Raw genomic sequence first — 144,179 nt, 5'->3', positions numbered from 1 at the left:
ATGTACGTTTATTTTTATTAATAAAATAAAGTGATTACTTTAGTATATAAGTTACTTTTATTGGTTCTGAATTTTTTTTTTCTGGTTATATAAAAGGTGCGACTAATAAAGTAATGAGGCTGATGTGAAAAAAAATGTTGCTTACCGTTTTAGTCATGTTCAGTGTTGTCTCTTTCAAAGTAGGTCCCCTCTGATTGCACACACTTATTCCAGCGCTTCTGCCACTGAAGGTAACATTTCTGGAACTCATCTTCTGTAATATCCTCCAAGACCCTCGTCACAGCTTTTTGGACATCTTGTGTTGTTTGAAAATGGTGTCCCTTGACCGCCATTTTGACTCTTGGAAATAGAAAAAAGTCGCACGGGTCTGTTATTTGGGTGAATATCTGGTGAATAAAGTGGCTGTGGTAGTACTGAAATTTGAACTCATCGTCGGTTTTACAACCACCAGAAAATAATGGAATATACTTTTCAAATAGGTGTTTGAACCTATTTGTTTATGTAATGTCTGTGAACCTGTTGATAAGACCGATGGCGTTAATCTAAATTATCTACGCATTAACTTGTTTGCGTAGGAACAAGTTAACATCAGAGAAAGTGTTATCGGCAATTTTGGTGTGGCGAGATTAGCGTATGATCTTGTCACAAAGATATATGTTGATTTTAGGGAGCATCACATTAACCAAAGAATAAACGAAAATTTTCTTTTTATCAAAGCTGGGAGGCAGATTTCAAAGGAAGTGTTGTTGCAAACGCTAGTATGCTGTTAAATCCATCGGATCTAACTACAAAGGGTTACGTTGTGGAATATCTATTTAAATTTTACAGATTTATAATGCACTATTTAGAGGACACTGATTTTCAAAAGATTCTGAGAAACACCTTTATGGAAAGCTTAAATAACACACCCAAATTCACCCATTGAAAAAAGTCGCACGGGTCTGTTATTTGGGTGAATATCTGGTGAATAAAGTGGCTGTGGTAGTACTGAAATTTGAACTCATCTTCTGTAATATCCTCCAAGACCCTCGTCACAGCTTTTTGGACATCTTGTGTTGTTTGAAAATGGTGTCCCTTGACCGCCATTTTGACTCTTGGAAATAGAAAAAAGTCGCACGGAGCGATATCTGGTGAATAAGGTGGCTGTGGTAGTACTGAAATTTGTTTTGAGTTTAAAAATTGCTGTACTTACAGAGCAGTATGGGATGGCGCATCGTGACAAAATCCAATTATCAGCAATGTTGGCACGGACACGAAGAACTCGTTTACGAAGTCTTTCTAAAATTTCTTTGTAGAAATATTAGTTAATTGTTTGTCCAGGAGGCACCCACTCTTTATGAACAATTCCCTTGGAATCGAAGAAGCACACAAGCATGCATTTCACTATTGACTTTGACACGCGAGCTTTTTTTGGTCTGGGTGAACCCTTTGAGCACCATTGTGAACTTTGGCGTTTTGTCTCTGGATCGTATTGAAAAAACCAACCTTCATCACCAATGATAACACGGCTCAACATATCTGGATTGATTTCAGTTTACTCTAACAGATCGGCTGCCACATTTTTCCGTGTTTCTCGCTGTTGTGTTGTGTGAGATTTTTGGGGACCATTTTTGAACAAATCTTTCTCATACCAAGATCTTCAGTTAATATTAGACGAACCATTTCTCGATTGACGTTGAGTTCTTCTGCAATCATTTTCACGGATAATCTTCGATTAGATCATACGATTTCACGCACCCTGGTCAAGTTGACATCTGTCCGTGAGGTTGATGGTTGTCCACTGCGGTCTTCATCTTCAATTCATTTTGCCTTCACTAAAAATTTTATGCCACCGAAAAACTTGAGCTCTTGACATAACCTCGTCTTCAAAAGCCTTCTGAAGCTTGCCATAAGTTGTCGTCGTGTTTTCACCCAATTTAAAGCAAAAAGAAATGGCATACCGTTGCGCAATATTTTGCAGTTTCATTTCTGTGACGAGAGAGACAAACACGTGTTCACTTATTACAGCACAACTCACGACTGAGCAGTTCCATCAATGTGCCGCTTGGACTAGAAGTAGCTTATAGACCAAGGTCAAAGATGGTGTGTCTTCGCAAGCTGCAGGGTTGCCACATCTTGCAAAGAAAAATCAGTCTCATTACTTTATTGTCGCACCTCGTACATATATTCGACAATGGTTAGTTAAACTAATAGATGATGGATAAACTAATGGATGAGTTATGTTTTATTAAATCAGTTTAAGTTATTATTCTAGATTATTTAATACATTTTTTTAAGCATCTAACACATTGAATCTCAAACTTTTCGCCCACCACATATTGAGAATCAGATATTTTCTAGCGTTCTCTAAAATTTTTAAACTTAACATCTGTTAAAAATAATAATTGCAGTTGCTGTTTTTAAGATGCGGTCTTAAAACACCCTTTAATTTGCATACTTATTTGTATAAATATGTTGCTTAGATCGGGAGATATGCAGCATTAAAGATGAAAGTGGCCTTTTCTCTTTAAAGTGGAATATTTTGGTTCAGAAAAATCATAGAGAGATATATAAAAAAGAAATTAAAGCTAAAATCTTTAGCTTTTAAACAATTTTAATGCAGTTTCCTGAAAAAATTTCGTTTTTTCGTTGCACTCAATCAAATGCGAAGAAAAACTTGTAAATTTTGAAAACTTTTCTTCCCACAGATTTTTTATTTGATGTTTTTTGAAATCTTAAGTATACTATCAAAAAGTAGGGTATTTAATCTTTATTATTTTTTTTATTCAACTCTAAGCCTCTTGGTTGCAAACTTAAAGTAGTTTGAGTACAGTCATTTTTTATCATAAAATATGTGTCTCTTTAATTTTTTGTTCTAGTGTAGTAGGAGGTATTTAATCCTAGTTTGAAATATCGTTTTTCTTTTTCTTATTTAGCCTCTGGGAATTACCATTCAGTTATTACTTCAGAGGATGATATGCATGAGTGTAAATGAAGTGCAGTCTTGTACATTCTCCATTTTTGTACAGTTCGACCATTCCTGAGATGTATGGTTAATTGAAACCCAACCACCAAAGAACACTGGTATCCATGACCTAGTAATCAAATCCATATATAAATAGCTGCCTTTACTGGGACTTGAACGCTGGAACTCTCGACTTCCAAATCAGCTGATTTGGGAAGAAGCATTAACCACTGGACCAACCTGGTGGGTTTAGTTTGAAATATCAGGAAAACATAATTGTTGCCTTTAAAGTCATCCCAAATCGCCTTCCTAGACTGCCTGAACGCCCCCAATTTTCTGTGGACCTTTACCGCTCCTCTCTGAAGGCCTCCAGTGCCTACAAGGAGTGTTATTGCCTACTTTGAGAACAAATAATCTAACATCTCATTTTGATGGATATTAAAATATTAGTTTCTTTGGCGTAAAATACCAAGTTTTGCTTAATATAATGTAAAAAACTGAAAAAAATTATGTTAGCAGTTCAAAAAACTTATTCACTGGATTAATTGCAACCATCTTACAAAAGGGGGAAACCATTATTGCAAAAGGGGGAAAATTTCATTGTGCTTCTTAGACAGGTAAGACTGTTGATTATGTGGATGGAGTCCCAATGATAACAATAAAATGATTAAAGATAATGGATTTTTATTTACCATAAAGTAAAATTTCTGGAATTTTGTTACATAACTTCTTTTTAGGACGATCAAATTGTTTTTGTTTGTAACAAAATCAGATATTGTTTTTCTTTAAAGTGCCTTAATAAAATGCCAAAGTTTTCATATTAAATATTTATTATTCTTGTTATGTATATAGATTGGGACAAAATTAACGTAGGCATTAAAATTTTAACCAAATACAAAATTTATTCAAAAATCAACAATATTTTTACATATACTCATAGCACATGTCATCTGATTATGAGTGGAATATATTCTTAGACAAATATCCTCCAAGGCATTGCTGGCATGTCGTCATCTTTTCCTGAAGTTTTCCACCACTTTCTAACATTCAGTAGCGTGCATATTAATCTGTACATGGGGAACTTTTTTGTTATTTCTTTATTGTGGCTACATTGCTTGACCACACATACAGCTGTTGATCATGACCATAGCTGTTGATGCTCGCTCTTTCATAAAAAACCACACACATTCTGTAAGTTGTCAGTGTAATGTATCTTATTGTTCTTTGGTTATTTAGCTATATTCATGTTATAAATAGTGTTTTGTCTGAGTTTATTTAACTTTTTATTACAAAATTATATTTTCATAATTGTGTTCTGTATTTTGAGTGTATAGTAATGGAAGTAACTCCAAGAAAGTGTTTGAAAATTTTTTTCTCTTTCTGAACATACTAATATGACACAACAATAAATAGCTATTAGCTCTTTGTGACAGTGAATGGTATTTTGAAACAATTTAAAGAAATTGGTTCCTTTTCACCTCTAAGGAATGGCAAATGTCGTCGTAATAGAAATGTGGTCCAGCACAGGATCGATTATTAGTGAGAAAAAGTTTCTGCTGTGGACTTAAATCGAGAATTAGCAGCCAACATATTTACATGTAAAAGCTGTTAGATGCTGACTATTTGCAGTAGGATGGAAAGCATGTTAGCCAGCTAAAAAGCAGCGTTTAACATTAGCAGTATGCAAAAAAAAAGAAAAGGCTCTTGTGAGCCAAAGCACATGCTAACTGGACCAAAGAAGACTGGAAAATGTTGTTTTCTGATGAGACATTTTTATGTTCAGGGGCAAAGGGTTCTGTACATTAGAAAAGCATCAAATGAAAATACATCACTGACTCATATCCAACAATTAGTTAAACATCCCCAGAAAAAAATGTTTTGGAGTTGTTTCAAAATTCTGAAGGAAAGAGTTGTGACACAACTTCAAAACAAATTACTTTCGGGCAACATTGTTTTCCAACAAGATTGACACTCCCTTACTGCCAAAAAAGTGAAAAAAATGTTCAAAGAATGAAATATGGCTAGGCAACTCCCCAAACTTAAAAACAATTGAAATCTTTGGGCAATAATCAAAGAACGACTAAAAAATTAATTGTATCACAAAAATTGACCTCATTAAAGCAATAATATCGGTATTGTTTCGTGATGAACAAATCAAAGAAATGTGTAGTACACTTGTTGAATTGATGCTAAATTGTGTACGTAAAGTGATTAAGAATAAAGGATATATTAATTACTAGATATTCACAAATTAGTGCTGGTATGGTTTTCTCTAAATAAAGTTATTTTTTATTAAATAGCTTCTGGGTTCCGTTTAATTTGCATGCTACTGTAGGTCTGGCTCGATTTCTGCAGTCACTTATTGAATCTTCACCTTTATTGTTTTTGAGATTTTTCTTAAACCTTGATTTCAAAATTCTTCAACGATAGTAATCACACAGCAACAGATCTCATATGATCTCTGTAGCCATGTTTGGTCAACATGATTTGAAATTACTTGGCCTGAGAATTTCTCATGTAACAGATTGAGTGTTTCACCTTTAGTGTGGCATGTTTTGTTAAAAACATAATAATTGCCTTCAGTTGAATCTAATCATTACCAAAAACATTATCATTCATCATTAACTGTAACCGTATTTCAGCCCTAAGCCTAAAAAAAGCTTGGCCCAGACACTCTACCAGTCCAAAATAGTATTAGACACTGACTTTCAGTGCCAACCTCATGAAGAGGTTGAGATTCTTGTTCCCCAAATTTTGACAATCTTAGGTGTTGATACACTCATCAAGATGGAAGCATGCTTCATGACTAAAAATTATTATGTTTGCAAAATCACTATTAACTGCTTGACACTGCAACACAAAATTAGCAAACTCTTGGCGCTTAAGATGATCCCTTGGCTTAAGTTGTTGTGTTAACTGTATTTTGTATGGGTGCATATGCAGATCTTTTGTTAAAATTCTCCGAGGTTCTTGTGAACAATGGTGAGTTGATGTTCTTGGGTTCATTGCTACACTGCCCTGCCTTTACTTGTTGTTATCAAGAGACTGGCTGATGCGATTGTGACCAAATAGTTTTATCTCCAAAATAGCGCTTGTTTCTTCAAATTTTCTCAATAATTGCTGAACTCATTTGTTGCACTTTCTCTGTCAAAAATTTCCTGAACTTGATGAGCTGTTTCCACAAAACACTCCATATATTTGCAGTGAGTTTTAATAATAATAATAATGCAATTCTCCTTTGTATAGTAGTCCATGGCTACTAATCTTAACTAATGCAGATAAGGTAAGCAAGATATTCAAGATTCCAGAGTTTTGTTGATCAAATTATGACATATTATTATCTAGAGATAATATTGGCAAGTAATTTAAATATGGCATTGTTTTTGGCTTCCCCATTACATATACTGAAAAAGAACAGTAGGGTTTCAAGAATGAGTATAGTTTTTATTTAGCAGCACTTGTAGTGCATAGTTTTGAAGCAACAAAGGTTTCAGTTTATACATTTTTTGTTGGATTCTTGCACAAGCCAAGCTGTTATGATTCTGGGTCTCAGACTCATAACAAGAAAGCACAGTGTCTGTACTGGTTTGCTGAAACAAAACTAGTGACTGTCATACAAATAAGTTATTCATAAGTCTATCGTAGAAATTCTCAGAGTAATAAAAGTGTAGATAGGTGGTGTAAATAGTTTTTGAAAACCAAAATCACTTTGAAAGGACACTTGCCAGCAGCTTAGAAAACAGAAAGATTTGACTGTCTTTCCTGCTAAGTAAAAAAAGTTCAGTTTGTAGTTTGTAGTGTTAGTCATAAACTACACGTTGTTAACATTACATAATACATTCCTAAAAGCACTGTCCATGATTTTCACAAACAACTGAAACTTCTTGCTTATAAACTGCAGCTACTCCATGAAATTAAACCTAATGATAAGTTACAATGAGTTCAGTTTATATCAATCACGTAAGACTTCATTTCTCTTGATGAAAACTACCTGCAGCATGTTTTATTTTCTGAGGAACCAACATTTCATGTTCATGGAATTGTGAATCGCCATAATTGTCGAGTATGGGGCTCATAAAATCCACACAAATTGGTTGAAGTCATCTGTAATTGAAAGTGAATGTCTGGTGAGATATCTTGCATAATCAAATTTTTGGGCAAATTTTTTCCATGAGCAGAATATTACGGGCATAGTGTAGTTTGATAGTTGGAGAACACATATTTCCATAGATTGAAAATATGGAGGGCCTAATTCTCCAGCAGGATGAAGCCCATCCGCACCATGCAGAAATTGTGTTGACTGTGTTCAACAGCAGATTGTCAGAAGGCTGGACAGGCAGAGAGGTTCTCATAACTTGGCCATGCAAAGTCCCAATTTGACACCAATGATTTTTCTAAACAAAACTGTAGACTCTTCTTTTCGTATAATATAATTTACATTTGTACATTTCAAATGTAATAAAGTAAATTTAATTTAAAACAACAGAGTTCTTTTTTGGACACCTGGTATTTATATAGCTATACAGTATAACTGTTTAGTTGGGAATATATATACTCAGGTTTTTATATTGTTATAAAGTTAATTTTTTTTGGCTTCAAACTGAACAGGAAAAATATACTGTGAAAGGTATATAACATAAAAAAACGAATTATTACTTTGCCATAGAGATTTGTAAAACTACAAAGTTCTTTTTCGGGTACCCAGTACATTGTGTAAGTACAAACCACCTCTTGAGTTCCCTCAAAAATTCAGATGGAGTTTCAAGATTCAAAAATGGGCTGTCTGGTTGTTGTTAAGTGCTCATAAATTTGAAATGTGTAGACTATTATTTAAAAAGTTAAAATTTTTGCGTACATTTTTATTTATATATAATATGAATGTGCAATTTCTGCTAAAAAGAATAGACATTTATTCTCTAACAATATCATCACCTCTATTTTCCACATTTTCCTTCCCCGACCAATCAGAACTCAACCATTCAAAAGCTACCTCATCTTGGATTATATTTATCAGCAAGGTAAACCCATACGTAGTTGAATTTAAGACCACATTGTTATAATTTTTCTCTTTTGATGTTGATTCAATAAAGTCTATTTTCATAATAATTTCATTATTTATATTAAGTTTTAAAAGTATACTTTTTCACTGATCAATTTTGTAAAACTTTAAATCAGTGGCCCAAATTCTGAATGAGTCTCATTATTCTAGTAAATCATTGTAAAAAAACACGGCATTTATGAAATAGTTATATTATATTTCAGTTTATGAAGTGAAATATAAGGGTCTGTATATGTTTAATAGTTTATTAAGGGATGAATCTGTTATATTTTATTATTGACATTTAATTTTTCAACTATGTAATATAAGGTTTATATAAAAAACTTAATTTACATGTAAGTCAAAGAAAATAAACTGTCTTAATCTTATCATAACCTTATTATCCAATCTCACACTATAACGTTAATCTGAAAATTTATGTAAGTAAAGTATTTATGAAATATTGTATTTATAGAAGTAGAAGAAAAGTTTTACAAAAGATGTGTCTTATAAGAATAAATGCACAAATATTTTTTTGAATTTATAATTTCTTATAAATAAATAAAAATAATAATATCGCAGGAAAAAAATTGTTTGGTAGAGAAACTAACTTAAAAAACATGTAGAAAAGAACTACTCAGAAAAAATGTAGAAAATAGCATTAAAAAAAAAAAACTCAGAAAAGCGGTTTCTAACATTCTGTTTCTAAATTTTATTGTAAAGTTTTAATGGTACAAAGGATTTTTGGTAAGTCAATGAATATTTAATAATAAAAAAAAATAAAGAAACCAAATTTAAAGAAAAAGGAAGAAAAGGATTTAGGAAATCTTCTTTTTTTATTTCTCAGCCCAATCTCCTTTCAAATCATTATCTCACTTTGATACTTTAGATAGATCTCTGATAAACTAGTTAAAACTAGATAAACTGTTATGCTTCTGTTACTATTTATAATTTTTAATACAAAGCCATTTAAAAAGATTTTCCCATCAATTTATTTAAAATACAGTTAAAAGATTTTCTTATACAGAAAGAGTATCACTCTGTTCAATGGATTTTAAATTATACTAGTTAAAAAACCCTGAATTTTCTGCACCCAGTACAATGTGTACATAAATATATGCACAATTATCAAATAATTTTGCCTTCAGAATTGTGAATTATTTTATTTATTTTTTAAACGTAGTATCTCTTTGTAGTTATCTTAACATTATTTCATGCTTTTATTTTTTAAATATTTATACAGACTTTAATTGAATTTGTTATATTCTTTTTTGTAATTGTAAATTTTTTGATACTGCTCCAATCAAGTTTAATTACAGTTTCCCTTGATCCTTCTAGGGAAGTAATGGGGCAGTTTCTTTTGTTTACCAATGGAGTAGCATATATATTCATTTCTGATGTGATATGTATAATGTGGAGGATGTTCCATATAAAACGTAACCTAACTATGTCAGTTAGTATATTTAAATAAAAGAGCGCGTTTGTAAGTTATTAAATAAAATATTTTATTTCCAAACTTTCCAATACCTTAAATTCTAGAATAAATGTTGAAGTGCTGCCACCTTTATGAATGCACACTTCCAACCTTTTCACTGTGTTACTTGCAATTATTTTCAGAGTTTGTGGATTGATATTTAAAACAGCTTGTTCGATTTTCATATTGACCTTCAGTTGTTCAAGTATTTGTGGTTTTTGTTGCTGTAGGTTTTTCTGTAGGTAACCCCTAAGAAAAAAAAAAATTGGTGCAGTTAAATTTGGTGAATTTAGTGCCCATAAGCCACAATCAATAATGCAGTCGCCAAAGAATTCGTTAAAATAAAAAGTTGAATGTGCATATTGTGATGTTGCACCATCATGTTGGAATGAGCAGTATCGATCTTCCTCTTCCAAGAGTGCAATGAATAGTAATAAAATATTCTGATGTCATTTTGCAGTAATGGTGTACTTGAAGAAAAAAAAGGACCGATCATGTTTTTCATGATATTGCACACCACACCCCCATCTTCTGCAGGTGCAATTGCTTTTTTATTATGAGTTGGGATTTTTAACACTCCAAATCCTATTGTTTATGTAGCTATGCCTTGGGTGTAAAAAAATCAAGTCCATAACATGAATACTCTTAGGTACAAATTGACAAAACCAATGATAATATTCTAGCTGATTTTCTTTGTCTGGATCAAGAAGTTGATTAACTGTTTGAATTCAATATGGTCGTAAGTTTAATTTTTTTATCACATGATGAATGGTTGATGTTGGTAAATTAATTTCAGCTGACAAGTGTCTAATTGATTTTTTTTGTCGAGGCAGTAAATATGTATTTGATTTCAGTGACTGTGTTTGCATTCAATGTTGTCTTCGATCCTTTTGTTGCTTGTTATTAACAGGACCTGTTTTTCTAAATTTAGCCACAAGCCTCAAAACTTATTTCTTGTTAGGTGCTGCTTTATCACAGTATTTACAGCAAAAAGATTCTTACACTGCAACCACTGATCACATGCTAAAGTACAACTCAAGAATAAAAACATGTTCATCTTGTGAAAATACCATCTTCTCTCTATTAATACACTGAGCGTTATGATTGCTTTGTTATGGCTATCAGTAGCAGTCTACTGTGTCTGTGCGATGGTCACATATTGGACGAGTCCATTCCAGTAAAATTAGGGGAGTTGGACAGTCAATTCAAATATTATAGAAGGCTGATTAGTGGGTTGCGTTTTAAATGGGACAGCCTGTATTATTATCTCATTTCCTGTTTAGCCTCGGGAACCACCATAAGATATTACTTCAGAGGGTGAATGAGGACGATATGTATGAATGTAAATGAAGTATAGTGTTGTACAGTCTCAGGTCGACTATTCCTGAGATGTGTAGTTAATTGAAACCCAACCACCAAAGAATATCTATATCCATGATCTAGTTCTCAAATCCGTATAAAAGTAACTGTCTTTACTAGGATTTGAACCTTAGAACTCGACTTTGAAATCAGCTGATTTGCAATGATGAGTTAACCACTAGACCAGCCCGGTGGGCTGGAATTATTACGTACTGGTGAATAAAATATTTATTTATTGGTTGACACTTGATTGTTTGAACACACTTCCCTAGCAATGTTAACATTGCTTAGGTCATTTTAATTGCCAGCTTCCTTAGTCCCTTGAGTTACTGCTGAAGCATTCACTTCTTTCAGGAATCATTTCTTAGTCTTATCTTCTCAGAATATCTTGCAAAGTTAAAGCTCACCTGTTTAGAGACATGTGGTTTCTTTTATCAATGATAAGATTTCATAATTTCCTTAAAAAATAAAGGCGTTATTTAAGAAATAACTTTTAATTTGGTAATGGTAATAAAAAATCATTTACTTTTGTCTCAGTATGTAGGTTTTTAAAGAAAGATTTTGTAAATCTAATTAAAATTTTTTCCAGGAAATGAATGAATCACTGATGGATGAAGCTCCATTGAAACTTGAATTTGAAGCAGATATTGAGGACTCATTTTTGCAAACCATGAAAACAGAAGACACCACATCTTATAATGTAAGTGTTGCACAATATTATTTAAAAGATTGGATTAAATGTAATTTGTTTCACTAAAACAGTGAATTCAAGTTTTAAAGTTATTAATATTGGTTTATTAAAAACTGAAATTGGTTTACCTTGATAGAAATGTAAAGAAGATAAAAATAAAAGTGCAAAACCCACAAATTTATGGAAGAATTAATTTATTCCTTTTATGTGAATACTCAAGCACACTCTTGGATATTTCAAGTTTTTTACTGACTTGTAGTACTCAAGACTAGAAAATGGATTTTTACAATGTTTTTGAGGGCGAAAAATGCGCCTACGCGTTATCATCGTCTGGAGAAATGTACACTAGTCGAAGAAATAATAAAACTTACAACTAATATCACAGATAAAATGTATAATAAAACCAAAAGTATATAAAATTTAACAAAGTCCAAGATGGGTGTAAAGGGCCCATTCTCTTGGATAACAGAAAGAGTAAAAAGAAAACTAAAAAATATAAAAACTCTAATATAAAACTTAAAAATAGGTTAAAAACTAAAATAACAAAAATGAAATAAAACAAACTATATAATAAAAAATAAAATTAAGTTAAAAAAAAATGAAATAAAACTTACATCATTGAAGACTTACAACTAATATCACTAAAACCTTACAACTAATACCACAGACAGAGTCTTAAGAATATAATAAATTTATTAAAACAAAAAAAAAACATAAAAGTAAAAATAATAAAAAACTATAAAATTTAACAAAGTCTGATAGGGAGCGTAAAAGGCTCCCTACTTGGATAACAGAAAAAAAACGGCTTAACCACATGGATTAAAACAAAAAAAAAACTTATTAAAAAAACTCTTCCAATTGAAAAACTATACAAAACAATATTAATTTTACATTTTTTGTATAAACCCAGCACTACGCAAAAATAGAAACATCTGGTTTAAAATTTCATTATCATTGCCCAAGACACATCATGGATGTTTCTGGGTAGTTTAAATTTATGACGCAATGCCGCATAACATATGAGTAAGTGGTGCACACAGTCATGTGGTAGTTGCATTGTACGAATAGGGGTGCGTGTCCTCTTGACATCAGGTACGTGTGTGTGACTCTCATATGTCCTCTCCGCAATCGACAGAGGACTAAAATGACCAAAGGACAAAGGACCAAAAATGATGGGTGACAGATAGATTTTGAGTTCATACTTGTTTTCAGCATCAAAAAACAGATTAAAATCATGAATCGTATGTTAGGAAACAAAAATTATATTTATCATTGTTACTGAAATTAAGATAAAGTTATAAATGGAAGGCATAAGTAATTTTAACCATGGGACCGATAACAAGTTAACAGCTATTTCTAAGAGTGATGGAATAATTTTAACTTCAACACAAAAAAGCTTTAAGTTTCATATTACAGATAAATTTTCATCCTTAATTATTTGATTATATTTTGCAGCAATACAAGAGACAACATAACAGAATTAGATGGCAAATGTACTGTTTTACAAAAAATGGTAGCAAATTTATTGAAGAATTTACCAATAACATCTCAGGATGTATGTAGATAATGCTGTTGGTTTCAAGACAAAAAAACACATTCGAATGAGCATTTCCAATTTGAGTCTGATTTTTTCATCAATTTGAGTCAAAAATGAGTCTGATTTTTTCATCAATTCATAACTGTAGATGAAATGTGGATCCACCACTACACTCCTGAGACAAAAGAACAGTCAAAACAGTGGACTGCAAAGGGTCAACCAGCTTTGAAAAAGACGAAGACAGTTCCATCAGCCAGGAAGGTGAAGGCGACTGTTTTTTGGGATAGTAACGGAATTTTGTTTAACGATTATCTTCAAAAAGGTAAAAAAATAACGGGGCAGTATTTTGCATCATTACTTGACAAGCTGAAGGCAGAAATTGCAAAATATGACCACACTTGTAGAAGAAGAAAGTGTTTTCCCATCAGGATAATGCGCCTGCTCACACTTCGACAGTTGCCATGGCTAAAATTCACGAATTGCACTTTGAATTGGTTGAACACTCACCGTATTCACCAGATCAGGCCACAAATGACTTTCTTGTTTCCTAACCTTAAAGTTTTGCTTGGAGGAAAGAGATTTTCATCGGACGAGGAGGTTATCGGATACGTAAACGCCTATTTTGCAGAGAAAGACGCCAGCTAACATTTGGAAGAGTTAAAGAGGTTAGAGCATTGCTGGAAAAAGTGTATCAACTTGAAAGGAGACTTTGTTGAAAAATATTTGGCAGAAAAAAATACATTTTTCTATGTTAGGCTAAAAACTTTACAGACAACCCTTGTATATACTGTTATATAAAGAAGAAGTGGGCTTTTCTTTTTTCAGAATAAACAAAAAAAAACCACCTGATCAATTGCAACCAAATTTTTACCCATGTTTCTGGGCATAACTGAGAAGGTTTTTACATATATTTCATCTCAAAAAATTTTGAAAAAATAAAAAACATATATATGTTGTAGTAGTGGAGATTTGCCAGTTGAAGCCCAAACTTCAATTAACTGTGAACTGTGAGTGTCTACGACTCACTGTGTAAGCTTATTTTTAATTTAATGATTATAAATATTTATAAATCTATTTATAGATTTTTTTGAAATTCTGAGTTTCAAGAGTTAAAAGTGATTTTTTAATTTTTTAGAAACTGTTATTTTTTTTATTTTTCTGTCACAAATGAAGAAATCAACCTGATTTTTGTGAGTTTAATCTTCATGTCAATAAACTAATCTCTAGGTTTTTGAAATTCGACCTTGAAAGGAGATGACGAAAGGTAAAAAAAAATTATGAACAATGATTGTAAATTTTCCCAATCCTGACTGTAGTAAATGAGATATTCAGTACATTTGGGGTTGCAAATACTCTTCAGATAAATATTTAAAAACCATTTTTGGTTCTTTTTTAATTATAATTTTTTTAATGGGTGTGAAGGTATACAGTGCTGCAGCTCAACCAACACAGCCATTGCCACTGTTACTATATGTGTGACTAGCTGCACCTGCCTCTGATTACTGGACTAAAAAACATAAAATAAAAAGATTGACTGCGACAGGAAACAAGTAACCATATAGCATGGGCAAAGCTTTGATGGGGAACATGTATGTATGTATGTATGTATGTATGTATGTATGTATGTATATATATATATATATATATATATATATTTATTGTATTATTATTTACAGTTCAACATTTATTTATTTTTTTATTATATTAATTCCAAATTGAGTGGTTGAGTATTCTTGTACAAATAATGAGTAATATTTATATTATAAATGTACTATATTCCTGAACAGTAGATAAGACCATCTGCAGTTCTTTCCAATATTGCATGACTTCTCTGAAACACATAGGGTGGTATTTTTATGATATTTGTAATGTCACATTTTATAACATAAATCTTTAATAAAAAATATATTTTACTGGTTCTAAAACTGTAATAACTTGTGTGACTTGTTCTAAGGTAACACCAGACACTAATGTAATTACATTTTTTATTTGCTGTAACCTGTCTTTTAAGTAGCTAATAAGCCAGACTCTATAAAGATAAAGTAGAAATAAGGATAACTGTTAGTATGTAGTAACTGATTTTTCATTTTACAGGTAATCAGTAAGAGAACAGATAAATCAAAGCAGGTAAAATATGGAGTTACAAAAGCCAAGCAGAGTGATCGTTATAATAACTGTTTCCAAGAAAGGTTTTTACAATTCACACACAAAAGGATAGAAGAAAACGAACTATGCAGGTTTTGTCAAAATTAATTTTTGTCTGGTGTAAAACATAACAAATATAATTGTCTAAGAAGTGATGTTTTTTGTTGTGATAATTGTAAAAAAGTATTTCCGACTGATAATTCAAAGTATTTATTAGTAAATATCAATAAATTTACTTGCACTCTTTGTAAATTGGCATTTTCTAGCTATGGTAGTTTAAAATTGCATATTTTTAAGTTCCATAGAGAAAACATCAGTACGGAGGGTAATAGAGATATACAGTTAGAAACTTTGGATGACAGCAGTGAGAACAAATTAATTGAGCAGAACGTCAGGGATATTGAGGAATTTATATGTGATTATTGTAATAAAAGTTTCCGATGCAAAAATACTTTAAAAAGACATATTAATATTCATACAAAAGTGATAAGGTATACTTGTAATTTTTGTCAAAAGTCTTTTAACGATAATTCTAATTTGAAGCAGCACCTTAAAACTCAAACTAAAGAGAGAAGGTATGTTTGTAACTTTTGTCAAAAGTGTTTTTATTACAGTTATACTTTAAAAGAACATATGAATATTCATACTAAAGAGAAAACATATGAGTGTAAGTTTTGTCAAAAGACGTTTAATCGTAGCTGTTATTTAAAAGATCACCTTAATAATCATTCAAAAGAGAGAACATACTACTGTAACTTTGTCAAAAGTCTTTTAGTCGTAGTTCAAATTTAAAACAACATCTTAATATACATACAAAAGAAAAAAGATATGTTTGTAAGCTTTGTCAGAAGTCGTTTAATCAAAATTCTAATTTAAAACAACACCTTAATATCCACACTAATGAGAATAAGCATGTTTGTATGTCTGTCAAAAATCTTTTAATTTTTTTCTAATTTAAAGAAACATCTGAATATTCATTCTGAATTTACATGAAACTAATAACTACTATTGGCGCAGTTGTATTTTTTAATGCTAGTAATTTTCATGTGTTACTAGTCCCCATTGCTTGACAATCACATTTCTGGTCTTTTACAGGACACCAGTATAGCCCACCGGGCTGGTCTACTGGTTAACTCATCATTGCAAATCAGCTGATTTTGAAGTCGAGAGTTCTAAGGTTCAAATCCTAGTAAAGGCAGTTACTTATATACGGATTTGAATACTAGATTGTGGATACCGGTGTTCTTTGGTGGTTGGGTTTCAATTAACCACGTGTCAGGAACAGTTGACCTGAGATTATGCAACACTACACTTCATTTACATTCATCCTCTGAAGTAATACCTTACGATGGTTCTGGAGGTTAAACAGGAAAAAAGAGGACACCAGTATCTTGTAAGTTTTTACTTCTTCTAATGCTGTCTGTCACTCATAGATAGAACTATTTATGTTGTTACTTAGTAGTGTTTTTTCTCTGTTGCTTCTTGGAGCTGGATTTGCTTTAATTAAAAACATAGTCTAAACAGAAAATCTGGGGGTATTCATCCGTGAACTTCTTCCGTCACCTTTATTCACTTAATTAAGACAAACATTCTTGACACTGTGTACTGTGCCTATTCATTCTGCAGCGTAATCCCTGAATTCTCTTAAGCATGCTTCCTTGTGCTGCATGAACCTTTCACATATAAATACAGCGACCTCCCTTTTGCTATAATCGCATTCAGTGGAGGGTCTCACTGCCCATCCACATAGTATGCTGTAAATTTACTGTGACCCGTGAGGAACTGGGTGAAATCGTATTCCAGTTTTTTGTGCCTACAGTGGGGCCATCTCTGGAGATCTAGGATCAATCTACGGGTCTGTCCTCAGTCAACTCATCCCATCTCTTCTGCCAACAGCGTAGGAGCAATGTATTCGCCTTGCTTCTACCCTAGTGCATTGTCTTTCTCTTTAGAACATGGAGATCCAGGGGTGTAAGGCCACCACCACCCTGGCAGTATCACCCAAGATGGTCCTGTAGTCGCAGCATATATATAGGGAAATCACTATATGCTTCAGGTTTGTCCAAGCTCTCCCCTTTTTGAGTACAACAGATCAGGCTAGTGCTCCATACAACACTTTCAAGAGCACCAAATGTGACATGACCTTCTGCTTAGATGTGTGGGGACCCTCCGTGTTGGGTCATTATATGACCGATGATAGTGACCACTTTTTCAGCCTTCTGAGACACCTCAGTTAAGTACTTCAGGAGAATTGTGATTTTATTTATTCATACCCTCTAGGTAAATGACTATATCACCAACCCTAAATGAAATCGGGATGAGCTTTTGCATCCCTGAAATCATGAGCACTTTGTGTCTTTTTAGGTGAACTTAGCAATGTTATGAGGTATACAAATGTCTATCTTGTTTAGGTACTGATCATGTTTGGTATTACATCAAAGTGACAGTAAATTGTATATTTTTTTTTTTTTTACAGACTACCTATGACCTGTTCTGTACTTAAGAAATTTTTTTTCTATTATTCACCAATAATTAGGGACCTGCATTGTGTTAAAGAAAATTAATTGTATTAGTTTTATTGTATATATCTTTTCTAAAAAAAGTTAATCTTTTTTTGTAGAAAAATAAGAGTAATACAAAAATTAGTAAAATATATTTAATATACAAGTATAATAAAAATATAACAAATAACCGTAGAAATATCATATAATCTGAGGAATATTTTATCATTAAAGTCAACAAAAAGAAAATATCCAAAATACAAAATAACAGGAAAATTACAATCAGCAAATTTTAAATAAGTTAATTGTAACATTTTACATTATAAATGTAAAAATGTATGTTAAAACATTAAATACATACATTAAAAATGTATGTTTTTAATACATAATGTAAAAAATAAATATACTAATATTATACAGAAAAAATAAATCCTGCTGCTCAGTGTTGTACAATAAAAACGTAGATACACATTAACTAAAACAAAAAATAAAGAAGTTGCTTGTAATATATAGACTACTTATTTATTGGAAATTGCGTATTAAAAAATAATGATGCAATCATTATTTTTCAAAAAAAAAGTTGAAAAAGTTACAAAAATATGTAATCCTTGAATTACTGTTAAATTTGTAACAAAGTGTTTTGTGAAATACCTTTAGTACATTAATAATATTAAAAAAATTTAAATCTATAAAATTATATAAATACTTTAAATATATTAGTGAATTGTTAAAATACATTTAAGATTTCAAGACATCTATCACCAAACAAATTAAATTCTAATTTTCATGATGCGAATTGAAACAAGATAAGCAGTATCCTCCTGGTTGACCAGCACATTCTTTGGAGTATGTGTATTGCATAATACAGTACATTATTGTATTGTAATTTCTTTTTTTTTTATTATTAAGTTTATTAATTCTATGTACTTTAATTGATTAGTCCACTTACCACTTCTTATGATTTTGAATAATAATAGTTTTCAGTTTCAAATAATGCAAATATATTATAAATTAACTACAAAAAGTATTTTGACGTGACAATGTCTTAATAGGTTATGTTACAATTGACTAAAAAATTATGATGATTCATATAAACAACAATGGTATGAAAAGTTAACCGCTTTTATTTATTATTCAATGGAAAAAATGATTATGCGTAAATAATTATTATTAATGTAAGATTAAAAATTAATTTTTAACCTCACACATGTCATAACAATGTGTCTAAAATGACAATGTGAACCGGCCAACCGCCGTGCGAGGAAATCGACTATTTTATCAAACAGGTTAGGCCGGGCTTTTCAAAAGCAGCGATTTCATAAATTTGATTTATATTTTCAATTTCAAATTAACAATTTATTGTCATTCATTTGATTTCAGTTTATTTCTATAATTAATTATTCATGATTATATTTAAACAAATTATTTAAGTTAAACTTGCAAAAACTATAAGTAATATTTAAAAATTGAATATTAATGTTTTTTTAACCAGAATTTCGATTTACTTAACACGAGTTTTAAAAATATTTAGAAGTTTTAATGACAAGTTGAACTGCCTAACCGTTGTGCAATGGAATATACTATCATGTCAAGCAGGTTTTGGCGGGCTTTTCAAAAACAGCAATTTCATGAATTTGATTTATGATTTCAATTTCATCGTTTTAAATTGACACTTTATCAACATTGATTTGATTAAAGTTTATTTCTATAACAAATTGTTCATAATTATTTTAGAACAAATCATTCAATTTAAACTTGCAAAAATTATTATTATTATTAAAGGAAATGAAAAATGGAATATTAACGTGTTTCATTAGCTAATTAAACAATCACTTCGATTCAATTTGTTTGTTTAAACAAGTAATTTTTTAAAACATCCAAATCAGGGATGAATTTAATTAATTGGTATTTTCATCTAGCTCAACGCCAGTTTTGAAAAAAAATCACAAGTTATAAAATTTCAATTAACAATAAGTACTTTATCTTTGTTAAAATAATTTTAACAATAAATTATTAACGATTTCTTTTGCAAAACCACTTACAATCACACCATGGCAGATCAACCTGGCGAACCGATGGATCTCACGGATCTGCCACTACCTTCAAGGAGTAATGAACCCATGGAGACGCAAGATGCTGTCGCATCAACGTCTGCAACGCCATTCGCTGAGTCACCAACAATCGCTGCTCCAAAATCGAAGGCACAGAAACAATGTGAGTACAGACAGCGTTTTGCTGCATCCAGAACTCCTGCACAGGCGACAGCTGCGAGGAAATCGGATACCAAAAGAAAACGCAACTACAGACTACGCAAAGCTGCTAACTTGGTGGCTCTTGCCAGTGGTTCATTAGAATCGACTACTGCATCCTCTTCTCATTCACGGGGAAGGTCAACGATGTCCAAACTGGTACTCAACGACAGCTCACATACCAACAACGTCAAACTTTAGCAACAGAACCAGCACAAACCACTGTTCAACCAGGTACTACTTCAGACCAAATTGAAGTACAACAGGCACAATCTACCTGGAACACCAAATGGGCATCCTCCATCACGAGATTCAAATCAACTTTTCTGGACAACGATTTTGGCTACGCTTGCTCAGTTTGCGACAGACTGTGGTTCAAGAACGACCTCAAACCCATCACTGCGGCACAGCTGGAGGTGATCTCGGATTGGTTCATCAAAGAAAATCGACAACTGTGCAGAGAAGAATATGAACTGGTTTGCAACACTTGCAAACGTTCACTGAACAAAACTTCGATGCCGCCCCTGGCAAAGGTTAATGGATTCTCATATCCTGATCAACCACAAGGCCTACCACCGTTCCCATTAGTGAACGATTGATATCGCCACGTCTGCCATTTATGCAAGTGCGTCGTCTGCGCCATGATTTCTCTTATGGAATCATAGGGCAAGAGTGGTCAACGTACCAGTAGACGTACAAGAGATGGTAAAATATTTGCCGCGCCAATTAAATGAGGACGACGTCATTAATGTTAACATCAAGCGAAACCTTGCCCACAAATCTGTCTACATCAGTGGATACATGTCCAAAAGTACAATCACTGCGTGGCTAACTGTACTGCAGAGGTCTCCATTATATCGTTTGTACGAAATCAAAGTGGATTTGTCGAGACTGCATCCAACTATGCAATTTCTCGATGACATACAGGATGATCCGTCCAACCGTATAGAAAATATCTCCGCGGAAAACACGCTTGAATCTGAGATTCTTGCTTTAAGACAACATACCATGATGTGGAACGAACAAGATTGTCTCAATATCGCACCAGGACAACAGGCAAAACCTCTCAACATCATTTATGACCGTCATGCAGAAGAGTTATCGTTTCCATCGATATACTTTGGCATGATTCGTCAATTTGGTAAACCAACCATCTTTCTCACTATAAGTGCAAACGAAATACGCTGGATGAAACTGCTCACTATACTTCTCAAACTGAGCAATAAATATCCGGGAAAAACAGCAAAAGATCTCAACACTTCTGAGCGATGTACTTTAGTGAGCGACGATCCTGTTACGTGCTGCATATACTTCTACAAGCTCGTTGGTTCCCTGATGAAAATGCTGAAATCCAAACAGTCATATAATCCGTTCGGCAAGTATTTCGTTAAAGATTACTTACTTCCTTCGTATTGAGTTCCAGCATCGTGGAAGTCCCCACGCACACATTTTATTGTGGTTAAACGACGACCCACATGAGACCGTGTCGGAAAATATGCCAAAAACCATCGAGCTCATGGAAAAATTAAGTTCGGTTGCCCGAGATGATATGCCCAACGATTCTATCTACGCCAACCAGATACACAAACATACTTTCACCTGCACAAAGCGAGGCGAGACAACTTGCAGATTCGGGATCCCGTACTGGCCATGTCCACGACCCGTGTATTGGTTCCGATGCCTCAATCTGATGGACGCAGCCAAACGCTACAACAGAAGGCCAAGGAGCTGCGTACCTCTCTCGGTGAACGTCGATACGCATGCATGAATGATTTTCTTGAAGCTAATGGTTTGACTTACGCTTCATACCTCGACATTGTGCGTTCAACGTTGCGCAGACCGACTCTAGTGTTCAGACGAAACTTCGACGAACTTATGACAAGTACGTTCAATCCGTACCTTGCTGGCGAAGTCAACTCCAACATCGACATTCAGTTCATCTTGGATGAGTACAGCTGCGCAGAGTATGTCGTAGAGTATGTGAATAAATCAGCCCGTGAAATGGGTAACCTACGTCGTGAGCTTACCACGATGATGCAAGAGCATCCCGACCAGGACTACACAGGCCAATTGAAAGCGTTAAGTATCAAACTGCTTAACGCAGTTGAGATGTCAGCGCAAGAAGCAGCATGGTATCTACTACGACAACCAATGGGCGAGACAAGTCAAGTTGTGTACATCCCGACAGTGTGGCCGACAGAAAGACAATGCTACCGCAAACGTTGTCAACAAATGGACCGCGAAGGCATCGATGGAGACAGCACTGATGTTTGGCCCAAAAACATAATTCAGCAATATGAAGAACGACCTGCATCTTTAGAGCAAGTGTATTTGGCTGAGTTTGCTTCGTGGTACGCTAACGCTAATGATTTCGTTGACATTGAAGATAACGTGCACGTAGATGACGATGAAGATTCAGAAGCTGTACCTGAAGCGAGGACGTCGAGAGCACCAAAAGAATATCGAAGACGACTGCTCGGACGGGTCATACGATACAGACGCTACGATATTGATGAAACTGTCAATTATAAACGAGAGATGGTTCTACTTTACGTACAGTTCCGCAACGAAATGTCAGAGATTGTTGATCAAAATAAATTTTTGCAATTATTTGACGACAACAAAGACATGATTATGGAACGCCGTAGCCTATTCGAGACAAATTTGAACATTCAAAACGTCATGAAGGAAATAATTTTGCAATTAATGAGTGCAAATAAATGTTAATTTATCGATAAAATTGTAGTTTTCAATTTATTGTATTTACCTTCTTTGAATTATGCAAAATAATGATAATTCAGTAATAATGATTCAATTTAATTCATAAAAGAATGCAATTTTTCATCAACTTTTTTTCAAACTTTCTTGCTGATGTTCATTTCTCAAAAAACATGTGTTTACTTCATAAGGATAACATGTTTTTTTTGCGACATTACAATCCAAGGTCGACGAATATCGCGGGCGCCAAGCCCGCGATATTCGTAAATGAAGTGTAGTCTTGTACAGTCTCAGTTCAACCATTCCTGAGATCGGTATCCACAATCTAGTATTCAAATCCGTGTAAAAATAACTGACTTTACTAGGACTTCAATGCTGGAACTCTCAACTTCCAAATCAGCTGATTTGGGAAGACGTGTTCACCCCAAGCTGGTGGATTGTGTGTGTATGCCTGCGCCCTACCAACTAAACCTAACCATCTCATCAGCTCCCCCTCCTGGGACCAGACTGGCAATTAAGCATTGTGTGGCCCCGGGCGGTGCCTTCAAGCTCAGGCGATCCAGAGTTCCCATGCCTCATCACCACCAACTATCCACGCAAGCATGGATGCTCGGTGGCTCTGCAGAGGGTTGTCCTTCACCCCCTCACTTGCCAGTCCTTATCTTTGTCTGTACACAGGACTTTGTAAACTGCTTTGTCATTCTGAACGTCCGCTCTTGGTGTTCTAGTCAGTTACGTCTTAATCTCCAGACCATTCTCTAGACTCGAGTTCTTTTCTTTTCAGTATGTTTGTTGGGAATCTAGTTACCGGCTCCCATTCCTTTCTTCCTTTCAACATGTAAGCTATTGTATCTTCTGGTTTAAGCCAGTCTAAGTTAAGACTAGAGTAGCGTTCCACCTGATGCATTTGTATATGGTATGTTCCACCGTATTTACTAAGTCACAATATCGGGAACTAGGAGAATCTCTCCTCTTAAAACAAAACAAGTAAGCTTCAAACTCTGCATGGTCTGTCAGGAGTTTGGAGAGGAAATAATCCACTTTCCTGAAATTCTTGCATACCCAGTTATCAAGTCTCTGAATCATCCGTCTGGTCCATGCTCCTTTTGTGGATATATTCCATTCTTCCTGCCAGTTGCGTATCAAAGTTGTCCAGACCTCTGATTTCACATACCATTATGGACCCTCCTTAACATCTCCACCTGGAGTCGCACTGAAGGAGTATTGGTAATGACCTCAATCACTGCTCTAGAGGTAGTACGGTATACCGTATGCTTCTGCTATTCCAGGTGCAGCCCTTCTCTGCAAGGCCAGCCTATCCACGTTCCTTCTCTCAAGAGCATCCCCTCATGCTGGTACTGCATATATGATTACAGAAGAGACAACAATCAGAATCAATCATCTTTTGGAGGCTCCTTAGTTTCCCAATGACCTGCTCAGCTCGTTCTGTATATGCATATTAACAAGTTCGCTTTTCACCAACTAGACGCCGAGGTATTTGACTTACCTTGACATGGTTATTCTGACTTCATTCACCTTTACATGAATTTTCTAACATTTCTCCTCTCAACCATGACTACCATAGGTTTTGTTAGGGGCCAGTTTTAATCCTCTTGACCCAAGCCAGGTACTTATGCTTGCTACTGCTGCATTTTCGACATCCTCATTTATTGTTCCAGCTATGAGGAGAGCTAACTCATCTGCATATGCCATAATTGTGTATTCCCCTTCAAATCTAACTTCAGCACACCATTGAAGGCAAGGCATCACATGAGCGGTCTTAAAACCAACTCCTGTGGCACCATCCCCATACATGTTGAATTTTTCTTCTCCTTCTTCCATGGTAATAGACATTTCCCTATCATGCAAATAACTGTTGATGATACTCAACAGATATCCACTAACCTCTTTTTCTCTAAGTGTGGACATAACAGCTTCCCAAGGGACACTCCCAAACACATTCCTGACAACTAGGAGGATCACTAATGGTATCCTCCGTTGATGCTGGGTGCCTGCAGCCCGGTCCTTGGCCCATCCAATTACATGTTTAAGGGCGTCCAGTGTGAACCTGGCGCTAACAAAACCATATTGATTAGGATCAAGCCCATCCCTGCTAGCTCAGTCCAAAGCTAATCTACTATCATTCTCTCAAATAATTTCCCCACGGTATTCAAGAGAGAAATAAGGCTATAAGATGGCCTATCCAGACATGTCCTGTCTTTCTTTGGTATAAGGATTAACTTGGCTTCTCTCCAACATCAGGGGGAAATGGCACTCCACAAGCGTCCCATTAAAAGTATTCAGGAGAGTCATGGATGCCTCTCTACAAAATTTTTAATGGATCCTGGAATCTGGTCCGGTCCAGGACTCTTATTCGTATTTATCTTTATAGTTGCACCTCTCAGTTCCTTTATGGTTAGTCTATTGCCATCACTGACTCCTATCTCTTGCCAGTCTCTGTCTCAACCCCCAGAAATAATTCAAGGATGGCTCTCAATGCATTCTCATGTGACAAAGGGGGGGACAGGTCCACCAAACTTGTCCATACAGTTCATAGGCTCGTCCCCATGGTTCCACATTCAAGTCTTTCAGGAGGTCATCCCATGCCTTTATCTCGGCAGTTTTAATAACAGCGCATAAGGATTTCCTTGCTACTCGATACTCTAATTGCAGCCTTTCCCTCTCAGGATGTAGAGTCTTCAGTTAGCCCTCTGTAGTTTCTTTTTTGCCAACAGGGCAGCTGCCCTCAGGTCAGCAATTTTGTCTGTCCACCAGTATACTTTTTCTTGGCCAAGGTGGTCAACCTCCTTGCCTGGTTACACGCTTGAATGAGATCGTTCATGAGTTTTTTAGGCCTGACATTCCGTGTGGGACTGAGACCCTCAGCAACTTTGTCTACAGTTCTGCTAGCTTGAAGTTCTGAGGGTATCCAATGCTGTGGTCATGTGCGGCGCCCTGTCCTCTTGCAGATTATCAAAAACACTATAGCAGTGTAATCACTGGCTAACTTTTCCTTCAATATTGACCAGTCTTTCATGTGTGATGCTATTCGTTCTGAAGACACCATAAGGTCCACGACCGAACCCATTCCCCTTTTTCCTATGAATGTAGCCTGCGACTGAAAATTGTGTCATATTGCATTGAACATTGTTACAAGAATATATCTCCTTCTGGTAGAACTCATACCACCGAGCTCCCAGCACTCCGCATTAAATCCCCCATGAGTATTATTGATTGCTTGGTTTTTCTAACACATCCATTGGTTCTTCTCCAGATCTCCAACAAATGTTTGGAATCATCATTCCCAGAATTTTTTCCATTAGGGCCATTATTGAATGTTCCATTAGGGCCACCACCATGAACCCGTCTTCTCAGACTATATTGGCAGTAGGAAATTTACTGGACATATTGAGAATGGCAGCATCTCCCCCCCCCCCCCCCAAGTAACCACAATCCATGGAGACACGGTTACCTTCCTCTGGTTAGGCTCGGCTACGATCAGAAAATCCACCTCATTATCAACCACTGCCCTCCATATAAAGTCATGGGCAGCAGAACTTGATTTGCATTTACTTGCAAGCATTTCATTGTTTAGGTCCTCTGCAGTCTCTGAAACCCGTCCGATGCCCCCTCATGTCACAAACCATGCATTTGGCCTGTTCTGTACAATTTATTCAAATATAGCCTTTACCCCCCATTATAACAGCAATCTCTGTGGTCCCCAGATCTGTAGCAACACTCATCTACATCCTCTTGAATGTGGGCCTCGCAGGGTCATATACGATGGACCCCTCTAATAATTCATATACGTTCCTTGACGGCCAACAGGCAGCCTGGTATGAGGTGATAACTGTGTCATTTTTGGTCTCACCATATGCAGGTCTTATTGACATGATCTTGAAGTCGTCTACTATGCCAATTGTATGGGCGATCACATCTCTAACTTCCTGTTCTGATGTGTCCAAATCAATGTCCTTGATGCACAGCTCTCTTACTATCTCTAGACTTAATGTACACCTGCAACCCAGCCGCTTTGTCTCCGATGGCTGAGGGGAATTGCCTGCTTTCTGTGATCCCTTGATTCTGACATGCAATTCATTATTAAGACTCTTTTGCAATGACAGGACGTCTTCAGCTGATTACTGTTGCCTTCATGGTATGCAGCAAGTCTGCATAGGACTTGCCATCCGCCTTCACCACATCTGTCTGACTGTCTTCAGCCAGGGGATGGATCTCTTGACCACCATTACCTCTGGTTTGATGTGTTTGTAACAGAGGGCAATGCATTCAAAATGCTAGTACGTAGGCTTCAGTCCCTGTGCCAACATACGTGCTGATACATCTAATAGTGGGGGATAGCCACAGTAGGGGAATTGCAACAAATTTTGAAAGAGAATGGATGGTGTATATTATGTTGGGGCCCTAGGTAAAATGTTTTATCTGGGGTCCCAATAAGTATTGTTGCTCAGGAGGCTGTTCAGCTTGCCGGCAGCCTCACAAGTAATGATTATTTAATTTTTTTGAGGGTGCAAATGATGTACTTTCTCATAACGATTATACTAAAAGTATTGTCGACGCTTTGCATAAAATGTTACCTTTGACTTTTTCAGTTAATTTGTTAACACTATTCCATATCCAAGGCAAAACGTGGAAGTTATTAGTTTGGTGGAACATGCTAACTGTGTTATTCATAAGGAAATAAACAATGTTGTAGGAAAAAAATACTAAAAAGAATTAAAAAAACTTTACATATTGTAATAAAACAGGTAAACAGATTTATTTGCAATAGGATGAAGAAATTAATTTTTAGTAAATAAAATGAGTGAACCAGGTAATTTAAATTTACATGAAATTGAATTAAAAAAGGATTTAGTTACATCTAATAATGACAATGCTAAAATGACTCTTCGTTTGAAAAGACTAATCTACAAAATTTAATGAGAGTGAACAGCTGATTCTTATAGTATTATTTTAGTTTGTATAAATTAAGTTTACTGAAGAAGAAAAGCTTTTTGGCAGCTGGAACACTTAATGAAAATAGAATTCAAAACTGCCCTTTGGAAATTCTCATTCTTTGTGTAAGGAACCTTGTCGGACGAACGATTATTAATATCACAGATTCAACTTTTATTACTAATGGAACAACTCTCCTGTTATTCTAATTATAAATTTTCAGTCTACTGAACCTTTAAATAATGTCAAAAGGTATTCTAAGCTGAAAAAAAAGTAAACAATCTAACACAGTCTGATCTTATCAAGCAATACAATTGTTTTATGGGTGGGGTTGATTCACTGGACAATGTGGTGTCAACTAGCAAATTACAATCAGAGGAAACATGGTGGTGGCTTTTTTGTTGATTTAGCTTTAGTAAATTAGTGAAAGCTTTATCAATATGTCTACAAAGAACAAGTCAAGCAACTCAAATTCCGACAACTTGAACTTATCGCATTATCATCATCAAAGGCCAAAGAAATTGCTATTATTTATTATATAAATAGCACATTCACCAAGGTATGTAAACTGACTCAACTAATTCAACTCAACATTATTACTATCATACTATCAGAGTTCATTTTAAATTTCCCACCAATGGGATCTCATAAAACAGAAAAGCTATGAATTTTTGAGTGATGTTTTGTTTTTTATTTTGAGTGATGAAGTACCCTTACTGGCTAGTCTAGTCAACATTTTCTGAATATGGTGGCCAACATCTTTTATTTAATGGATTCCCAATTTTTATACCATTTTCAAATACATACATAATTAATTCTAAGACATTTTCTTCTAAACATGAGCTACACCTCATTTTCAGTTTCAGTTGTACCTATCAACAATAAGTAACACTGCATGAAAGATTTTCATTAATTTTAAATGGATAATAATTAAGTCATTTTTCAATATTAAATTAAAAATTATTTTTTTTTGTTTTTAAATTATTATGTATTTTTCCTAAACTGTATAATAAAAACATTTGTTTAAAAGGTAGACTGACTAAAAGAAAAAAATTATTTTTTGAAAAATTATTAGTAAAGTTATTTTTTGAAGTCTGTCCCAAATTTAAACAAATGTTTTTTATGTTTGAGTAATCAAACAAATTGATTACTAATCACTCAAAATTTTATGTTGAGGAAATATCTTTTTCCTTTATGATGCAATATTTTTTTTTTTTGATTAGGTTCATTTTTTTAACTTTGTCAAAGCTGAAATATGGACCAGCCTGCTTGTAAGAAAGAATATTCTCTAGAAACAAAATAGGGTCATCTGTTTTTGCTCATTACTTTTTTCCATTAGTCTAATACAATAAAAGAATGGAATGTGACCACTGCAAGAAACTTGTCCATCATTAAAAAATAATTATAAAAATCAGAGGTTCTGATTAAAAGTTATGCCATACCAACAAAGGAAATATTTATACTGGTCCAATTGATTACCTCCTTTTTGAAGTCGGTTATAAGATTAAGAGCACCCACATGCTGTTTTAATTCAGTCTCATGACAGCATTGGTAATTGTGTGAAATATGCAAATGCAACGTTTTATGTTAATGGTCACATTAACATGCGACCATGTTAACGGTCACTAAAGGATATGGGGTTGTTGAAAATCAGATAGTTCAGTTAATTCTAAGCTGGCCTGTTAATGGTACAATAGTTTGTAATCAAACTTGGCAAGGTTGACTGAAGAGCTTAGAAGGATTATGATGTGGAGCCTAACAAAGTACTTAATAAACCACATAATGAAAAATCACTGGCATAGAAGGAAATATTAGAGCATTGCCTCTTGATGCGTTTATTAAATAATCATCACAATTTACAAAAACAAATATTATTACTTTAGAGAATACAAAAGAAAGTGTGTGCTGTAGAAAGTTAAATTATGATCCTCAGAGTGACAATAACATTCATTGATGGCATAATTGTGGTTTGAAATGACTGGATGGATGTCTATGTAAAAAGGAAGGGTATAGGACCACCAAAGATGTCTGAATAAAATGATGATGGGTCAGGGAGTTTTTCTAGGATAGTCTAAAAAATCTTTTAGAAAGAGACCAGCTGGAAACTAGGAATGTCTGTGATGACAAGTGTGGAATGTTACAATCATTACAGGCTTTAAAGCCTACCAACTTCGCTGTGCATGCGAAGCATGAAGATGCCTTTCTTGATCGTATTCTGTTAAGTGCTATGTCAACAATTCATCTTCGTGAAACGATTAACACACATAATATCCTTATCTGTGGTCAGAAAATTCCCTAACTGTTAGAATGTGAAAGGGACTCCCTAAAATGAAATTCTTTCTATGCAGTATGTTATATGCAAATTTATGGGCCATTCATTTATGTTGAAGCAGGCGTAACTTATTTGGATATGCTATGTACATGGCTCTCCTCAACACAAGTTGACGACAGATTAAGTATGAGATGAACTCTATCGGCTGGATGTGCCATTGATGAAAGAAGCCAAAATGGAACACGTCTGGAAAAACAGCAAAAGTTACTTTTTCATTTTATTTGCGACTCAATATGTCAGAGTTAAAATAGTTTTAAAGCCCAGGTATTCTTTTCTGTTTACCATATATTGTGATTATGAAACCAGTTCTATGCAAAAACGGGCCTGGCAAAATTTTGTCAAAATATTGTCTTTTTAAATAACTTTTCATTTAATTAGACATGAAAATAACTTTTCATATCTATCACATAACTTCCCCTTCCACCCTTTTTTTGTAACTGACAGAACCAATTTTTTCACACAAATAATCCAGTTTGACAGATTAAAAACTCATTCCGCATTGTGTTGCAATTTGATGTTGAGACAATAGACAATGATCATGGAGTTCTGATTTTAATTCAATTTTTTGCTGTAAGATACATCTAAAAATTCATCCAAAATAAAAAATTATTTACTAAAAACCAAATGCATTGACTACAAAAATTAAGTATTAAATCTAATACTTCACCCTAGAATGTAAAAGACAGATTATAACTTAAGCACAGATTCACGATAACTAACAAAGGTGGGCTTGAAAAATGTTTGACCAAGTTAAAATTTCCCTTTACAGTGCAACAATTCCATTAATTTTCATAACATTATAAAGTCACACAAGTTCTGTGTGACTCTGTAATCAAAACTCTTTATAATCAAAAAATATAATTCTGTACAATATAAATTTCTGGCACATTCCCTTCATTCTGCATAAAGGCTTCACAGTCTGTATTGCTACTGACAATTCTAAAGTATTAGTGAATGAGATTCTACATGCCAAATGAAATTTTAGATCTAATTTGATGAAAATGGGCTTCCTATAAAATAATCAATCTCAACTTCATGCTTCATATCCTAATATTATTCAAAAATAAATTTTAGATGAAGAAATGACAATTAAGGCTGTAGATACAAAAGCTGTTTGGCTGAAATTTTATAGAATCATTCTTTAATAGCAATAACACATTTATCGTTATATTAGATGAGCTTATAGCAGTCTACAGGAAAAAAATATAAATGTGCAAAAGTACTTATCATATCATCAATTTTTTCAATGATTTTAATTACACTAATACTCCAAATTAGATAAAAAATATTAACTAAGGAAAATAAGACATTAAAATATAATGAATTAAAATTAAATAATATAAACAGCCTGGCAGTTCAATATGGGCTAAGTTGAATATTAGTCTGTTACTAGTAATACAAGTTTTATTTGTGGTAAGCATTGTTGTAAGTTTGTCAACAACTTGAAAACTGTGAGACAAACTTATAACAATGCAACCACAAATCACTTGAAGTACTTAGTAACTGACTCAGGTCAGTGACCTTTAGCATTCACAGAGTTGTTAAAAAATGTCAGATGCTCTGCTGTATATCTTTGTACATGCATCAACTATACACATTGTTGCAGAACAACTGTACAAGTATTGACTTCATTATCGATTCAATAATAAACTTAATTTAATAATTCAGTCAAAATAGTTGAGTCAACTTGAACTGCAGTTATTTTAGTGTCACCTTTTAACACTGCTACTGCTAGTGTTGTAGTTGGCTGTGTATGTAACTCACATCCATTGCTATCAGTTGTAAATTGTTCATACTTCAGTGCAGTATAGCTTTATTCTTTGCAGTTATGTTTTTCTAAAGTGCCTAATTTGATTGAGAAAAGGATTGCTTACATGGAAACTTACATGTTCTGGATACTTTCAAGATATGTAGCAAATATTTGCAAAAACCTTTTCCTGAATGCTAGTATCCCAGCAAAGTATAGCGTCAATTGAAACCAGAATTCGTTTTAAATGTAAAATAAAATAGGTGATCTTTGACCTTCAAAGAATCTCAGTGTCAAAAATTCTACATGCAGCTTATCATAATGTGGTATATGAAGTACACACCTTGCTATATGATTTAAATTTTAAGCCACGTCTTGTAACAGTGGAACAACTTAATAAACTGAAACACACAAACCATCAGGTCACCAGACCTGATGCTGTATTTCACATCTGGCAAGGCACGTTTTATTTATCTAGGCAGGTTAATTTGCACAATACCAGGTACATGATAACTGAAAATCACCATCACAGGTTTGAGCATCCACTTCCATGATGGGAAAATTGCTGTATGGTGTGCTGTGTTAGGTGATCGCATAATGAGGCATTAAAAAAAATACAACAGATTGTGAAAAATATGTTTTTATTTCTTCATAAAATGTCACATATTACAACTGTGTTTAGTCTGTAGTGGTTTGGATTTATGTTGCTCACTCTGTATAATGAAACTGTTAACATATAAAACTACCACGATTAAAATAAATTAATATATAAAAATCAATTTTATGAATATTAATAATACTACTTATTAAAAAACTTTCCTGAATAAAAGATTTATTTCAATCACTAGTCAAAGTTTTTTCTCATTGGTGTGCATTTTAAGTATTCATTTCTAATTTCATGATTCGGCCAATTTCTGGATTTTATAATTTTATTAGCCAAGGTATTTATATTTTTAGTTATTTCTTGCTATAAGCATATTACAAATCCAATGATGAAATAGAGTTCAATTTATTCCATTTCTCTTTCACCTTAAAATTATGAAAATATATAGTTGTAAACTTTTTAATAAAATAATGAATTGCATTATTTTAAGCTTCCAATACGGATATGTTTTATTTTACAGGTTTTTCTTTATTTGCAGATAATGAACCTGACAGATTCCACTTGTGTTGATGTAAAGTTAGAAATTGAACAGATTTGGCTTATTCAAATTACAGTATCATAAAATCACCTTTTGCTTTTAACATGAATTAATCTGTAACTTAAATTCAATGAGACAAATTAAGGCTTTTATATTTTATTATTATTATGTAACTCACTTGATCAAAGATGCCATTTCTGTTTTCATAGTTGAAGAAATGAAGTGTCAGTCTCCACTTCAAATTCAAGCATTAATTCATTCATCTACGTTTCTAAGAAATAAAGAACTGTACTAAATAGTTATTGAAAATAACTGGAAGACAAGATTTTGCACAAAAAACGCACAAAAATGTTGTTTTTGAATCTTTTTCAAAGTTTCATATGCATTGTTTTTTTTGTCAATTTTTTTCTCATTTATTTGCTTATTTATTATTTTTATTAGTCATTTTATTTATTTATTAAGTCCATGCAAAATCAAGATTATTCTTGTTTAGTACATTGTTGAGGTCGTTTTAAGTTTCTTGGATCTCCACTAACAATATCTATCCACTAATCGGCATCTTGAATGAATCGCTGCATCTTATTTTACACAAATATTTACTTGTGTAAAAACTAACCGCAAGAAAACTCCTATTAGCAATGTGTTATACATTTTTCAAATTTTATAGCCACAGTGATGTGCGACTTATATACAAACAATTTAGATTTTAAGTATCATCAAAAGAAGTAGTTTGCAGCAATTAGATCGGGCAATACAGATGACCAAATTATGTATCTGAAACAGAAAATGAGGTGTTCAGAAAAGATTCTCCCGTAACATTCATTGTAACTCTAGGATATCCAGTGTGGCACCATACTATTGGAATCAAATTTAACAATGACTCTCATTACATGTCGTCAAGCGACTTTCTTGGTATTGTTTGTAAGTAATTGTTACAATCTTCTTTACAAAAGTATGTAACGATAATTCCAAATGCACATACACCACAACATTCAGTAACTTTGGCACAGTGTAGAGATATTTAGATTTAAATTTATAAACGTTCATTGTGAATACATGTTTTCACACAAGCAGTAGATAAACAAAATCTTGTTGCTTATTGTATAGCACTGAGCAAGCATTGCATGACTGCACTTGTTCTATCCAACAATATATTTACTGCATAATTATTTGGGATTGGATCCCATAAATTATAGAAAACAGTCAAATTCCATTACTGCATCAATTATTAAAATGTAATTTTACTTAATATTTTTACATGGATGGAAATGCAGAGTAAAGAAAATTAGATAATGGCAAACAGAATATTTATTTCACTAAGGAATATAAAAAAAAAATAATAAGGGCTATTCAGAAAATATTTGTACTGGAAATATATAATTTGCACAACACAAATACATTTTTTATTCTGATTGATACACAATAATACTTGTTGATATCACAACTATCGCTAACTTATGACAAAAGTAATATATTGACTGAAGTAATATTTAAATAAATAGCTAATGATGAATTATTGGATCCAAAAAGTACTTTTTATGTAAATTGTACGTCTATATTGATCATTAATTTGATGTGTTAATGATGGTTGTTGTTGGTAAGAACATAAAAATTACTTCCTATTGGTCAATGATTGTGTTTAATTAAACCGGAACTAAAAAGAAGACTTTTTTTTATTATTATAGCAAATTTCTTCAATAGTAAATATTAAGGATTTTAAGTAAACAGTATTAATTATTATGTAATATATTCTTATACAGATTGTATGCAAAGAAGAGTGGAATAAATCATCCAAAACATGGGCATCAGATGATATAATAATAACAGTTATTAATGCAAAGTCTAGCTGTGCTTAATCAAAAATGTAATGATGCTTAATCCAATATTAAAATCAAAATCAGAGACAAAAAGTGTTCACTCACATACATACAAATGTTTATTGAACTTTGTAAAACAGTTTGTTGAAAATTGATAACTTACCAGTTCTTTCTTAATTTTGAAATCTTCAGATTTAATTAAGCTGGTCTCTTCAATTGCAAGAGGATCTGTTAGAATGTCACCATCACCAGAATCAAATGGATCCTCTGTTACTAGTGATACATCGATTTCCTGAAAAATAAAGTTTAATGTGACAAGGTAATCATTTCTTTTTGTTTCAAGTATTTTACTAAAAAAAAAAAAAAAAACCCAGTAGTAACTAGAAAAATTAATCTTACATGTTCAAATGTTGAATCATCTTCAGTATTGAAATGTGGTAAAAACAAACATTCAGTTTTGTTCGATCTATTCTGTTCAATTTCTAACTTTACATCAACACAGGTGGTAGGTTCATTATCTGCAAATAAAGAAAAACCTGTAAAATAAAACATATCCGTATTGGAAGCTTAAAATAATGCAATTCATTATTTTATTAAAAATTTACAACTACATATTTTCATAATTTTAAGGTGAAAGAGAAATGGAATAAATTGAACTCTATTTCATCATTGGATTTGTAATATGCTTATAGCAAGAAATAACTAAAAATATAAATACCTTGGTTAATGGTTTTATATAAAAGCCTGCTAAATTTTCATGAGTTTTGTATTGCATTCTTACTGTTCTGAAATTTCCCAAGAATTAACTGATTATTTGAGCCAAAACTGAACAAGATTTGTTAAAAAGGGTAATTACAGGCAATGAATCATGGTTTATGGCCCAGAAACAATGGTACAATCATCATTGTAGAAGGATCCAAGTTCACCATGACTGAAAAAACTACATAGTTGATCAAATGTAAAGACAACGTTGGTAGTTTTCTTCGATTCTATGGGTATATGCATGATGAATTTGCCCCTACGAGACAGTCAACCAGAAATACTATAAAAGTGTTCAACATTTGCATGACAATGTGCAGAAGAAAAGGTTTAGACTCTGGTGAGACAAGAATTGTGTCCTCTACCACGAAAACCCACAAGCTCATCGTCTGTTCTTGATCACAGAATTTTTGGCTAAATTCAAAATTCCTATGCTTCTGCAACCCGCCTATTCTCCTAATTTAGTCCCTGCCAATTTCTACCGTTCCTAAATTGAAATCTTCATAGAAAGGCAACGATTCAATCGAAGACATCTGGGTAAATACAGAGAGGGTTCTTAACACCCTTAAGAGAAAATTTCAACAAATGCTTACAAAAGTGGAAACATTGGAGTCAATGTGTTCAATCAGATGTGGACTACTTTCAAGGAGATCCATCACAATAGCCTGTAAGTGATTGACATTTTGAGATCACAAGCCAAGTCTTAAAAACTTTCCAATCACATTTCATACTTCAATAAATTTTAACTCTTGAGCTATACACTATAGACTACAAATTGCATTGTATAGTCACGGTATAAAAATGTACTACAACTTGTAAGCAAAGCAAAAAATGTGACATGATATTTATAATATACTTGTTGTGAAGTTGCAATTAAAAAAAAATCAATTACTATTTTTAATTATTAAATTATACTGAAAAATTTATACATCTGAACTCACTAAGAAAAGTTTACTACAATTTATCAAGTAATATTTTACTTACATTATCAGACATTAAGTAATCCTCTTTCTTCAGAGCTGGTATAAATAGATTCTCCACTTCAATTCCAAATTCCAGCTTTAATGGAGCATTACCTACTAGTGAAGATTTCTCCATGCTCTGGAACAAATGTAAATAAATACATTTAAAAATTTTACCTTGAAACCCAGAGGCAATGTAAACTTATAAGTATGTAATACATTTACTAAATAAAACATGAATCTAATGCTTAACTATTATAAGAGCTTTATTTTTAAGTTGACGTCTGACTATCTTAAGAGTAAAGCAGATGGTGGTTATATAGGTCAGACTATTAAGAATATTATAATTCCTGGTAACAGAAGTCTTCAGTGTTATTTGAGGGCACTAATTAAATAATGGAAACTACTTCCTGTTTTTTCCAACAGCTTATGTAAGGTCTTGAGTACTGTGTAGTTAAAAGTAATGGAAAACAAAAGAGATTTTTTAAGGAAATGTTTTCTTAATCTTCTATTCTTTTATAATGCAATATAATGTCATCCATTTTGTGTACAATAATCCAGAAATAAAATATTCCATTCAAGTCATTGGTCGATTAATCTAATGTAGTCATTACGAAACAGAAAAACCTTGAATTAGTGGATGCAATATTAAGTTTAAATAAAAATTGTGAGCTAGATGATTCAGAAATTAATTTTGTATTTTAGGATTAAATTAAAAAATTAACAGGATAATTAAACAGGAAATTCTATGATGTTACAAAATTCAAAAAAAAGAAAGAGGTAGGCTTAGGAACAACAATAAAAAGAAAATTGGACAAAGAGAAAATAAGAGAAATATTTTTGTTAATAAAGATAAAAAAAAAATTAGCCTACAAAAACAGCAAAAATATAATGATTCACTAAGTGAAGGATGATGAGATAGAAAGATGAGAAAAAATTATCTAATTAAATTTTAAAAAAGGAAATAAAATTTTTTAATAAGTGGAATTCCGTAGTAAAAGAAGGAAAGGAAGATAAAATAATTGTAATGTTTCAGTCAAGTTAATCAAAGAAAAACTAGGATTTAAAAATCTATTAACTATATCTTATTCAATTAGTTTATAAAGTTCAAGTAAACAAAATGTGCATATGAGTGTTCAGGCGACCGATTCCACAAGCACCTCCTGCAAATCCTGATGCATATAAAAGTAACCATGTGCTATTTATTATACTTTTAATTACACATATTTTAAATTTAAATAAATTAAGACATTTTATTTGAGTTTTTTGAGAGTTATGAAATTGTCAATTGTTCACAATCAGTACAATTTGACTAATATCTTAGATTAAATAACTATAATAATAAATTCAATTCAGTTTTCGTCATCTGTCTGCGAGAAATCCATAGTGCTGTCAGTATTAGCAGGAGGCTCAATTTTGTTTTCTATTATATTATCCAATTTCCAATAATTTGGTTCAATAGTATCCATTACATGCTTTATACAGTTTTTCCATTACTGCTGGCCTGTTTCATTGATGGCTTTTAAGCATAAATTTTTAACATTAGATATTTTAAAAGCAGTATTTTCTGATGTTACAAAAGTTTTGATTTGACCCCAAATTAATTCTATTGGGTTGAGTACACAATGATAGGGAGGTAATCGAAACACTGTTTTGCCAATGGATCTTGTTAACTCTTCAATTTTATACATATTAAAATTACTTTTAATAAGCAAAACTCTTTGAAATAATTGGACCTAAGTTCATCCTCTTCAAAAATCACTCCTTTTGAACTAATCCATCTGATATCATTCTTTTTCCAAGATGCGGCTGGAATTCTTTCCTTTTTACATGAATGATAAGGGGCGCTGCCTAAGACAAACTGAAGATAACCAAATTATCTTCCAGAGGAGGTAACACATCGCTAAACCATTTCTCAATAAATGAGATTTGTATACCTTTTCAGTAATCGCATTTTTATTGAAACCCTCAACCTTTTCTATAAATGATCTGCAGGGTGTTACAAAACTGCAATTCATTAGTAGATTCATAATCGCAAATCACATTATACACTGAAGAAGCACACCTTCCACTTACGTTAGCAGTTTATTACTGGCATCCGAAATCAACACTGTTGGATTACTCTGTAATTCGCTTTTGTAAGCATTTAAAATGATGTATTTTTCCACACGATTTAAGGGTTATTTTAGTGGCCTTTTGTTGGAGGGGATATAAGTAATCGTGTGCACTTTTATCAGTTGAATCTGTATCAGACATGGTGTAAAAATAATGGTATAAATAAAGTTGTGCAGACACAAATCTAGAATACACTATACTCACATTACAGTAAACTTAAAAAAATTGCATTATATTGACTTTAAATAACATCAGAATAAATAAATAACAGAAACACAAAAATTGAATGCGAGCATAAAAGGGGGATCATATGAAAAGATCAAGTGTTTTAATAGAACAGAGAAGATGTTATATAAACTTTTTGATTACATTAGCTACTATATGACAAATTAATTATGTGGTGACTATATATGAGTATGATCACAGTGTTATAAATAAATATGGTCACGTTGTGAATCAGCACTGATGCAAGGGACGAGACTCAGCAGAATCACGACGAACTCATTCACACTCAGTATTTGTTTATTCTTTACTCTATAAGCTAACTGAATACAGTACAGTATTTTTTTATAGATGAATTAATCACCACATTCCTGCATGATATGAAATTGAAAGTTTTTAGTGTAAGAAAAATTCCATACCTAGCCAGAACTGGGAAGAATTGTTTTAAAAATTGTAAAAGATATCACTGGTAAGACCAGAAGATCCAAAAAGATAACCAAATTATGGCAGAGATTTTAAAACCAGCTTTTGTAGTGTATGACCTATCCATGATTAGAGATGGAGAATGACTAATATTTACAGTATTATGCAAATTAACGGAAACAATATAAAATTTTAACAAATTTCCATATTTTACTTACACGCGTTTACTACACCAATTTCATTAGTAAAAAATATGCACTTTACATTATATCATCTTTCACGCTTTTTGGCATATTAGTTTTAAACATGGTTCTTTAAATTTTTGTACCATGTATGAATTACACTATGAATCATTTTTTCCTTATTTTGTTTTGCAGTCTAGCTTCCTCATTCTCTCTTGTATATGACCAATAGATTCTTAATAGGGATGAGTTTCCTGGCTTGGTTTATAAAGGAATATTATTGCCATTCATGAATTTTTTTCTGTTTTAGAAGAATGACAGAGAGGGGGCCTAGCTTGAACACACAATTTTTTCTTTCACAAGAGGCAGAAATCTGTTTTTCCAAGTCACTATACATATTTATTTATTAATAATTCTTTTGATAGGAACAAGATAATGAAGACCTTTAACAGAAAAACATCCCAAAAAGATATTTTTTACCAGATTTTTCATGGTGTGTTTTGAAAAAACAGATTCTCAATTTGCCCTATGAAGAAACAGCAGTTTTCTTTTCACAATGAAATGCATTTCATTAGAGAAAATCACTTTCGACTGAACTTCATAAGATTAATTTACATATTTCTTGGCTCATTGTAATCTCTTTTTCTTTACATTTCTGTTAAAAGCTGCTCTTACTTTCCAACCTTACTGATCCAGCACTGATACATAATAATTGCCTAGTTATTATTTAACCTTCAGAAAATCAATGAAGATTATACCATTTCAAGCATCCCAAAAGATGTGCTACTAATCTTTCCTTCTGATGGAAAGGTTTTTCATCTTCTTTAGAGCAAATTCCTCTACTACAACATTTTGAGTGTTCCTTGGTTTCAGACTGGTAGTGATGTATTGAAATTTCATCAACTGTTACTAAACAGAGTAAAAATTCCTCTTTATTACATTTCTTCTACAATACTAAGTCTCATACAAATGCAACAACTAGAAATGCAATTCATTGTCTGGGGTTTTCAGCCGAATACATCACACAGCCCAGACCTGGCTCTTGCAATTTTAATTTGTTCCCAAAACTAAAGGAATACTTGAAGGACTAGCACTTTAGCTGTGATAAAAGAGGTCTACAGTGATGGAATGGTTTTGAAACCAAAATACTGATTTTTAAGGAGCATTTCAAAACTTAGTATGGCATGGTGGACAATTTTTCAGGTATGTAGTAATGATTTGTAAAAAATAATTATGCAACCTTAAAAATTAAGGATCAATTTATGTTTCCTTTTTTTATTTCATAAAATATATTTTTCTATTCGTTTTCTATTTAATCAGGGCCAAAACTTTTCATTCAGGTACATTATGTTATAACAGCCATGATATTCTTTAAACAGTAAAACCTGGAAATCAGATGCAATCATCTGATATTATAGATATAAATTTACTTTGTTGTTATTATAATATTTAATTTAATCTAGTAGTATAATCCTTTAAATATTATTTATTAATTATTTTTATTTATATGTTTTTGTATTTTTATTCATGTAATTTATAATAAATTATTTTATTTACTATATTCTTTTCTCTTATTTTTTTTTCTAATACAAAAGCACGGTACAATGGTTTGCTGGCTTGTGCTCACATTTTTATTTCTATCATCATGGCAACAGAAATATATTTAAGTAAAATTTTTTTTCTTTAATGAATATCTGTAAAATACTTGTTATTCTCACGTACATGAGAATACAAATGTATCAAGAGACCAGGGGGTGGAGCCCCTGCCTTGAGGTAGGCGAGTGAAGCGAGCCCTGACTGGCTAGTATTCATAAAAAATAAATAACCTAAATGAACTGCAAAGAAATAAAATAAAATGTATATCTATGATAATACTTCATTATACCACGTCATTTAAAAAATGGAGCATAAAATAAAAAACTGAAAAAAGTTTATTTTTAATAGAATAAATTAAAGATGATAATATAATACTGGAGATTGGACTTTTTTTAATATAATGAAAAAAAAAGGCATATCGCTAATAATACCAACATAGAGAAATATATAGAAAATGCTGCTTTAAATATAAATACTATTAACATTTGTCTGTGTATGTGTCATTATAAATCATTTAATTATGAGATGTTAATGTTTTGCAGTGTGAATATATTTTTTAATGGAAATTTTTCAATTAAATATAATTTTAAAAGTTTATATAATTCTATAAAAATGAATGCAAATCTGTTAAAATAACACTCCTTCATGATAAGTTTTTACTGTAACTTGAAATAATTTGATCGATGTTTGTACTGAATAAAAATGAGGGTATTTAAAAAAAATAACATTTTCTACAATTGAATGAATTGTATTTTATTACTACTTGTTAGACTTCCATTTTTATAAAAAATTAAAAATCAATTATACAATACAGTGATGTGGAAATTAATGGAAACATTGCACTGTAGAGGAAAAGTGCAGTTAAATTAGTCATTCTGCATGTTGCAAGGCCACCTTTGACGGTTATTTTGTTAACACTGTGCTTACAGTTGTTCTTTGTCTTTTAAACGATACTTTAAGGCAGTAAGTTTCAACCTTTTTGGCTCCATGACCCCCAAAAAGTAAAAAAAAAAATAATGAATGAATATTTCACAACCCTCTCCAACCCCAACCCAATGAAATCTACTTAAAATTATTTAGGGGTGTGTTGATAGTGACAGGATGAATATGCATATATGAAGTGTACAAACATGAGCAATTTACAGGTTTCAACTTGAAGCTTACATGCTCCTTGTAATTTGATCTGCTTGCATAATATTCGCTGTAAGAGTGTCATGTTCAAACACGTATATGATACATTTGAACACATCATACTCTCAGTAGTATAAAAGAGGCTTAAGGGATTGCAAAACGTCAGTTTACTTTCAAATGCGAAGCATGTGTCTTGTGCGTCTTTATTTAAATTTTTAAAAGTATAGTTTCATTGAAAGTAATATAATAATTGACGTTTTGGTTTTTTAGTGTATGACCAAATAGTGTAACTATTTTTCTTAGATTACTTAGATTCTTATGCAAAATGGACAAATTTGTGAAAAAACAAAGTGAGCCATCTATATCCGGTGAATCAATTTGTAAAACTAGACAAGGTTGTAGAATGAGTTTATTTAAATTATGGTTTTACCTCATCGGATGGAAAGTCACAGTGCGTTATTTGCTTACAAGTCCTTTCTGATGAAAGCATCAAGCTATCAAAATTAATTTGATAGTTTGAACCTAAACATCCAGATCATAACAGCAAGACCCACCGGGTTGGTCTAGTGGTGAACGCGTCTTCCCAAATCAGCTGATTTGGAAATCGAGAGTTCCAGCGTTCAAGTCCTAGTAAAGCCAGTTATTTTTACACGGATTTGAATACTAGATCGTGGATACCGGTGTTCTTTGGTGGTTGGGTTTCAATTAACCACACATCTCAGGAATGGTCGAACTGAGAATGTACAAGACTACACTTCATTTACACTCATACATATCATCCTCATTCATCCTCTGAAGAATTATCTAAACGGTAGTTACCGAAGGCTAAACAGGAAAAAGAAAGATCATAAGAGCAAACCCTTGGAATTTTTTCAAAGAAAATTACATACTTTGAAAAGTCAACAAGCTTCTATTTGTAAATCAGATTGAACTGATAAAAGTACACTTGAAGTATCTTATCTCGTATCATTAATAGTTACTAGGATCTCCAAACCCCAAACAATAGCAGAAAATGTCGTATTGCCTGCTGCATTTGATATGGTCAGTGTTTTAATAACGTGGAAGAATCAAAAAAATTCCACTTTCTAATGATCAGTATCTCTACATGCATCGATGACATGGCTGGTGAAGTTCGCGATCAGATAATTCAGCAGGTGAGTTCAAGTGAATATTTTAGTATTTAATTTGATGAATTAGCAGATGTGGTAAACATTTCTCAGTTCTTATGTTTTGCGAGATATGAACATGATAGGGACAGATCAATAAAAGAAAGTATATTGTTTTGCAAATCAATACCTAGTTACGCAACAGAACAATGCTTTTTCATGTTTTATATGAAGTTACTAAAAAACTATAACATGGATTGGACAAAATGTATTGCAGTATGTGGTGATGGTGCAAGGCAAAGAACAGTGGATTTCAGTAAAAAAAATAAAAGATCGTCTCATACCAAGGGCAGAATCTAGATTATTATTTCTTTTTATTGTTAAAGTCTAAAAAACTTGTTTAGAAACAATTCTTCAACAAAACCAATTTAAATTTAATAATAAAATATATAAAATGAAGGATGGATTAGGCATGGATAACCCACTATCAGTGATATTATGTGAATTATTCCCACAGAAGAAGAAATATACTAGATATCATGAAAAAATATTCCAGACAATGATAATGCATGTTTTTCAAATAGATTCTAATTATGCAATGCATTTAATAAAAGGACATACCTGATGAAAATGGAAGAATCAATGATATTAATTCATAAATGTGTTGAAGAAGAATAAACATTTTAGAAAATCTAGAAATCTTTACATTAAAAAGTAAAAATAAAACGATCATACAAACAGATCAACAATCAAGTGAAAGTCCTATTCAAGAACCTCAATTTACTGAAAACAGGAAATGGAAAAATAAAATTAAAAGATAAGTATAACCACCAATAACAAATAAAGATGAAGGCCAGATAAGGCATGACATCAAACATAGGTTGGGACATTGACTAAACATTATAAAAATTTAAAAGTACCAATATTCAGTGAAGAAGATCAGAACATAGTGAATAATTTGGATCTCTATTCCCTTCAATAATCAAAGAAAATGTAGAAAAATATTAGCCTGACTTTTCAAGAATACCTGCCAAGTTGTTATTGAAATGATACATGAAGCTGTGAACATTGACAAAGGCAATGTGTGGAAATTTTGTGTAAGAATCTGAACGTGAAAAAAGTTGTGCCAATATCAATCACGACTGAAAAATCAGTGATAATTGGACTGATCACTAACCAAAAGGAAAGAATTAGTGAAAATTTAGAAAGGATTGAATAATGATAAATATTAATTTCTTTTAATATACATGTCCAACAGCCAAATTTAAAAGTACTCACACAAATTTACAAAGTCAAAATGTGCATGCAATTAAGCACAAAAAAAGATCTACAAGTATTGACCTTCTAATGTCTATTTACAGTGTAAATAGAAACTTTGTCACGTCTATTTACAGCATAAATATTGATAATGTAATATATTGGAGGTTGGAGGAAAATACTTATGCACAAAATATTCATGGGTTAGAATGTATGTATATATATATATATATATAAAAACCACTTAACATTTCAGTAATAGTTGAACAAAAGAGGGAAAATTAAAACATTCGGACACATAGGAATAATTTATGCAATACTAAGAATCTGAATCCTAGAATTTATTATATGAGCAGCAATATATATTTAATAAAAAGCAAAGATGTAATAGAAAACACTAATTTACATTTATCATTCATAAAATTTAGTTAATGATTCAAAATGTATTTCTGATAATTCTTCTTTTTTAATTCATAACAACAGTTGACATCCAACCATTTACTGTATAGGTCTTTGAAATTTCTATTTCTGTCCATAAAGTCAGTTCTCGACATGAGAACAAATAAGCTATATATATACTTCCGGTCTACAAGAAATTTCTTCTACGTTTATTTTACAATTTATTAAATACGCCATACCTTACCTGGGAAGTTTAATGTACTTAACATCGATAAAAATTAAATTTTCACAACTTGGAGCAAGTTTAATATCTATAAATTTGACAGTTATTAATACATTTATACAATTAAATTCATATACTTACTTAAATCATAAAAATAAATATTTATTCTGTAAATGTAAAAAAAAACATTACTAAACAAGTCACTCTTAACCTGTACCAAACACATCAACTTACACAGTTAAAGGTTAAAAGTGAGTGAAGAACTGAATATCAATGACACAAACACATAAGACCACAATTTTTTAATTTTTCTGAACATTATACAAGAAAATAATTATTTTTATAATAAAAACCCACAAAAGTTCCACCCACTGTCTGCCCACTACCCGTAATAATTTCCAATTATAATTTTCAAGATGTAGGCCTATTATTTAAGATGATGTTTATTACTACAAATAACATCAATACTATACGTATTACAAAAAAATATATATGACAAAAGCATATGTATGATATATGTATGACAAAAGCATATAAATAAAACTCAAAATATTTTGATAACCTTTATTCGTATAAAATGGTCGTTCATTTTAAGACTCACTTGAAGGGAGTGTAAAAATAAACTATAAACTATTTGTTTTTGTACTTTATACAGTAAGAAATATTTACAAGTAGGCTAAATATTTTAAAAGAGATTATTGTCTGAAATTAAACACGCTGAATTGCAGAATACTCGGTTTCTGAATTAGTCTGATATTACGAGAAAAGAGTAATATAATGTCCTGCACAACGTAATGTCTGTCTCGTGTAAATAAGCTTTTATTTTCATCGTAAGCACTATACATGGTATTGAACACTTAAATTTCTTTATTATTAAAAAAAAAACAGTTATTGATTTTATAATTTGGTGTGGTATTTTGTGACCTAGTACGTTGGTATCATTGGTACAGTAAGTTTACTTTTACTGTTCATTAAGCAGTAATAAAACAACTTCATTAACTTTTTTAGGAGTGCAATTGCTATTTTAAGTGATTTAAGTAATCAAATAAATAAAATTTAAATGTCTTTTTTTTAATGTGTTTATTTACATTGTGGACATCCCAATGAAGGAAATGTTGAATTTTAGCTAAGAAATAGGTTAATCGGTTAGGATGGTGCATGAACCTTAATTTTAGAGTTTGTGTGATAAATTTTAGGTAAGAAATAAATTATGAGTATTCCTTTTTACACTGTAAAAAACTTACTCCTAAAAATTTTAAAGTATTTTTTTTTTTTATTATTATTTTGCCCCCGTATTGACTTTTTTAAAATCTATATACAAATAAGGAATTTTGTAAGTCTATTGTACCTTGTACCTGTTACCATTACCCATTTATTACTGAAATGAAGGACTATTTAAAATTATTTAAATCTGAGGTTTCATACAATCATTTTTTATTGGGTGTGTTTTTAACCCTATACCCAACCTTCAACTTTGAGGATCATAGTTTTTTGGGAGATTTCCTTCCATTAGTTTGTTGGTTCCAGTTTTAAGGCACTGGAAACTTGCCTTCACTTATCGCTTACAGGGATAGGGTTTACTGGTTACTTTGGGATTAAATCTCAGCTTGAGCATTTTTTATTATTTAATGAACACACCTACTAGACAATGCACCGCTAAAACTCAAAAACCAATCATTTATTCTCTAACTTTTTCAAAATGGGCTTGGGACCAGCTTTAGTGGAGTTTTTATGGTATTTGCTGAAACAAGAAATGTATGGAAATTGGTTTTGAGAGTACGGGAAGGGAAAGCTGGATTCCAGTTTAAACAACTTTTTGTAAGAATAAAAAGCGAATTTGATAGGAGGGATGGAGCAGATTGTTGGAAGATGGAGGGAGTATTTTTGAAAGTTTCTTATTGGTGATGGTGAGGGGGTTTCAAGAAGAGGAGAAATTATTTGCCTGGAATCCTTTCAAAAAGATCCTTAGATTAATGAAGTGAAAACAGCTATTGAACATTTAAAGAACTATAAAGCTTCTGGGAAGGATAAAATTACTGCTAAGCTGATCAAGGCTAGTGGTTCTGAACTAGCCAAGTTTTTGCATTAGTTGATGGTGTAAATATGGAAGAAAGAAAAAATTCCAGCTGATTGGAACTCTGTAGTCGTGTTTCCAATGTATTAGAAAGGAGAGAAAACCGATTGCTCAAATTGTAGGGGGATAACTTTGCTTTATTAGTGTGTAAAGTGCTTGCTATGTATAGGAGATTTTGGGAGATTACCAATGTGGATTTAGGCAAAATAGATCAAATATAGACCATGTACTTGCAATTTGTATGACAGTGGAAAAATGTTACTAATTTATTGTACACTTGTATCATCCATATGTTGATTATAAGAGGTTTTCAACAGTGTTAAAAGGGAGCTTGTTTAACATAATGATTGAATTTTGAATACCATGCAAGTTTGTGAGATTAGTTACGATGAGTATGAACTACTGATTACAAAGTAAAGATACAGTGAATGCAGTCTGACAGTTTTTAGAATAAGGCAGTGTGATATGTTATTGAGTAGATTTTGTCCTTTGGAAAAATACAGTCATTAAAGAGGTTGATGAGAAATATAATAATTAACCCAGGTGGCAACATCTTGAGTAGGATGCTGCAGTATATGGCATATACGGACAATATTGTCTTGGTTGCCAGAAGTAGGAGAGTTTTGGAGGAAGGTTTACAACAACTAGAGGATTAATTGTGTTATGTTGGGCTCATTGTTAGTTAAAACATAACTAACTACATGCAGTGCTACAGGAATGAACATCAAGGAAATCAATGTTTTGTAGAAGTGGAAAGTGGTAAGTTTGAAAGAGTACATGAATTCAGGTACTTGGGTTCTGTCTTAACTGATGAAAATGACACACATGTTGATATAAAGGCAAAGATAACAACTGAAAATTGCTATTAGGATTGAGCAAGTTTCTGTCATCAAGGGTGTTGTCAAGGAAAGTTAAGATAAAGATTTAAAATAGTAATTAAACCAGTGGTTTTGTAAGATACAGGGACACGGGTTCTGACAAAGAAAGATGAAGATATCCTGCATATCTAGGAAAGAAAAATATATGAGTATGCAAAAATGGGGAATGAATACATAATAACAACAGGAATTGCAGGAAATTTTTGGCAGACAAGATATTGTTGGTGAAATTAAGGTGAGAAGGTTTAGTTGGCTGCGACATGTGGAGTGGATGGGCAACAACACAGATATGAATGGAGTTTATAGAGGAAATGTTGAGGGGGGCATAAATTAAGGGGGAAGCCAAGGAGGCAATAGATTGAGGATGATTTAGCAAGGATTGAGATGAAAAGCGGAGGATTGGAATAGAATCTAATGAAGGCTGAGGCTTTACACGGGATGTAGCACCAAGGAATAAGTAATTTCATGGTTTGTATGTTTATTTAGCTACCCAAATTAAACATTCGTTATTTAATTTGTAAATTGCTGACAGGAGTCTAAAGTTTGTAAATGTTGGATTTATGCACTAAACACCAAAAATACATTTAATTGATTACTGAACAGTTTTATAATCTTTTACAAAAGAATAATAAATAATTTTATTTGCACATAATTTTAGTTTAAAAATGTCTTATCTCATTTATCTTTCAGTATTTTATGGTAAATTGAGAATGTTTTTTTTTTATTTATATCAGCATTGTTATAAATGAGAATGGAAATTCATAGAAATGAAGATTCATGCTTGGCAAAGATTCTGTAGAGCCATTATTCTTAGATTGAGGTATTTATATTAAAAACAACTTAGAAAAAATTAATTGAACCATTGTACACTTCATTAAAACCAAAATACCCAATTTTTGTTCCAGTCATTTATTTAACAGTCAGTATCATGGATGAACTGACTGCTAATGCATATACTGATAATGTATATATACATTAGTTAAAAGATTTGTCTTACTTATAAATGGATAGAATCCAATCGACATTAGAGTTTTAAAATTTGTTTTAAGTCAAAATTAATCAAACAAGCTTTAACTCTGATCTTTGTGTGTTAATGCATTGTATACATCGTATTTATTAGATATATTACATGAAAAAAATAGGTATGTTTGAAGTCCATATCAGTTATTTAAAATTATCTACATGAATTAATAATGTTATGGTTAATATATTAAATATAATAAATCATTACAAAAAAATAATTCACAGCTGTGAAGGCATTATAAAAAATTATTTTGAGCCCTTATTTATGTACACATTGAACGGAGTGCAGGTAATTCAGGGTTTTTAAAAAGCCTTTAATTAGTATTATTTAAAAATCCATCAAAAAAGTAATATTGTTATTGTAGCCTGTAAAAGAAAATCTTCAATTTTCTTCTAATTAAATTGTCTGGGAGATTTTTTAAGTGGTTCAGTTATTTATTAAAAATGGCAGCAGAAAAATAACACCCTTTCTCATCAAAGAGATTGCAAAACCTTGAAAATGGAATCTTTAAAGTTTTGTGGAATGGAATTGTTTGTTATAGGTTATGAAAAATTTACAAAAAAAAATAATGCTGAACATTGAATAAAAATTTAAATGGTTCTTTTAAATGATTTTATTTTTGTATTAAAAAAACTTGTGGATTAAAAAAATAAAGTATTAGAAATAAAGTGAACAAATGGACCGTAAAACATTACATCTAAAAGTGAGGTCATATCAGTCATTTAAATTCAATTTTATTATGATATACATCATTTTTAGGTCTTTTTTTAAGATAAGTCTCAATAAATCTTTTGTAAATATATGTTTTAGCAACTAATTTTAATTTCATTAATAAAAGCATAATATTTTTCAGAAGCTCTTTTCAGACAATTCACTGAAGGTTTTTTAATGTTGCTTTTCATTTTTAATTTATAATTTAAAAAATACATCAAGGATTTCAAATTTTTCAAACTGACTGCAAGGGTTACCTTGTCTACATTATTTACCTCTTGTCAGATTTTGAAGGGATTCTTTAACCCTGCAACTTACTGTCTTTTTCTATGATAAAAAGGTGTTTTATTGCCTATATTGTGAATTAAATTATTTACCATATCATTTAAATGATATTTACCATAATTTTCATTAAATTATTTACCATATCACCAATTTTAATCTTATCATGTTATACATTTTAGGTAGATTTCATAACAGATCTACCTACTGTAATGTGTACCTTGATTCGACTGCCTTATTTACTATTAAAAATAAAAAAAACCCTTTTTTTTTTTTTTTTTGTCTTCAGTCACTTGACTGGTTTGATGCAGCCCTCCAAGATTCCCTATCTAGTGCTAGTCGTTTCATTTCAGTATACCCTCTACATCCTACATCCCTAACAATTTGTTTTACATATTCCAAACGTGGCCTGCCTACACAATTTTTCCCTTCTACCTGTCCTTCCAAAATTAAAGCGACTATTCCAGGATGCCTTAGTATGTGGCCTATAAGTCTGTCTCTTCTTTTAACTATATTTTTCCAAATGCTTCTTTCTTCATCTATTTGCCGCAATACCTCCTCATTTGTCACTTTATCCACCCACCTGATTTTTAACATTCTCCTATAGCACCACATTTCAAAAGCTTCTAACCTTTTCTTCTCAGATACTCCGATTGTCCAAGTTTCACTTCCATATAAAGCGACACTCCAAACATACACTTTCAAAAATCTTTTCCTGACATTTAAATTAATTTTTGATGTAAACAACTTATATTTCTTACTGAAGGCTCGTTTAGCTTGTGCTATTCGGCATTTTATATCGCTCCTGCTTCGTCCATCTTTAGTAATTCTACTTCCCAAATAACAAAATTCTTCTACCTCCATAATCTTTTCTCCTCCTATTTTCACATTCAGTGGTCCATCTTTGTTATTTCTACTACATTTCATTACTTTTGTTTTGTTCTTGTTTATTTTCATGCGATAGTTCTTGCGTAGGACTTCATCTATGCCGTTCATTGTTTCTTCTAAATCCTTTTTATTCTCGGCTAGAATTACTATATCATCAGCAAATCGTAGCATCTTTATCTTTTCACCTTGTACTGTTACTCCGAATCTAAATTGTTCTTTAACATCATTAACTGCTAGTTCCATGTAAAGATTAAAAAGTAACGGAGATAGAGAACATCCTTGTCGGACTCCCTTTCTTATTATGGCTTCTTTCTTATGTTCTTCAATTGCTACTGTTGCTGTTTGGTTCCTGTACATGTTAGCAATTGTTCTTCTATCTCTGTATTTGAACCCTAATTTTTTTAAAATGCTGAACATTTTATTCCAGTCTACGTTATCGAATGCCTTTTCTAGGTCTATAAACGCCAAGTATGTTGGTTTGTTTTTCTGTAATCTTCCTTCTACTATTAATCTGAGGCCTAAAATTGCTTCCCGTGTCCCTATACTTTTCCTGAAACCAAATTGGTCTTCTCCTAACACTTCCTCCACTCTCCTCTCAATTCTTCTGTATAGAATTCTAGTTAAGATTTTTGATGCATGACTAGTTAAACTAATTGTTCTGTATTCTTCACATTTATCTGCCCCTGATTTCTTTGGTATCATTACTATAACACTTTTTTTGAAGTCTGACGGAAATTCCCCTTTTTCATAAATATTACACACCAGTTTGTATAATCTATCAATCGCCTCCTCCCCTGCACTGCGCAGTAATTCTACAGGTATTCCGTCTATTCCAGGAGCCTTCCTGCCATTTAAATCTTTTAATGCTCTCTTAAATTCAGATCTCAGTATTGTTTCTCCCATTTCATCCTCCTCAACTTCCTCTTCTTCCTCTATAAAACCATTTTCTAATTCATTTCCTCCGTATAACTCTTCAATATATTCCACCCATCTATCGACTTTACCTTTCGTATTATATATAGGTGTACCATCTTTGTTTAACACATTATTAGATTTTAATTTATGTACCCCAAAATTTTCCTTAACTTTCCTGTATGCTCCGTCTATTTTACCAATGTTCATTTCTCTTTCCACTTCTGAACACTTTTCTTTAATCCACTCTTCTTTCGCCAGTTTGCACTTCCTGTTTATAGCATTTCTTAATTGCCGATAGTTCCTTTTACTTTCTTCATCACTAGCATTCTTATATTTTCTACGTTCATCCATCAGCTGCAATATATCGTCTGAAACCCAAGGTTTTCTACCAGTTCTCTTTATTCCGCCTAAGTTCGCTTCTGCTGATTTAAGAATTTCTTTTTTAACATTCTCCCATTCTTCTTCTACATTTTCTATCTTATCTTTTTTACTCAGACCTCTAGCGATGTCCTCCTCAAAAATCTTCTTTACCTCCTCTTCCTCAAGCTTCTCTAAATTCCACCGATTCATCTGACACCTTTTCTTCAGGTTTTTAAACCCCAATCTACATTTCATTATCACCAAATTATGGTCGCTATCAATGTCTGCTCCAGGGTAAGTTTTGCAGTCCAAGAGTTGATTTCTAAATCTTTGCTTAACCATGATATAATCTATCTGATACCTTCCAGTATCGCCTGGCTTTTTCCAAGTGTATATTCTTCTATTATGATTTTTAAATTGGGTGTTGGCAATTACTAAATTATACTTCGTGCAAAACTCTATAAGTCGGTCCCCTCTTTCATTCCTTTTGCCCAGCCCGTATTCACCCACTATATTTCCTTCCTTGCCTTTTCCAATGCTTGCATTCCAATCTCCAACTATTATTAAGTTTTCATCTCCTTTTACGTGTTTAATTGCTTCATCAATCTCTTCGTATACACATTCTACCTCATCATCATCATGGGCGCTTGTAGGCATATAGACGTTAACAATCGTTGTCGGTTTAGGTTTTGAATTTATCCTTATTACAATGACTCTATCGCTATGCGTCTTGAAATACTCTACTCTCCTCCCTATTTTCTTGTTCATCACGAAACCTACTCCTGCCTGCCCATTATTTGACGCTGAGTTAATTACTCTAAAGTCACCCGACCAAAAGTCGCCTTCCTCTTCCCACCGAACCTCACTAATTCCTACTATATCCACGTTTACCCTATCCATTTCCCTTTTTAAATTCTCTAGCCTACCAACCTTTTTTAAGCTTCTAACATTCCACGCTCCGACTCGTAGAATGTTATTTTTTAATTTTTTGGTGACCCCTTCCTTAGTAGTCCCCACCCGGAGATCCGAACGGGGGACTATTTTACCTCCGGAATATTTTACCAAGGAAGGCGCCTCCATTATTGTATATGTGAAAATGCAGAGCCACATTTTCTTGGAAAAAAAAGCAGCTGTAGTTTTCCATTGCTTTCAGCTGCGCAGTACTCAGAGGACTGAGTGATGTTGATACGGCCGTTTAAGTCGTCCTGACTCACGCCCCTAACAACTACTGAAAGAGCTGCTGCCCTCTTTCAGGAATCATTCCTTAGTCTGGCTCTCAACAGATACCTCTCCGATATGGTTGCACCTTCGGTCCAGCTACTCTGTATCCCTGAGCACTCAAGCCCCCTCACCAACGGCAAGGTCTCATGATTCATAGAGGAGGCCCTAAAAAAACCCTAAAATTATGAAAAACATAAACATGTTAAAAAAAATAAAAAACAGAAAATTTTGATATGTCTGCATTTCACATCCCCCAGACCTCAAAATTACCGTCATCTCAAAAGTTTATATAACATTTATATACATATTTCATTTTATTGTGGACACGATAACTGCCGTAATTTTGGGCCAATTACTTTTAAATTGTTCCTTAAAAATAACTTGACCCAGAATCTTGTTCAGGATCGTTAATGGGAAAAATCGGAACCATGGAGTGGCTTTTTCAAAAACAAAATATCGCTATAACTTTCGTGTTAAGTAAAATATCAAATTTATTTAAAGTTCCTACTTACTACTCTTTGGATAAGAGAATAAAACTTATCAAATTAAAGTTTTTTGATATCACCAACCATTGGCCCAGGGGGTGGAAAAAGTGGCGTTTTGAAGACAAAAAAATCATACCTCCCTTAATAGGCACAGGATCGAATCTGTTTAAAGTGGTCGTTATTCCTTTAAACATTACCTAAAACTTTTGTCTGAAACAATTTTTGATATGACCAACCCTTACGGCAAGGGATAATCAAAATGTTGCTGGAATTTATAAGATGAAGCTTGTCGTGTAATAAATATGTGAAACTTTTTTTTAAATGCAACCATAGTTGTATTTGGTAAATTTGAAGTTTTTCTACTTTAAGGTGGAAATTTTTTTTATCTCCTACTTAGCAGTGATGAAATCTACTCCTGCCTTCCGGCGTGCTGAAAGGGATTTTTTTTTTTTTTTTTTAGATAAGTGTGTAAAAGTCCCATAATGCTCCCTAGCTTTTTTTCTAGACTACTACTTATGAGAAAAACAAGCTCTAACGCTTTAGGCATATTTATTTATAAATAAATAGGTCCTTAGCTTTAATAGTGTAGATTTGTTTCAACATAGTTTTGACTAATTTTATTATACATTCTTGCTTATGGAATTCTATTGCTTGCAGATTCCCTTGCAGAGAATGTGACTTGTCACTGGTTTCATGTAAGGAGTAGATTTTTAATTTTTTATAAATTTTATAGACCAGAAACTTTCTATAAGCTTTAAGATATGGGTTTTGATTGCCAGTCTAAAATACTAAATTCCTGATCATAGAAGCAATTCACGACTGATTTCACTTCATGCTTTGGATCTTGACTCAATTGAAAAATAATATTTGTTTAAAAAATGATTTTGCTGTATGGCAAAAAAATTTTACAAGACTTAAAATTCACCTGTCTATTATCTGTATAAAATTTCAACTTTGACAGTCTACTCGTATTATCGAGACTCAATTACCTTATATAAAGTTCTATTTATATTAATTACTCAGTTATTGGTTTTTTTTTTATTCAAAGATATAATACAATTACATTCTTTATACCAGATTCACTGTATGAAATTTCAATGACAGGTGTTAATGAATTATTTAATTAATCTTAAATATAGACTACAACACCACTTTTAACTGATTTACTTGTTTAAACATTTTACATGTGCCCTATTTAGCCAGTAAATAAGAAAATCTTTGCTATAAAGAAGTAAAAAAGTTTTTTGTCTCACCATTTTAATTTAAGATATGATAGGAATCAACACGAATTAAAAGTGTATAAGCCTCCTCATAAAAGGTATTGAATTACATAAAAACAATTATTTTATGGGCGGAAAAAGATTTTGAGATCCATATCTCCCAATTCCTTTGTTTGTAACCAAATTTAAATGGCATCAGTGACAGATTGGTATACACGGTTCGAAGATATTAAGCCAAACTGATGGGAAAAAATTAGGCTTATCATCTCTACTTTTGAATGAAATTATTTGGCCAAATACATAATTGAACTATTGTAATAGAATGGCCGTGTAATTCCATCCGTTTATGTGGGTTTCATATGAACCCTTTTATGACGGTTTGAATAAGCTTTGTGTATAAACACAATTAAAAAGTAATTTAGCTACCTAAGTGATATTAAATTGTGGAAAATACTTTACCTTCTATTTGAATAAAATTTATGGAAGCCATTTAAATTTTTCAATGCAAAATTTTTTTTCAGGGTTATGAAACATCAAAATCTCTAAAAACCTTCATAATTACCAAATTTGACCTGATCAACATTACTTTCCGTTTTAATTATAGAGCCAAAAAAGTAAACATTTATGTATTACTTTAAAGCATTGATTTAAACAATTTTTCATTTATTCCTTTTTGTTTCGTTTTTAAACTATATACTGTTATTTAATATTATTATAACTACAGTTATCCTTTGTAATGCATATTCCATTGTTAATTTACATTTGGGCCTTCCGGTTGCAATCAGGATTAAGAAGAATAACAAACTACTGTATAATTTATTAATAATGAATAATTTAGTTATTGTAAAAATTATCATTGGGCACATTTTGGAGTTGAGGTTCTTTTTAACTCATTGCCAATTTAAAGTTTTTGTAAAATGTATTATATTATTTAAAAGTTAAGATCTATTTATTCTACTTCTTTTCCTTACTAGGAATGCCAATAAATACTTTTTATTGACAAATTTGCCAGTTTACAATGAAAATTATTTTTAACAGATAACTATTCTATAGTTTTCATTTAAGTTGTGCATTTGCAGGAAGTACTTGAATTGAGGGCTTGTATGGTTTTCTTTTCTTTTTTACAGGTAATTGACATGCCACTTCTAAAATCAGAAGGTGTGATATCAGAAAATGGACCTGATAAAATTGAGGAAACTGTATGTTTGTTTTTGCCACATTTCCTCACTGACCATAATACAACTTCTGAACACGTAAGATTTTTTTGTTATTTATAATTGGTTGTTGATTTAATTTCTTTAAAATAATGAACAGTCATAGTTATGGAATGAATTATGACAGAAAAATGAGTATTCATCAGAATAGAAAAACTCCAAGAAGAATCTAACCTGTTCAATAGATTTTGATAGGTACTGCAGATATCTAAACTACATTCAACCTCTTGCCATATATTACAGAGTACATCAGTAAAGTAGATGAAACGGTTTCAGTGTTTCGTTTTAAATGGTTCATAATTCTTATTTGATCAGACATCTCTTGTGTCTCTTTTCATAACTCCACAAATGACAATCCATAAGGATAAGATCTGAGGTATCCATAGGAACAAGATCTAGGGAAAATAATCCAGGGTATCCATGCTTCTCAACTGATCCATTGAATTTTTTGCAATTCTTTTGAAGGAATGTTTAATTTAGGAATCCTGCAATTGTGAAAACATATATGGAGCTCCATGTAATTGATCAGTGTTTGAGGCATTGGTTTGTCTGGCATTTCTCACACCACCACCTCATTCGGTCGCCCTAAAGCATAAGACTGAATGTCCGTACCACAAATGGCTACTGTTCCTCAAAACAGTTTAGCGACCTATATCCTAATTAGCTCCTAGAGCTTACCTAACTGTGTGAGAGGAATAAGCATGGTGCCCTACACCACTCACTTGCATGTCCAACCATTCACTTTTCATATATTACTAAAATGGGTAGGCGCACTCCATCTACATACTAAAATATATGACCTGTCAATAAATTAAAATTTATTCCGTCAAGGACAGCAATTTGCTGCCACACCTAGATTGCTGAATGCCAGCAAGTACTTGTCCACCATATTGTAACGCTTGGAGGTATATTTGACCGATGGCTAGCCATTTATTGAGGGTAGCTTTCTACAGCAAGTGGTAGGAGTCTTATATCCCTTAAACTACTGATGCCGGTTGAACAAAGCAATGGCATCAAGAAACTCCCACACAGTCCAACAATGCGGCTCACACCACATTGACTTGCCGCTTATGAGTGGCCAATTTTCCCCTTGACTTCTAAGTTCCAGGGTGGCTGAGTTCTGGCCCCCTGCCTGTGTTTGAGGCATGTACACCCTTCTACTATATCCAGTAAATTGTTTTCTTTTATGTATCTTATATTTTTAAGCAAAAAAGGACTAACAACTCTTGTCTCAACCAATACCACCTTGTCTCAACCTGTGCACACCACAGATTAACTTTTGGGATGTTACATTTATGTTCCATAATGACATGTAAATAAACAATATCCTATATTTGAACATTAAGCCATATACTCATGCCATTAAAACATGAATTGTGCTTCAGAATTGAAAATAAAATTTTTTAAAAGTTTGATCAAAAGGCAGTCTGCAGTGTAATCATGATGACTAACAAGTTCCATGCCACTATTAATCTTATAACACATGCACTGATATTAGAATTTACTTACATATAACATTTTGGACTGCTTGTTTTTATTTATACTTCATGTTTCTGTCTTGCTGTGTTCCAAAACTATGACCTTTCAAAATCACAGCATTATTTTACAGGCGCTGTGTTTTGCATCACTCAAATTAATTGTTTTTTTTTTTTTTTTTAATTCCAGAAACCTGATGATTCTGGACAACTGAAGGAGGATTCACTTTATGTTGGTGATCAAGATATTTCAACAGATCCCCTAGGAACTGATGGGATAAATTTTATTAAATGTGAAGATTATAAAATTAAAAATGAAGTGGTAATATAAATGATATAATTTTAGTTTTTTTTATAGTACCTGTTTCAGTTTAGCATTTATTCTGAGGAACAACTGCCCATTTGTTTTTTACAAAATATTCTACAACAAAAAGCATGTGTGCAGAAAAACTGGAAAACACGATTACTCTTTAAAAATATTATTTAAAACCTAATAGAAGGAAAAAATTGATGGTAATGCTTTACTTAACATTTTACATAGTGTAATATTTTGTTAAAGAGATCCGTTTTACCATTCTGAAAACAGAAAAAAATTCTGGCTACCATTTATGGATTGGTTTAAAACACTCAATATTTCAAAACTGCGTTAAATGCAATATATAAAAATTTTATAACCTAATTTGGTTTTTGTATATTACAAATAATGAATAAAATTGATAGACTTTTTGTATAAGTTAACTGACAATCCTAAGAATTCTGAAAATAATACATCATTTATGTTACAGCACCTCCAGAAATTTGTATGGTTTTTTATAAGACATATTTTTAGAGTGTTTACCAAACTGAAATTGCAGTTTCAAATATTTTGTCAGACCATAAAGAATATTTGTATTGATAACATGAGGACTTAAGAGAGAGATTTATTGTCTTTTTCATAGCCACCTTTCTTCTTACCCAAAGCTATGCTAACATGTCTGACCAGTTCTTTTTTAGCCAGTAAATGTGTTGGGGATAGCATATGAACAAGCACAGTGTTAGTCGATATTATCATAAATAGCATATGTGCACAATACCTCAGGAAAGTGTGCCTTATTTTAAATTTCATGATACAGTATCTTAAACATTTTGCACTAGACTTCCATGTTGATTGTAGAACCTTGAGTCTTGAAGTCTGCAAATAGAATTCCTTTTTTGTTCGGAAACACTGTGCACATGGTTTTCTGACTGAACAACATCTGAATTTTATCTTTGTAGATGATTTAAGTGTACCTTCAGACTGTTGTTTTGGTTCAGGAGTTCTGTGTCACACCCATATTTATGGTGCTGTATGGTTCAATAAATCATCACCTTGTCTGTGTATCACATAAAGGCCAATACTCTTCTCTACTTTTCCACTTTATTTCTTTCCATCAGCATCTTTAGCAGTATGTATGCATACAATTTCTCATTAAAAATGTATTTTTTTTTTATAGTCACATCAACAATTATAGTCATTAGCGACTACAGTAACACTATCATGTAGTATTATGTAAAACAGCAAAAATCATAAAGAACAAAAGTAAACAGGAACAGTAGAGAATGAACATAGACAATTGACAACAATAAATACAAAATAAAATACAAAAATCAGACAAATGTCACTAAATTATATTCTTCATTCCACTGTAGGAGAGAGAGAAACCACTATAGACGTTTTATACCTTCATACTGGTTTAATAGAAATTTTGTAACCAAACCCAGGTCTAAGTTTTGTCGGATGGCACTGAAGGTTGGGCAATTGAAGAGCAGGTGGTACACGGACCATTTGGCCTTGCAAGCCTCACAGATCTTCTGAGGAGAGCCAAGTAGGTGAGCATGGTTAAGCCTGGTGTATCCAATCCTTAGCCAAGTTAAGATGACTTGGTCTCTTCTGTTGCTCGGGGAAAGAGGTTTTTTGAGCACATTCTCCCGGATGTTATGCAATGCCGTGGGAGGACTCAGCAGCCAGAATCTATTCCACTGAGCCCACAGTTTTACATGGACTGATCTCATGAAGTCTCTCTCACATGTCGATTGTACTTTGATGTCATTTATTGCAGCTGTCTTGGCAGCCTCATTGGCCCATTTGTTCCCGAGGATGCCGCAATGGGCAGGAACTCATACCAGTACGACAGTCTTATTTATCCTTAAAAGGATATCATGGGTAATCTGGACAATGGATTCAGAACGTTTGTAGCTCAAGCTCTCAAGTTCACTCCTAGAGTCATTAATTACTAGGTAGCTGTCAACGCTATGGGTTTCAATAACTTTCAAGGCGGAGTAAATTGCAAAGACTCTGCAAAAGAACACAGAACAGGCATTAAATTTATATATCTCAGTGTCAGGAAGAACAATAGAACTGTATCTTTTTAAATGGGCGAAATTATGTAGATATTTACAATTTGAATCATTTAATATTGTGTGCACATTTTGCATCCCATTAAAAGTTATTTCCTACTCCATAACATTTAATTACTCATCACAAGCTCTCCTTAAATGTTATATACTTGATGGTGAATTTTAGCTGGTTTAATGTTCCTCATATTCAAGAAACAGACCTGTGTGAATTTCATGTGCAGTGGGCATTTCAGTTTGCTAGAAGTTAACACAGTGTGATTACCTTAACCTTTTCAGATCATTTAGTCTTGGAACTGGTTATGTATGGCGTCAGTTTTAAAACGCAGCTACAAAATCATTTTATATGACATCTAAATCAGTTATTTTGTTCTATATTCACAAGGAATCAGTTTTATTACACAATTTGATCGACGTTTATATGATGTAAAATGTTTTATTTAGACTAGAAAGAATATGACCATTTTTTTCTCAGAAATGTGCTTGTGTATGTGTGTGTGTGTGTGTGACTTGTGTATTATAATTGCTATGATGATTATGGATTTATTTATTATTTACAAAAATAGCTTATCTGAGTAGCAACATATCGATGTATTGAAACACATAATAAATTATAATATACTGCACACACAAAAAAAAAGGAATTTGTGGTTATAAATACGTTACTTTTACTTGAGGTCTATAAATATCTTTTCTGATAAATGATATCAGTAAACATGTAACACATAACGATTTGTAATGAATAACAGTATACAGTAAAAATTGTTTTTTGTCAATCTGAAGAGCCTTTTCAGGGGTGGGGATTTTTATAAAACGTAGTTTTCTGAATCTGTTTTCACTTATACTAACATATGTTACTAATCTGTGATTTATGACACGGGTTTTTATCATATTTTGCCAAATTTTCAACCGATTTGCTTGAAAGTATTATTTTTAAAATCAGCAAACTATGTTTCATAAACACAAAGCAAAAAAAAAATTTCACTAATAAAAAACAAAAAACTAACAGAAATGCGCAAAAAAATCTGCAATTAAATTATCGTAATTTTTGTACTGTTTCAATTTTTTTGTTGTTACAGGCATAAAAAATATCCAATCGTAACGTTTTTTTTTTGTCAGAATCTGTTAAATCTCTTTAATATACTGTAATTTTTTGAAATTTTTCCACAAGAGGGTAGCATAAGACTGTGAAGGGACGCAATCAGATACCAACATATTTTCGCGGAGCGCTAATCAAGCGCGGATCATTGTAATGGGAGAAGGTTAAAGCATACACACTGCACAAAAGTATGAAAATGGCATCAGTATATTTTAGTACATTAACAAACTAGGGTTGCATGTGAACCATAGTAATTATTAAACCAGTACTTACTTTCTAGGTATCTCTTGTAGAATACACATTTTCAATGTGATTGCCAAATTTTTCCATGCTTTTATACTGATTTTATAGTGTCTGAAAGATTTAAATCACTCAAGAACACTCCACATTAATCATATACTCCTTCCCATAGCCTTTCAGTTTACTCTATTGTTCATCATTGAGCTTCATCTTTATAAAAAAAATTGAACACCAAACATTATTTCATTCAATTTACCATAAAATATAAACTATGAACAAATCATCATCCAGATAGCATGAGAGAACCTACCGGGTTGGTCTAGCAGTTAACTTGTCATCGCAAATCAGCTGATTTCAAAGTCAACTATTCTAAGGTTCAGATCCTAGTAAAGGCAGATACTTTTATACGGATTCAAATACTTGATCATGGATACTGGTGTTCCTTGGTGGTTGGGTTTCAATTAATCTCACATCTCAGGAATGGTCACCCTGAGACTGTACCTACATTTACATTTATATATATATCCTCATTCATCCCCTGAAGTAATACCTTATGGTGGTTCCAGAGACTAAACAGATAAAGAAAGATAGAATGAGAGAGTTAACTAAAGAACTTACTGAACATGACACATTGCAGGTGGCACTATACCATTTTTTTTAAGCAATTGCTATGTAGTTAAACCGTAGGAGAGTCATGACAATGTCTGAAGTGTACTCTTTTAAATTTTATTACTTGTTGACTGATTTTCAATTTTGCTGTGAGACAAATCTTCAAGAATATGGGAACATATAAAACATATCTGCTTTAAGGATTTTCTTTATTAGTTCAATCAGTATAATTTTATGAAGATTTAGATCATTCTTTATTTGATTACAACAAAGCAAATTTTGATGTACTTTTTACTTGTCCAACCTGTGAAATTGTTAGATGTCAATTTCTTTTGTCACAAAAAAATTTCTTATAAAAGTGTTTAATTATAGATTTTTTGGTGAATTGTACTTGTTATTAGTTTTTCATTATTTCAGATAAAATTTTATTCACTTTAATGTTCAATTCGTGCAATTTTTGCTAAAAAGAATAATCATTCACTCTAAAAAAATGTACAATATTCATCTCTGTTAAACTAGACAACAGAGATTTTTTTTTTGTAATTCAACATGATATTTAGCTTATGAAAAGAGGATTATGCTTCCAATGCTATTTTTAATAAATATGAAGCTGTTTAAAAAATCTTCTCGTCACTTTAAAATGCAATAAAAATTTTCTCTTACTGAAATAATATTACTCTGTCAGTGAATTTTTAAATATACTAATTTAGCACATTAACATTAATGTGCTCAAATAATTTTTGTTAAAGCCTTCTGAATTATGATTTATTTTATAGTATATATTCTAGCAGGATATAATAATTATTATTAATAATAACAATTTTACTTTCAGCTTATTTAAAACAAAATCACATAGCGCTTTTAACAAGCTGACTAAGAAGAAATCTTTTTTAGATTCGGCTTTTTTAAAATTTTTAATACATCTGAGAAAGTGGTGCTTACCACAAAAGGACTAATTTGAATTTAAAAAAAAAAATAAGTGATATTTTTTTAATTTTATTTACTTTGATAATATTCATATTGTTTGTTTCATGTGTTTGTATCTTAAATAATTAATTAACATAGACTTAAATCACATTTCTTTTTTACTTTATAATTAAATGTTCCATGGATCCATCCAAGTGAATGCTGGGCAGTTCCTTTTTTATCCACTCTTGTTAGATTGTTGTAGTCCAATATGTGAATAAGGTTTTGAATGTAAAAGTCCTTTTAAATAATTGTCTTTGGGTGTAGATACAGTGGTCATCTGTGAATACACTAACAATGAATGATTCAAAATTTTGTATCTGATCACTAATTTAATAAAAAAGAGCAAGGGGCTGACAACACACTTTCCTACTGCATCCCAGTAGTATATTTTAAAGTGAGGACCTTCATTTTAGTCTTACGTATGTATTCTTACCTTAAGATGGAACTTCAACTATCTGTTATGATCAGTAAGGTACGATTTTAATCAAAGCACATATCTCTCTGATATATTTACTAATTTTTTTAATCAGTAAAAAATCTGGATCTAAAACAAATGCTTTACTGAGATCTTAGAAATTTCAAGATGAAATTGTTTTGTTATCTATTCGGATTGAAGTATTAAAAACTTGGAAATGATTGTCTCTATAGACAGTTTTTTTTCTCTAAAATCATACCTTTAGTTTTTCAGTACATTACACTTTTCAAGAAATGTTAAAAGTTTGTTATTCATAACTTTTTCAAATTTAGTCAAATAACTTTATTAACTTTCCAAATTAGGTGGCATATAATTTTGTAAATTACTTGTTGAATTAAACAAAATTAATTATTAACAATGCAAATTAACTTAAACATGAATTGTGGAGCAAATAATGAAACTAAAGAAGAAAAACATTTTCCAGAAATAAGTAATCTATTTAAAGAGTTAAAATTAAATAAAAAAAAAAAACAAGTTGCATGATTATATCAAAATAAATTAGCTGGAAATAAACTGTTTTACACTTACCTTACCTTAAAAATAAAGAATTGAAAATAAGAATAAGAAGATTGGAGTTTCTTTTTTCAAACAAACTAAATGTAGCTTTATCTTGTTTGTTATTAATGTATGTAAAAAATTATGCAAACAAACATTTTCACTTCCTTGTACGAAGTAAAGGAAAAAATTTCAGATTTCAATGGAAATATCCATTTTGAACATCCCTGAATCCATTTTGACTAGTTTCGGTGTGACGTCAATATGTACATATATTACTCGCATATTCAAAAACGATTAGCCAAAGGATGTTGAAATTTTGGATTTAGGACTGTTTTAACATGTAGTTGTACGCCTCCCAATTTGATTGCAATCAACTGAACCAATAGCCCAAAATCCAAACAAATTTGGATTTTTAACTTTTTCTTAACTGCAGTAATAACCACTCATTGAGAGCTTTTCAATGATATATAAGAAGTGATAATTATTTTCATTGGTTCCAGAGTTATAGCCAAATGAAATTTTAATTAATGAAATATTTGGATCTTAGAAGGAGAAGGCACATCAGTTCGAATCAGACTTCATCTCCTTTTTTTTTAATTTAGATATATTGATTTATTAATAATTATTAACCTCTGATTGTAAAAAAAATTTACAATAAATAAGAATAGAAAAAAAAAATTAGATGTTATTAATGAAATCAAATTTTGAGTACTTTTCATTTTTTTTAAATTTGTATATGTAATTGAATAGGCATACAAGGAAGTCATGCAGTGCCAACATCAGATTTTTTATTTTAACTTCCTATATACTGTCACGGTTTTTGTATTTTACATCCTCATTACCTGGAAATATAGGTAATGGCTTCACTTCAGTATTATTTTACACAAAAAGATATGAGGGTTGTTCAATAAGTCCTTAGAAAATCCAACAGATGGCACTCATAGTATTGAAAATTGTTTGTTTTTAGTAAGCTTCATTTGTCGTTAATATGCAGTTAAAGTTTCAGCTGTACCCATCACGTGGTTTCGTTGTCATAGTCGATTGAAGCAACAAGCTATTGTTTATTTAAACAAATGGAAAAAAGTGAGTTTCGATTGGTGATTAAACACTAATATTTAAAAGGTTTAACACTGAAAGAGATCAAAGCTGAGTTAGATGAAATTCATAGCACATCTGCTTCTCTGTTTGCAACTGTTTACAATTAGGTAAATCAGTTAAAATGTGGCCGTACATCCACAAAAGTTAAACATTGTTTGGGACGTCCAGTAGAAGTGATCACCCCCAAAATGATTGATAAAATTTCCAATATTATGGTTTTGAGTGATCGACGAATCAAAGTGCACCAAATAGTTGAGGCCACAGGCATATCGCAAGGTACAGTGTTTTCAATTTTGCATGAAAAATTGGGTGTGAGAAAGATTTTGGCAAGTTTGGTGCTACGTTTGCTCTCAGTGGAGAATAAACGCAATCATGTGTTTGACTCTGAGGCTGTTTTGGTGCTTTTCTGTTGCAATACTGATGAGTTTCTGCATCTATACATAACTGTGGACAAAACATGGATACACTACTATACTCCAGAGACAAAGGAACAGTCAAAACAGTGGGTTTTTGAAGGAAAACAGGCTCCGAAGAAGGTGAAGATGATGAAACTGGCCGGCAAGATGATGGCCATGGTTTTTTGGGATGCAGGTGGCATCATCTACACTGATTGCTTGGAAAAAGGACAAACAATAACTTGAGATTATTATGCGTCGTTATTGCACTGGTTGAATGAAGAAATCAAGAAAAAATGTCTTCATCTGAAAAAGAAAAAGATTCTTTTCCAACAAGACAATGCACAGGTGCACACCGGCGCAGTTTCGATGACCAAAATTATGGAATTAAAGTTTGAATTATTACAACATCCACCGTATTCACCAAATTTGGCCCCGGTGATTTTTTTCTTATTTCAAACTTGAAATATGGCTCGGCAGGCAACGGTTCACATTAAACGAGAAGTTTATTGCCCAAACAGATGCTTATTTTGAGGACCTTCTGAAATCCTAGTTTTTGGGTGGCTTAGGAAAGTTGGGGAAATGCTTGGAAAAGTGTACAGAGTTAAAAGGAGATTATGTTGAAAAAGAAAAAAAATCTACACAAAATAATTTGTTTTTCAATCTTGTTCTAACGACGTATTGAACAACCCTCATAGCATTTAATTAGGTTAGGAGTATGGATAACTTTCAAGATACAAAAATGGATGACTGTAAGGTCATCGATTAGCACCATATCATGTTGGCCTATATTTAGAAAATAAAAATTTTTAACTTATCTTTGTGTTTATATTTATGTATGTGCAGTCTTTATTAAAAATAATAGTCGCATATTCAAAAAAAAAATAATATCCATCTATCACACTGGACAATAAAATTGTCTTCAGCTAATTTAACATAATATTTCAGATTACAGAAAAGAACCTTATTAAGCTTATATTCCCATTTTTAATAAATTATCAAACCATTGTTCAGTTGTATATATATCTGTACCTATAAAACAACTTGTTCTGACTGATTCATCAGAGAAAAAAATTACTGAAGATAAATTGATGAAAATTTGTATATATATGTTCTTTGTATGGTGTAAGTGCATATTAAGAAAGGATTTTTTGAAATTCTGAGTTTAAAGAAATTAACAATGAACTTTACTATTTTTTTTAATTTCTTGGTAACAAATGAAGATATCAACTTGATTTTTAGTGTATGTAATTTTCATGTGAATATTGAAAAACTAATTCAGATTTTTTTAAATTCTCAGTTTAAAGGGTTAAAATGGATTTAACAATTTTTTTGAAACCCTGCTATTTTTTTAATTTCTCAGTAAAAAATGAGGGTATCAACTTGATTTTTGGTGTATGTAATTTTCACTTAAATATATAAAAACCAATTTCTAGATTTTTTGAAATTCGACCTTGAAAGGGGTGAAGATAGGTAAAAAAAATTTGAACAATGATTACAGATTTTCCCCATTTCTGACTACACTAAATTAGATATTTATTAGATTGGGGCTTGTAAATACTTTTCAGAAAAATATTTAAAATCCATTATTAAGTTTTTTGAATTTTTTAAGGGATGCAACGGTGCATTGTGTGGCAGTTGAGCCAATACAGCCACTGTTACTGTATGTGCAATGCGACTGGCTGCACTTGTCTTCGGTTACTTGAGTAAAAAAAACATAAAATAAAAGTAATTAGAAAAAAAATGAGATAAAGAACAGTGACTTTGTAGTAGTGTTTGTCATGCAACACTAAGAACTGGATAAAATACATTTTTACCCATACTTTGTACTGGTAATCAGTTATAACTAATATTTTTAAGATGGAGGTTGACCGTTTTGAAACCCACATTTTTCAGATCATTTAAAGTTTCAGGTCCTGTCCTGTACTGACTGAACTGTTGCTCTGAAGAAATTTCAATACACTGATATTTTTTATAATTGAACAGGCTTTAATTATCATTATAATTCTTACAAGTTATGAGTTTAATGAACCCAGTGTGGGTCGAAGGGGCAGAGTCCTATGGCTGGAAGGGAAGGGTGAGCGAAGCAAGCCATAAACTGCTAAATATCACCTGACCACAGCAGGAAACACAAGTTATCATACATGGGCAAAGCTGCAACAGGGATGCTCTTTTATTTAGGGTTTTCAAATATTCTTGAGATAAATATTTAGAAACCATTTTCGAGGTTTTTTGAATGTTGATTTTTTTTAATGGGTGTGACAGTATGCAGCAAAGTGGTTCAATCAACGTAGCCACTGTCATGTTACTGTCTGTGGGATGTGACTGTGGATGGAAGTAACCATACAGCACAGGTGAAGCTGCGGCTTGTGATACTAATATATATATATATATATATATATATGTATTTAATATTATAAGTATAAAAATATATATGTTTAACTACCACAACTACAAACTACCAAAACACAGTAATTAGTTAAAAAATAATAAAGAATAGATTAAATGAAACCCCAGAACACACTAATAGCAGTAATCACTATTATTTTGTCTTCAAAATTACTTTGAGTATGATAATTGTTATGTATGAACAGAAGGCTTACCAGTAGGGTCACCTATATCTGCTATTTTGTCTGGAATATTTATATAATATTTTGAAAGTAAAATAGTTCATTATATATTGAATGCTGATGCTGAGTGGCTTCGACGGTGCATGTGGCACTTACTAACCTTATGGTAGCCTTGAAAAGGGCCGTTTTTGTTGACGATTGACTTCGACAGCTCACTGTAATTACTAACTTTGTGGTAGCCCTGAGAAGGGCTGTTGTTGTCAAAGCCATTTGGCGACAAGTGGTGCTCAATATGGGGCCACTTGTCACGTTGGGTGCCACTAGCTGAATGGCATCGACGGCATGTAATTCATAAGCTTGTGGTGGCCCTGAAAAGGGCTGTTTTTGTGTTAGCTCTGAGAAGAGCTGTTGTGTCTGGAAGCTGGTCTCCAGCGAAGTCGGGGAGTTGCGGCTCGTTCATTGAAGTCAGATTGGGTTTTCCCTCAGCGGCAGTTGGGTCCCCACTGCAGCATGGCAATGGTGGTCCCCAGAGCCCCACAGTGTCGGGTGGGCATTGGTCATCCTTTGCCGGCACAGCTGAGGTTGTTCTCCCTGAGCAATCCCACACCGGGCTGGCCACTTCTGCTGAGTTTGCTGAGCAAGGCGAGCTGGAATGGGAAGGTAGCGTCTGCGTCCAGTGGCTCCCTCGGCAGGCTGGCTAGGCCTGCTGCTCCGGCAGGGATGTTGGCATTCATTTGGAGGTCCGACATTATGGCAGCCAGGGAACTTCTTCCATCTTCTTCTTCTTCTTCTTGGTCTTTTCCAGGTGGTGGTCGACAATGAATTGAAAATTCACTCTGGTGCAAGCTCTTTTATTGGAGCTTGAGAGTAGTGGGGCTGCAGCACCGCTATGGTGGGAGAACTGCGCAGTCATTTGCGTGGTGGTAGTGATACTTGTATCAGCGCATCCATATACTGTGTGCCAGCTCACATCTGAGTTGCTGTCGTGTTCGTTCGCCGATATTAAATTAGGCATATATGTGGTAATAATACAAACCAAATATTGTGGATAAGTTATGTAGATGTTATTTTAGTCACATAACCCAGTTATAATCCAATTTTAGTCATATATATGCAATTGATCATTTTAAATAAATTTAACAATTACAATTAGAATTTACCATTTAAATATGAAACAGAAAAAAATATTTTTAAAATATTGAAGGTGACATAACATAAACAATTTAATAGAAACATTAGTTTAGAATGCCCACAAAAAATAATATTTTAATACATTAAAATTCTTCTAACCACTCATGGTCACAAAAGATTATTATATGATATTTGGAGCAATTCATTTTACAAAAAACAATAAAAATAAATATGATGAAAAAATATATGAAATGAGACAAATAATATTTAATGGTTTTGATGGTGAAATTATAGAAAAAAATGATAAAAATCAGAATATAAATACCTGCGTAATTATACTAAAATACAACAGCAAAAAAATAACATAAAGATTAATAATAATTTATACATAAAATTCAATTATACGAATAAAATAATAGAAAAAATTATTAACGCGCATGATGAAAAAAAAACATATTAACCAAATAATAATTATATTATAAAATATTTAAAAAATAACAATAATAAAAACTAATAGAGAGGAACATACAAAATTAAATGTAAACAAATGTAATAATATTTATATTGGTAAAACCAACAGATCATTTAAAAAAAGGTTTTCAGAACATTACACAGTACACAAAAAATTCGAAAAAAGAGGCATATCTAATGTAGCCGACCATCTCTTAGAATGCAAACATAGTATTACAGATTGTGGAGATTTGTAATAATGATAAAAAAAAATGAATATACTTGAGAAATATTACATTTTTCACTTTAGTTAGTTCATTATCCAAGTTTCTTCAAAAGGACTGCTCAGACCTTGCAGTTCTCTTTATACTTTTTCATACATTCCGATCTATGTGCCCTTTCTGGTGTTGAAAATATTTGTGTTGTGTTTTTGTCCTTGATTTTTTCATTTAATTTTATCTTGTCTGTGTCTTCTGGTCTAAGGCAAATTCCTTTCAGATCCTCTCTTTATTTGTCTGAGCCATCTGCATCCTGTCTTGGTTTTTTTGAGTCAAGATTATACTGTACCAACTATTTCACAAGTCTTGAATCGTACATCCTCATGATGTGTCCAAAGAATCTTAGTCTCCTCTTATCCATGGTGTCTGTGATGAATTCTAATTTTTGTACACAACTTTGTCGAGCATGATTCACTACTGCCCATCTTTGTGGTAATTTTTGTTCATGCAGGATCTTCCAATTCTTCTTTCAATTTTCTATAGTTTGTCGGTCTTCAATTGTTCACTCAAGTGGAAAAGAGTTTTTAATGCGTATGTGGCTTCCGGTTTTATAACTGTGTTGTAGTGTCATATTTTTGCATTTATGGATACACATTTTTTACTGTAGATGTATCAGTTAATTTTTATGCATTAGCTAGTTTGTTTGTTCTTATTTGATTGAGGTTTATTTGTTTATGTTGTTTGCTAGTATTTTTCTAAGGTATTTAAATTGGGTTACTATTTTGACTATTACTGTTTACGTTTATTTCTTTTAATCGTGTTAGTTTTTGGGGCTTAATTTCTGTCTTTTTGAATGATATTTTGAGGCCAGTTTTATTTGCAATGTTTTGAAGTTCTAATATTTGTATTTTAACTTCGTCGATGTTGTTTGCTATCAGTGCCAAGTTATTCACTGCCTTGGTTTGATAACCAAGGCAGTTTGTTTTGATTTATTGGCTTATTTTTATTTTTGCGGGTATTTTTTGAGACATTCCCTCATTACCATTTCCAGAGCACAATTGAATAGTAGCAATGAGAGTCCAAATGAATTTCACTTTTGACTTAGTGTTTGTGAGGGTCAGTTTTATCATGTTTATTAATTTGGGATGTAGTCTGAGGTGTCTTAGAATTTTTAGTATGAATTTTCTGTGGGTGCAGTTGCATGGTTTGTTGAAGTTTACAAATGCTATCATCATGTTTGCTTCTTTTTCTGTTGTAATCCTGTATTAGCTAGAGACTCATGATTTGGCCTGGACAGCTCCTCCAGGTTCTGAAATTCCTCCCTGGTATTCTACTAGTTCTTTCTCAAGTTGTAAACCAATCCTGTTGAGGATGATTCTTGAAAGAATTTTGTACATTGTGTCTAGCAGTGAAACTGCCCTGTAGTTGTTAGGGCCTGTTTTGTCCTCTCTTTTGTGTAGCTGGTGGATGGAATGGAATGGAATGCAAAGTTGGCAGGAGTCTATTACTCCCTACTTTATCGCAGAACCTGGACAGAGTCCCTTGCTGCTGGATCATTCTAATCGGGCTTGTTTTTAAAAGGGTTATTTTTTAATCTCGGATCTAATTTTTCAAGTTTTGTCTATTATTATTTTAGTGAATTTAAGACGGATTTAATTGCATTCCAATCCGTTGTTAAACCAGCGTTATCGAACCCATTTCATGGGCCGACCGCGGAAGGCTAGGCTTATAAAGCCTGTCCTCCCGACGTAATTCCCCTTCAGACCGTCCACTGAAGTCCTTTCGGTGCTAACTCTTTAATAGGCTAGCAGGAATACGCCACAACGGGGCACTACCTGTAAGGAGGGAGCAATGCATCTCCTTTTCCGGAGGAGTCGCAATTGCTAGGTTATTTTATCTTACTGTAAGTTTTGAAATAGGAGAGGTTGTGTAGAAGCTCTTCATCCGCTTCTGGTATGGCTGCCCTTCAGGGCGCATCTCTGCTGGGCTCTGTTCCGGACTCCAGTCCGTGATGTTGAGGCGAGTGGTTGGTCTTCCTTCTTCTTCTCCCTCTTCTTCTTCCGAAGACCTCTTCGTTCTTCTTTGGCCTGCACTTTCCAAGAATTGGTAGTAACCGAAGTTACATACCATTAACCTTGGAATTCCCAAAGCCCCGAAGGGCTGAACGGGGGAAAGTGCAGGTTTCTTCGTTCTTCTGTGCTGTCAGTGGCTGCTGGGCAGGTGACTGCTGGGCAGGTGGCTGCTGGGCTTGCGACTGCTGGGCTGATGGCTGCTGGGCTCGTTCCATCTTTCTTCTTTCTTGAAAGGAAACTGGTGGATGAAGCTGTTACAATTATAGATGTAAATATTTCACTTGTAATATAGTATGATGAATCACCAGATCACATTCAAAGATGATGATTTAATTAAAAACATGATAAAAATACAATCTAATAATTGGCAATAATGACAGTAGAACAAAGAGAAATAAATACTATGATTTAAAGATTAAAAATATCATTCCAGTACTGGACAGCAAAATCTTGCTGTCATAATATCATATGTTATTTTCATAATGATATTTTAAATTATATTTATATATGATATTTTATATCATTGATATTTTCATAATAATATTCAAAATTTCAAAATAAAACATAATTTTGAATAAAATGACAGTTATTAAAAGAATATTGTTTTAATGCAATAGATATAGAATTTATAACTTATATTTTATTTTTTTACACCTAACCGAAGGTACAGATTACCGCAAAAATAGTTATTGGAAATTAATATGGTAAATTTAACTTAACTAATTACTGTGTTTTGGTTATTTGAAAATCTATATTCAAATTATTATATGTATATATATATATATATTTTGTTTTTTTTGGTCGTCAGTCATTTGACTGGTTTGATGCAGCTCTCCAAGATTACCATCTAGTGCCAATTGTTTCATTTCAATATATATCCTACATCCTTAACAATTTGTTTTACATATTCCAAACGTTGCCTGCCTGCTCAATTTTTCCCATCTGCCTGTCCCTCCAACATCTAAGTGACTATCCCAGGATGCCTTAATATATGGCCTGTAAGTCGGTCTCTTCTTTTAACTATATTTTTCCAAATGTTTCTTTCTTCATCAATTTGCTATAACACCTCTTCATTTGTCACTTTATCCACCCATCTGATTTTTAACATTTTCGTATAGCACCACATTTCAAAAGCTTCTAATCTCTTCTTGTAAGGTTCTCTGATCATCCAAGTTTCACTTCCATATAAAGCTACACTCCAAACATATACTTTCAAAAATTTTTTCCTGATGTTTAAATTAATTTTTGATGTAAGCAAATTACATTTCTGACTCAAAGCTTGTTGTTTTGTACTTGTGTTATTCAGCGTTTTATATTATTCCTGCTTTGTCCATCTTTAGTAATTCTACTTCCAAAATAACAGAATTCTTCTACCTCCATAATCTTTTCTCTTCCTATTTTTATATTCAGTGGTGTATATATATATATATATATTTATTTTTTTTTTTTTTTCTTTTTTTACCAAAATTAATCTTTTAAGATTCATATTATTCCTCTACTGTTAAATTATATTTTAAATTCTGTTATAGAAACCACAGTACACATATTATTGAACAGTACAGAATATTAATATTCAATAAAGAATATTTATTTCAAACTCTCTCTGTACTAGGTGATTTATATTTAAAATATATACATATAAAATTAACTTTATTACTATTATATTAGTCTACCATATCTTTTTTTATGTGAAGTGTGCACTTTTCTTTATTTTCCCTTCAAAATTTTACACAGATTTTCAAATGGGTTGAGGTCTTGGAATTCCTTAACCATTCTACTAGCTGAAAATTATTTCTTTTCTTACATTACATTCCTTTTTTTCATTTATGACAGCATGAAGGTATTATTGATAAACACTGAATCTGATCAGCCACAGTTTTTTTAAGAATCGGCACAACCTTACTTTCTATCATTTGTATAGTTATCATAATCCATCTTGCCATCGATCGGCATTATATGTCCTGACCTCTTTATTGAAAATCAGCCCCAATTCATCTTTTTACAGAATGTTTTGTGCACTGATCAACATGTTTTGGACTAAGGCTTCTGCTAGGTCATTTTCCCGATAATAGGATTATTTCCCTTCTACAATAGATTGTTTTGTCTGAAAAAAAAGAACTTTTGACTGATCATCTTCAGTCTAGTATTCATATTTTTTAGCCCTGAATAGTCTCTTTTCTTCATAATCTATGTTATTAATAGTTTATTTTTGCAGTGTATTGCTTTATGGCCAGCCCCCAACAGTCTTTTGTGAATAATTTAATAATGAATATTTATTCCGGTCTGAGCCGGTTCATTTTTGAGGTTAAAATAAGTGCGTCTAAATTGTATTTAGATTTTCTTATTAGAACAGAATCATCTCTGGCACTGGTTTTTCTTTTTCTTCCACAATTTCCATTCTGTTGATGAGAAATCCTGCCAGTTTTTTATAACGTTTATCAATTTTATTAAAAGCTAACATTTCATACCCTGACGATATCTTTTTGTGTTATAGAAGAATGTTCGGCAGGAGTTACTATTTTATTTCTTTTCCTGAGAGTGATATCCGTTTTGAAAAATGAAAAAAAAATACTAAAATTAGTTGCTAAAAGTAATCCCAGATCTATTATTACTGAAAGATATAGCTCCTCACTGACTATTATATTACTGTAACTTGCAACATATATGATGAAACGCTATCGGAGGACAAATATCAGATTTTTAATAAGGCTTTCAAACAAAAGAAATTAAATTATTTTAAAAATACTACTTGTTCACATTAATTTGCTTACTACTGCGTGTTGAAAGATAAGTTGTTATTAGAGAAATCATTTTTAATATGGAAAGATATTAAAGTGTATTTACTTAGCAAAATTATGTCGCTTTAAAATTAATGTATTTATTGTTTCAGGAAACAGAGGAGACATTGGTAAATGATGATCATCATCAATTAAAGCTTGAATTTGAAGCAGAAATTGAAAATTCATTTTTGCAGACTGTTAAGGCTGAAGATAATGCAATATCTGATGACGTGAGTGATGTATTAGTGATAAATCAAAATACATTGATTTATGTTTGTAAATTTATTATAGTTTAATGTTAATAGCAAAATTGATTTTTCCAAGATTGAAATTTTAAAATAATTGAAATTGCTAATAAGTATTGGTACATCTGCAAATTTGTGTTCAGCATTGATGTTTGTTCAAGTTATCCTATTAGTGAGGTAAGAGATAAATAGCTGTTTTCCTTTGATCATGGCAGGTGTCAAAGTAGACTAGAAGTGTTTTGTACTTATTATATGGGTTGTACAAAAAACGTGTTCTGTGCTATTCTGTTTTGGGTTTGTTCAAAATGAACAAAAAAAGTTAATTAAAATTTGTTGATTTCTCCTTTGTTTTCCATATGCTCGTCATTTTCTGTGCTTTTGTAAAGAAAACTTCATTTCTCAAGATTGGATTGAGGAATCATTTTTGTAATAAACTTTCCTGAAGCGACAAAATAAATAATAGCATTTATCAGTTTTATTACAAATTATCTTGTAACCTTTATAAATTCGAAAGATTGAAACTGGAATAATGTGATGTGGAAATAAACACAGTATTTATTAATCCTTACACCAAACTTGTAATAAGGATTTTTCATATAAAATTGTCTTTATTTTAGTTAAGGTTAAGAAACGTAGTTAGTGTATTCTTCTAAAAGACTAAAATGTTTGTTAATAAAATGTGTCGATTCATTTTCAGTAACAAATAATGAGAACAGAAGAATTTATATGAAATAAATATTTTATAATTAAACTCTAAAGTTTCCCTGTGGACTTATGGCTTCCCTCTTTGAGAGGTTTACATAGAAAACAGGAAGGGCTATTTCAGTTCACAGTCAGTGGCTCACAAGAGGTTATTACTCTGTATTGGACTATAGTTAAGTTTCTTTATCTGTGAAGTAAATATTAATATAATATTATATATTAATTAATTAATATATTAATTATATAATATTAATTTATTAATTATATATATATTAATTTTAATATAAGCTCTATTTGAAGCAATCATTAGACAGGAAGTTTTATCGCTTAAAAATAAAATTCTGTGATGAAATAAAACTGTTCCTTTCAGATACAGAAGTACAGATGTTGAAAGTATTTGAAAATTATGTGATCAGTTTTTTGGAATAATTCAGTTTCTTTTAACTGATTTTAATAATTTTTTAAATATGTTGTTTTATTTTATAATAAAGGCTTAACATTTTAGCTAATAAAACTAATGATTAATGAGATATAAAATATTAAAAATTTATATGACCATCGCTTTGAAATTTGTGAACATGTTTACGCCGTAATTTTTTATTTATTGTAGAAAGTTGGTACAAATATGTGAATCGAATGTTATTTATGATTTCTCAGTTGGATCTTATGATATAAATCTTTCTTTAAAAAAGCACAAAATGGCAGGCAGAAGGGAAACGAATGGTAAATTGCTATTTTTTTATGGAAAATCATTTATTAATTCTAATTCATAGCATCCAAAAATGAATAGAATCTTTCTGTTACTTTTTAAAACCTCTATCACCTCACATAACATTTTATAATGTTTATTTATTTATGTTAGAGTTTTTTTTACTCTTTCTGTTATGTACACATACATATAATGCATATACAATAGCATGCAAATTAATCCAAACACACAAATGTTATTTAATAAAAACTAGTTTTATATAGGAAAAATCATACTTGTACAATATGTGAATATCTAGTAATTACTATGGCCTCCTTTATTCTTAATCACTTGACATACATGATTTGGTATGGATTCAGTAAGTGTACTGCACTTTTTTTGATTTCATCATCATGAAATGATTCTGATATTATTTCTTTATGAGGTCACTTTTTGTGGTACAATTCATATTTTGAATACCGCCAAAAAAAAAACCGCAATTGAAAAAGATTTTCAATTGGTTTTAACTCCGGGAAGTTGCTTGACTACAGGAGCACTTTAATGTTTCATTCTTTGAACAATTTTTCCACATTTTGGTTATATGCCATGGAGCCAAATTTTGTTGGAACACTCCATTGCCTTGTGGAAGTTTAGATCTAGTTTACTTTTTCTCACTAATTACCCAGCCTGTGTTGGAGTAGCTTTTTCTTTTACGACCACATTTGCTCTTCATTTGAGGTGAAAAAGAACCAATTTCTTAATATTGTTTTAATACAGCATTCGCTATCCCTGGTGCAACACCACATTTGGAAGCTATTTGTCATCGTGTCATACTGGCATGCTCTGAAAGAAAAACAATTTTTGAATGTTTTCTTGGAGTTATGTATTTTATTATATATTCAAGATACACAGAATAAAATATGATTTTTTAATAAAAAATTAAACAAACTTTCAAAAAACACTAAAACCAGAAAATTGATAAATAACCAAAGAACAATAACCTCACATTAAAAAAACAAGGAATGGGTGTGGTCAAGCAGTGTAGCCACAACAAAGAAATAAAAAGTTCCTTTTGTTAGGATTAATTTGCACACTACTTTATATATATATTATATGAACTGTAAATCACCAATACACAATAGTTAGATAAGTTAAACTTGCCATATTAATTTCCAATACAAAAATATGATTTTGTAATAAAAAATTAAATTACAATGTTTTATATTGTGAAAAGTATACATGTAATTTTGCTGTCCAGTACTGAAGATTATGTACCCACCGGGTTGGTCTAGTGGTGAACGCGTCTTCCCAAATCAGCTGATTTGGAAGTCGAGAGTTCCAGCGTTCAAGTCCTAGTAAAGCCAGATATTTTTACAGAGATTTGAATACTAGATCGTGGATACCGGTGTTCTTTGGTGGTTGGGTTTCAATTAACCACACATCTCAGGAATGGTCGAACTGAGAATGTACAAGACTACACTACATTTACACTCATACATATCATCTTCATTCATCCTCTGAAGAATTATCTAAACGGTAGTTACCGGAGGCTAAACAGGAAAAAGAGAGTACTGAAGATTATAATTTAAGAAAAAAATGACAAATCATTAAAGAATATGTTTTAATGTAATAAATGTAGAATTTAATACTAACTGAAGATATGGGATACCATGACAACTGGTTTATTTGAATATAAAAAAATATATGTGTGTGTGTGTGTATGTGTGTTTTATTTATCAGAGTTGTAATAAAACTTAAGTCATGGAATGGTGAAATAAAATATAAGCTGAAAGATGTTCTAAGCATAAAGTAAATAAAATATTAAATTTCTTGTAAAATTGTTTAATACTTTTTTTCCAGCTTGTAGAGAGTAGAGGATGATAATATAGAGGCTAATTATTTATATTTAGAGGTTAAGTTAGTATGCACTGTTAAAAGAGATTACCATGGTGAACATTAAATGCAGTTTGCTTACTTTTAATTGCCTGAGAAATTAGAATCAGCTTTATAGTCCAAGAGCTAGAGCCATAAAAGTGGTTTGATCTTTGTGGTGGACGAAATGTATTGGTAATTGATGTATTACTAAGGTATGTTACGGACCCAAATGGGCTGACAGTTTTGTTGGTATTGGAACAGGTGTGGAAAGTGCCATTTTTCCAGGAAACCCTATCCATTGATGTGGTGCAATGGAAATTTGTGCAATGTACTAAACCCAAGTTCAAAAGGGCTGACAGTTAGGTTGGGCGATGGAAAGGAGTAAAGTTGGCCAAAATTTCTGCACAAAAATTTCATCATGGATATGCCAGCCAATTAAATCACTTGTTTCTTAACATTTAACAATGCATGTAAAAATGACTGACAGCTTGGTTGGTACGTAAGGCAGTAAAACAGGGTTACATTGTTGTGCGTCCATGTATGCATTATGCGTGTGGAGCACACAGATACGTGCTGTATGTTGCAAATAACTTAAGTAAATGCATTTTTTTTATGCTCATTAATGTTTAAAAATTTAATTTTGCAAATAATTTATATCTTAAACAATAGTTTAGAGCCCTATTTACATACTCATTTTACAAGAGAGTATTTGTACCATGCTAGGAGTATGGTTTACTATTTATATATGAAAATAGTATATATTGAGCTATTTATTTAGCAACAATCTGTGAACTTAAATAAATAAATCAACAAACAAATAAATTTTTGATTTGTTCATATTTAAATTATTTTTTTTATGCAATAACAGAATTTCAGCTTATACATTTCAATACTTTCGTATGTTATATAATAGGATACAAGGTACTGTAAGTTATACAGATATACATTTTTGTTGACTCACAAGCATTATTTGAATGAGAATTGGAGCAGATACTTTGGTGACCTTCATTTGGTCCCCAACAAAAAGTTTGCTATTTATCACTGATCAGTGTTTCTCCTACAGACAGATTAGTAGTTCATGCACACTGGTATAAACATTAGAAATAGCTAAAGAATGTGGGCAACTTGAAATACATCAGTATATGATTTGGTTTTTACTTAAGTGGCTTTACAAATACAGTTTGAAGCAGCTTTTTAATCTAATTTAATAATTGAAGCAAGCTTTTGATTCTAATGTTTTTGTCTGGGCTTTTAGCCAGCAACTTGTTAAATATCTTTCCAGTAATCATTATAACAGACGCAAGCATCTACATCCAATAATATTTACAACCCTACAAATGCTACATTTTGAACAGTTTTTAATAGGTAATTAACTTAATCAACTTCTCATTAATATGATGAAATACGGCAAATAATTCACAAAGTGAAAACTGAAAAAGTATCACCAAAATATTTGAAAATATAGAATTAGCAGACCTTTGTTTAAAATATTCAACCTACAAATGTTATGGTTTATATGGAAAGACTGTAAAGTTTTATATGATTTTGATGGAATTGATACAAAACTATTTAATATTTTCTCAAAGTATTTGTGCGGGTGATTTTGATACTTAAAAATTTATAATACCAAAAGTACCTAATTTGTTATTTATATTCAATCAGCAAAATTGGGCCTGATGGCTTGCATGATATCACAATAATTTATTGAAAATGGAAATTTTGCATCCACAACTCTATAGGGAATTTGAGGGAGGGATGTTTGGTAAGAGAATGAACAATCCATTTTAAAGAATTCCTATCGAGTTGACCTTAGAGCAACAGTAAATGCAGATGTTTAATTCATATTACCCACTTTACCAACTCAATTTCAGCTCAACAGCGATGGACAAAAAGTAGTATTTGTACCACAATAATTTCCCACGTGTACGAGGTAGGTGGCCTAGAAAAACATCAAGACACCACAGCAGGTTTAGAAAAAAATAGAATAAGTTAAACAAACAAATAGAAGCTCTGAAAAATACTATAAATCAGAACATGAACCCTTCTAAACATAATGGTAAGGCCATTTTAGATGCCATAGCTGATTTCCTTTTGAACATTAAAAATAAAGGAAATAATTTGAGGGAATCGTTTATTAATTAGTGTGCTAAATCTGTGAATTGTTTTGAAGCATCAATTAAGCAAAACAAAATACTTAACTTTGCATCAACATTCGCAAAAAAAAACTTTTTGTAAATAATAAAGTACGGGAAGTTCGGCTGCAAAGAGGTTTTTTTCGGGCATTTACTTGCTATCTCAGTGACAAACAATCAAGATATCATAAAAATTCTAGTTTATCCCGTCTTGTACCCATGTCAATGTGTCATCTTGACAGGACCATTTGCACTACCCCAAAATTGAAATAATTGAATGCTAACCGGTAGAAGACAGTACTGTACCTTAGCGAAGTGAATAATTGATGGATTTTATTCTTTACATTGCATCAGAGACATGCCTCAAATCATTTGGTAATATAGCTAAATTAGTTTTACAAAAGATAACAGATATGCGAGCGACAGAAATTCATTTAATTTTTGTTCAATATTTTCAACCTTCTATTAAAGATTATGAAAGATCAATGAGAATAAGTAACGAGGTTGACAGAGATTTCTTAATATCAGGTCCAGAACAAATGAGACCAGTAGATTTCATAAAAGAGGTTCACATTAATAGATTTAAACAGGCTTTGGTTCAATTCTTTTTAATTTTTATTGGTCTAATAATGAAATGGTAGCGTTTAATAAAATTTAAAAAAAATATATTCATAAGCTCTTTTTGAATCTCATGTTTTTTTGGTTGATGCAAATGGAAATGTTAAAACATTGATTGACTCCGCTTTTAGTTGCCCCACACTTGAAGATGCTGACACAAAAATAGTCTACCATGTGTATAAAATTGAGAGAGACAACAATATAATATTAAAGTACACTGATGTTGATATTTTAATGATTATGTTAAGCAATATGTATCATTTGAAAAGTAATTGAAAAATGTGGATGGAAGTTTTAGAAAACACAATATTCATTGATATTTCCAAAATATACAAAAATTTTGGCGAATCAATCTGCATAGCTTTAGCTGGCTTTCATGCTTTAACAGGTTGTGATTACAATCCAACTTTTTATAAAAAGGGAAAAAGAGACCTTTTCAAATTATGTTAAAATCAGAGTAATATCAGAAAACTTTTTATACTCTTGGTGATTTCATAAGTATTTAGGTGTTTTGTTTGATGAAAAGTTGCTGTTTAGCAACCACATTGGGCAAGTAGCGGTGGACGCCATCTCAGTGATGCACAAACTTTGGAGGATTGCTTGGAAAGACTATGGGTTGTCAGGTGATCAAATGTACATAGTGTACCGAGGTGTCTTTGAAAGCCTGACCTCTTATGTGGTGCCCATTTGGGTGCATAGGTTGGATATGAATAGAGCACTTTTTCAAAATTTAAGGAGTGCCCAGTGCAGAGCCTTAATTGTATGCACTGTGTTTTTAAAACAACCTCTTATGAGGTTACCACCATATTGGGAAAAACTCTCCCAATTGATTTAGTGGTGAAAGTTTGGGCAGCCATGTGGAAATTGGGAAGAGGCCGCGAGGCCGATTATTTGGGATGTGATTTCGAGCTGGGTCAGTACCAGAGCAGAATGGAGATCACAGTGCACTTGATCTAAATTTTGTTCAGTTGCCCATCTCCTGCCTGCAGAAGAGACTGCAGAGCTTTGCAATAGAAGCATGGCAGCTGGAATCGGACACCATGACTAAGGGAAGATCCTTGTGTAAGTTTATACAGGATTTGGGTAGATGGTATACCTCGAGCTCATTTTTAAGGACAATGGGTGCCCGGGTGCTCCCCTACCACGCTAACTTGATCCGTTATCTGTTTCGGTTCCACCTGACAGCTGATGAGCTGTACGTCTGTGGAGAGGTCCAGTCAAATGAACACCTGATGTTTGATTGCCCTACTTTTGGGGATGTCAGAGACCAGGCCACCCTGGAACTTAGAGGTCAAGGGAAAAATTGACCACTCACAAGCAGCGACTCAATGTGGCAAGAGCCGCATTGTTGGACCATGTGGGAGTTACTAGATGGAACTGGTTGCTGTGGGAAGCTTACCCTGAGTATGACTGACTACCAGCCAATTATTATGGCTCCAAGTGCTATAAAATGGTGGACAGGTACTTGCTGGTATTCAGCAACCTAGGTGTGGCAGCAAATTGCTGCCTAGATGAAATAAATTTTATTATGGATGTCATATATATTTTTAATAGTTGACGAGGTGTGCCTACCCATTTTAGTAAGTATATGACAAGTGAGCGGTTGGGACATGTAAGCCAGTGGTGTATGGCACCACGCTTAGTCCGCTTACCCTGTTAGGTAAGCTCTAGGAACTACTTAAGACACTGGTCGCTAAACTGTTTCGAGGCTCAGTAGCTGTTTGTGATATAGACATTTGGTCTTATGCTTTAGGGTGGCCAAATGGGTTGGGTGGTGAGAGAAATGCCAAGCAAGCCAACATACTCTTGGAGATACAAGATATAAGCAAGAGGAAGTGTTTGAAATGTTAGAAACATTTATATGCAATCTGTATAAGATAAATAATAACGATAACTATCACTAAACGAAATGTTAATGATATTTGGTTTGTACTTTTTAATTGGCAATATGAAATGCGTGATGTAGAAGAACCAATTGTAAAAAAAATTGAAGATTTTGAAAATATATTTCAATTTTTTCAAAATTAAAACACCTTTTAAGAGCATGTTACATAACAAATATTTGGTTAAATGCACATTAACAAATTCCAACTGATCTTGATCCCAACGAAAGTGGATGGGTACTCGATGATGAAAATTTTTGTACATTTAAGTGATTTGAAGGTCCTCAACTACCTGAGTCTGTTCAGGAAATTGTATTCGAGAGTGAATCTGATAACAATATGAGTGATTCTGAGTGTGAAAGCAGTGAAGATGATAAAGGTCTTTGCAATAGGGATGATAACGCTCATTGTGATGATAATGAAAGTTTTGTAAGCGACAAGGATAGATGGCAATTAAAAAAAAATATATCTATGAATTTACAGTATCATACTTTTTAAATAAAATTTTATTAAACAATAAAAATTAATCGTTAAAATTTTTTCCACTTTGTTAAAAATTTGTGTATTTTTTGTTGATGTATTTATTTAAGTTCATGGATTGTTGCTAAATAAATAGCTCATTATATACTATTTTCATATATAAATAGTAAACCATACTCCTAGCATGGTGTGAGTATTGTCTCGTAAAATGAGTATGTAAATAGGGCTCTAAACTATTGTTTAAGATATAAATTATTTGCAAAATTAAATTTTTAAACATTAATGAACATATAAAGCATAAAAAAATGCATTTACTTAAGTTATTTGCAACATGTAGCACGTATCTATGTGTTCCAATCCTGTAGGGGGAAGACACCCACCTTGTAATGTTACCGGTCACTATACCACTCCCTCTGTTCCAAGCCCTGAGGGGCTTTACTGGAGGTTGTCTTTAGACCTTCTAATTGATTTCATCTCACAGTCACCAGCCAGGCCTCAGTCTGGATGCCACCGATGTAAATGCCTCGGCAGACATTTGGATCAGTAAAATACATATGATATTCTGCCTTCACATAGGCCTCAAATGGACATCTTCACATCCAGTCTAACATGATTCTCTCAGACTAACTGACTAAAACCGCACAAGCGCGAACCCCGCGCCTAGTCCAGATTTCACAACACCAACCATGACTGTGAATGCCTGAGAAAACGAATGAGTTTAAAGTTAAACCAGTGCTACACTCATAGCAATCAAAATTATGTCTTATGCATCATAGAGATTCAGACCTACACCCAATTAAGTTGACCAATTTAAGTCACTTAACAAGGGGAGCCCAACCTCATTTTGGTCCACACAGAAGCCAGGGACAAACCCCGCATCACCACCTGTCCCATCATGGTGTCTTGCGTGGCATTACCAAGTCACGATCAGGACTGCCACCGGTGAAGGGAAGCCATCTCCCCAGTCGGACAGAATACATACCCTGGCAGTGCGGCCACCCCCACCACCATCTCAATTTCCCCCCGAGGGGAGAAGATCCCGCCTCGTAGCATGTCAGGTCGCTACTCCACCCCCCCCATCCTTGCCAGTAATGGCTTTAACGGAGGACATCTTCTTGCCCTCAAACTGTAACACATTCCACAGTGTACAGCCTGGCCACGGGGAGATGCCACCGATGCAGATGCCCCGAGGGACATCTACATCGGTAATTCGTCATGAGAGATATTATTTGAGCTCTGCCTTCCGAAGAAGACAGCTGACAGCTAATGCTACCACGTTGCCACCCCCACCAGCAGTAGCTCCAAATCGAATCACAAACAATACCAATATAACCGTAACATGATGCTAATGTGCCTACTTCCAACCAATCCAATGCCTAAGCCGGAACACTAGCCACCTGGGATCCTACCATGATCGAGTATCTTGATTAAACTCTCTCTGCAGACCTACACACTGCAAGGGTGCGAAGAAAACCAGCCACTGTGGTCTACAGTGGCTGGTTGTAAAACACATGGCAAGGATTGGTCTAATCCTTGCGGATCACCCATTTAATACAGAGATTCAGAAAGGAATGTATTCTCTCAAGTTCCCTAACAGCTTGTGAATGTTCGCGAGATGTTAGGGAAGCACAAGATAGTGCTTCTTGTGCACTATAGTGTGAACAGTGTATGAAGCACACCAGTATCTAGTGTGCACTAGATACTGTGCACACAGATAGTGTGCTTTGTGCGCATAGTGTATTCATGGGCGCAGAGCCCATGTATACAATATAACCCTGTTTTACTGCCTTATGCACCAATCAAGTTGTCAGCCATTTTTACACATGCATTGTTAAATTTTAGTAAAAAATGGTTCAATTGGCTGACATAGTCACAATGAAATTTTTTTGCAAAAATTTTGGCCAACTTTACCCCTGTCCGCCAACCCCTTAACCACAACTTACTTGTAAGTGCTTTCAAGCTTAGGTTTTTTAGTACATTGTTAACTTTCATTGTAAAAATTTTCAAGCACCGTATCGATGATTAGGGTTTTCTGGAAAAATGGCACCTTTCACCTGTCCCTGTACCAACAAAACTGTCAGTCTGCTCGAATCCATAATATACCTTAGTAATACATCAGTTCCCAATAAATTTTGTCCACCACAAAGATCAAACCAATTTTTCGACAATAGCTCTTGGACTATTACCTGAGGAAGAAACTCAATCTCTATGGAAGTATTACCAAATGAACACAATATCAAGAAATTAAATATAATTTATTTTTCTTTAGTGTATGGGAATGAATATTGCTAGATTAAAACAATAATTGTAGTAAATGATGGCTTAACAGTAGTGGACTGGTAGATATTAACATAGGTATAAGACAAGGATGTAGTTTATCATATGTATTTTTTAATATTTATATTGACAACGTTGTGAGAATGGAAAAGTAATGTTTCTTATGATTTAACTCTCAGTTCAAGAACAACTGTTTTAAATACATTACTCTTTGCAGACGATCAGCCCTTAGAAGAAGCTTTACAGAGATCTATATATGAATTGAATAACATATATAGTCGATACAATTTTAAAATATCAGTGACTAAAACAAAGATTATGGCCTTGTGGGCCAAGAATCTGATATATCAAAAATAATTTTAGAAAAGAAACTGATTGAACAGGTTTCATATTTTAAATACTTATGATGCGACTTTAGATCATATATAGATACAGGAAATAAAATTCAGAGTTTTCAAAATATGTGTGAAACAATAAGAAGATAGCTACAATGATGAAGTATACTAAGTAATGGCTATCCCTCCGATAATGTGTGGAAGTGAGATATGGGTTGATCGCACAAGGACTAAATGAAAAGTTCTGACAGCAGAGATGTGATTTCTTAGATCGCCAAAAGGTTGTTCTAGATGGGATGATATAAGAACAGAATTAGATATGTTCTCTCTTAATGAACAAATTGCTCATTACAAGGAAAATTAGCTTCAGCATATATCTAGTTTGGATAATAATAAAAGGGATAAATAAGTGATTAATTATAAACCAAGAGGAAAGAAAAGTGTGGGAAGACCACTGAAGAGGTGGTTATTATTTCTGCTTAAAGTTTGTAAGTGTTTAATTCCTATCCAGGATAGAAAGAAGAAGAATACAAAGTTAATGTAGTAAAATATGTGCCATGCCTGACTTGAACTCATGACTTCCGTATTAAACACAAAGCTGCTACCACTCCACTAGCATAATAAACACATTTCAGCATAATTTTAAATTACAAACTATTTTACATGAATGTGTCCTTGTCAGAGATGAATTAGGAGACGTGGCTTCATTCAGTAAACATCATAGAGTCCAGCAAGGTTTTTAATATACAAACCAGATTGAAATAAGAGTCTTCAGATCAGTCTATAGGCAGAGCTACTCTATTAAAATCCCCTTAATATTTAGAACATAGTGATTCATTTGTCCTCAAGTTTTTAGATGAAACCAATAGAAGATCATTTTGAAATAATGGATGTAGGATAATGTAAAGAGTTTAGAAAATATGTTGTAGAGGGACCACAAAATGAGGCAAACAATTCTGCTCAAAGGGTCCTTTTAGTACCCAGGATTCCTGTTTCTGTGAAAAGGCTACTTGGAGCCTAACTGATATTTATTTTATTAAAAAAAAAAATGAATTTTGATAAATTACAATTATTCTAAAAAAAATGTTCTTTATAAAAACAGTACTATTTTGAACAAATTATGACATGAATAAACTAAATGACAAAATAAAATAGATAACTTATCTTCTGCTTGTATCCAGTTCTTTTAAACTTAAAAAGGAAAGTAATTCTCATTTATAAATTTGTAGATTGGATCAGAGAAGTTCTGTTGGCTAATAATATTGTCGAGCTGTGGTTAACATTGACCCTCATACTTTCTTACATGATAACTGTGGCACAACACATGAATGCACGGCATAATTGCTGGGGTTCCACTTTGACCTTCTTTACATTATGGCAGGAGTATAACACAACTGACTTACGTGACAGCTGGAATCCAGCTGATTGGGCAGAGACCCAGGAAACTGAAGGATTAATGAAAAATATGAATTTAAAACTTGTATTTGAGGTAAAATTTACATTGTATAAGTAGGAAAAGATAAAAAATAAATTTACTGATTTTCTAGAAAAATTCCCTTTGGATGATGTAATTTGCTGACAGACCAGTATAAACAATAGTTAAGTATATAATTTAAGACTTATTGATGATTCAGATTATAAAATTTGGATTATTGAAATCCAGAATAGGGCGTTATAGCAGACACCTCTGGTGACATGAAAATAAAAGTGTATATTAATAATATTTTTATCTAATTAAAACTTTCTTTTTTATCATCCTCTAAAATTTGAAAAATAGGTTAAAACTTAATTGATAGTAAGTTGAAAAAAATACCAAATTAAACAACATAAAATTTTGAGGATAATGAAGTTTGAATTATGAAAATCGTATTTAGTATTAGTTATGATATTAAGGTTTGAAACTGAATACAAATTAAATGAAATCTAAATTATAATTATTAAATTTTTGAAGAGCTAAGGTATAAATTATATACAAAGATTTATTAATAACACAGGATGACAGCAGTTAATAAATCATAAATCTCTTTCCAGTACGAGAATTTTAAAACCCCCAAAAATTACAATTTGGAAATCTAAATCTCCAATGGAGAGTATGCAGCCTTAAAACAAAAAATAAACTTGAATTTAAAAATTCAGTCCATGGGTTAGTTAAAAGCGTTAAAAAACTTTAATTGAAACAAGAAATATTTGGTGTAATTTTTGTTGAAGAAAACCCATTGATGATTATACTTTTCGATGGAAGGTTAAAATAATAAGGTGGGGAAAATTTCTTCATATTTTAATGCAAAGTAAAAGAAGGGATTTTTTTTACATTTCAAATGAAATTTATTAAGTCAAATACATGCCGTTTTAATAGACCTTTTAATTATAATCTCCTCAGGTAGAACATTGTGTTTTCTGGACAAAAACTATGATAAGTAATTTCACAAACCTGTTTAAGCCAACTTTATACTGTTAAAAGAGTTCTGTAGAGACAAACAAATGGTAGTCTGATGGTGTAAGGTCAGTTCTATATGGTGGCTACATCAAAACTTCCCAACCAAGCTCTCTCAAGTTCAGAAAGGTAGCCAAAACTCTGATGTTGTGATGGAGGATGACACCTTTCCTATATATCAATTCTGGTCACTTTATCTCGATTGTTTGGTGTAATCTTTCCAGTTGTTGACTATAGATATTAGAATGAATTGTTTAACCAGGAGGCAGAAGCTTATAGTAAATAAGTCCTTTCTGATTATAATATATATCTTTTTGATTGTGTGTGTGTGTGTGCACACTCGCTCACACACACACACACATACACAGCATCAGTTTTTTTGGCATCAGTCCCTGGCCTTGCCACTATTAGTGGAGCTTCACCTTGCTTTGACCGTAATCTTTTTTGTATATTGCTATTGTAGGTGATCCATTTATCATCACTCGTAATGAGCCATTTGAATTTTGTTCTGCTTTAGCATCAATTCAAAGATTGAATTTTCATCTTTGAATTCCATTAAATTTTTCATTGTTAAATCTGAGATACCCAATCATCAAGATTTTTCATCAACCCTTCTTCAAACTGTTTAAACGTTTTGTGGTCAATCTTTAATTTGTCACTAATATTCTTTCAGCTAATGTGCTGGTCTTGCCCAATTTGTTTCATGATTTTATCAACTTTTTCAGTCATTGGCCAATCAGCGCAGGATGCATTATTGACATCAAGTTCAGAAACAATTGAACCAGCATTGTGTCACATGTACTGATTCTGCATCATGTCCATAAACATGGCACTTTTTTTAGGAGATTTTGTAATAAAATTACAGAATATATCTGTATTAATCTCAGAAGTATCAAGTTTCTTCTTTATTTTCACTCATTTACAAGTCACAATAACTTTTAACTAAATAACTAATATACCATAACCTTTCTAAAAATACTCCATGATATGTCACCTTTCAAAAGCATGCAAGTATTGCCAGATTTGATATGCAATTCTGAAACTGTTCAATGGGAGAATGCTGAAACTTTTCCCAACCCCAGTTTTATTGAGATAAAATTAGAATAGAAGTAAAATTATAAAAAAAAAAAAAAAAAATGAATAAAGGGGGAAAGCCAGCCAACATGAGATGCTACAAGAATTAAAAATAATAAGAATTCTAAACTGTACTATTATAGAATTTATTTTGTTTTACAGGTGACCGTTGGAGGAAACATTGAAGAAAATACATTAAAGAATTGCATTAAATGTAAGAATTCAGTGTGTGATGGGAATATGAAAAAAAAGTGTGAAGATTGTTATAGTTTGTTCCAAGAACGGTTTTTACATTTAAAATTAAATAATAATATAAAAGCAGAAAATTTAGATGAGACTATTATTAATAGAAATGAGTTAACTCTAGAAAAAGGAGATGTTGGGAAATTTGTGTGTGAATATTGTAATAAAAGGTTTCGTTGTAAAAAGTATTTAAAGAGACACGTTAACATTCATACTGAAGAGAGAAAGTATATTTGTTATTTTTGTCAGAAGTCTTTTAATCGTAAAGATTATTTGAAGCAACATCTTATTGTTCATACTGCAGAAAAGTATGTCTGTAACTTTTGTCAAAAGTCTTTTATTAAGAGTAGTCAATTGAAAAAACACCATGAGTCTCACACAAAAGAGAAAAATTATATTTGCGAATTTTGTCAAAAGTCTTTTAATTGTAGATCTAATTTAAATGAACACCTTAATACTCATACTAAAGAGAAAATGTATACATGCAATGTTTGTCAAAAATCATTTAATCGTAATTCTAATTTAAAGCAGCACCTTAATACTCACACTAAAGAGAAAAAGTACACGTGTAATGTTTGTATGAAGTCATTTAATCGTAGTTATAATTTAAATAAACATCTTCATATCCATACAAAAGATGAAAATTATGTTTGTGAGTACTGTCAAAAGTCTTTTGATTGTAGTGATAATTTAAATGAACACCTTAATATGCACAATAAAAGGAAAAAGTACACATGTGATATTTGTAAAAAATCTTTTAATCATACTTCCAATTTAAATAAACATCTTAATACTCACACTAAAGAGAAAAAATATTTGTGTAATGTTTGCCAAAAATCTTTTATTTGTAGCTCTAATTGCAGAAGACACATTAGTATTCATACTAAAGAAAAAACTTATAACTGTATCGATTGCAAGAAATTTTTTACTCAAAAAATTTGTTTAATGAGACATATTGATCGAATTCATAAAAATGATTGATGCATTTTTTATGTATATGTTTGCGATAAATCTCATGGTAAGCAGTCTGACATTTTTATTTTGAAGAGTAAGTGGTTTGCAAAAAAGGAAATATATATAAATTTAAGAAGTGAATTGTGGAATAACAGATGGATGAAGTTCTGATAGCATTAAGTTACACTATTAAATGGAAGATGATGATTGATTTCGCTAATCATGTTATGAAAACTAACCAGGCCGGTCTACATTTTGGTATCAATGCATGACAAGTGGATAAAATCTAATGCACAGTCATAACTTGTAAATAAAAAGGGATAGTCAAATGAAACAAGTATGGTATAAAAATACATTTCATTAACCACAAAAACTTGTAATTATTTTTCCAGTCATAATTTACAGGTACTAATTTCTTCCAGCGTTGAATTCATTTTCTTATTCTATCAATGAAGAATGCTGGTGATCTTTCCTCGATTCAAGACTTCACTGTGTCCTTCAGTTTATCGTATGTGGTGAAATAAATACCTGTAATATCCTGTTTTAATTGAGGAAAGAGATTGCAAGGTGCCAAATCTGGTTTTCATGGAGGGTGTGGAATCGGTTCAAATTTCAACTCCACAAGAGCTTTAGGAGTTGTGTACAGTGTGTGAGCATTACCATATAGCAGAATTATTGTTTCTACAGATTTTTGAAAAAGACATACACTTCTCTTAAGCAGTTTTGACATTTCTATATATCGCACAATATGCACAATTGAATCGATTCATGCACCTCCTTTTGGTGATTATGGAAACTGGTCGATACTATGGAAACTGGATACAGAAACTGGTCGACCGTGATGTGGTTTATCCTCAATTTTACTTTATGAGATTCTGATTCAAGAAATTTACTTATCTACTCATAGTACTTTGATCAACAATTTCATCATCATAATTGTCTTTTAGTTATTTTCATTCAGTTCTGCTGTTAAAAATTCAATCTTTGCATGTGTTTTTTTTTTAGATTTGTTGATTATAGCAGGGGTTCTTGACTCCATAACAGCGGTGACCTAGAAAAAATAACAGGACTTAGGATCAACAAGTTGATCAAACTACAAGTTGTCACCACCTGTCACCTTAGGCAAGATTTTGTTCTGTTATACTCCATTGCACAATGCACTTGCACACATTTGAGTCAGAACAATTGTATACTATATTTGTGTACCATCTAAAACTACAGGGGACATGATCCACATAGGTTATCTGGATCATGTACCTTATAATAAATTTGTATTGTGCAAACTGACTTCAAACAAATAGAAGCTTATGGTGCTCAGAGTTTGCCGTTTCATTTTTCCTGTCATTGTTAATAAAAAATCAGTAAATTTTATTATGTACTTGTGCCTGATCGATTCAGTTAATGAGTGGAGAAAATGCTGACAGCATGATTTTTAAAACATAGATGATAGGGAAGCTTCTTGATACGTTAAGATAAAAAATTACAAACTGTTAATTTTTATTATTATAAAATCAACTCCAGAAAACTTAATTTCAAGAAAAATGTTAAAAACTATACTTAAAATGAATAATGGACAAATTAAACTAAGTAAATCTTGAATGGAAAAAGGCTCCTGAGATGGGTTGTTTAAAAAATGAGTACTAGTAATAAAAATACTGTTATAATGGTGTCCCAAAATTCATGCAAGATTTGAATTATACACCATTTGTGCGGTAAAGTGTTGCAAATAAAAAAAAACAGCATGGCAGCGACAGTTCAGGATTATTAAAAATGAAGCGCTACATGAAAGAACAATGTGTTTTCATTGTTGAGCAATATTTTTAAAATAATGAAGGTTTGGCAGCTACTCTCATATAAAATATGGTCGCAATACTGATTTAACTTCATCAACTGTTAAGAGATTAATTAAAAAATTCAAGGTAACTGGATCAATTATACATCTGATCTTATACATTCTGGCCGTCGTTCAACACATAACATCGAAGCAGTTCATGAGAGTGTTGCTGAGAGTCCAGAAACATCAATTCGGCACCATGGTCCAAGAATTGGGCATTTTGTGAAGCTCTCTACAGCGTATTCTCATGAAAGATTTGCATCTTTATGTTTAAAATGTTCAATTCACTCAAGAACTGCAGCCTTCTGACCATGGACAACGAAGAAAGTAAGTACTCTCTTCAATTTAGCGTAGATTGTTTATAGAACTAGGTACGTCAGAAGATGAAATCATCGGAATGTCAAGAATCTGATGGTCGTTGATACAGGCGTTACCAGATGTATTTTGCGTAGGAAATTCTTGGTATACTGATTGAAAATATTCACCAAAATGCTGACAAACAACCGAGGATCAGAGGTAATCCGTCAATTAATAATGGGGGCCGGAGTCCTCACAGAGTTAGATTTTTTCGAGAAATATACTTCCAAAAAGTCTCGGATTAGAACGAAGGTCAGATTCACACTTTCGAGCCGAAACCACTCTGGCATCCGCTATTGCCTACTTAACATCTCTACGCAACCGAGAAAGGAAGAAATAATCATCTGACAGACCAGAAGATTGAAACCTGCGATGAACTGCCTTCTTCTTGTTGAGAAAATTAACAATGTTTCTATTGAACCAAGGAGGAAATTTTGTTAACTTAAGACGAAAGGCAGGAACATGCTTATCAATCGCCGTAAACCCAGAACCGATTCTTCCAGATTGTTAGTTAAGAGAATATTACACCAATCAGAAAACCTCACATCATAAAGCGCACGATCACAGCGAAAAACCAGGCTCATTTCCGCTACATTAACGGTTGCAACTTCAAGGAATCCAATTTCAAATGGAGGATGGAACTTATCAGAGTAAACAAGAGCTTCAGCATCCCTAGTGAAAATCATACAGTTAAATTAAATCCAAACCGTTATTGTAGAAGGGAGGATTCGTTGTTTCGTGTGTAAAAATGTCTAAATTCATCATGTCGACAAAATCGAAAACCGATTGTGACTTACATTTAGCATCCAGCGTATTCCAGATACATTAAAATCACCCACAATACAAATATCTAAACATAAAATATCTATGTGTTTATACAGAAAATCAAAATATTGATTGAGTAGACTTGAAGCTAAAAACGGCACAACATACATAACAAATCAACAAATTCTTCATGCCTGGTCGAATTAGCTCAATCCACACAGCTTCAGGAAATGTCTCGAAGTCTTTCCTCCTCGTACATCTAATGCTTGATTTTACAGGAATAGCCGAACCACCGCCACGCTGAAGTGAAGAAGCAGCATAATGCCGGTCAGCCCGAAAAATATGATAACAGTCTGGAAACAGATTGACATCACAGTGAACCAAGTCTCAGTCAAGGCAACTATGTCGAAGTGAAAATCAACCAAGGACGAGACAATTTCATACTGTTTAGGCCTCATATCATGAACATTCTGATAGATCATCCTCAACTTATCCATCGCTGCCGAGCTGCAATCTATTCTCCCGCGGATCTTTATCTAAACACTGCATTAGGACTCAGCGGACCATAAAATGGAGCCAACAGCGTACCAACAGACCGGACTTCAGAACGAACTAAGTTATCAAAATCCGAAGCACAAACTTCAGTTCGAAATGAGTTATACGAATCGTATTTAGTCTTCAGACGAATATATTTAAGATGTTGAAAGTTGTGTTTCTCAACCGACTTGGTGATATCATCAACCCCGGTTGAAGAATTAAATCTCGAAACAAAAAACGCTTTAGTCTTGGGTTTAACCAAATTGGAGTAAACGTCGCCTTTCTCAAAAACAACTTTTTGAGATCTCACCCTTTTCTTAGGGTTAGACTGAGCAATGGAACTCTCAAGAACAGACTGTACTATGGAGTCTTTACATTTCTTAGAACCAACAACAGTCCAAGCAGTCTTCCTAGCAACACTCTCAGCCTCAACCAACTGTGAGACCTGAGGAACATTAACAATCTCCTGAGAAAGATTCTCTGCAACCACTGAAGGAACACTGGGCACAACAGGCTCAGGCCTCTCTCCGCACCTGCCGCGTCATCGGCTGCCTTGATGGCATTCACCACGACCAAGTTCACTAGCAGAAAAAGACAGACACAGATTCAGTCAGGCGTTGTAGCTCCTCACGAACAGCGACACGTCCTGTCTCAGGACAGCAACCTCACCAATCAGCGAGTCTGCAAACCTGGATAATCTTAATTGAAGGAGCTCATCAATGCTACGCAAACTTAAATTACCCCTATTAATCTCATTAATGCTATCAGCAACCTTGTCTTCTCCATCAAATACTTCATCATCAGAATTCACGAATTTATCGCTTGTGAACCTCTAACAGGAGTATTTTCGTTCACAGTAGTTCTTCTTGACGAGCAATCCCGACATTTGTAGGCCTTACTATCCCGATAAAATTTAACATCATTATTCAGAGTCTTAGATGACAATAAACATTTAACGTGGTGCCTCTCATTATAATTTTCAGATTACTTTGCCTGCCAAAGAATGGCTGATGACAAAAGCGGCAAATATCCTTACTGGATGGCATACTGAAGGGGCAACCAGTCGTGTTATTAGTACTAGATGATAATAAAAGAAATAAGTTTTAATTAGATTAATTATTATTAATAATAATAAATAAGACTAATGATGATAATATAATAACAATAAATTTTTTTAATATTTATATATATGATATAATAGAAATACATTATTTAATAATAAATAATAATAACAATACAGTTTATCCTCCGATGATATCAAGCAAGAAAATAGTTATTAATAACAATAATAATATGTAATGCTACAAACAAGTCAGTTGATGGATTCACAAACGAGTCGCACTAGCTTTCTGTTAAATCTGGCGGACGCACTTGTTAACATATAAAATGTTTGTCTGCTTGGTAAATTCCCGCTTAAACTGGCGGACGTTACAAGCCTAGATTAACCTACAACTTGCTAACCAATTGTTTTTCAATCCAACTGACTAACAATTAGTAGATAGTAATATATAGTAACTAATATTATATTAGTTAATATAATATGTTATTCTATCTAATAATTAATGCTTATCATCATTAATAACGTCTTCCAGTGAGCAGTTTACAATTTACTTCTACAGGATTTTAACCTTGCCACGTGGTCTTCGTCACCAATATTAGTTTTGTGAAAACACGTTATTTTACTAAAGAGTATTTTAAAACTAATACTCACATCCCAACCCCGTAGGGGAAAGACATCCACCTTGTGACGTTACCGGTCGCCCCTCCACCCCTTCGTACCAAGCCCTGAGGGGCTTTACCGGAGATCGTCTGTAGACCCTCTTAACAGGTTACATCTCACCGTCATTAGCCAGGCTTCGGTCGGGATGCCACCGATGCAAATGCCTCGGCAGACATTTGCATCAGTAAAATACAAATCAAATTTCGCCTTCACGTAGGCCTCAAACGGACATCTTCACATCTAACCTAACAGATTCCGTTAAACTAACTGACCGAAACCGCGGAAGCGTGAACCCCACGCCTAGTCCAGATTTGACAGCATCGTTCGTGACTGTGAATGACTCAGAAAAGGAACGAGTTTAAAGTCAAATCAGTGCTACATTCATACCTGTCGAAATTATGTCTTACGCAACATAGAGATTCAGACCTACACCTAATTAGGTCGACCAATTTAGGTCACCTAACAAGGGGATTGCAACCTCATTCCGGTCCGCGCAGGAGCCGGAGACACATCCCGCACCACCACCCAGTAACATCAAGTGTCTCGCGTGGCATTACCAAGTCACGATCACGACCGCCACCAGTGTAGGGAAGCCACACTCCGGTCGCGTTCCCTACGCTCAGTAACCAAGATATCTATTGGTTTGACTCCCGCTATAACACAGACTGCCTTCCGCGAGACTGTTCTATAACAGCCAGCAAGAGGAGTCGCTGGGCCCTCCGAAAAATGTCCGCGCAATACCTAAAAGCCATGCGGGGAACCCAGACAGTCGCAGTATACAGCTTATAGCTTCGCTGACACCTTTGTAAAGGATACGCATGGTACGGAAATTCAATCCCAATTGGGATGTATGACTCTACGGATTCCATAAAAAGCATCAGCGGCCTTTTTTGCTTCATGTTGTAGATGTTTCTTGAAGCGAAAATTTTCAAGGATAACACCCAAGGATTTTTGAGTTGTAACGTACCGAATGGGGAGACCAGCCATCCGGACCCGAATTCGTCGGGTAGCAGCCAACCGGCCCTTCAGCAGCATCATTGTAGTTTTCTCTGGGCTGAAAATCATCTTATGTTGGAAAATCCACAGTCGGATTGTCTCACAAGTACGAGCAGCCCGGAACTCTACCTCGTTACGCGAATCCCCTTCAATTAGTAGCAGTGCATCGTCAGCATAAGCGACGATACGACGACCACATGGCAGCGTTAAACGCAACATCGAATCGAATTCTCTGATCCAAAGAAGGGGACTCAGAACACTGCCATGAGGGCATCTTTTAGTTAAGGTCTTACGAACCTCCGAGCCACCATCATGCAGGGAAACTGTCCAATGGCTGAAATAACTTGAGAGCACTTCTACTTCATTTCGTGTGCTCTTACGCTTCTGCATATGAAACAGGGCAGAGGGCCACCATAAATTGTTAAATGCTCCGGATATGTCCAGGAAAATCCCTAATACATATTTATATGGACTAGAGGAAGCTATATCCATCACCTTTAGTTTGGCATCCTCAGTGCTCTTGCCCGGTCGGAAACCATATTGGTTATCCATTAACAAATGATCAGTGGCCTATCTAACATTAATACGCAAATATAGAACCTTCTCAAAAACCTTGCCAATCACAGGCAACAGTGTTAGTGGACGGTAAGAAGATCTAACAGTAGGTTCTTTGTCGCCACCTTTGAACAACAACATCAAGTCTCCACACTTCCAACATGCCGGAGAGTGGCTGGCAAAGAGCAAACTGTTATATATTCTGGTTAGAGGATCAAGGACTACTGGAAGTGCTCGGACGAGAAACTCCACTGTCATACAATCATATCCGGGGGCCTTGTGCTGTGCCATACTACAGATCACCTGGCGCACTTCCGTCTCAGTGATCTCAAAAGACTGTAAGTCACCCCTGCATCTACCTCTGCACCATCATTGTCAGGACCAGTGTTCGAGGAGGTCAAAGGATAAGGCTCCGGCCCCCTCCTCCAGCTAGGCTTCTTACCTCACTAACATTGTCATGGTTGGAGATGCCCTGACCTAACAGTATACGAACAAAATGCTCGCTGTATTCCTTCTACTTAGATGTTGGATACAAGCCCACAAGCGTGACGACTACCCACAGTGAGCCACGGGCAGCTGGAAAAGACTTTATACATTGTAACCTCTGTTCGTGAAAAGTAAACTAATACTCACAGATATTGTTACCACTTTCTTGTAACATATTAATACAAAATTACTATCGATACATACCCAAAAACCATTAACACAAAACGTAGAAGCCAGAATTTTGTACAACTCCCAAATATTTTTATTCATCAAATGAAATTAGTTTTTATAATGAATTTGATTATTTTAATTCGCGAAATGAGTTCGTTGAAATAAATGATAATGGTAATGAATTTGAGGAGTAAGATGGCAATTATGAAACTGTCGAAATATCGGAAACTACAGGTTACAATTTATATGAAGAAGAGGTAGAATCCCATGAAAATTTTTCAAAACAGATAGATGATTTTAGCTTACATAATATATATATTATAATATTATGAAAATGCATGGAGTGTAGTAGAAGTAAGTGGTGATGTTTCAGACGAGGATTATAAACCCATTTTCAATGAAAATAATTTAGATAATTATGATGAGGTATTTTTGACCGATAAATTTTTAGGGGACATGAGCCTTGGAACTAACAATTTTAATACAGATCTAATTGAAATCAATGACTGTACTCTAAGAATTTTAAGATTAATGCATGGTACTGAAGCAGTAAATAATTACATTTAGAATTTTATAAATGATTATAATAACTGGCCAATGACAAATGCTAGTAAAAATAAAAACAAACCTAAAGAGAAAGATAGGGCTGCTAGGAAAATGAAAAATAATTCTAGTAATGCTATTAAAAATAATTAAATGCAGTATGACACAAATAAATAGAAATAAATAAATATGAAATAAATAAATAGAAATTTTAATATAAGTAAAATGGAAACTGAGAAAACAGCTGTTAATAATAAAAATGTATATCAGTCAGCACATTCGAAATGTAATATTAAATTTCCTGTGGATAATATTAAAAACAGACAAGGAGTATGAAATTATAGGAACTAAGATGGCCTAGAAATTCCTCAGTGCATTGTCAATGTTAAAGATTGTGTAGCCTTCTGTACAGTTACAAATCCTACACTTGTAAACAGAAAAATATTATGTAATATGCCACTATATATAGAACCTTTAGACGATTATAAATGTGTACCAGTGTATAATAATGATAATACCAATAAATGTATTAAGAAGAAAAATAGTAAAATTAATAATAATAATAGTAGTAATAATAATAAATGTAAAAGGTTGCTTAATGTTAATAATAATATAGTAATGGATGTTAAAATTAAGTTGCTAGATTTTAAAAATAGTAAGAAGAGAAAGCGTATACTAAAGAAAATTTTGACAGTAGTAAGTTACCTAATACAAGTAATAAAGATAGGAAAGAAAATGATAGAAGTAATAGGAAAACGTTGCCGATAATCAAAATTAATAAAATTATTATTGATGAGAATAATGAAATATGTAATGAATGATATTATAAGTAATAATAGTAATATATTGCTAAAAAATATGAAAAAGACAAGACGTAATGAGGTAATGTTAAAATGAATAAAGATGTTTTTTAAACAATGATAGATAATATTAATTATTATAAGATAATATTAATTATATAAATTACCAAATAATATTGAAAGAAATATTAAAGTTAATGATTACGGTAATAAATATAATAAAGTTGTTGAATATGAAGTTAATATTGACAATGTAAGTAATGATGTTAATGAAGAAGGCGTTAAATATAATAAGAATTAAAGATAAATTGTCGAAAAATAAGAAGAAATACAAGAATAATAAGTGTATGTCTTCGAATATTATTAATGAAGAAGATAATAACAAAACTGATAATTACAGTAAAAGGAATTATGATAATAAGAAAAGAAATAGAGTTAATGATAATAAAATGTTGCCAGATAATACATGTAAATACCATATTAGGAAAAATAAAAGTAATAATATTATGAATAAATTTAGATTGCGTAAATCTATGAAAATACCAGTGATAGAAATAAAAATAATAAGTATAATATTATAAATAAAAATAAGGATAGGAATGAAATAAATGTAAAAAATATAAGAAATGTTAAGAAAAATGTTAGTAATAATTTTAATATGATTAATTGTGAGAAGAGTTTGATATGTTAGATGTTAGGACCAATCAAAAGAATTGGAAGAAGAGGAAGAAATAATTAAAATAAATAAACCTCGGTTATTAGACTGATAAGGAAATAAAATAATTGGTCAATGAATTAAAGAAAATTAGAATATAAAATAATTACGAAGAAGAGTTAGTAGTGATGAATGAATTTTTAAATGCTTTTACTGTATTCATAAAAATAAATTATGAAGAAAATATATTAATTTGAACCAATGATAATTATTAATTTTGATTAAAATACTTCCTCTTAATATGAAGTATTATTGTTTATTGAATTTTATAAATACTTAAGTATTAGTGAAATAACAGGAATAATATGTATATATTGAAATAAAATAATTATCTGATAAAAATAAAATAAACAGGAGAATCAACTTACGTATTATGAATCGAAATTATTTTATTTATTATGTTATATAAAAATTAACACATTGTTAAAAACATGATATTAAAAGGATGAATAAAAATATGTAAGAGTGAGGTAATTTCACAGCTGTATAATGAAAGATTAGTAACAGTCACGTACATCAGATAATATTACAAAGCTATACTGCAATGAGTAAACTATTTACGGTATATAATAAATATTATATGTTGCATTAATATTATTTTTTAATATTAATGCAAGAATTGAAATAAAAATACATATAAGTTATGCATCCGACATAATTATTTGATTTACTACAAATAAGTGCTATTATGAAGATTATTTGAGAATATTTTGTAATGTATTATTAATGAAGAAATGTTATGTATATTTTCAAAAGAATTGTTGTAAAAATAATTTTTAAATAAAAGAAATGATGTTCTAATTATAACTGACATTGAAAAGTGTAGGTCAAGATTAAATAAACTATACAATTCAGTAAATTATAATAAGCATCAAATAATATTAAAGTTAGTTAATAATCCAAGAAAAGTTAAAACACTAAAATTATTTGAAAACACTAAGACAAGAATAAATGTAGAAATATCTGAAAGTAATTTTTTTGATAATATAGTTAATTTTGTTAAAGAATATTTAATGCCAAATGTAAAACATAGTTTGTACTTTGAAGATGAGTTTTATGAAAGATTTACAACTGTTATAGCTGAATATTTTAAGAATAGTCAACTACAATTGATTAAATGTAATAGTAAATTATTAGATATTGTTAATAATGATGAATTACAAGAAATAATAAACAGTTATCATCTAGGAAAAAACAAATCATCGTGAAATAAAAACATGTCAGCAAATAAAGAGAAAATATTATGCCCTGAATTTAAAGGTACATATACAGAATTATATTAATAAATGCAATATTTGTTTAAAAACAAAATACGAAAGGATCGTCTTACAATTAGAAATTAATTTAATTCCAATGCCTGATAAATCACTACAGGTATTACATATAGGTAGTATTTCAATTGAAAAACAAACATTTTTAACAATTGTTGATAGCTTTTCAAGATATGCTCAAGTATATTTAATTGCAGGTCAACAAGCAACGGAAGTGGCAGACAAATTATTGAACTATTTTACTCACCTTGGAGTTCCCGAAATAGTTATTTCAAATAATGATAATGAATTTAATAATAATGTAATTAAAGAATTGATGAGGTTACATGAAATAAAAATACATTTACAATATAGCATCCACAATCAAATGGAATATGTGGGAGATTCCACAACACACTAAATGAAGATATTAGAATATTTAATAACAAGGAAGAATTTAAAAATGAAAATATAGAAACTAAAGTAAAAAAGCAATAATTGCATATAATAGTACCATTCAGTTAATTAATAAATTGACCCCCTTATGAAGTATTATATGGACACATTAATCCCAATCCATTATTAGAAATAGATTTATAACAGCAGGTAATGAATGATTATGTTAATACACACAAAGAAAAGATTAATAAATTATATGAACATGTAAAGGAAATAAACGAAAAAAACGAAACAAAGGGTACAAGAAAAAGTGAACATTAATAGGGAAGAATTACCAGTAATTCCAAAAGTATATGTTAAATCGGTCCAGAAGGAAAGTAAGCAAAAAAATAAATATAATAAGGAAAAAATTATGGCGGTTAATGAAGAAAGGAAAACAGCAGAAATTGAAGGAAGACATTATAATACAAAAAATAAAATTTGTTTATCAAATATAAAATGTCCTAGAAAATTTGACAACCAGTCTTCCAATGTAGATACTAATCTCTGCTTAAACTCTGTTCCAGGTACATCCTTGGGTCTATAAATGAGATAAATCCCAGATTCCCCTGGGTAGAAGCAGAAGTTGCAGAAATTAAAGATGTTACGATAAATTCTGGAATTGTACCAGTTAATTTAGGTATCATACTTTTGTGTATTATGATCTAAATAAGTTTTTTAATAATATAGAAAGCTTGAATAACATTTATATAAATGAGTTAAGTAACACTAATAATAAAGAATTGTACAATATAAGTAGTAGAAAGGATTTCGTTACAGAAAGTAGTAGCAAATATAGAAATGTGAGTAATTATATAAGATTTATTAATCATATTAAGTTTTTAATAAAAGAAAAGTTTATACTATACTGAAAAAGTTACATAAGTTTATAGTATACAGAAAAGTTTATCAATATACTGTAAATGTAGATATTATAAGTGAATTCAATAGCATGATAAAGATAATTTTAATGAGTTGAAAAATAAGTTGTTATTAATGAATAAAAATGTAAATGATTTTGTAGAGTTAGAGAAAATAAGAGATTTCCTGAATCAAATATATTATATAATATTGTATTGTGCTTGTTACAAGATATAGATAATAGCCTAACATTTTGTAAGCTAGGAACATCCAAGTATTATATCTATGAAAGAATTATTTAATGAAATATTGGAAATGCCTAAATATTATAATAATAGGTTATCATTAGAATCTAAACTAAACAGTTTAAAAGAATTTGAAAATATGTTAAAAGTTAATTGTAAGATTTCTAAAAATAATATGTATTTTCTTGAACTGCCAATAGTAGAAGAAACAAGTTATGATTTATATAAATTGATATCCATGCCTACTAAATGAGATTTAGAATATGTAACTATTATACTGAAAGTAAAATATTTGTTAAAATCAGAAGTTATAGGATTAAATGATAAATGTAATAATAAATAATGTATATAATAAATATTTGTGTTCAAATGAATTAACATTGTAACTCATGAAAACATTGACTGTGAAAAGATATTGTATTAAATATTAAAATAAATAATTGTGAATACATAACGTTAGAAGTAAAAGGAAATATGGATATCAGAATTACAATATTTTTTGGCAATAATGCCACATAAAAGAAAAATTTACAATTATAAATTATAAAGAAACTGTAACAAAAATATTAGAAGGTATATATTTAATAAATTCAAATAATAGTAACATATTATCTAGGATAGCCCACTACAGCATATAAGTAAAAGTTATGGGCATCCTCAATTTATTGATGTTAATGAATTAAATATAGACAAGATGCAGCATTCGGATTCATCCAATTCAACGTTAAGACGTTAGAATTAGAAAAAATAAATTTGAATAATTTATCAATGGTTTGGAAAAATAATGATGCTACAGGTGTTATATCATTGTAGACCATAATATTGTATTGTATGTTGATTGTTAACGATTATTGAATTGTATATTAAAGTATTTAGGAAAACACCCGTGTCTGTTGAACCAAACCCAGATGATGCTTTATTTACGGGGGGGGGGGGAGAAGTTATATTACAGTAACAACTGATGCATTGCATTACATAAGCCACATGTGCAGCCAGCCTATCCCTAGTTTCCAGGAAAAGCTACTGTGAGAAAGAATGTAATGCAGCTGCAACCTTTGTCTTTATTCTAATTGCAGTCTTAAGTCTGGACCTGTACAATGCACATCGTTCTATTAAAGTCTTAGACTCATTCAATATTATATCGTTCTATATTATAACACATTAGTGTGTACACATAATGATGTTAACAGTTAATTATTTACGATTATATGTATACTAATTGTAATAAATAAGGTTAGTTTTTTTTAAATTTCATAACTTGTTGAGTATTAAACTTAACTATCTATATATATATAAATGTTAAGTTCGTTTGTGTACGGCTTCAAAAACTCAAAATGTTCTGCACCGATTGAGCTCAAATTTTAGCACGATATATAACCCGCATCAAAGATTGTTTTCATCTATTTTTAATTTGTACAGTTTTTTAATAAGAGGCTAATAAATCAGATGAAAATGTAAACAAAGGAAAACCAATCAGATCAATGCAAGATGGCCGCTCTCAAACACAACGACCAATCACAAAGAGCTCGTATGGCCGTTGCCAATGTAAACAAAATCACAACTGATTAAGTAACAAATTCCTTTGAATTATATTTAACAGCTAAAACATCTGTATTTTATTAAAAAAAAAAAAAACACGATAAAAAAATTTAGCACGATATATAACCCGCATCAAAGATTGTTTTAATATATTTTTAATAAATCTATCTATTTTTAATTTGTACAGTTTTTTAATAAATAAGAGGCTAATAAATCAGATGAAAATGTAAGCAAAGGAAAACCAATCAGATCAATGCAAAATGGCCGCTCTCAAACACAACGACCTATCACAAAGAGCTCGTATGGCCGTTGCCAATGTAAACAAAATCACAACTGATTAAATAACAAATTTCTTTGAATTATATTTAACAGCTAAAACATCTGTATTCTATTAAAAAAAACACCAAAAATAAAGAAAAGCCACCAAGAAGGATAACTTACAGTAAATAAATTAAAATACCCAACTTTCTTATAGCCCAGATAGACTTAAGACTATGCAGACAAAAAAAGTCGAAATAACCAAATACACAGAAAATAATATCCCTACATAATGACCAAGAAATCCTTTGTTAGGTTATTTTTTTACATATATATATGACCAAACAATCGTTTTTTGGTCATTTAGCGTTCTTTGCTATGTAAAAGCAAAGAACAAAATTCACAAATATTAACACTGAAACCATACAACTAAGTGTTTTTTTTTTTTTCTAACCTCCGAAACCACTGTTATGCATTGCTTTAGATGATGATATGAATGATTTATAGCTTATGAAAATGCCATGCCTGACCGGGATTCCAACTCTGAATCACCGGATTAAAGTCCGAGACGTTGCCACGGAGGCCGGCAAACATATTCGTTAGGAGCCTAATAAAAACACGACTTACCAAAATGGCATTGTGTGTCAAAAAAATTATTATATAAGGACTATAATTACTTTTAATACGCGAAACCCTTTGCAATGATTGAACATTAACTTAAACCTCTTCAAAAATTATTCCTTTTGAACTAAGCCACATTTTAATATCATTGTTTTTCTATAACACGGCTGGAATTCTTTTCGTTTAATGATAAGAATAGTTGTTGAAGACAATAACCGAATTCTCTTCCAAAGGACATAATACAATGCTAAACTATTTCTAAATAATTCAAATTCGTGTAATTTTATTTACGAATCGCTTTTTTATCAAAATCTCACTTTTTTCTCAATTGACCTGCGGGGTTTTGTTTTCTTTGGAGACCGTAATTCATTAGTAGATTCATACTCGAAAATCACGTTGTACACTGAAGCAGCACAACTTCTACTTACGTTAGCAGTTTATTAACATCTGAAATCAACGCCGTTTGATTATTCTGTAATTTGTGATGTGTTTTTTCGCACGACTTAAGGGCTTTTTTCGCAGCCCACAAATATTTATATATAAAAATGTTAAGTTCCTTTGTGTACGCTTCAAAAACTCAAAATGTTCTGCACCGATTGAGTTCAAATTTTAGCACGATATATAACCCACATCAAAGATTTTTTTATCTATTTTTCGCATCAGTCACACACCCGTGACCGCGAGAAAACAGTTTTTTAACGGTCAGCTGTGTACCAGTGACCGCGCCATCTGCCGGAAGCGAGGGGAACACTCGCCATACTAGCTAACGACAACCGCAGTCACATGTGAAACAATACCCGTTTCCAATTACATTGTTTATTAACAAAAAAAAAAAAAAAAAAAAACGAATCCACTTGCATCTGATCAGATTATTATACAATCTGAATTAAATATTCACTTTAATCGAGGTACTTTTGTGTGATCGTGTCGTGATTGAGCTGCGCCTTTCACCAAGCTCTGAATTTATTATAAAACGACCAACGGTGGGATATATGTATTAATGACGCGTGCAACACTGCACATCCAAACCAAATTCGCGCATTATTCGCAATTATAGTGACCGCTTGCTTCCCTTCATCTCCCACAGAGTTATGGGAAAGATATCGATCGCATATGGGTGAGGATATTTTGCATAGAGTACGCCTAGAAAAATACCAATATGACCATGTAATTTACAGAAGGCATTTACAACGAAGCATTGATAAATATTGAAGATGTTTATCAAGTGCTTAGCTATTGCAAATAAAGTTCTTAGTTAATTGGGAATGCCAGCACCCACCCGAGCTGCGATTGCTTCATTTTATGTGGATTTACGCCGTGAAAAGAGTAACAACATTGGTGATCTTCAGTCATATGTCCAATCAAACATTCCCAAATTAACGCGTGAACAAAAAGGCATTTATGATCGCATAATGCAAATGATAAATGACGGAGTTGGGTGGACCTTCTTCTTGGATGCGCCAGGAGGAACTGGGAAAACATTCCTCATTAGATTGAATCTAGCAACGGTTAGATTAAAAAATGCCAATAATCCTGTTGCGGAATATTAATCAGCCAAAACTTTGCAACTACACGCGACTTGCAGTTAAGAAATTGATGAATAACGTAGTGGAAGCAACGATTTTAACGGGGTCTTTCAAAGGTGAAGATGTCCTCATTCCTCGAATTCCCATAATCCCGACCGATACACCATTTTAATTTAAAAGATTGCAATTCCCAATTCGATTGGCATTTGCAATAACAATCAATAAAGCTCAAGGTCAATCTTTAGAATTGTGTAGTTTAGATTTATATGCGGATTGCTTCTCACATGGCCAACTGTATGTTGCGTGTTCCCGAGTCGGCAACTATCTACACTATCTACGCAGACAGTGTAAAAACAAAAAATATTGTATATCCACAAGTATTGCAAAATTAAACTTCTATGAAACGTATGCTTTGTTTTGTTTCTCATTTCTCATACATGCAACCACAATGTGCCACAGCGAAGCGTGGCGGGTAGAGTTAGTATTATATATATATTAATTACTTTATATTATTATTATTATTATTATAATAGTATATATATATATTTCTTTTTTTGTTATATCTTCGTAATTCTATTGAGTACATTTATCTACCTTTCTTAGCTTTATCATAACTAAATCACATGCATGTTGATGTGGTTCTGTTATATTCCGTTTTCCAAACTCACTGTACTGGCACTTCTCCTTTGTAAGGCTTTGTATAGCATTTGGTGATGTCTCTTACCCCACTAACATCACACACATTATCTGGCTAGTCTTTCTTTCTGTTCTGAGCAAATTAAAATTCTTAAATAAAACATCCACTTGATTATTAATCTGTTCATTTATAATTCTCTACTGCCAGGGAAAAAACTGACAAGTCAAATTTTGAGATTTTTCATTACAGTCATAAGAATTTTCAACACTTGACGCAAGAAATAAGATATATTTCAGCTAAATATAAAATGGAGTTTTCTTAACTTTAGTATACTGAAATTAAACATGTAGTAGTACTATTGCTTATTAAAAAAAAAGTTTAAAATAGGTTTGACTTATCTAGTTTTGCACATATATATATTGATTGACTTGTTTGGATTGACTCCAGTAAATTAATCAGCAAAAAAATTTATGGTTCACCTTTTTAACTCATGTTATTTATAAAATCTACAAAATTGAAGAAAATCAAAATTCGTTCTAAATATCTTCACAGATATTACATTAAATCTTACAAATATAAACTTGAAACATTATTAGAAATGTGCACTGTTCAGTTTTAGAAACCAGTTTTTTTTGTATGAAATAAAGGGTATTAAAGAGTATTGTAATTGTGAAAAATTTTGGATTTCAGATTTCAATGGAAATAACCATTTTGACATCACTGAATCCATTTTGACTAGTTTCAGCGTGACATCTGTATGTACGTATGTGTCTCACATAACTTAAAAACGATTAGCTGTAGGATGTCGAAATTTTGGATTTAGAACTGTTGTAACATCTAGTTGTGAACCTTTTCTTTTGATTGCAACTGACTGAACCAAAACTGTCCAAAAACAAAAAAAACCCAAAAATTTGGATTTTAAACTTTTTTAAACTGCAGTAATAAGCTCTCATCGAGAGCTTTTCATTGATATATTATAAGTGGTACTTATTTTCATTGGTTCCAGAGTTATAGCCAAAAAATATTTAATTAATGAAACAATTGGATCTTACAAGGAGACATCGATTCAAATGCGACTTCATCTCCTTTTTTTGAAACTTTTTTTTAATTTAAATATATTGTTTTATTAATAATTATTAACCTTTGATTTAAAAAAAAAAAATTGCAATAATAATGATTCAATTATAGCAATAAAAAAAAATATATATAAATATATATGAAAGAAAAATCAGAAGTTATTAGTGAAATAAAATTTTATATACTTTTAGTAACGTTATATGCAATTTAATATGTGTACAAGGAAGTCATGTGGTGTCCACATCAGATTTTTAAAAGAGAATATTTTGCTACGTAATATTGTTTTGAGAATTCATTTGTCACTCGTTCACCAATGTTTATAATGCTCTCTTATATAGTGAGAAATCGTTTTCTACATAACTTAACTGTATACAACATAAACATAGAAAACAATAAACGTGACAGACATGAAAACTGTATTATTTACATTCTCAATATTGTGGAAATTAATTATCAAATTACAAAATTCACTTAAAAATAACATATTCATAATATTTGAAGAGTCATAACAATGACTGACTTTTCCCAACTCACATGAAAGAATTTCAGATATCTCCAACATTGGTGTCACTGTCATCTAAGTCAGGGCCAATATTCTTCAGTTGAAAGTCCTTCATATGGACTTCATATGAATGGAACATTGGATCAATGTGAGGAAGCAATTCGATAAGGTTCTTTTTCTTATCTTTTGTTATTTTACATGGCCCATTATACAGCTTGTTCAGTGCTACTGCTGGCCTCGGATATCCTCTGAATGTAAAATGTGTAATGGTTCTGTTTCATTTAAAGTTGTTTTCTATCGAATTTCTCCAAATTTGCAACTGTAGTACAACCATGGTATTTATGACCAGAGAATCTTTTCTGTGTATACATTTTTATTTCTTAATACTAGCTGTTATTTCAGAACTGATCCAAAAACATAAATATCACCACTCTTCATTTCATACGCATCAAATTTGTTTTTATGTGGTGTACAACGTACAAGTTGGTACCAATCTCTAGGATGAGGAATCTCGATCAGTCTTCTTTTTCTGTCTCTCTGTAGCAGAATGTCACTCATAATAGATATGAGTATGACCTTTTTTTTCTTTCTTGTTTAGCCTCCAGGAAATTACTGTTCAGATATTACTTCATAAGATGATTGAGGATGATATGTGTAAGTATAAATGAAGTGTAGTCTTGTAAAATCTCAGTTTGACCATTCCTGAGATTTGTGGTTAATTGAAACCCAACCACCAAAGAACACTGGTATCCACGATCTAGTATTCAAATCCATATAAAAGAAACTGCCTTTAATAGGACTTGAATGCTGGAATTCTCAATTTCCAAATCAGCTGTTTTGGAGATGAGTATGACCTGGTACCATGAATCTGTCATCACTAACTGAAGATATGTATTTCGCTGCACAGCACAACTAAACATTACAGCCACTTAAGAATTCCTATTTTGGCCTGGGCATAATGTCTGTGTATAGAAGACAATGTGTTTGACATCCTTTGGTAAATCATCAATAACCTTTAACAGACATGAGGCGATATCATTTGTACCATGATCGGCAACATCATCATGCCACATAAATCACTTTACCTCTTTTGTTGCGAAGTCATGAGCAGTTAAATTAACACCTGTAGTTGTCTTTTATAAAATGCCACAGATATTTTAAGATAAGGGCATGGAAGACATTGTTGTAGATCGAATGAAAAAAATTTGTAATTGAGATCTACATTTGCTTTTGGTTTGTCTTCTCATTTTTCTCATATGATTGACACACTTTTTTGATACTCTTCTAAAACAATTTTGTTGTTTTCCATGTCTTCTTTACTTACTTCAGTTTGTTTTTTTTAGAGTATCACACTTGTTAAATTTAGGTTTCTTAAAAGATAAATTTGCAGAATGAAATATGTCTGAAAATATTTTTTGATACAGGATTTGTTCCACTTTTGTTTAGCTTGTACATTTTTGTGAATCAAATGAGCCAGCAAATATTTTTTGTTATGGTTTTTCAGGTGTAATGGCTTTCATAAGCCGGGTAAGGTAGTAATATATAGTTTTAACATAATCCTGAACTGAATTATAATCCAGAATTACTACTGGTCAATTTATTTTGCTCTGCTAATTCTATGAAGCATTTAGTTTCCCCTAAAGCTGTCTGAAAACAGCCTTTAAAAACCGTTCTTATGGCATTTATTTCCAGGTGTTAGGTATTGGTGGTGAATCTAAATTGTGCTTGTTTTTTCAACAGTGTGTAGCCTAGATAATGACTTCTCTTTTGTTTTAGTGCAGTTATTTATACATGTTACTCTGTTATCTCTTTTACCCGTTTACCAATGCTTTTCAAACATTTTTACTTTTCCTGGTGTGAAAATTTATTTCTTCACAGCATATGACAGTCAGGCCAAGAATTCAACACTTGCATCTTTTACTTTTATCCTTTTCCTCTTTTACTTTTCCCTGTATTTCTAGTCAGTTTTGTTTTATTCCACCCTCTACGAGGATTACGTTTATGAGGAATACTTTCTGAAATCCTAATTGTTGATTCAATTGTAGTTTGTAGGATAACTAAAAAAAAGAAACGTATATTGTAAAGACAAACGTATATTGTTTGTCCTGCTATTTAAATAATTTATAGTTGTTCCACAAATCACAACATCATTTGTGCAAATAAATAAGGTTCATTAAGTGCTTCAATTAGACAAGATCCCTAAGAGTTGGTCATATTAAAAATTATTTCAAACAAAATTTTAGGTAATGTTTAGAGGACTAACCACCACTTTAAACTGATTCGATACTTGCCTGTTAAGGGAGGTATGATTTTTTTTTGTCTTCGAAATCCCATTTTTTCCACCCCGTGTGTCAATGGTTAGTGATACCAAAAAACTTTACTTAGATAAGTTTTAGGCCATTATCCAAAGAATAGTAGGAACTTTAAATGAATTCGATGTTTTACTCAATAAGAAAGTTATAGCGATATTTTGTTTTTTCGAAAAAGCTCCTCGTTTCCCCCTTCATGATCCGATTTTGCCCATTAACGAACTCGACCGAGATTTTGGGTCGTTATATTTTATATATCAATTTGAAAGTGACTGACGCAAAATGACGGGAGTTATCGTGTCCACAAGAAAGTAAAATATATATATATATATATATAAACTTTTGAACTGATGGTGGTTTTGGGATCGGGGAGTTGTGAAACGGGAAACTATATCGAAATTTTCTGGATGTCAAATCATGGTACCCATTACAATCGGTAGCTTTTTTATGAAATCTACCTAAAAGAAGGTCATACTCCGTTGAAAATGGAAGACTCGATGAAACCGTTCAGAATTGTGTAAAAGAAAAAGATTGAATATTTTAATTAAAAAATAGTGGAAAAATAATTATAAACAAACAGTTGAATAATCAAGGGAATGTTTATTTTAGGAGTCTTAATTTGTTTGGAACCGGAAGTAGATAATTATAAAATAAATAGATGGAACGAAACCATAGATAACAAAGAAGAGGGAGAAGACTAGCCAGATAATGTGCGTGATTTGACTGCGATAAGGGGTATGACCTAACCTAATGATATTAATTTTAAATGTGTGTAAAGAAGTTAAATAAGGGTGATTTTTTAGTCCTGTTATCCGATTGTTAATGTCTGGTAATTTTTTTCTAAGAAAGGGAAATTTTGTTTTGTGAAACGAAGTTGGTAGCGCTACTCAACCGGTATAGATACGGCAGTGTGAGTTGATTCTCTTTGAACTGTGTAAATTTTTGTGCCGTTTCCGGTCGTATTACGAACAGAATGTCTTTTACCATAGAACAACGAGTTTTCATTCTTGAACAATATTTTGCTACGAAATCGTACGCGAGTGTAAAAGAATCATTTCAAATTAAATTTGTCGGTGTTCCTCCGCCAGAAAAAAATATTAATTTCTAGGCTAGCAAACCGATTTCGAGAGAGAGGTAGTGTTTGCGACAGAAAACGTAGTGATCGACCGACTCGCTTGATAGATGACGTTTTAGAGAATGTGAAAACTAGATTGCTCAATTCTCCACGGAAAAGTTTACGAAAACTTTCCACGCAAGTCGGTTTGTCATATTCGAGTGTTCAGAAAGCCGGTAAAAAATTGAAATTGTATCCGTATCGCATACGATTAGTCCAAGAGCTTTAGCCTCCAGATTTAAACAAGCGATTGCAGTATTGCCGTTGGTTTAGGTCTCTCGTAAATGATAACGGAATCGAATTTTTAAACACAGTGTTCTTTAGTGATGAAGCTTGGATCCATCTCGATGGTTATGCGAACAGTCAAAACTGTCGAATTTGGGCGGTTGAAAGTCCTAACGCTTTACAAGACAAATCTTTGCATCCTGAAAAAATTGGTGTGGTGAACGATATCTCGTCATCGTATAGTCGGACCCGTATTCTTCGAACAGACAGTAAATGGTAAAGTATACAGGAATATTGTGCGCCAATATTGTGTTCCTCCTGGAACCTGAAAAACATTAACGAATAAATTTTTATACGTTAAAAATATTACAAAAAAATGTCCTGATGTCATTAACTTTTAAAAATCAATTTAATAAAAACTGCGTAGTAATGATTATCAATTACGTATAATTTGATCTTATAACATATTAAAAGTCTTTGAAATTTATGTTTCTTTAATACATGTCATCTCTATTGGCTTTTTCTTAATGTATGAAATCGGAGCGATTCATGTCAAAGTTGTTATAGTTAAAACAGCTTTAAGAGTGTCCTTTTGCGATTACGATTTCTCATTTGTCTTAACTTTGTTAATTATGACAAACAGTCTCTCTCTATCAGGGTATTTAAACCAAATAAACGAGAAAAATTTCATAATTATCAATAAGTTTGTAACCTTCATCTAATTTTAAAAAATGCTTCGATTTCACACAAATGTTTCGCTTCAAATTTATCATTGTTTACGTATACGTTTAAATAGAAGGAAACTTAATCGATCGGTTCGGTGTCATTGATTACTATGTAGATTTGATTGAATACATGCAGTCCAGAAATTCTTGATTTTTGAAGTGTTGTCCGTTATTATTTCTCAACTTTTTGAAGCGAGGTCGTCTTATCGGTATAGATGTCATAAAATGTCTCCGGTTTTGCTTTGAACATAGACTGGACAACACCAGTGGCGGCTCGTAGTTAAAATTAATGGGGATGCTGCTCCAGAAATTTTTTTTCTGGACCTTTTCAAGGCCATGGTTAAAGTTTTCTGTGAAATAAAGAACCGAAAAAAAGAATCAAATAGAATGGCTGAAAGCAGGATGATAATCTAATTCTACACTTATCACATTCAGCAATGGAGTACACGGTTTTTAAGTCCATTGTGTTTACTACACATTGCACATTGAGTTTTTACTCATTACCTTCTCTTTCGCCCTTCCAGCATGTTTTTGGACAGATTTGGCGATCAAAGAGCCCTTGCTTTCCGCCATTTTCTGATCGCTACTGAAAAAAACAACTAAATTGCTTTCATATTTCATCCACCGACTAAACTAGAAAAGGAAATGAACAAGGAACGTTCCATACATTCGCGGAGTAAACAAAAACTATCTTCCGTCAACACGCTAGGGTCTCGTCTGGCGTGTGAGAGAGCACTGTCGCTCCCAAGCGACAGTGCTCTCTCTCCCTCGCAGCCTCGCGTGCAGTTTCCTATGTATGCATGCGCACAACAGCCAAACATCGCGCCGCTGGAACTGTGAAGCGCACAGATCCATACAACGATTTTTATATCTTTTACATAAACTGGGGGAATGCTACTGACATTAAGCTTAAGGATTATATATTGTACAAGTATAAAGAAAAGAGGACTCATTATGTTAAATATTATCGATAATATCAAGTGGAAATATGGGATTGTGCAGTTTTACAGTGCCTATACGCGAGCCGTCACTGGACAACAATCATTTCTACAAAATAAATCAACTTTTTTGAAACAATACGATGAAAATTGTCGTGATTTCCTGATTAACAGATTGTTTTTTTAAACTTGAGTACAGCTGTTGCTTTAGCTGTAGATATTTTATGCGATTCAGTTTTTAAAGTTGAAGTTTAAAAAAAATAGTTTGACTATGGAGAAAGTTAAACCGTAAAGTTAATTGTTTATTATAACATGACTTATTTCGATTAAGAAAGTAAGATTTAACCGGCTAGAACATCTTCAATAGTCTTATCGAAAGACGATGTTATGTGCCCATTATATTGTCGACATTTAGTTTCGACAAAGCCGTATTTTAACACGGCTGTTATTTGAACACAAATAAAATAGACTGTCAAGTTAAGTTTGGTTTTAGAAAGATTGCCATTCAAAGATTCAGCAAGATCTGGTTCAAGTCTCTGCCCACGATCCCCTGATTTTTTAATGCTACCGGCAGTGTCGGCTTGTGGATAAAATTCGTAGGGGTGCTTCTCCAGAAAATTCCTTTCTGGGCCTTTTCAAGGCCACGGTTAAAGTTTTCTGTGAAATAAAAGAGCCGAAAGAAAAATGAATCAAACAGAATAGCTGGAAGCAGGATAATAATCTAATTCTACACTTTATCAATTCAAGAATACGGTACACGGTTTTTAAGCACATTGTACTTAAACACCTAATTATTCGGTTTAACGGAATAAATAATAAAATGTCAATACAGATAATAATTTTAATATTATTAGACAATAATAAAATGTCCCCTTAAAAACACTAGTTCATCGGTGCTTAATTTAAATTTCTATATACACAGAAAGAAATACGTAAATAGTTTTTACCAATTACCTTCTCTTTCTCTCTTCAAGCATATTTTTGGACAGATTTGGCGATAAAAAACCCTTGCTTTCTGCCATATTCTGATCGCTGCTGAAAAAAACTAAACTGCTTTCATATTCCTTCCACCGACTAAACTAGAAAAGGGAACGAACGATGAACGTTCCATACACACGCGGAGTAAAAAACTAACTTCCACCAGAACGCGAGGGTTGGCACTGCGGGAGTGTCAGTGTTTTCTGTCCCTCGCAGCTTCCTATGTACGCATGCACACAACATCCAAACACCACGCCGCTGGAACTGTGAAGCGCACAGTTCTTACAATACCTTTTTTATCTTTTTCATAAACTGTGGGAAGACTAATGACATTAAGCTTAAAAATTATATATTGTACAACTATAAAGAAAGAATTAAAGAAAAAAGGACTCATTGTATTAAATGTTATCGATAATATCAAGCAGAAATAGGGGGTGCTGCATTTTCACAGTACCTATACGCGAGCCGCCACTGACTGGAATACTTTTCATTAAAACATTTCTTTAAAGAAGTAATTCGCTAACGTAAATGTTTGATTACGAGCAATCTGTACACGTCTGTTTGTACACGAGCAATCTGTTTGATTACGTCTGTACACGTCTGCTACAGACGTGTAAGCGACGGATTTAATGAAAAAACTTTTAAGTTGTAAAAAAGAAGTCATAGTCTTACTTGTCAGAGCACTTTTTCTTTACGTTTGGCTTTGTGTAAAGTCTGAATTATATTAAAATTTTTCTCATGAGTAATGGAAAACGCGAACCGGCACTTTACACCATACTTTCTTTCTTTTTCCTGTTTAGCCTCCGGTAATTACCGTTCAGATAATACTTCAGAGGATGATATGTATGAGCGTAAATGAAGTGTAGTCTTGTACAATCTCAGTTTGATCATCACTGAGATGTGTGGTTAATTGAAACCCAACCACCAAAGAACACCGGCATCCACGATCTAATATTCAAATCCGTGTAAAAAACAACTGACTTTACTAGGACTTGAGCGCTGGAACTCTCGACTCAATCAGCTGATTGACTCGACTCTCAAATCAGCTGATTTGGGAAGACGTGTTCACTAGACCAACCCGGTGGGTTAATTTGATACGATACTGACTTCAATCACAGCTACGTTTCCTTATAAAAGGATAGTCGATTTGTTAATCGATAGTAAAGATATACTTCCTTTTCGGCATATTTGTTCGCTTAAATGTAATAAAAAATTTTGAAATAGAACTAACAAGCGTAAAAATTTTAATGCTATCTTAACAATCAGCAAGGCAAAACTAATAAATGATGTGGTAAAACATTAGCAGTTGTCACAAACGTAGAAACGTTTAAAAAACTGATTACGTTCGTGGAGCGCATAAAATTCCATTAACACTTAATCAGCATCAACAACTTAAAAAGTCACTTATTTACAAGCGCAAATAAGAAAAATATTGTATATTTCAAGTCGTTTTATTTTATTTGTTGATTTTATTTTTTAAACAAGAATTTTAATTATTAAATCACTTCAGGATTGTACAGAAATAAATTCAAACAGGGAGATTTTTACGTCCAGACATATTTATTCTCCCAGGATAAAGAGATAAAAGGGATATTGTCGTCTCGTGTAATATGGAATCTTTGGTCATTTAACATAGGAAACCGCTAATTTATATTAAAAAATTCTTATACTCTAAACAATTAAGAGGAGATAAAGAAATAATAGGAAAACTTTTAATCGTGAAATTTAGTCCATTTAACATATGTAAATAAAAATTTGTTTATAAGACTTAAAAAAAAATGAGTCTGAATTCTATTAGCTTTTATGATGAATTTGAGTTATCAGGGAATTTTTAATACCTCATGTACCTTCTTTATTTTAAATATCTATTGCTGGAAATAAAATTAGCGCAGTAGGTATTTTATTCTCATAGGAATGCATATAAAATAAAATCCCGTTCGGCACGCCGGAAGGCAGAGTTAGATTTCACCGGTGCTTAGTAGGGAATAAAAAAGATTTCCACCTTAAAGTTAAGAAAAAAAAATTCAAATTTATTCAATAAGACAATGGTTGGATGTGAAAAAAAATTTCACCTGTTTAGCATACGACAAGCCCTATCTTCTTACAATTCCAGCAATATCTTAGTGAAATTCCAGCAATATCTGGAGGATGTGAAATGCAAAGATATGTCTAAATTTTCCGGAAGTCGAATCATGGTACTCATTACTTTTTCCTGTTTAGCCTTCGGTAATTACCGTTCAGATAATACTTCAGAGGATGAATGAGGATGATATGTATGAGTGTAAATGAAGTGTAGTCTTGTACAGTCTCATTTCGACCATTCCTGAGATGTGTGGTTAATTGAAAATCCAACCACCAAAGAACACCGGTATCCACGAAAGATTCGTGTAAACATAACTGACATTACCAGGACTTGAACGCTGGAACTCTCGACTTCCAAATCAGCTTATTTGGGAAGACGCGTTCACCACTAGAACAACCCGGTTAAATGAAATATATCTAAAATACATTTAAGATAACTATGATAAGACAAGAAAAAATATTCATAAGATAAGACAACTGAAGAGTATTATGAATTGATACTGCCTTAATATTCACTAAAACATTCATAGTTTTATATATGTAGGTTTTTTAATGTTAAGTTGTATATTAATTTATTTTAATGTATGCTATTCATTACAATTATGTTAAATTTATTGTTATTATTATGGATTGTTTTTGTCTTTCAATTTGGTAATTTAAAATATATATGTGTTTCACCCATTCATCTATTTCTTTGATTAGATTACTGTTTATTATTTGGACGTTAAAATGATCGGGGACTTTGTTAGTAAATATATTTGCAAATTGACATTTGCAAACAGTTAATTTTGAAAAGAATGCGGTATAAGTATTTGTTTCTATTGAACGCATATTCTACGGTGTACTTTTATATTTAAAATCATTTATATAATGTAGTATTACTTTCTTGACATATATTTGACTCGAAGTAGGTACTTACAATTTTTCAAATAAGCGTGTACCGGAATATAACCTTGGTCTACAAAGAGCTGCTCTAATTAAATATTTCTGGAGAATAAATATTTTATTAATAAGAATCATATGTTCCTCCCCATCGATTCGATATTGAAAAAGTGAATGAGCATATACAAAATATATAATTCTTGTTATTTCAACATCTTTAATTTTGTAAAAAGTATGAAAAAGATATTTTAGTCTTACGTGGATATTCCACTTCATAGATCGTCCAATATTATTCCGAGATATTTTATCGACTTAAACTCTTCTATCGACTGACAATGGACGTTACTGTTTATCGATTCTCTGATCACTGTCATTATTTAAAGTCAGAATTTGACTTCTACCCTTAAGTTAGTTTTCAAAAAGTTCTTTTACTGGTCCTTGTATAGCGCAGTTATTTAGTTTATGTATTAAAATTTTGTGAGGAATTTTATCAAATGCCTTAGCTAAATCGTGAAACATTGCTATAGTCTTTATTATTTTTATTAAATTATAGTTAATTATTCTATTTAAATGTAAAACCGCATCTTTTGTTAATTATCCAGATTGAAAACCGTACTGATTTTTATGAATAAAATTATATTTATCAAGAAACTTTCGGTTTTTTAATATTTTTTTCAATTATTTTGGAAAAGTTACTTAACAGACTTATAGGTCTGTAATTTGCCGGGTTATTTTTTTCTCCCGATTTATGCATTGCAATTATTCTGGCTATTTTAAATTTAGTTGGGAAATAGCCCTCAATAAAATATCTATTTATTACGTATTGGAGTGGTTTTTACTATGTAGTTACTTATTTCTTTTAAGCAAGAAACATTAATGCTATCGATTCCAGGTGACGAGTATTTTTTTATTAAATTTAATATTTCAGTAATATTTGTCGAGTTAAGAAACAGGGTTTTGGTAGAAGGTGAGGTTGACGAAAGAGGCAGATTTAAGTTATTTGTATTTTTTAGTATTGCATGTGCATAATTTTCTCCTACATTTTTAACGTATTTATTTAATTTATTAGGTCCAATTTTCGGTTTTGTAATTTATTTTTTCATATCTAATATTTCATTAATATATTCCCGCGTTTTTTTAATATATTTTTTTATTTATTTTGAATTTATTACTAAAATAATCAATTTTTGCTTTCTTTATTATATTGTTTTAAGAAAGCATTAAAAGATTTGAATGACAGAAAGGCTCCTGGAATAGACGGAATACCTGTAGAATTACTGCGCAGTGCAGGTGAGGAAGCGATTGATAGTTATACAAACTGGTGTGTAATATTTACGAAAAAGGGGAATTTCCGTCAGACTTCAAAAAGAGTGTTATAGTCATGATACCAAAGAAAGCAGGGGCAGATAAATGTGAAGAATGCAGAACAATTAGTTTAACTAGTCATGCATCAAAAATCTTAACTAGAATTCTGTGCAGAAGAATTGAGAGGAGAATGGAAGAAGTGTTAGAAGAAGACCAGTTTGGTTTCAGGAAAAGTATAGGGACAAGGGAAGCAATTTAAGCGCTCAGATTAATAGTATAAGGAAGATTAAAGAAAAACAAACAAACATACTTGGCATTTATAGACCAAGAAAAGACATTCGATAATGTAGACCGGAATAAAATGTTCAGTATTTTAAAAAAATTAGGGTTCAAATACAGAGATAGAAGAACAATTGCTAACATTTACAGGAACCAAACAGCAACAGTAATAATTGAAGAACATAAGAAAGAAGCCGTAATAAGAAAGAGAGTCCGACAAAGGTGTTCCCTATCACCGTTACTTTTTAATCTTTAAATAGAACTAGCAGTTAATGATGTTAAAGAACAATTTAGATTCAGAGTAACAGTACAAGGTGAAAAGATAAAGCTACGATTTGCTGCTGATGATATAGTAATTCTAGCTGAGAGTAAAAAAGATTTAGAAGGAACAATGAACGGCATGAATGATAAGTCCTACGCAAGAATTACTGCATGAAAATAAACAAGATCAAAACAAAAGTAATGAAATGTAGTAGAAATAACGAAGATGGACCACTGAATGTAAAAATAGAATGAGAAAAGATATCGGAGGTAGAAGAATTTTGTTATTTGGGAAGTAGAATTACTAAAGATGGACGAAGCAGGAGCGATATAAAACGCCGAATAGCACAGGTGAGACGAGCTTTCAGTCAGAAATATAATTTGCTTGCATAAAAAATTAATTTAAAAATCAATAAAGCATTTTTGAAAGTGTATGCTTAGAGCGTAACTTCATATGAAAGTAAAACTTGGACGATCCGAGTACCTGAGAAGAAAAGATTAGAAGCTTTTGAAATGCAGTGCTATTGGAGAATATTAAATATCAGATGGTTGGATAAAGTGACAAATGAAGAGGTGTTGCGGCAAATAGATGAAGAAAGAAGCATTTGGAAAAATATACTTAAAAGAAGAGACAAACTTATAGGCCACATAGGCAACTTATAGCTAACTTATAGGCATTCTGGAATAGTCGCTTTAATATTGGAGGGACAGGTAGAAGGAAAAAATTGTGCAGGCAGGCGACGTTTGGAATATGTAAAATAAATTGTTAGGGATGTATGATATAGTGGAGGAGGGTATACCAAAATGAAACACTGAATAGGGACTCTTGGAGAGCTGCATCAAACCAGTCAAATGATTTAAGACAAAAAAAAATTATAAGAAATATAGGCACACATTAAGCAATATATTTTAGTTTTATATTAAAGGGTTGTTTTAATAATTTACAGTGCATTTTATCTCTTTCTTTCATTTCAGCTACCATACTTAAAGCAATCCAATGGTACGCGTATGATATCCACCATTTTTTGGTTCTAATATCAACTGTTTCGTTCCCTTTCGCCACAAGATATCCACGTTAATAAAAATAAATAATACAGATAAGACAAAATAGCTTGTTTAAGATAAATTCGGATAAAGCAATTTAGATAAAACGAACCGCGCAACGTGAAACGTAACTGCAAATTAGTTTATTAATTATGTAAAAAAAACAATAAAATGGATAATGAAAAATAAATGAAATTACGCATTAGTTTCCTTTTTCAAGGATGAAGTCTAGAGATAAAAAGACCTATGACATTAAATGTGATATCATTTATAACAGTAGTCTATATTTAATCATTATTTATTTATTTCAGTATATAATATATTCATTTACAATAGTACCCGTTATTTCAGTTCAGTATTACGACTTCGCAGAACAGTTAATAATTTTATAAAACATTTATTTAAAATGTTAGTTTTTAAGTTTATGTTATTACTTTTACTAACATATTCAAGAATTATTCAAGCAGAACCTTTAGACATATTTGACAGGTAAAAACTTCATTTATTTTACAAATTCATACATTATGACATTATTTTAATAATTTCTGTAGATTTTGCATATACTAGTAAATTTAGTAAACTATTTTGATTTTCAAATTTTACGTAACAGTATCTTTCACAAATAAATCTGCTATTCTGTTATAAAATAGTTTTTTATATTTAATTTCAAAAATCTATTCGTAAATGTAAGAAAAAAATTAAATATATCTATTCATTATACACTACTTTCAAATTTTCACGAAAAAATAGCTAGTTTAAAAAAATAAAAATAAAAGGTTACAAATTTTCCATTTGTTTGAAATGCTTGATATGATTTTTATTTTCAAAGAGCCGTTCAGTACGTACTTCATAAGTTGCAAATAATCAAATGAGAACTGACAATTTAAACTTGTAGGTTAAGTTGATTGTTATTGAATGCACGTGTATACATCATTAAAATTCATGAAAAATCATGTAAAATACTCACTTCAATATTGCACTTTACAAATTTGCACAATGTATATTTTTTAATTACACTTTAAAAACGTTATTTCAATAAATAATAATATAATATTATATTATCAATAATCGCGCATTTCTAGCAGACTCGGCAATGCTTCGCTATTGCTAGATTTGAGTATACATATAGTTTAAATCATTGATTCCCAATTCGGGGGTTCACAATTCGTAAGCGGGGTCCACGAAAATTCATCTAGTTTCGATAGTGAAAAACTAAAATGTTGGCTTGACTTTGCGTATCAATTTAGGCAGATAATGTTTTGAGAAGCTCAGAGACTGTTACTTGTAAAAACTTACATATACCATATTCAGTACAACGAACGTGTCGAGACTTGCAAAGCGCCGCCGCTGCCGCCGTCCGCAACGCTTGTTCAGACGTGCAAAGGGACGAAATACGACTTGTGGTGTGTGTGCTAGCAATCTTACATGAACTTGTTTGATTCTTCAATATAAATACGATTGCCAAGGATAAACGTTACTCATTTGTTTCCGGAATTTCGAAAAAAAAAGTAATGTGAATAGATGTTAGCGTTTGCCAGTGTCGGAAAAAGTAGTAAGTACTTACCTGCTTTTTTGTTATACTTACTTTTATTTTATTTATTGTTTATTTATTTGACAATTTATTGTACACGTCAGTAAACAAAAAATGCACAAATTACAAAAAATACGTAGGTACAAAAGGCGACGCTTATTCCTAAAAGAAATCTCTTCCAACCCACCTGCGATAAAGATATATTTATGTAATAAGTAATAATATATATTATTATATATTAATAATGTATATAAGTATATTTGTAATGTTTGCGTGTAGTAGGTACGTATTAAAAATTAAATACTGAACAGAGCCATTATTAGAGACTTCCCTAAAAGAACAGAAAGCCGAGAAAGGTTGAACTTTTTGTTCCTACTTTATTAGTAATATTTTTTTTACCCGACTGTGTGGTGGTTCACTAATAATTATATACATTTTTACAACGTGTAACAGAATAAGGGTTACAACCGGGAAATGTTATGTTCAGGATCAGTTTTTAAGTCGATTCTAATAGTTTGTTTTTATATATCTGAAAAAAATTTGGACCAAAAATTAATACAAAATCAGTAAAAACTGGTCAAATCGCAATATTGAAACGTCGCGGTCAAAGCCGCGGGGGCTACGCTACCTACGCGACATCACAATATTGTAATGTGACCACTTTTTACTGTCTCCGTTTAATGATTTATTAATTTTTGGTCTAAATTTTTTTTCAGATATATAAAAAAACTATTGGAATCGACTTAAAAACTGATCCTGAACATACCCATTTCTCGGTTGTAACCCTTATTCTGTAACACGTTGTATATTTTCATAAATTGTACCTGTCTTTACATACTCGTAACGTGAATCAAAGTAATAAATAAATGATTAAAATCGAAGAGTTGTGATATCAAAATACTGGTTATTTAAAAGTATTTTCTATAGAATTTACAGAAATATATCAAAATATAATTAATGAAAAAATGTTTTACATCAGATTAAAATCGGTTCAGCCATTTTCATAAAACTTTATTATGGATCTTACCGATTTATTGCTTTTAATAATTAGAATCAGTTTGCCGCTGGTACTTTATTTCATTGCAATAATTAATTAATCCTATTCTGTTAAAATAGTCATATCCTGTTAAGTAAGACCGCCTTGAGATTACTAAAACAAAGTGTTTTTTTTATTTACCGGTAGGTAACTGATACGAAACGTGGCTGAATCTAAGAAGAAATGTCGACTGTACAGCGTTGATTATTTAAAATTTGGATTTCTTCCATCAAAGGCAGACAAGCGATTGCCTATATGCCTTTTGTGCAGCAAAATTTTGAGCAATGACTCTATGAAACCATCGAAGATCGAAGATCATCTAAGAAGGTGTAATCCTGATAAAATAGGTAAAGATTTGAAATATTTTCAAACATTGAAGGAAAAATATGAAAAGAGACCTACCGTGCACAGTATGTTCGCTTCAACGTCTGTAAGTAACGATGATGGCTTGCGGGCATCGTACAATATTTCATTACTTATAACGAAATCTGGAAAACCGCACACCATTGGAGAACAGTTAATTTTACCCACTGATGAAGAGGTTTTAAAAACTGTTCTGCACAAATCTTCATTTGACATATTCAAAAGAATTCCTTTGAGTAACAACACTGTTTTTTTTTTGTCTTCAGTCATTTGACTGGTTTGATGCAGCTCTCCAAGATTCCCTATCTAACAACACTGTACAAAGACGTATTGATGAAATGAGCTCTGATTGAAAGTTTCTTGTGTAATTATCTGCAAACAACTCATTTTTCTATTCAACTGGACGAGTCAACTTTACCTGATAATGAAGCATTATTATTGGCATATTTGTTATGGACGAAGAAATTCATGAAGAGCTACTATTCGCGAAAACTTTGGAGACAGACACTAAAGGTGAATCAATATTTAATGTCCTGAGTAATTTTTTTAATGAAAAATCAATTCCATTCACAAACGTCATTTCGGTGGCAACAGATGGAGCTCCTGCCATGGTCGGGCGATATCGTGGGTTTATAAGCCATCTTAAAAGAATTATACCAGAGGTAACTGCAATTCACTGTGTCATCCACCGACAACACCTAGTAGCAAAAAATCTGAGTGATAGATTGCACCAATCGCTTCAACTTGTAATTAATGCTGTTAAAAAGATAAGAAGCAATGCATTGAATACGCGTTTATTTGCCCAATTGTGCGATGAAAATGATGGACTTCCAACGATTGCTCTTACATACTGAAGTACGCTGGTTGTCGATAGGTGCATGTTTAAAAAGATTTTACTCACTTTTTGAATCAGTTTTAGAGTTTCTGGAAGGTAAAGATTCAGATTTAAAAGAAAACCTGATCACTTTGAAAGCTGACATCGCGTATTTGACAGAGATGTTCAAAAAATTTAATGACATTAACTTACAATTACAAGAGGACAGTCTCAATTTAATAAAAACAAAGGCTGTAATTTCAGCTTTTCTTGGACAATTGAAATTTATGAAGAAAAATATTAGTCGGCGCGTATTTTCCCAGTTTTCAAACTTGTCACAGGTAGAATGCCTTGATGAGGATATTCAGACATACGTTCAACATTTAATTGCCCTGCATGATGACTTCAAAATCAGATTTGAAGATATTCTGACGATGGAAATACCACCATGGATCATAAATCCATTTGATGAAACGGAAGTGGAGAATGTGATATTACAAGAGGAGCTACTCGAGCTTAGCACTAATGAGGAGCTGAAGGTAAAATTTAAAAGAGGGTATCAAACATTTTGTTGCAGGCAGAAATACCAGAAAAATATCCTGGACTGTGGGGAATTGCGTGAAAGCTTTTGATAGCGTTTCCCTCGTCATATCTTGTCGAAAAAAGTTTTAGTGTCGTTACAAACCTTTTATCAAAAAAAGGAGCAGATTCAATATCACAGAACGGGGAGATTTGCGCTTATTCCTAACAAAACTGAAGCCAAATATTGATAATTTGGTGTCAATCCATCAAGTACATCCCTCCCATTAAAATTGTAACTATTTTGTGATTGTCATTGTAGAAGTTATATTACGTTATTAATGTTTAATTTTAATTATATTACGACAATTTTATTATATTACATTGCAATATGATAATAATAATAATTAATAGTGTAATGATTACATATTTGAATAAATGCAACACAAAAAAATTTACTATTTTTCTTTTGTTTTTTACCAGTCTGAATGGGAAGTTTTCTAAATAAAATAAGTGAGAATTGATTGCTTTCTTGAGCTGCGAGTAGATTTCAAAAATGTAAAGTTGGGTGGAAGCATTTTTTTTGATTGGCCAACTTTACTTTTTTGACATCCACTCACAGCCCAGTCAATAAAAAATTAACCAATCAATTCTCACTTTTTTTTCGGAAGCTATTAGTTCGTGGAACTCAGCCGTAAGCAAATTTTCATAGTTAGATCTAATCTTCACATTTTCCGTCGACTAGAAATATGGTAGAAATGTAGCTGCAGGGGGTCCACCGGAACCAGCAAAATTTTGAAAGTGGTCTGTGAGAAAAATAAGTTTGGGAACCTCTGGTTTAAATGAACAGAATTGTTCATAAATTAAGTTTCATAAAACCTTAAAAAACTGAACATTAGGAACTTCACAAAATTTAACCTTTCACTTTATAAAAGTCAGAATGAATAAATCCAAATGGCAAAACAACGGCACTACCTATCGGATTTAACTCAAACCACTTTTTAATCACAGTATTCGGTCGAAAATAATTTTTTAACGAAAAGGGCTATGACTGCAAAATCATTACAATTAATACTGAACATTAAGAAACTTACAAAACATTACGGAACTTCATAAAATTTAACCTTTCACTTTATAAAAGTCAGAATGTAAATAAATCCAATTGTGAAAACAGCACTATCATCGGATTTAATTCAAACAACTCTCTAAGTCAGTTAAAAACACAAATTTTAATGTAATAACAACATTAAGCTACGACGCAAGTAACTGATATGCGAAAAAAAACAAAATAAAATTCCTAGAATCTGATCGCAGCACCAACTACCGGGTCTGACTGATACTTCAAAAATTACAAAATAATGTCTAAAACGCGATCGCAGTGCTGCCTACTGGATCCAATTGTGAACCTTAACCTTCCCAATATCAACAAAAACACATAAATAAATTTAAAAAAAACATTTTCTATTTGATCAAATTGTGAATCTAAACCATTCTCGAATCAATCACACACACAAAATTTCATCAAAATCAGTCCAGCCGTTTAGGAGGAGTTCAGTAACATACACACGGGCAGAAGAAATGTATGTATAAAGTTATCATTTGACACAATATTATAATAACCTTAATAAATTTCTAAGTTATTTTCCGAATTCATCTTTTGGTATTACCACTTTACATAGCATTTTTTGATTATTTTTTTCAATTTTAAGCAACAGATACAATATATCATTGAATACTCTATTTGCAAAATCATATTTTTTAATCAATCCAATATAATTAATTAATCAAAGGTACGCGTGATAGATTTTTTTCCTTGTACGAAGTAAAGGAAGTATTGTAATCGCGAAAAATTTCGTTTTTTTTCGATTTCAACGGAAATATCCATTTTGATCATTTCTGAATCCACTTTGACTAGTTTCGGCGTGACGTATATATCTCGCATAACTCAAAAACGATTAGGCATAGTATGTTGTAACATCTAGTTACAACATTCGATTGCAATTGACTTAACAAAAAATTTCCAAAATCCAATTTTTTTTTATTTTGGACTTTTTCTTAGCTGCAGTAATAAGCCCTCATTGTGATTTTTTTTCAATCATGTGGTACTTATTTTCATCGGTTATTCCAGAGTTATAGCCAATAAAATTTTAATTAATAAAAGATTTGGATTTTAGAAGAGGAAGGCACATCGGTTCAAATCCGACTTCATTTCCTTCTTTTTTTAACTTTTATTTAAATATATTGATTTATTAATAATTATTAACCTCTGATAGTAAAAAAACGTTTTACAATAAATAATAACTCACTAATAAAATTAAAAAAAAAATATGAAAAAAATCGTAAGTTATTAGTGAAATAAAATTTTATGTACTTTTAAAATTGTGTACGAGGCAGGTTTTTAGTAGGTACAGTTTTGAAATTATAAAAAAAAAATACAAGTATTCTATTCTTAATAATTCTATTTTTAACGTGAAAACCTGTACTTTACAATTGCCACCAATATTAAGGCACTTGTCGTACCGTGCAGCTTTTGAACACCGTCTTCATAGAAGTCTGCCGCCTGACTTAATAACCACTGCAACACGCTCACAATTTTCGAAAATTTAAGCGTTCGGTCATAATTTCATAGACAAAAATTCTTGAAACTTGAGGAAACTCTTCAGATAGCGAAAAAATCGTAAAGCGTCTGTTCTTTCTCACCTTTTTGTCATCAAATCTTCAGTAATGACAGAATGTCATCCATTCCGTTCCTCATCATGAACATTCTGGCGGCCATCTTTAGAAGCTCTAACCCATTTTCGTAGCATTCCATCGCTCATAATGTTTTCTCCATACACTTCACTGATCTGACGACGAATTTCAGCCGCTTTCACGCTTTTAGCACTAAGAAAACGAATCGCACGCGTATTTCACAGTCGGCAGGATTCTCGATCAGCGGAGTCATTTTACATACTCACAAACAAACGTAAACACAGTCGAATATTTACGTAATGGCGTCTGTGGCTTACCAACAGATACGGATACACAGTACGCATGTGTGGAATGCCGACCGCAGCGTAGTAGCGGCGGAATTTTAAAACTGTACTTACTTTAAAAATATGCCTCGTATTTAATAGGCGTACAAGAAAGTGTGATGTAGTGTCCACATCATTTTTTTTTAACTATAACATCCTCCCGATGAAATGTAACTTGTTTTTTATAAAAAATTTTTTACACGACAAACACAATCGAATCCTTCCAACTGTAATTTTTATGGATTTATCACTGCGATGTTCCACTTACTTCCTTCGTACAAAGAATTAATTACGTAAGAGAAAAGTCGTTTAGCGATCAGATAGGAAAATTTAGCGAAATGTATAAAGGCGACTTATGTCATCGACAATAATTAATGGGAAAATAAAATTATTATATTGAAAGTTTATCAAAATGTTTAGCGGTTACACGACTTGTTTATCGAAAATTAGATAATATTTTAGCTAAGTACATCCTGTTAGAAGTTTTTTTATTTGTATAGTTTGTTATCTGTATTAACAACGTTATGAAATACATTTATTTTTTAAGCTATAAGTCTCTCTAATCTCATTTGGGCACTTTAATTATTTGCTATTTATGCATGTTGAAATAGTCTAAGAAATTTATTGACTTAAAACATTAATTTTTTTGAGATAACAATTTTCGTTTGTGAAAATTTACATAAATGATATTTGTATCATTATTTATAATTTTCTCATCTAATTAGCAGTTATTCTTTTTAAGTTGTTTTATGCTTGCCAGTTGGTTGGTGACCTTTGTTTATGATAAGATTTATATTGAACAATTAAAGAATTTTAATTCATTAAAGACAGTAGAATTCAAAATAAATACTGTTATGTTATTAATTTTAGTTTAGAAAATTTTTTCTTATTTTTTTTTTGTTTTCAGTCATTTGACTAGTTTGATGCAGCTCTCCAAGATTCCCAACCTAGTGCCAATCGTTTCATTTTGGTATACTCCCTACATCCCTAACAATCTGTTTTACATAGTCCAAATGTTGCCTTCCTGCACAATTCTTCCTATCTACCTGCCCCTCCAATATCAAGGCGACTATTTCAGGATGCCTTATGATGTGGCCTATAAATCTGTCTCTTCTTTTGGTTATATTTTTCAAAATGCATCAATCTTCATCGATCTGCCGCAGCATATCTTTGTCACTTTATATCCACCCATTTGATTTTTAACATTCTCCTATAGTACCGCATTTCAAAAGCTTCTAATCTTCTCTTCTCAGGTAATCCGATCGTCCAAGTTTCACTTCCATATAAAGCTACCCTGCAAACAAATACTTTCAAAAATGCTTTCCTGATTTTTGATGTAAGCAAATTATATTTCTGACTGAAAACTCGTTTCGTCTGTGCTATTCGGTATTTTATATCGCTCCTACTTCGTCCATCTTTAATAATTCTACTTCCCATACAACAAAATTCTTCTACTTCCATAGTCTTTTCTCGTCCTACTTTTATATAAAGTGGTCCATCTACTTTATTTCTACTACAATTAAAAAATAAAATCTAATTATAAAAAAGCAATAAAAAATAATATTAATATAAGTAACCTTTTAACTGATAGCTTTAAAAAAAATTAAATGATCAAAAATTAAAATAATAAATAAAAATATGTTAAATAATAAATTAAAATAATTATATTTGTGTTTATTTCAGGGTATCGGATGTCGTTGAAAAGAACATAATAAATCCGATTAAAAATAGGTTTTCCAGTGCAGAAGAAGAAAATAGATATGAAAATTCAACTGGAATACATAATGAGACGAGAGTTGAAGACTATTGTTCTTACACAAAACTTGATGTTAGTAGATTGTCCTCTTACGACATTTTTCAATAAGGATCATTACTTTTTTTATCATAATAGCCTAAAAAAAAATCCCTTTCGGCACCGGATGGCGGAGGTAGATTTCACCGGTGCTAAGTAGGGGATAAAAAAGATTTTCACCTTAAAGTTAAGAAAAACTTCAAATTTACTCAATACGACAATGGTTGGATGTGAAAAAAATTTTCACATGTTTAGCATACGACAAGCCCTTCTTACAATTCCAGCAACATTTTAGTCATCCCTTGCCGTAAGGGTTGGTCATATAAAATGTTGTTCAGACAAAAGTTTTAGATAAAGTTTAGAGAACTAACGGCACTGTAAACCGATTCGATACTATACCTATTAAGGGAGATGTGATTTTTTGTCTTCAAAACCCCATTTTTTCCATCTCCTGGGCCAATGTTTGGTAATATCAAAAAACTTTACTTAGATAAATTTTACGCCCTTATCGAAACAGTAGTAGGAAATTCATACGAATTTGGCATTTTACTTAATAAGAAAGTTATAGCAATATTTTGTTTTTTCGATAAAGCCCCCCATTTCTACCTTCATGGTTTGATTTTAGCCGTTAACGAACTCAGATAAGATTCTGGGCGAGTTATTTTTAAGCAGCAATTTGAAAGTTATTGGCACAAAATTACGGCAGTTATCGTGTCCACAAGAAAGTGAAATACATATATGTATACATAAACTTTTGAGCTGACGGTGGTTTTGGGGTCTGGAGGATGTGAAAAGCGAAAATACGTCGAAATTTCCCGTAAGTCGAATATGGTACCCATTACAATAGGTAGATTTCTTATGAAATCTACCTAAAATGTATCCTACCATAAAAAAGGCCATTTATATGTGTGTCTGTGTGTAAGCCCGTCTCCCTTAGCATGGCACCAGAATGTACCGATCATTAGCGGAAAATCCCGATTCGTTAGTACATATCTCGTGGTAGTCAGGTGTATACTTGTTTCAGTAATAAAAGAAAGGGATTATTAGTTAATATTTAGCAGTAAGAAAGGATTCTTATTTGGGGGGAGACAGGCGTTGGCGCGCATCCGGACGGCGCACACCTGTCAGCTCTGCGCCAATAGCTGGACTGGCGGCAACTAACGCAACCTCTTTATCAGTCTTTTTTTTTTCCTTTTTAACCTCTCGTAATTACCGTTCAGATAATACTTCAGATGATGAATGAGGATGATATGTATGAGAGAAAATGAAGTGTCGTCTTGCACAGTTTCAGACCATCCTGAGATGTATGGTTAATTGAAACCCATCCACCAAAGATCACAGGTGTCCACGATCTAGTATTCAAATCCGTGTAAAAATAACTGACTTTACTAGAACTTGAACGCTGGAACTTTCGACTTCGAAATCAGCTGATTTGGGAAGACGCGTTCACCACTAGACCAACCCGGTGGGTTAAATTAATGGAACCTCACTCGAACACAAGTCAACTCCATATTATAAATATGGCTAGCGTTAAACATTATATTTCTATTACAAACTATTACATTTTATATCTACTCACTCCTTGAGCCTACTTTAAATATAAAAACAACAAAAGGTTCTGAAAAATATTCTCTACTTAGTAATATTTCTTTTCTTAAAATATTTCTGTAAAATACTTAATATTCCCAAAAATATGAGGAAAAGAACGCATCGGACGTAAAGGAGGCAGAGCCCCTGGCTTGACTGTAGGGAGAGTGAAGATAAAAATATGACTCATTCTTTCCTAGTAATTCTAGTATTTTTTATTTATAAATCTTTACGGAACAAATAGCAATCGAAAGAAAGAGGAATAATTAATTCGTAGCTAAAAAACGATAAATTTCAACAAGATATAATTATCGAAACGCCGCTATAAAACGGGTATTAATACAATTTTGTAGAATAATGTAAAATCAGTAACAACTTAAATGGTTTTAGGCAACCTACTCGAAAGCATAATGTCAGCTTAAAATCACCTAACAACTGAAACCGACTCAGATCATTCAAGACAACCCAATCTACGTCATTTATATAAAATTGGGTAAGATAAAAACGCTATCTCTAACTCAAGAAAGATATACCTTCCGATTAACGAAATTTAATAAACGGGCAATCCCTCCCCCTGAATTAATTTTCTTACGCTTGAAAATTTAAAAAATAAATGTAAAATTCTTAAAAGTTATCTGATATCCGTCCTCAAACATTGTTCAGTAATAAATTGAGATTCCTGACTATTTAATTTCTGTTTCTTATGTACATCTTTGGAAACTTTTGAATTCAACGAATTAATTTTTTTATCGTTCTTTAAGAAATATGAGAAGTGGAAAGAGAAATGAACATTGGTAAAATAGGCAGAGCATACAGGAAAGTTAAGGAAAATTTTGGGATACATAAATTAAAAACTAATAATGTGTTAAACAAAGATGGTACACCGATTTATAATACGAAAGGCAAAGTCGATAGGTGGGTGGAATATATTGAAAAGTTATACGGAGGGAATTAATTAGAAAGTGGTGTTATAGAGGAAGAAGAGAAAGTCGAAGAGGATGAAACAGAGGAAACAATACTGACATCTGAATTTAAGAGAGCATTAAAAGATTTGAATAGCAGGAAGGCTCCTGGAATAGACGGAATACCTGTAGAATTATTGTGAATTGCAGGTGAGGAAGCGATTAATAGATTATACAAACTGATATGTAATATTTATGAAGAAGGGGAAGTTCCGTCAGACTTCAAAAAGAGTGTTATAGTCATGTACCAAAGAAAGCAGGAGCAGATAAATGTGAAGAATACAGAAAAATTAGCTTAACTAGCCATGCATCAAAAATCTTAATTAGAATTCTCTGCAGAAGAATTGAAAAGAGAGTGGAAGAAGTGTTAGAAGAAGACCAATTTGGTTTCAGAAAAACTATAGGGACAAGGGAAGCAATTTTAGGCCTCAGATTAATAGTAGAATATTAGTATAGAAGAATAGTAGATTAAAGAAAAGCAAACCAACATACTTGGCATTTATATACCTAGAAAAGGTATTCGATAACGTAGACTGGAATAAAATGTTGAGCACTTTAAAAAAATTAGGGTTCAAATACAGAGATAGAAGAACAATTGCTAACATTTACAGGAACCAAACAGCAACAGTAATAATTGAAGAACATAAAAAAGAAGCCGTAATAAGAAAAGGAGTCCGACAAGGATGCTCCCTATATCGTTACTTTTTAATCTTTAAATAGCACTAGCAGTTAATGATGTTAAAGAACAATTTAGATCAGTAACAGTAGAAGGTGAAAAGATAAAGATGCTACGATTTGCTGATGATATAGTAATTATAGCTGAGAGTAAAAAGGATGTAGAAGAAACAATGAACGGCATGGATGAAATCCTACGAAAGAAATCCCGCATAAAAATAAACAAGAAATAAACGAAAGTAATGAAATATAGTAGAAATAATGAAGATGAACCACTGAATGTAAAAATAGGAAGATAAAAGATTATGGAGGTAGAAGAATGTTGTTATTTGAGAAGTGAATTACCAAAGATGGACGAAGCAGGAGCGATATAAAACGCCGAACAGCACAGGCGAAACGAGCTTTCAGTTAGAAATATGATTTGTTTATATCAAAAATTAATTTAAATGTCAGGAAAAGATTTTTGAAACTATATGTTTGGAGCGTCGCTTTATATGGAAGTGAAAATTGGACGATATGAGTACCTGAGAAGAAAAGATTACAAGCTTTTGAAATGTGGTACTACAGGAGAATGTTAAAAATCAGGTGGGTGGATAAAGTGACAAATGAAGAGGTGTTGCGGCAAATCGATGAAGAAAGAAGCATTTGGAAAAATATAGTTAAAAGAAGAGACAGACTTATAGGCCACATATTAAGGCATCCTGGAATAGTCGCTTTTATATTAGAGGGTCAGGGAGAAGAAAAAAAATTGCGCAGGCAGGCAACGTTTGGAATACTTAAAACAAATTATTAGGGATGTAGGATGTAGGAGGTATACCGAAATGAAACGACTAGCACTAGATAAGGAATCTTGCAGAGCTGCATCAAACCAGTCAAATGACTGAAGACAAATAAAAAAAAAAAAAGAATAAATATTAGACTACTATTTCCACGGACGTTTATATTTATAATCGATCAAGCAGTCCTTTATTCTAGTTTCGATTTTCAATTTTATTTTATTCTCTCCTGCATATTCTAACCTTCAGTTATTTTAACAAATAGGTTTACATAATGAATGCTCTTTCGACAGGTTTTGTTTTAAGTTTAGCGATTCCCAAGCGGATTTCATTTGTAGTCCACTAGCGATCTTCCATACGACGTTCGATTTTGTTGATTGGCGAGGGATCCTTTTAAAGAATAAGACGGTTTGTTCTTAATCGATCTTTGAGTCGACGGAAGAATTGCAATTCATTACGATACGTATTTTAACCGATAAATGGAAAATCTTTGACCGGTAATGCCCTTGCGTCCGTCTCTGTAAAACATGTCGTTTCTGTAATGGATCGTTTTATGTTTTAACTAGCTGTAGGGCGTGCCTACGGCACGTCTCCGCGGCTAGACCCCACGGGCGGGTTGCCATGGCGGGCGGCGTCTTGGAACGGGATTATTAGGTGTCCAAAATTGATTACCTCTTGTGTAAAAATATTTTTTTTTAATGATGAAAATTGATATAACGAAAGTTAAATTAGAAATTTTACTCTAGAAATTGATATTAACAAATCGGGATTTTCCGCTAGTGATCGGTACATTCCAGTTCTTACTTTTTGGTTATAGTTCATTATTTTATGAAGAAAAACAATCACATAAATAAATAAAAAATATGTAAAAAAATTTTTAAAACACCATTGTTAAGTTAAAGAGTTAAATTGAAGAGTTTAAATTAAAGATTCTTAAACTAAAGAATGGGATGCGATCGCACCCCACTCTTTAGGCCATTCATCACGCATACGAAAAAACTGGCAAAAACATCAAATTTTTAAATTTGAAGTTATGACTTTAACATAATCTTACATATCACCATCAAAGCTTCAAATCCATTCTGAGGTCAGCGGTTGCCCAGATATTACGGTGGTGCCTCATCGCACCCCCTCCCCGAAGTTGCCCCGGGGATACTAGAAAATATTATCATCCGACGGATACCACTGGGAGCAGATGGGATATAGTCAACGGGGGTCGAAAAATGTTTTTCGAGATATTTTACGATAAAAAAGGTCGAGATATATTTCGCGTATATATATATATATATTTAATCCTATTTCGCGGTTTTACTTGTTACTATAATTTCTGAAAATGTACGATGGTCTGAAATAGTAATGTTTTGTAATCGATATAGTTTCACTTTCAAATTAATTTCCTAGAAGAAAAGATCGAAATCTTGGTCTCATTTAAAGTAAAAAGAAATTTCCCCAAAAAAGTTGTTTGGAATTTTATTTTTACATTATTAAAATTCTACCCTACTAAACGTCATTTGTGTGTGGTCTGTGTGTGTCCGTCCCCGTTAGCTTAGCAGCGGAATGTCCCGATCACTAGCGGAAAATCCCGATTCGTTAATACATGTCTCATGGTGGTCAGATGTATAAACTTGTTATATTATTATATATCGATATGCGGTAAACTAAAATCGACTCGCTGACAGAGTCGATTTTAGTTTATGGGACCGAAATAAAAACGAGACATTGACCACGTACTAAATTTAATTTTAACATAAAAGAGACACTAAATGGTACATGATATTCATTTCGACTAATATTTTACAATTTTGTTCAACATTGATCTGTGATATGAGATGAGAAGTAAGAGACATAAGGGATAAGTACAGGAACAGATACAGGTACTCGCGCCGTCGGCGTCGTTCACCGAGCGCGCCCTGTTACAGAAGCTTCTGTAATAGTCTCGCTCGCTCGGCACCGGACATTGGGGTACCTGTGCGGGAACCAAAACCTTATCTTTCTAACGATATGCGTAATTTATATTTCCGGCTAGCTTTTGCGCGGGCTGAGGCTGATACATAAAATTTTTATATTTATTTACACGTAAATATGGTCCAAAATACACTTACTATTATTTAAATCGATCTATCTCGAGAAACTGTAAACACAACCACACGAATCACCGTGCTATCACGTCTAAGTCGTGAACTAAGCTGATTGGAAATAATCGAGAGCGCCCGTTTCGGCCGATCTGCGTTGTGCCCCCTCCCTGACAACCCGTTTGCCAATGACGAAAATTCAAAGTCGTATTTGCTAGCTGACCAAGTAATTTATAAAATGACACCGCATTTACTTCTCCGAGATTAAATAATTACGTAGTTATTAAGATATATAGACCTTTTCGTTACGCTACAAATTTCTGTTCTGGTACCCGTTTGTTTCGGTGTGATTTTAAGGACGTTTCACGTCAAAAATGAAATATTGATTTTTTTTTTTTTTTAATTTTATTTAAAACTGTAACAGAATTTTCCGTATGTTTCAGAATAAAATTCAAAAACTACCGGACCCTGAAGAGTGTAAAAAAATTAATGAGATCTTTAATCGAGACGAAAATTATAATATGATAAGCTACGATGGAAATCTGTTTAATTTGTTGAAGAAAGGAATGGATTCGTTGGTTTTTCCCGATAAAAAAGAAAAGATGAATACCATATTTTTTGTCGGAAATACTGGATCCGGTAAATCGACTTTGGTACAGATACTGGGATCCGATAACACAAAAATATATTCGCAACCGATACAGGAAGGTTCAAATGAATTTCTTATTATCGACAATAACAAAATCGGGAGAGATACGATAACATCTCAAACTTTGTATCCTGAATTATTGGTCGATAAAGAAACAAATTTTGTACTTTGCGATAATCCTGGATTTCGTGACACAAGAAGCGCTATTCATGAAATAATTGCCATGTATTCGATGAGAAAAGTATTACAAAATACTAAAAAAATTAAAATCGTAATAGTTTCGACTCACGCATCCTTACAAAAAGGAATGTATCGCGATGATTTCACAAATTTATTAAAACATCTCGGCGATTTATGTTTAGATATAGATAAATATAAAAAAAGTATTTATTTAATAGGTAATAAAGTTGAAAATACGGCTACTGCTACAAAAAATGGAGTTAAAATCGTTTCGGATGAAAACATAATACATAGTATGGCGTATTTTTTAAACGAAGTAAAAACAAGTTTTAGCGATGAAAATAATGCATTTAATATATCGGATAAAGTAACATTTTTCAAAAAGTCTATAAAAATTATAAATGCGCTACTTGAGGACAGAAACGGTAAAATATACCGTCGTATGAAAATTTTACGTCGACCGATGGAAGAAGGGTCGCTGTCAGAGATAGAAATACTTCAAACAGAAAGACAGAGTATAAGAAACATGTTGCTTAACGAAGAAAATCTAATAGACGTGAACGAAAACGATTTCGGATTTGCTTTAACGGAAAGCGCATTTTTATATTTAGAGGAACTATTTCAGAAAATGAACGCTTACGTAACAATATTATCGAAAACAATAAGCGCTTATATCGAAAATTATTACGACAACTTAATCGATTCAAATACCGATCTCGATTACATAACGACTACTTTATTCGGCATAAAAAGAAATTTAAAACGATTATCAAACGATATAGGAATTAGTAAAAATCCCGGTGAATATGTACAAGTAATTAAAAATTTTTCTAAGGAACATAATCTGGAACTGAATTGTTTGACTTCGCTGCAGAATATTACGGCATTAAATAATTATTTGGTACAGTTGGAGGAATTACGGAACTCTAGCAGTTATACTCCATTAACGTGGAACATGTCTATTAAGGGGTTATCTGATTTCATCGAATATAAAATCGAACGTTATACCTTTCTGAAAGATTCATTAGAGATTCTATCCGAATTAAAATATCAAAAAAACAGAAAAAATATTTTAACAGCGTTTCAAAAGAACAATAAATTACCTACGATTAATGAAGATAACTTTAAAATTTTTCTAACAAAATTGTCGTTGGAGACACGATACGATGAAATGAAAATCGATTTTAACAGTCTGGAAAAATTAAATATTATCGCAAATATAACGTTAAAACACAGACATAGTTCCATATGCGACGAAGAAACGTTGGTATTAAAGGGGTATTTTATAATTTTAAGCGAATTGGATGGATTACATGCGTTATGTAAAGACGCCAAAAAAATCGTTATTCTGGCTGTTCATACGGTTTTTATCGATAGCGATTTGAAAAACGAATGGCTTAGTGGGAAAGACGTAACGATAATAGCCCCTGTTTGGGAGGTCGTAGGTTCTAGAAAAATAAGTGTCGACGGTATAAAAGGGGGTAATGCTTTACCGAAAGCAAACTTAGGTGAAATAGGAAGAAATGGGAAGAGCGGAGGTCCCGGTGGAAACTTTTTCGGTATAGGAATGAATTTCAAAAACGGCGGAAATCTAATAATAAGTGCGAGCGGCGGTGAAGGTCAAAACGGACAAGAAGGAGGGGACGGTGCACGGGGAGAAAAAGGGTCAGATGGGGACGAAAGTGCAGCCGAGTTTGAAGATAGTAACTCAAAAATATATATCATTGTTAACTATAAAACAGAGTCCTACATCGATAAAGGAAAAAGAGGAGGATTCGGTGGCGACAGCGGTGCCGGTGGAAAAGGAGGATTCGGAGGAAAAAAAGGTTCGGTGAAATTATTTAACATCGGTAACGAACCCGATGAAGTAGCTATTGTTACTAAAGAAGGGAAACGAGGAGCAGATGGAAAAGACGGAATACCGGGTAAGGGCGGAGTTAAAGGCTGCGATAGAAGGGTTAATAAAGAGACGACCTACTTTTTATTTATTCCGGTCAGCCGAAACCAGGTGAGTACGGATGTAAATTGTGGCCAACAAGCTCCCGATGGAAGTGTTCGAAGAACAACGACTAATGTTGAGGAATCATTTATCGATACGACCAACAATGACAGTCCTGTATGCATACATATAATGAACTTCGAAAATTATTATTTAAAAGAATACCACAATTTACTAACGGACGGTATCCCTATACGTTTTATAAACAAAATGAAATCGACTAAATATTAACAACGGTAAATAAATTAGTAATATCTCAAAAGTTTTGCATATATATGGCTTAAATCAAAAAATTATGATTTTTAATTTTTAATACTGTCTTGAGGAAAATACATTCTACTGTTTCTTTGGACAATATTAAATTCTTTAATCTGAAAGCATTAAATAAAAATTTTAATGTCTCAATCAATATGAACGCCGTAAGTCAAAAAGTGCCTTTTTCATGTTACATGTTCCATCATATTATTTAATGACATAACTGGTTTACGTCCAACTTCCATGTTTTTCTCCATAGTATGACTGTACAATATATTTGATATATTAGAGTCAAGTCCTTTTTTCAATATTTTTATTTACATAAACATAAATTTCTACAAAATGTTCAATTTAATCTACGTTAAATATTGAAAGAGATTCTATTTTAGTTAACCGAAAAAATATTTTAATAAAGACACAAATTTAAATTTATGTGCTTGAGTAGGTAATATTAGTAGTAGTTATAGTGTGGTAAGAAAAGATAATAATTTTCAGAAAAACAATAATGATAATTCGGTTTCAAATATAAATAATGAAACGTAGCGGCCCGGAAAAGTACAGAAAGACTGAAAAGAGAAAATTAATACAGAAAGGCCTACACCATTAGCAGCAGGAGAGTTGAAGACTAAAAAATAGCAGAAAAAAGGCTTTGAATTGCATTTTTAAATGAAGTATGATTTGCCATTTTTTATGAAAATTGGTACTTGGGTTATAGAGAAGAAAGGTCAGCATTTTTGGCTATTCACTTTGGAACGCTAAGTTACTAGAAAGAAACAGCATTAGTCCTCATAAATACATAAGATTGCTAATGAATTTTTTTTAAATCGATGGCACTAGGTTGCTTTGAAAAAAACGATAACTTATTAGCAAAAATGAAAAATTTATTAGTATTAGAGCTATTTAAAGTCTTTAATATTGTCTAATAGTCGGTTGCAGATGTAGAAAATCCTGCTATTATTGTGGATGGAAAAAAAAAAGATGATAATGGGTAATACATTAGCGCACTGAAAATCATCTGACTGGTAAAAATATAATTTAGAGGTGTTCACATTACAATCAAGTTCTGGGGCTTATATAAATCAAAAATTTTTAAAAATTACAGCAGTAGGACTGTTGCGACCTACTATTTCAAAAGTCTGTGAATTTATCTGCAAAAAAAAGAAATTTTTGATTTTAAATAATATAGTTTCATGATGTTAGATAACAAGCGCAGTTTAAAAGTCCCATCCACAAAATTAATGATCTTTTAGAAAAAACTTGCCAGTATGCTAACGATTATACAAGGTCGGCCTAAGAAAAACCTTGTCAAAAGACTGGCTCTGGATATGAAGAAGCAAATATCGCCTCAGAAAGAATCAGATGTTTTAATTTCTTCAAAGAGCAACTGTCATGTTAATTTCATTCTGCACTGGATTAAAGTGGACCTCTTCAAGCACTACCAGTGGCATCACTGACAGATAAGTACTTTCAAAAGAAAAAAGAAAAATTTCTAACACCATTACTACATAGAAAAAGAAAATGAGTTTAACTTTAGTTTTCATGTGTTATAATGCTTCTTATGGCATATTATAGATATTTTTGTATAATGTTCCTATGACTCTATAGTTTGTAGGAATATTTATAGCAAAATTTTATAAAATTATTCATCTAAATTTTGTAACAGTCGACTTAGAAAGTAAAGCAAAAGATATGCAATTCCTTTTAGGTATTAAAGATGTATTTTCTTTTTTTGTAAACATCATTTTTAAGTAAGAGTAATAGAATTTTTTAACATGTGTGTTTGTTTTCTATGTATTCTTGTAAATAATAAAATAGATATTAATATGTTTTTGAAATAGCTACTTAATACATTTCAAAAAATTTCCAAACATTTTAACTTTATTCTTACATCACTGTACTCCTTAAAAAAATATTATGATAAAATTCTTAACCTAATTGATAATAATTCTTAGAAATTTCACGCTCTCAGCAATAAATCTTTGCAGATTAAATATTATAACAATTTATTATCAATTATTGTTTTCAATTTTGCTAATTAATTGTTTATCATACTGTATGAATGATTTAAAACTGTATAAGTCAAATTATTCCATTCTGAGCTACTTATAAATATCTTTACACAATTATATTTCATTATTTCATACAAACATTGACTCGTAAAAATGTTTTAATACTGTCTTTATTATAATCAAAGATTATATATAATTTAATCTTTAAAACTTACTTAATAGAAAAAATTAAATCTCTTTAACAATTTTCACCTTTTAAGAGTGACAATAATGAAAAAAATAAAGCTGTCAGTACAAACTTTGAGATCATATTTGGATTCAGTGTGAAAAAACACAAAAGATCAAGCCCAAATTTTATATAGAAAAATCTTGTATACCAGTGTTATTGATACCAGAATAGTATTGCAAAAATGTGCTAAGAACAGAAAGAGTTTTTAGTTGTTTCTGAAATTTTGTCCTCCTTTGTTTTTGATTATCTATCACATTAATCCTCTTGGCATTGATTCCACTAAGGTAGAACAATGATTTTTCATTTCTTCATCTCAAAACCAAACCTGTATTACTGAACTAATAAGGCCAGTTTTTATGGGACCAATTCTTCTTTTTGTTATAGGCCAATAATTTTCAATGGGATTCAGGTCGGGGGAGTTCCCGGCCACGTGAGCAATCAAATTTTTTGGTTTTTGAAGAACACTTTTGCTTTCTTTGATGTGTAACATGATACAAGGTCCTATTGGAAAATGAGTTCTGGGTTCTTCTGCATAAGTAGGGCTTTATTTTTCTTTGGCATATGTTAATGTATCGGTCCGATTTCATCATCCTATCCACAGGCATAAGTGCTCCTGACCCTTCATGTGTAAAACATCCCCAAAACATCTTTTTGGCTGGTTGTTTGGGAGCTTGTTGCAGGTGTGCTGGCGTAATAGTCTTCTCATCTGCTGACTTATGAATGTAGACTACTCTCCCCCTTGGACAAAAAAAGTCTCGTCTGAAAAAAATAACTTTTTTCCACATTTCAATAGTCCATTCCTTATGTTCCCTTACCCCTTGAAGTATTTTTATCTTCATAATCTGTGTTAGTAACTGCTTCCTTTTAGGTTTATGAGCAATCCTTTTCGCTGCCAACAATTTTCTACAAATTATCCTGTCAGAAACATTAGTCCCACTGGCTCTAAAGTCCCTATTAAGGTAAACAACTGATAATAGAGGATTAATTTCGCTTTTTCTTATTAGTAATAGATCCTATACAGGGGTGGTTTTCTTTTCACGTCCATATTTTCCTTTTCTCTTTGGAGAGACGAAACCTATTTTCCTAAACCTTTTAACGATTTCATTTACAGTACGTACCTAACCTTCTACAACACTCACTTGCAATCTCTCTCTGAAACATTTGTGTGTGTTGGGACAGAGCAACAATTTTTGTGTGGTTATATCCATTGTATTAAGTAGAAACTCACAAGGTTACAAAAACTAATTGACAATGAATTATAAAGCACAAAAATTACTAATTTTGTTTGTATATGAACATAACCTAAAACACAAACAGTTTGCCACAGAGTGAAAATTACCTACACAGAACAAAAATTCCTTTTGTTAAAATTTGTTTGCTACTGTAAAAGGTGTTACAAAATAATAATAATAATAATAATAATAATTTATTTATCAAATTTTGTTTTACATAATGCAGTATTCTAAAAATACAACACCAACTTAACTACTTATATACTCTATAAAAAAAAAATTTAGTATGAGAAATTAGAATTCCTATAGAATATTCTATGTTGGGGATTGCCATCAAAATTAAAAATAACATAAAGATTATAAATTAAAATAATTAATTTACGATTTCAGCATTCTTTAAAACATTCAATACTCATATTTTCTCATTTTATAGCAATTTCCTTCCAATAATGTATTCTATTGATCAAACTATAATTTCTCTATATTATCTACCTTATTATAGGATTATCCTCCTGGTTATAGGAGAATAATCTGAACTAAACTGAGTTTTTGCTACATTTATTGATTTCTTTGGGGAGTAAGATATACTTATTCACTACTGAAAAGTGTAGAGACATTATATAATTCAACTCTTCTTTTAGGCAGTATAAAAATGTCTTCTCCCACTTATGCCTTTTATTCTTTCTATTCCCATAGCTTCTTATTTTTTATACTTTTTATTACATTCAAAAATTCTTCATTATTTGCGAGTCCCATAAACTTCAAGTTTTTTGGGTCTACATCATTATTAATGTATATTACATTATTATTAATATAATTAACTTTACTATCTAAACCCTACGTCCTTTTTTATTTCATTAGCTATTCCCAAAAAAATAGTCATTAGATTTTTTTCTATTATTTAACTTTTATCAATTTTTTTCATTGTCCAGTTTTATGCAATCTATTTTCCCATCATTACCTTTTATTCGCTCGTAGTAGATTATCTTCAGAAAAAAAATGTTATTCTTTCATTAGTCCGCAAAATTATTAGGATATCTGAAAAAGTAAACATTATTATTAAATGTGAAATACGATATCTGATAAATATCCTACAGGACAAGTTTGATATCCTTACTCTTTTGACAAAATTCTGGAACACATTTTATTTGCATAACTGTTGATCGAAACAATCGATAACTCTTTGAATTTCTGCTTTCAGAATTGTTCTTATTTTTGCAGCAT

At 32.2% G+C, this 144,179-nt stretch overlaps 3 protein-coding genes and 2 long non-coding RNA genes across 8 annotated transcripts; 3 read left to right on the top strand and 2 right to left on the bottom strand.

The window, feature by feature from the left end:
- Positions 1-32,312: 32,312 nt before the first annotated feature.
- On the bottom strand, positions 32,313-45,614 carry LOC142322909 (uncharacterized). 2 transcript variants are annotated; one of them, XR_012755961.1, is made up of 5 exons: positions 45,164-45,614; positions 36,391-36,507; positions 35,047-35,165; positions 34,811-34,939; positions 32,313-33,604 (listed from the first exon to the last, which is right to left on the bottom strand). It is a non-coding gene; the product is annotated as an uncharacterized LOC142322909 (long non-coding RNA). The 2 variants fall into 2 exon arrangements; XR_012755959.1 differs by having other exon boundaries at positions 45,257-45,614.
- A 16-nt stretch (positions 45,615-45,630) lies between these two features.
- Positions 45,631-103,872, top strand: LOC142322876 (uncharacterized). Of its 3 annotated transcripts, none has more exons than XM_075361969.1 (6): positions 45,631-45,868; positions 56,208-56,333; positions 57,960-58,091; positions 74,857-74,976; positions 89,652-89,703; positions 102,381-103,871. In XM_075361969.1, exons 1-6 carry the CDS (start codon positions 45,866-45,868, stop codon positions 102,398-102,400), a joined length of 453 nt encoding a protein of 150 aa, XP_075218084.1. In that variant the 5' UTR covers positions 45,631-45,865; the 3' UTR covers positions 102,401-103,871. The 3 variants fall into 3 exon arrangements, with proteins under 3 accessions (XP_075218084.1, XP_075218099.1, XP_075218091.1); XM_075361976.1 differs by lacking the exon at positions 45,631-45,868 and adding an exon at positions 45,942-46,218 and having other exon boundaries at positions 102,381-103,861; XM_075361984.1 differs by lacking the exon at positions 89,652-89,703 and having other exon boundaries at positions 45,632-45,868; positions 102,381-103,872.
- Positions 63,125-100,619, bottom strand: LOC142322924 (uncharacterized). The gene is made up of 3 exons (XR_012755966.1): positions 100,534-100,619; positions 76,678-77,224; positions 63,125-63,336 (listed from the first exon to the last, which is right to left on the bottom strand). It is a non-coding gene; the product is annotated as an uncharacterized LOC142322924 (long non-coding RNA).
- On the top strand, positions 89,720-90,713 carry LOC142318511 (uncharacterized). The gene has a single exon (XM_075355080.1). The coding sequence runs from the start codon at positions 89,730-89,732 to the stop codon at positions 90,711-90,713; it is 984 nt and encodes a 327-aa protein (XP_075211195.1). The 5' UTR covers positions 89,720-89,729.
- A 17,718-nt stretch (positions 103,873-121,590) lies between the features above and the next one.
- Positions 121,591-141,320, top strand: LOC142322787 (uncharacterized). Its single transcript, XM_075361867.1, has 3 exons — positions 121,591-121,750; positions 130,222-130,366; positions 136,846-141,320. Exons 1-3 carry the CDS (start codon positions 121,668-121,670, stop codon positions 139,459-139,461), a joined length of 2,844 nt encoding a protein of 947 aa, XP_075217982.1. The 5' UTR covers positions 121,591-121,667; the 3' UTR covers positions 139,462-141,320.
- The last annotated feature ends 2,859 nt before the right edge of the window (positions 141,321-144,179 follow it).

Source organism: Lycorma delicatula, chromosome 1 (assembly GCF_047948215.1).
Source record: "Lycorma delicatula isolate Av1 chromosome 1, ASM4794821v1, whole genome shotgun sequence".
NCBI lineage: Eukaryota > Metazoa > Arthropoda > Insecta > Hemiptera > Fulgoridae > Lycorma > Lycorma delicatula.
The sequence above is the reverse complement of the archived record's forward strand: the minus strand, read 5'-3'. Positions and strand labels throughout refer to the sequence as shown.

Coding starts and splice junctions, on each gene's coding strand:
- LOC142322876 (XM_075361969.1), top strand. Junction 56,334..57,959: donor ATAATACAACTTCTGAACAC/GTAAGATTTTTT, acceptor TTTTAATTCCAG/AAACCTGATGATTCTGGACA. Junction 89,704..102,380: donor ATTAAAGAATTGCATTAAAT/GTAAGAATTCAG, acceptor ACTCTGTTCCAG/GTACATCCTTGGGTCTATAA.
- LOC142318511 (XM_075355080.1), top strand. CDS start 89,730: ATGAAAAAAAAGTGTGAAGATTGTTATAGTTTGTTCCAAGAACGGTTT.
- LOC142322787 (XM_075361867.1), top strand. CDS start 121,668: ATGTTAGTTTTTAAGTTTATGTTATTACTTTTACTAACATATTCAAGA. Junction 121,751..130,221: donor CCTTTAGACATATTTGACAG/GTAAAAACTTCA, acceptor TGTTTATTTCAG/GGTATCGGATGTCGTTGAAA. Junction 130,367..136,845: donor GTTCTTACACAAAACTTGAT/GTTAGTAGATTG, acceptor CGTATGTTTCAG/AATAAAATTCAAAAACTACC.